Source organism: Oryzias latipes, chromosome 4 (assembly GCF_053564925.1).
Source record: "Oryzias latipes strain Hd-rR chromosome 4, Olatipes_Hd-rR_3.1".
NCBI lineage: Eukaryota > Metazoa > Chordata > Actinopteri > Beloniformes > Adrianichthyidae > Oryzias > Oryzias latipes.
Genome location: NC_136240.1, coordinates 17,314,083 through 17,456,761, shown reverse-complemented (window position 1 = coordinate 17,456,761; position 142,679 = coordinate 17,314,083). Strand labels below are relative to the sequence as shown.

Sequence of the window (142,679 nt, the reverse complement as noted above, 5' to 3'; positions counted from 1 at the left end):
AAAATGAAGAAAAATACGGTACACCAATGGATGGATGGATGGTAAAATAGTTCATGTTGTTAACACAAGATGGCAGCATAGCTCCACCACCACAGCAAAATTTGAGTGCTTAAATTAGAAAATGAGGGTAAACTGACCTTTAAATTTCAGTTAAGGGGTCAACAGTACCTGTAGTCTTTAAATATATAACAGTCAAGTAAAAGGCCCTTAAAAGTCATTTTCTAAGTTTTGTGGGTGTGCTTTAAAACTTTTATTTATTTATTTACTTGGTTTCACTGCTTTAGAAAAAAAAATCCTTTTTCAAAAATGTTTCAAATAAGTTAATGTTTTACAGTTTTCACATTTTCAAAATAAAAGTTTTTGCTTTTTATGTTCCTTTTACGAAAATACCATTTGTGGGGGTCATTAAGTTTGGAAAAACACATGACGTCGTCAGACTCTTTGTATGGCTTGTGTGACTGATGTGCAGGTGTAGCAGGTGTTTCAGGCAGGTAAGCCACACTCTGTCTCAGTCGTTTTCACAATCATCGGAAGCACGTTCAAAACAGAAGGCAAGTGAGTTTTGCTCTTATAACTTATACATTTTCTACAGCTACTGGTATTAAAAATCATGAAATATAGATCTTTTTGTTGATCTAATTAAATATGTAAACTGAACTGTGATAACAATAACAGATAACATTCTAATGATAAATAAATAAAGGCATTTAATTTATTTGATTTGTGTAAAAAATAAGACCATAGTTATTTGCACTCATTTCTATGTAAATGTTATGTTCAAAGTTTAATTCTGATGCGAGCTACAACCATCGTTGTAAATAAAATTGACCCTTCCCCTAAAGTAAACTGCATCTAGCGTGCTAGTAAAAAAGCAAACTCAAGAGTTGTGTCTCTAAAATCTTAATATAAGATTTTTTTATATAAGAAAAATTAGCCTCATGTTTGCAACAAACACTAAAAAATAAAAATATTTTTTTTTGCCATTTTTATGCTTACTTTATAAACCTATAGTGTATAAATATTTATATAGATGACTTTAGCTTTAGCACTGACTAGGCCATTTGGGAGTTGTAGTTTACTTTTAACACTGGCAGGTTATTTAACCTAAGCACACCATGTGTAATCAGTATTTAAAATAATAATAATAAAAAAGCTCTTAATGGTCGATATCATCATAGACTTTTGCTCTAACTGCAATTTTAAGAACTTTTCTCAATCAAATGTGAGTGTAGTGTGATTGTGGGGACATTCAAAGATGAATTAAAGTACAAAATTTAGTAATTTTTCTATCGCACTATAACTTCTTGCCCTGCGACAGACTGGCAACCTGTCCAGGGTGCCCCCTGCCTTCACCCACAAGTGGCCGGGATAGGCTCCAGCAGCCCCGTCCCCGAAAGGGACAAAACGGAAGAAGATGAATGAATGAACTATAACTTCTAAAACCATCTATTTGCCATGATGGGGATCTGTGTAACAACAAAATGCTTTTTGGAGTTGTGAGTCACTCTCAAAGGTTTATCATAAGTTTTGTTATTGATTGATTTTTTTGGTTTGCTTTGTTTATTTTGTATTAGGCACTTCTTCATATAACTGTTTGCATCCAATATATACCGTCTATGTATCTAACTTAACAAAGGAAACAGTACTGCAGAGCTCGAGGCACTTGTCCTCTTTTTGCCAATTTCATTTTCCTCTTTGTCACTCTCACTTGGCCTAATACAGACAGACACAACGGTGAAGTCTGCAATACCTACATTTGTCTGGCTGCTGACATTAATTGTCCTTGCTTTACTTTACTACATTTTTGTAAACCTTAATTCCTACTTCCACTTTCTTTAAAGCACTTGACAAAACCCTTAGTCAGTATTTAACGCCCTTAAATAAATAAAGATCTGAGCCAGTGGTGTCGTTTAAGTTAAGACAGAAAAAATATGTTATTTTTTAAAATATAGTTAAAAATAGTTTTGCTTGAAAATAGGTAAACAAAATTTTAAAAAGTCTGTTTCATAACACTTTGTGGTAGGGGATAAAATGATGTATGCCAAATGTGCATCATCCGTGAGCAGTTTGTTTCTGTGCGCATGCGGACACTGGATCAGCAGACATCTGGATGTCACGTGATGCTGTGGTGTGGTGGTGATGTCTATTCATCTCATTGGCTGGAGCTTAGTTACTTACAGAGTAAAGCACACTTTTGTGATTTATGGATAATTTCTCACTTCACCTATGTATTGCATCTGTTAATGCAAGTTGTTGCACAAAAGTTGAATCCTAAACAGGGATGCAATCAAAGCTTCATGTCCTGCGTTTGATGTTGACCTGAGTTCAGGTTTGGTCAGGTTGTGGTTTTACATGCTATTCAAATGAGCTTGCAGAGGAATCTGGTATGCTTTTAGCTCACTTTACGTGATCACTGTAAGGGTTCAGTCCACAGGGTTTGGGGAAATAATACAAAAGGTTTATTTTTGTGTGTGTGCGTTCAAAAGATTTAGATAGAGCTGTCACATATTTATAAATGACTCCTCTGTCAGGATATGACACAAAGTGGTAATTCTGGATTGCCTTTGTGGGAGGCAAACTCTCAGCCCGAGAACTAAAAGTAGGTCAGAAACTATGGTTGAAATAATTATGCTAAATGATGTGATATTGATTATAAATAGTATTTGTAGAAAACAAAAACCTCATTTAATTGGAAATATGTTATTTTAGAGTTAATGCGGTACATAATATATGAATTAAAAGGCTTTAAAATGGCTTGTGTGAAAAAGGATCAGTGAATTTAGGAGGTCACAGGATGTGGGTGTCTTTGCATTTTGCTCGTGCTTAATTTCACTCAGTGGAAAACCAGAGCTCACCCAGCTCTGGAGCGTGTCCTCTCAGAAACCTCGTGTCTGATAGTAACCCCAGCCGGCAGATCTGCAATGTGTACGCGAGTAATGCCGCATTTTTCTCTGCTGGGGGAAGGGCGGGAGTTTCACAGCATCATCTGTAAAAAAAAAAAATGTGTGCAGCTTCCTCATTGCACCCCCCCCCCCCCCTCTCTTCTTCATCCTCGTCATTGGTTTGCATTCCCATATCTAGCGAAAGGCTGTGTGGTGTGAGCCGTTTCAGCCAATCAGAATGCTTTAGGGTGAGGAGGGCGGGGCTACAGCTGGAGGAAGCTGGCCTGCCTGTTTGGGTGGGGTCCTCGGCAGGGGGAGGGGCCCAGAGAGCCGGCTGGTGTTTGAAAATGAATGATATGCTGCCTCGGTTGTAGACTCAGCTACCGGTTCTCCTTGTTTCCCAAGCCACAGAATCTCACGTAAAGGAAACTTAATTATTCCCTCGAAAAGCTGTAAGAACAGAACCAAAGGAGATAGTTTCAACCATGCAATGTAAGTACTCACATTTATATCTTTCTTGATGTAAAGGGAGAAAGCCTGCCCTCACTACCTCGATCATCAAAATAATAATAATAACTTCCTTTTTTTCATTATTCTATCTATTAATAAATTGGTTATACAAAAAAAGTAAATATTAGGTTGTTTTAAAAAAAATAATGCCCCAATTTGTGTGTTTTATTTTTGTATAATTCTATTTTTATTTATTGTTATACTATTTTTAAACATACGTTTGAGATCTGATGATTTAAAAAGATAAAAAATAGATCGTAGTGTGGTTTCTACTGAACTTCTGCTCAAATGGGTGTAACCACTTCAGATGGGAGCTAAAGCACGTCTGCTGTTGCTTTCACCAATCTTTCCTTCATTGATCCGTACTTTTATTGATAACTGCAGTCTTTACTGCTTTAAGAATCCAAATAGTGATAAGTAAAAATACAGCATCTTTTCACTGTACTTTCATTGTTAAAGGGTATTGCTGGAAGCTTGATATCCAAATTGGACTTATTACCATGCTAAAGGGACAGCTGCAGCTCACAGAAAGTAATACTGTGGCGTGGCAGCTTTTGCTACAAGATATGAGACAAGAAACAGTGAAGGCATATTTTTAAATTTCATATATGTTTATTTAGAAGACACACATGTTGTCTGCTAATCAGGGGTAAAGAATAAGAGGTTTAGTGTGAGCCATGTCCTCCCAGCTGTTGCTGCGTACCTCTCTCTGCATGACACAGCCAGTGAATCACTTGGATACAGCGATCATCGTCTGTCGACTGCAGTCTGTCAATAATACCTCTGAGAGATCTGCAGCTCTGTGAAAAGAGGCTCAACAGTTACCCAGAGTTCACAGACCTAATGGGTCTACAGAAAATCAACTGGCTGGGTTCATCTTTCATGTGAAAACCCTGATGATGAGAGGATAACTGGTGGAAGATGCAGTATGACTTTAACCATGTTCAGCATAACGATCAAATTATTCAAACTATCATAACAAAGTCAAAGTGCCTACCTAGGATTTTTGTGGATTCATTTTTGTTGGTTTCTCTTGTCAATCCAGTTACTGAAAGTGAAAGAAAATATCCATCCATCAATTTTCTTAACCCGCTTTATCCCTATCTGGGTCACAGAACTGCCAGAGCCGAACTTGGCTACTATTGGCTGAAGGCGGAGTAGAAAGAAAATTATATTTTTCTTGATATTATAAAGCCAGTAATCATGAACAGTATAGTCATGAACTGTGTTGTTTACCTTTCGACACATCCCTTCAAGGGTCACCAGAGTGAATCGGTTTTCACTGATCTGCACATTTCGTTTGGCCGAGAGTTTTACGCCGGATGCCCTTCCCGACACAACCCTGTACTTTATCTGGATTTGGAACCCAGACCTGGGCCCCCACGTGTCTACAGTAAGCACCAGCATGAAGGGTCTTGCCTGAGGACCCACACTGGATGAAACTCATTGCACCCCTGGGAAACTAACCCTGGTTCCCATCGCCAGTCCAGCAAACTGATTCAGCCGCTTAGTGAGATGAAATGTGTAAAAATGGCTAATTTACAACAGTGGAATGGGGAGCTTTCATGGTAAATTGGACTAATAACTTTGATTTTCTTGTTGATTATTGATTAATTATGAAAGTTAGTTTTCTTTGGCTGTCACTAGAGTGCTAAATAAGAGTTTAATCCTATGGAACTGTGATGAGCTCATGGGATCGCTCCTGGTTGCAGTGTTTGTCAAAAGTAATAGCTTAAGAGTTTCCCCTGTAAGGGTTAAAGTTCCCCAAAACATCCTGAAACCTTCTTGAGTTTCACATTGACTCTCCCTTCCACTTTCAGTCCTTCTTAAAGACAGAAGTGGAGGTTTTTAGTCTTGTCTGGTCTGCTTCAACCCTGCCCCCACATTCCCCCACCCGAGCTGTGTCTGCAGCAGACTGCTTCGGTAAAAACAGAAACACAAAAATGTGCTATCTATTGTGAGAGATCTAAAGGCTTTTCCTCCCCCTCTTGAAGTTTAGTCCACATGACATTCTTTGAGTTGATACGAACGCCTCAGGATCTCTAAAAAGTTTGTCTCTACGCGGCTTTGGACAGAACTGAACACAAACAAGAATTCATATAAATTGATTTTTAATATTTAAAAAAACTGCATAAAAAAGTAAAAGGAATTGCTTTATAGATTTCATGCATTTTCTAAATGAAAATTGGTTCAATAGGATTAATCAGTAACCCTATAGTCCTACGTGTCTTTTCTTCTTTGTATAGTCCCTGGCTTTAGCGTCAGTTGACCAAACAGAGCAATAAACGTTTCATCAAACAATATTATCTCTGTGGCTACTCCAACTTGCCGGCTCCATATGTTCCTCCAGCTGTTGCTGTGCGTTAACTGAAAGACGTCACAATTGCATTGTATGTTGGCACTCACGAAGGTACCGGTAAAGGTTGTATTCCATAGTTGTATCATGGAAGTGTGACGATTGGAGTGTATTTTGAGCTTAGCAAAAGCTATGATCAATGTTTACTGTTTTATTTGATCAATAATTTTACACTAAAGTCTGAAGAAAAGAAAAGCAGTGAAGATGAATTTGTGACGGTACCCCAAAGGGAACTGTTGAAATGTTCAATGTGGCCCATGACCAACAACATTGGGTGTTCACGATGCAACAATCCCATGTGACTGCTGATCACGCTTAAGTGTTGGTGGTATAAGTCAAGAGATTGGACAATCTGCTCAGTTCAGGTATCAGTTTTATGCCGTGCTAGCTTGTATTTCTTTCCCACCAATGGTAATTTATTCAGACAAAAATGACCAGTGAGCGGTGTGAGTCAGTATTTTACAGTCAACCTCATGGGTTGTTCTGCAAAGTCTTCACCTGTTACAAGTCAATTGTAGTGTATTATCATGGTTTATCATGGTTTTTAATTTTTTTATTTTTTTATTTCAGTGACCGCATTAGAACCCAACGCCATGTCTGAGCCTGTGGTCATGGAGCGTCCTCAAGAAGTGGGCTTTCCAGAACCCTCCTGTCCTGCTAGAGACACTGAAGCTTCTCCTGTTTCTGAACACGCGGACACAGCAAAGTATGCAGACCACAAGCCCTGCTCTTTTTGGAGAAACTAACTTTTTGTTTTCTACATGACTTAATATTGTTCTGATATTAAAACTCCCAAAAAATTAATTTAACAAAAGGGTAGTTTCATTGTCCAACTTTTTTCACAGGTAGAAATAACTGTTATTGGGGGAGTTTTTCACCTCACGACTCAACACAGATTCACAATAGTCTTCCAGCATTTTCCTTCAGAGGATATGGATCACATTCACTTGGGAAATTTGTTCTGTCAGAGGGAATGACGTGTTGTTTTTCCCCTTCCTTTTCCGTAGCGACTCCTCAGAGGAAGAGTCCGCAGAGAGGGACGTAGAGGCCGCTGCTGTGGATGCTCTGGAAAGCGTGGCAGTCCCAGCGGAGCAGAGGACAAACACGGAACAGGGTGAGGCCTGTGTTTGTTTACTCTGTCGAATGTGCTGCATCTGTGAGGCCAGAGCAGCCGGATTTCCATGGTGAATGTCAGTGGGCAAACAGCCGTGAGCTCCCTATTTTGCTGCGGTCAGCAGTTGGGTCTAAAAGTTTTTCCAGAGGAAGCAGAGTCCGAGTCATTGATGAAACAAACTTCACTTCCTCTTTCCTTCCCTGAAACTCAACTTTGACACTTTTCCCTGTATTAGTTAGACATTTTGCTCTTTTAATGTTATTTATTGCATGAAAAGGTGCACTTTTAATTTTAAAACTTGTATTTTAATTTTTTTTACAACAAAGGACCATTCATATTATTGTACTTATTAATAATATTTAATAATATTTAATATTTATCTGCATCCCCCCATCCCCACCCCCCACCCCCCACCGTACTTAGAAAACTATTGACCTTTAGATATTTTATGGAACCCATCAATAGTTGTGTCACAAATCTGTTATAAGTTGTAAGATTTTATTTTGAAAATGCGTTGCTTGATGCCACTGTGATTAAAAAATAAACTATAAATGTCCACTATAATTATAATTAATTTATCAATTAATTTATTTTAATTAATTTATTATTAATCTAACATAAGGTTTCTTACTGTAAAATAATATTTTCATTTTATATCTTTTGTTTACACAATGTTGGCAAAGATGAATTTTTTTTAAAGAAATACAAAGACTTTGTTTACCCTTTTGGATGTTAATAGATAAGAGATATGTCCAAATTCATTTTTGGGATGTAAGATAAAGCTTAAAGAATTGGGAGACTGTTAACTCATTCTTTGTTTACTTCTAAAGTCAAACAGCCTGAACACTGTGCACTTCTTCCAGTGAATACCCAAAGCCCAGACCCATCGGCCAAGACAGAGGCAGCGAAGTCCCCTCTGTGGACGTCACAGGGGGATGCTGAGGTGAAACTCAGGATGGGGGAGTCTGGTGTGGCTGCTGAACCTCCTTTGACTGTCCACCAAATGTTCACCTCAGCTGTGGAGCGCTATGGTGACAACACAGCTTTGGCTTGGAAAGAGGGCGATCAGGCAAAAAGCCTGAACTACAAAGACTACTATAAGGCATGCCGCACTGCTGCCAAGAGCTATTTAAAGGTAATTGTACTTGAATCTTTTTGTGTGGGTTAAATGAAATTGTCAGATGACATTATTTTGGTATAATCAAGGTACTTTTGCTCAAACTTTCCACTGTTTGTTGATTTTTTTTATCAACAGCATTGAATGTTCAAATCAAAAATCCTACTGACCATGAGCCTTTTCTAGAAAAGCAGATTTGAGGATTACTACAGGAGCTAATCTGAGGCTGGAAAAATGTTCTGTACCACTTCTCTCAAAAACGGAGCCAAAAGTTAAAAAGGTTTTTGGGCCGCCGAATCTGTTTGTGTTGATACACAGTCAGGAAGCTCAAAATATGCTTTGCTAAAATATTGACACAGAAGATGGAAATCAAACTCAGAAGGAGAGAGGATTATTTTTAAGTTAATCAAGACATAAAGTCTGAGACTATTGAACAATATGGATAGCGTTCACAAAAACACAAACGAGCAACATCCTGATTGGCTCACTTCTGCATTCACTAAGAACATGAGACCTTTGTTTGTTGTCGGCCATGTTATGTACAGCAGGCTGGGGTTGTGTGTTCTTTTTTCCAAAGCTTTCTGCGACAGTGAAAAGTATACATCAGCAGCCGAGCTTTATATTGTGTTGTAACCATTACAAGAGTGCAAGATTAGTTTAAAAGTGGGAAAAGTTTGGAATGAAGTTGTGGCTCCTTGTCCGTCTGTTGTTCGCAGTTGGGAACTACCTGGAAACATTTCAAGAATGTAAAAATACTGTCGCAGTTGCTTTGAAAAAAGTCAAATAATTTAGCTCTAAAGCTAATGCTCAAAGTTAGATGCTGGAAAGTCAGAATAAATGCACAGGAAATATATTGTCAAAGTAAAAGACAGGTTTGAAATCTTTGCCACAAGTTCTTCTGCGATTTTCTTTATCATGTCTAAGAGGATTGTTTAACAGTGCGGCTCTTCTGTTTTGTCTAAAATGTGAGTTTATCTTTTCGCAGCTGGGTTTACAGCGCTATCACGGGGTTTGCATCCTGGGCTTCAACTCCGCAGAGTGGTTCATTGCAGACATTGGAGCCATTCTGGCAGGGTGAGTTTTTTTTTGTTGTTTTCTTTTTGGCAAAGACGTCAGTGTTTTCTCCTTCAAGGTTCCACACGGCACTCTTCCACATGGCGATTGTGTGTTTATCTTTGTGTGTCTTTATGTTTTTAAATGACTGAATGAAGCACTGAGGACCTGTAAAATCAGTCTATCAGGTTGAACCCTTTTTTTTTGGGCGTTCGAGTTAAGGACATAGCTTGGAGGCTTGTGCTTTGATTGCCTGTTTGATTACCATCCCTGCCAAGGTTTTCATAAGAGACTGGGGTGGTGAAAGTATTCAAAGAATGTCCTTAACCTGAGTCATGAGGTATGATTTTAGGAAGAATTAGAGCTTGTTTTTTATTTTTTAAAAGATCGTTCTATTAAAAAAGAATGTCATAATTCTTTTAGAAAAACTGTCTTTGAAAAAAAAAAATCACTTTTCCTTCCAGTTATTGCCCTAAAAACTTCTCCTATTGTTTGAATTATGCAAAAAGCTTTGTAGTCATGATTTTTATTCAAATTCCAAAGCTAGTGCTTTAGTATATAATGATTTACAAAACTACGTCATTATTTCTATAGAAAAAAGATTATAATAAAGCGGTGTGTGCTGGCTAAATAAAAAAGGCCAACCCCCCCCCCCAGAAAATCAAAAACAGACCAGTCAAGGCCACATTCAACATCTGAGCCGCTTACGCAACCACACAGCTGCTCTGCTACGGCGGCATTTTCACGCAGCATCCAAGTTTCAGGACAAGATTATTGATGTATTTTCCAATCGCTGCAGCATATGAGGAAGAATTTGTTTTGGAATTCTGATTAGGTGATCGGTGAGCTTTGGTTGTCTTGTGGAAATGAGCACACAGACTTGTAGTGCACACGAGAGGATTTTTAAAACAAACCACACCTTATTTGTTCTGTTTTCAAAGAGAATATGAACTAGTTAAACCAGTCCAGTTCAACCAAAGCGCCTATTTTAATTAGATAAACTCAGTAAAGCTCATGTTTGCATCCAGCAGGGATGAGAGGGAGGGGATCAAGCTGCTTCTCCAACCTCATTTGTATTTTGGGGGAAAACAAATCGTGTGGCGTCAGGGAAGTGCGGCATGTTGACTCAAAGGAGGCTTTATGAGATCTCAGTATTTCCTGAGGCATCATAAATGTGCTTAAGAGGCTCTCATCAGTTACAATGATTCATCATAAAACATTCTGACTAATTGTTGCAGATCCAGTGTCATTTTAAAGACACTAACTTTGGTTCTTCCTGTTTTTTTTGCAGTGGGTTTGGTGTTGGCGTCTACACCACCAACTCTCCTGAAGCATGCCAGTTTGTGGCAGAAAACTGCAAAGCCAATGTCATTGTGTTGGAAAATGAAAAACAGCTGCAGAAGATCCTTCAGGTAAGGCTGGAAAGACTGCATTCAAACGGAGAATAAACAAAGAAAAAAAAACTAGACATTAAGAGCTATAATTTGTCCTGTCTGAAGTATTTCTACACGTAATCTTTACATTTTTTCTACTTCTTTTATAAGTTTATTTCTGCAGAAGATTATTTCTATAAAGTCATCTTATTTTTCAAACATTTCAACCAAAAGAAAGCAAAAAAAAAAATGGTTGTCTTCAGACTTATTCTAAATAAAAGTGTAATTTTTGTTCCCAGATTGAAGACCAGCTGCCTCACTTGAAAGCCATTGTCCAGTACAAAGGTGCACTTAGAGAGAAGAGGCCAAATTTATACACGGTAAGCACACAAGCTGGATCTAAAAAACCACCTGCTGGAAATCACCTTTTAAGAGGCTTGCCGTGTGTTCAACAGTGGGCCGAGTTTATGGAGCTGGGACGCGACGAGCCCGACGGGCCCCTCGATGCAATCATTGCTAGTCAGAAGCCCAATCAATGCTGCTCACTCATCTACACTTCAGGAACCACGGGCCAGCCCAAAGGAGTCATGCTGAGCCACGACAACGTAAGTAAAGAGATCTGTGTGCACCTGAATATTTGAAAACGTCACTCGGCTGGCGTTCAAAGCAACAATTCCTGTTTTGTGGCAAGAGGAATGCACACTGGGGATCGGTGTGCAGGTTGCTGTGGGAGTTTCTGCACGTAGACAACAAAAAATGTCACTTTATAGGGTCTTTGGGACAATCAACACACAGACTACTTATGTTGTAATCCAATTAAACCCTTGGCTTAAAAGAAGTTTTTTCAAACCCTTTACTGAAGCAAACCTGCAAGAAGGTGATCCTGTCTAGATTGGATTTAGTTAAAAATCCCTCTGCCTCCATCAGCATCAAAGATTCTCTTTTAGCATAAACTGTTGCAGAGTAATGGTAGAAACCTCTGCATTAAACCAGAACAACAGAATTTTCAATTTAAACTTGCTTTAATTGTCAGAATCCTGCCTGAATGCTTATTTCAGGAAGACTTTTTTTTGTTATGTTTATTCATTTTTAAATACGTTTGTCTGATTTCTGAGTTTTTCTCAAGAAACAGTCCTTTTTTATAGCTCTGTGTTACATATTATACTTGTTTAAAATGACCCTTCCTATACATTATTTTTATCAAGAAAAGCTGACTTTGTTTATTAAAAAACAATGTTTTTGGGGGGGGGTGAATCCTCTTTTGTCCTCCGCTTGCTTATGTTTGAAGGACACACTTTAAACCATCTCTGAGAATCCGCCTGCACCTTGAGATGCGAAAAACAATTTTCCTGTCCAAAATTATCTTATCCTTGACATTTTTTATGAATGCAAAAGAGATGACAAGAAGTGATGTGTCCTTCATTCTGCTGATAAGATTTGATATGTCGTCCTTTCTGTGTCTTCAAATACTTGGAACATTCCCAGGTCAGAGCTCCAATAATTATAAGGGAAAACAAACCTCTTTTTGTGGTAAAATGGTGACATACAAAGACTGGACTGAGTCATAAATCCTTCAAAAAGTCAGGAGAACTTTTGCTTCAAGTTTGAGATTGTTTTTGGGGAGGCAAAATATAAATGTCAGCTGTTAAGATAGTTTTTTGTTTGCCGAGTACATTTCTATCATTCGTCTGTTATTATAGGGTAAAAGTTTTCTCTAATTTTTAATGTGACTTAAAGTCGTGTTTCCTTCTGCTCAGCTAACGTGGACGGCACTCTCCACCGCCAAACACGTCTGCCTCACAGACGCCACCGTAGCCCAGGAGGTGGTGGTCAGCTACCTGCCGCTGAGCCACATCGCCGCTCAGATGGTGGACATGTGGCTCATCATGAGGGTCGGAGGATCAACTCACTTCGCCCAGCCGGACGCCTTGAAGGTGAAGATTTGTTGGTAGATGCAGGGATGAGGAGGCGGTTGATAAAACAGGAGTGACAGGTCCAGTGGATTGAGATGAAATCGAAAAAAGTTACCTTCAATTCTTCAGCAGGCGTCTACACTTTTGATGTCCTGACTTTATCCTTGTCAGATAATGAGTAAACAGTTTTTTTTTACTCATTATCTGACGAGGAAAACAGTTGGATGCGGCAAATCAGCAGGAAACCAAACTTTTTAATGTTTTTTTTTCAGGGGTCGCTGGTTAACACCTTAAAGGAAGTGCGTCCCACGGCCTTCATGGGCGTCCCACGAGTCTGGGAGAAGATGCAGGAGAAGATGAAAAGCATCGGAGCAAAGTCTTCAACTTTGCGCAGAAAAGTAGCTTCTTGGGCCAAAGATGTTGGTCTGCAGACCAATCTGACCAGGATGAGGCAGTAAGTGTTCATTTTCATGTGAACCCTTCATTTCTTCATCTTCGTGTCTGTACTTTTTGTGTTGTTTAAGCTTTCTTGGCTGCAATGCTGTTTCTGTGTTATACTTTGCTGTCATATTTTTCTCCTCACGTATTTTTCACATATTAAATTCACATGTGTCATATTTTTCTCCTTTTTTTGTCTCTGCTCAGAAACACAGCAACTGGCCAGGCTCCGTTCCAGTATCACTTAGCCAAAAAGTTAGTGTTTAAAAAGGTGCGCAAAGCTCTTGGCCTGGACCGCTGTACCAAATGCTACACTGGAGCTGCCCCCACCACCAAAGATACCCTCGAGTTCTTCCTTAGCCTGGATATCCCTCTGTTCGAACTGTACGGCATGAGTGAGTGCACTGGACCCCACACCATCTCTCGCCCTGATGCCTTCAGACTCACCAGGTGCCACTCTTCGTTCCATTTTCTCCCCTGAGATGTTGACTTTTCCTGCGTGGCCTGAAAGCAATCACAGACACATCCTTATGCCAATGCTTTGTTTGTTCGGTAGCTGTGGTAAGGAGATCCCAGGTTGCACAACAAAGCTGGACAACCCTGACGAGGAGGGGAACGGCGAGATCTGCTTCTGGGGTCGCCACATCTTCATGGGTTACCTCAATGCACCGGACAAGACGGAGGAGGCTCTGGATGCAGAAGGCTGGCTGCACTCGGGTGACCTGGGCAAACGCGACGAGCACGGATTCCTCTACATTACAGGGCGAATTAAAGGTAATGCCCACAAGGGCATTTTGCTTTGAAATGCATCCGTATGTTTCTCTGTTTTGCATGTCCTGAAGCTTCTCAAGTTCAACACTCTCCTCTTGTCTGCTGACAGAACTGATCATCACTGCAGGAGGTGAGAACATCCCTCCTGTTCCCATTGAGGATGCAGTGAAGGACGCGGTGCCTCTTCTCAGCAACGCCATGCTGATTGGAGACAAAAGAAAGTTTTTGTCCATGCTCGTCACCATTAAGGTAATAAATTAGAGATTTAGGCTGTAGCCTGATAGCCCTGGTTAAGCTATGTCAGTGTAGTTAGCATGAATGTGTAGAGTTAAGAGTGAACGTGCTACGGTGGCCCTGAAGTCCAAATCGCATGAACAAATCACTCAATGCAAATACATGTTTAGGATCACCATAACAATTCAAAAAGCAAAACAAATAATAAAAAAAACACCCCAATACATTTTAGAAGTCAGAACAAAACACAATTGTAAAAAGTAGAAACGAAATAAAAAATTTATATTTCGGGGTTAAAAAGTAAACTTCCAGAAATCAAAATGGAATGTTACAAAATATAACACAATAAAAGGTAGGTTCTATGGGACATCGCTGATTGGATTTTGCTATTGTGTTTTGGTTTCTGGAATTTTCTTTTGATTTTTAAAATGTAATCATGTTTTTTTATTTTGGATTTTCAATTGTTGTTTTTGTGTTGAGTGGTCTGTTGGTGTGATTTGCACTTCAGGGCCACCGTAGCATGCAGATAAAGCAGGCAAACATATATGGAGTGATATTTCTGCCACCACGTTGATATCACTCCATAAACATACAGTTTGGGTATCAGATACAGACTTAGTGTGATGTTTATAATTTATTCTGAAAGTCATGATATTCCAGTCAGTTTTTACAGAGGTGCTCCAGCACTGCCACCCAGTGGTGCCTAGGAGAATTGCAACTTCAAACTTGAGGGCTATGATTAAAAAAAAACATGTTTAACACATGGGAGCATATTGAATCAAATAAAAAAAGTATGTATTTGGTTCTTGCTTTTTGTGCTATTTTTTAAGAACTACAATAGCAAAGAACTACAATCAGGCTGGGCACTAATCTTATCTACTCATAAAACCTTTAAGATGACCTGTAATTCAAAACTGAAAAGCCACAACGTGACCGTGCCATAGACATATTCTGTCCATTTTGTTCATGTGTTTGTCACGATACCCCCAGTCTGTTTTGTTCTACCTATTTACTTTATCCACAAACATCAGAGTAAGACGTCAGTTATATTGACTAGAATCAACAGTTTATTTTTCTTTGTGGTCATGCAGAAAATGAATTCATTCAGAACAAAACTCATGTTTATTTCTGCCTTCCCTTCTTGATTCACTTTCGATTCTTGTCTTTTATATTTATATTCATTCTGCTTTTAATGTCTATTTTTAACCTTTGTCTGTACAGTGTCCTTGAGTTTCATGAAAGGCGCTTTAAATCAAATGGATTATTATTATTATTAATTACAGCAAGAGTTTTTTTGAGAAACATGATCCTCCTGTTCTGAGCTTTAAAGATTTGGCCTGATGTGTTTTTTATTTGTTTGTTTTCTACTTCAGTGCCAAATAAACCCAGAGACAGGCAACCCAGAGGATGAGCTCACACCAGAAGCTGTGGAGATCTGCAAGAAGCTGGGGACTAGCGCCAAAACCGTGTCTGAGATCGCAGGCGGACGCGACCGCACAGTCCACGCCGCCATCCAGGAAGGAATCAACCAGGTCAACAAGAAAGCAACCTCCAATGCCCAGTGCATTCAGAAGTTTGTCATTCTGAACCGGGATTTTTCCATCAATGGAGGAGAGCTGGGTGAGCAAAGATGAGCTTGACAGACTACGTAATGTGTCTGCAGATTAATTTAGCCAAATTATTGAAATTAAACGTTACAATAAACGTTTAAACTCTAGGACATATTCAGAATTCCAGACATCATAAATGTATGCAGTTTAGGTTCATAAAATGCACATATGCAGATGATTTAGAGTGATTTCTTTGTTGTCCTGCAGGGCCGACCATGAAGCTGAAGCGGCCAGTAGTGCTGAAGATGTACAAAGACCAAATTGACAACTTTTACAAAGATCTGGAGACCCCAGCAGACAACCAGCGGCCAAAATAAAAGCGGCCGTGTCCCAGACTGTCCGTGCGCTCGTGAGGCGCAACACGACTCAGCAGTTCTGCCTCCCTGGCGTCACCTCTGATCCTGAATAAATGTCTCGCCTTAAGCTGTGCTCCCTCCACCTCGGTTTACATTTGGGTTTGGTCCTCAGACGAGGGCTTGGTGGAGGCTGTTGTAAAAACTACACGTGTAAAAATGAATTAATTCATTTATTTTTATTATTTTGTTATTGTAAGATGAAGTATCAGCATCAAGCTTTATGATCGACAACAAATACTGTAATATTGACGCAATCCAAAAACATCCAGGTTTATTATACAACAAATGTTTTGCATGTCTATTTATTTTATTGCCAAACTGATTTTTGTTTTTTCACTAAAAATGGAAATCTTTTTTTTTTAACTTGATCTTTCTGAACGGGTTTGGATTTTTCTGTATGTGGATAAAAGATTCAAAGCATTCCACTGCTCAAGTCAAAGCCATAGCTGTTTTGTTTATGTCTTTTCATTGTCACTCTGAATTCTGCATTCATGTCATGCTGTGATTTTTATTGCATTTTGTGAGAATGTTTGTTGCCTGCCTCTATTTTCTTCTACTTTTCAGTCTCTCTACTTAGTTCCTGTTCTCTCTTTTGAAACACAGTAAATGAAATATAAATAGTGGGGCTGCTGAGATCTAGTAATCTTTCATCTTCTGCCAAAATATATGCGTCAGAACTGAACATTTCAAGATGTTGTCATTTTCTGTTCTCATTCGTAGCATTTTTCACATCAGAAGAATTTAAATCCCTAAAAATGCTTTTTGCACTCCAAACAGCAGATACTACACCTGTGACATCTGTATATATTTTAATTATATGTGGAACTCTCTGAAGTTATAAGATGCTCGTTTACAGTGAAGGAAATGATGGTGATTCTGGTTGGGTCTTGGTGTGTGGGCTTCCTACGTTTCTCCTGCTCTATAGAGTGGAAAAAGAAAAACCCTTTAGCTTTTATGTGTAAATAAGCTGTAATGCATTGGCTTGGTGTTGAAGATTCACATGCCCAGACACAAAACTGGATTCACCTGAACCTTACATCTGCAAAAGCAGCAGGGTTTGATGGTGAACCTGTGCAACAGAGTGAAGCTGGTCTGTTTGTAAAGATGAAAATGTGAATTTTTGTGTGATCGCTTCTGCAATAAAATGTTATTACAATCAACTGGGGGGACAAATTGTTGTGTAACCCTTGTGCTATCCTAGTCACTTTAACATTGGGAGTTGGGTCATCTAGACCCACTAGACAGTGCGTTGAACCTTTATTCTTCAATGATTTGTGATCTTCACTGGTGTCCATGGATTACATGAAATTCTCTCCACCTTTATCCACCTTTGTCATGGTAGGGAGAACATGTCAATGTAAGGATGGGGTCATAGGACAAGGGTTAATCGCAAAATGAAACTTTTAGTCCCTTGAGTCATTTTTGTTTTGTCAAAAGGTAAGGTTATTTATCACAAAGTAGTAGAAAATAAATCATAGCTTTCCGTGCAATGCTCCAAAACTTAAAAATAAAGAGAATATTTCATTCAAAACCTTGACAAGACTTTTTCCAGAAAGGCTGGCAAACTTTAAGCAAAGGCGGAGACATGGAGGGTCACGGGGTGGGATCTGCCCCAGCAATATAGCTTTGCCCTCCAATTTTTGAGTATATTTTAGTGTCATTGTTGTCAAAGATTTAGAAATTATGAATACATGCTTCTGTAACCCTTGTGCTATCTTAGATGACCCCACCCTTACATTGACGTGTTCTCCCTACCATGACAAAGGTGGATAAAGGTGGAAAGATTTCATGTAATCCATGGAAACCAGTGAAGATCAGAAATCATTGAAAAAAAAAAGGTTCAGAGCACTGTCTAGTGGGTCTAGATGACCCAACTCCCAATGTTAAAGTGCCTAGGCTAGCACAAGGATAAGCATTGCAACTGCTAGAAGAAGCATTAAAAGTATGTCTGAAATATGCATTTCTGATCTTTTCATTTGTCATGCTCAACCTTCCAAAGTCTCCTGCCTTACCAATATAAAATATTCTTTTAATCGTTTAGAAATATCATAAAATATCTGTTTTATTAAAATAGTTTAATACAGATCTAACATATTGCTCAAAACTCCAGCGGACTTCTAACCAGTTACTTCTATCTTTATTACTTACAGGAAAATGACTAATTTCACTTGTTTATTCATGTCACACTACTTTTTCTAAAAAACGTTTTGGCTAATCTTTTTCCTGTGTCTGGTTTCTATTTATCTCAAATATGACCACATTTACTAAATGTTATAGATACATCTTTAGCATTTTATGGGTTACATGTGATGTATGTCACAAAATATCTAAATAAATATAAAATCAAAACAAATTAGTTTGTAATTGCTGGCCAGAGTTAGATTTTAAAATATCTAATTAAATGAATCCTCTATGATTTTGGTAAAGGGATTTAAACACAAACCTTTGTCACTGTAATTCATTATCTGTTCTAAGCTTGAATTTTAGAAAGTTAAGAACAGACTGCAGACAACCACCATTTGAAGCTAAAATACCTGTAAACTGTTATCTATTATCTTTTAACTATAGCTTTTCCCCCAAAAGAAATGACTAAAGGTTACAACACCCGCTAAAGAAGAAACCTTTACTCGCTAAATGCTCCAATAAATTATTGAATTAAAAATATAATCTTAAACTCAGGAGATGTCTGTTCAAGTTTCATTTGTTATCAGTCATTCAGAAGCACAATGAAATAAAAACTGACAGAAGCAGCTTTAAGTTTTTAACTCTGGACACTCAAAAATGCCATCTGCCTTCATCTTTATACCACTTCAAATGGTTTGTTTTAACAGAATGAAATGTGAATTCACATTTAGTTTCATCTTAATATCCAGTTAATTTCCTATTTTTGTTCTCAAACAGTAAAACTTTATTAAATTAATTAAGAGCTTAATAAAAAAAAGGTCTGAATGCTTTGAGAAGCCAGTTACTCTGTAATAGTCAGACAGCAGGCCTTTCTTCCTACAAATATTTAGTTTGAACTGCCAATAAGTCACATTTGTTCAGTTCCACCAGTATTGAACCCAGAATGAACCTGAAACCACTAAATGGGATTTTAAAAAATGTATCGTTTTTTCCACTCAAGACCATTACATTTATCTTTAAGACAGACGCGATTATTGGTCGGGCTTTTCTCCAAGCCCCCGTCTTTATTTGGCGACATTATCGGCCGTCCTGCTCCCCCTTTGACCCCTGCAGTCTGCAGCAGCACGAACTCTCCGTGAACTCATCGCCGGGTCACGCATCGGTCAATGACTGGACACGCATACAGCACAACAGTACTTAATGACTTTATTAATAATATGATTTGAAAATAAAAAATAACATTAAAATAACAGGTTTTGTCCTTGTTAACAACTTGCATCATATGGCCACATGGTGGCATCACAATGCCAAGTTCTTCTTTTTAAAAACACCAAACTGTTCTTTTTGCCTTCCAGTTCATTTGTTCTTCCCATTGTTGCTTTCAACGCAGGCATGGATCACCCCCCCACCCCCTTTTATGTTTTAGCCCTCAGAGGAAAAAAAAAAAGTTTAACCTTTATAAATACAAGCAATCTTGCCCCATTGTCACAGAGACATGACAGCACTGGCAAGAGAACACAAGGCCCCTCCCACCCCGGTCCAGTCGTTTGCGAGGAACCGTTTGCTCTTCGTAGTCCGATAAGGTTGCACACAACAAATAATCCACCTGTACTGTGAAATTATAGTCTCAGCTGAAATGTTTCACTGCCACGGCCCTGCAGAGTCAAAAAGTGAAGGAGCTTCTGGCTTTTTTCCAATCAATTCCATGTTTGTATACCTCTCAATTACTACAGTACCCATGATCCTTTGCTTGGTCAAAGTAACCAGTGATATGGATTTAAAAAGAAAAAAAAAAAAGAATCAAGGCACATCAAGTGCTGTATTCACCGCTAATTACTCAAAGTTTCGATCATTTAAGGGTTTTCTTCCCCTTTACAGCTTTGTGGATTCTGGTGGAGTACATGAATGAGATATTATGGTCAGAGGACTTGTCCAAGCGGAATCACACGCCTCCTCTATGGCGTTTGAACTCCAGACCAGCTCCCCTCACTTTGTAACTCTATCTCCTATGATGTGTTTCTTCAGGCTTAAGTTATCCCATACACACACGCACACATACACACACAAAGAATCAAGTGATGACAGTTTCAGTACAGACTCCTATGAACAGGTACAAAAAAATATATAAAAAACCTCAAATGAACCAAATAAACAGTTTGTTGTCGTTTTTTTTTTCAATTCTTCTTTTAGTTCTCGGAACCAAAGTATGAACTTTGAAAATCTCCCGTCTGGTCCAGTTATTTGTACTCAAAGCAGAGGGTAACACAAAGTTTAGTTCATCCAGCACAGGTCTTTTTTCTACAGCTCTTTCTTGGTGATCGACTGTCAACAGAACACACGAAAACATGGAGAACGTCTCCAATAACAACATCTCATGCTGTAAATAAATCCAACCGGCATGTTTGCTTAAGGATAATGACAACACATGCCCACGTAGAGAATTAAATAAAACTAAACAAAAGGCTGGCAAATTAAAAAAAAAAAAGAAAAAGAGAGAGACTCAATTCATATTGTATTGCATGTAAATATTGTATAAAATCCTTAAAAATACAGTTTAGGTAACTACATAAGTACTGAAGTCATCACAGCCAAAAGTGCAGAGGTCCATAAATAAAACACTCCTTGCCGCCGCCACCGCCGGAGACTGAATGAGTGCCTGGTCAAGGGTCAGAGTTCATGAACTAGGACTTAAAAGTTCCCACATCGATGCACAGAGAACAGGATAGAGAGGAAAAGTTGTTCTTCATCAGTACCCTCCTATAATCGCTGACCAACACACTCACACACTCACACAGCGCATTCTCAGTGTAGCGGCCCGAAGTTCTGTTGACAAAGGCACACCTTGAGGAAATCAAAGTGGCGTGGGGGAGACGGGAGGGCAGGAGGGAGGATACGGCGAGGGGACATAAGGCGGTGTGGATCCAGGTTTCCATTTCTTTCTATTGAGACTTCCATGCTCAGGCGCTTTTTGCGGCCAGGAGTGTGTTCGTGTGGCTGAGCTCGGCAGGCAACAGAAGAGGAGACAGCAAAAGTATTAAAGCTATCGAGGCAAAAACACCATCCACTGGGGGATGAAGGGGTGTGGGAGGGGCTCTGTGACATGCCGTTCTGCGTGCGCGAAACCTTTCCATGACGCAGGCAAGAAGGTCGCGCAGAATCAAGAAGCAAGCTCAGCTACAACTAGAGATCTCACAACTTTAACAAAACGCTAAAGTTGTCTCATAAATCTGGCTCCTGGTTGGAGTTAGCCATGTGACTAAAGAGCTAACCAGATAAAAAAGTGTCAAAGCAGAGGAACAAAAGGAGGTCAACTGTTAAAAAATAGAGAAAATATCTAGAAAAGAATACTTAAAATGTACAATAACACAACTAAAAACAAAAGAAAGACTAAAAGTATGAGCATCATAATATACAGATTATTTACCATTACAAGCTAACCTTTGGAGCTTGTGCGCTCATTGACAAGGAAAGCTTCATTTTTAAAGCAAAAATCATAATTTTCAGCGCAGAATAGATTCAGTTAAAAAAAAAAAAACCTAAATGCTCATCGTGGCAGTCAGGTGTCTAAATGACTGGCGGGTTTTACTTCAGAGCATGTTTTTCTGCAAATTTCCAACGATACCAGCTAAATCTGGTACAAAAACCTCCATCTGCGCTTTTAATTATTCATCAAAACCTTTAAATGCCGGATCTAACCTAATATTTACAAATGACTAGGTAGTAACTTCCGCTTTTTTCCAATTATCAGGTGGGTGGTTTTCAAAGCGTGTGAACTTATTCTTAATGTTTTATCAACTTCTTGATTGTCAAGTTTATTTAAAAAAATGTTTACTCTAAGTCGCTATGCATCCACTTAGGCAACCATGTTGCCAAAATGAATTGATTTATTTAATATTTAGTCATTTTTATTTAGACTTTGATTTATTTTGAACAAGTAATGTTGTTTTCCTGGGCTGCAGACTCTTGTCCTGTAATGTCACCAACAAGGAATGTGTGAGCAGGTCTATAGGGTTATTAGGGTTGGATCTGCAGGAAAACAGCTGCGGAGAAAAACTGTAGTGCAGACATGTAAAAGATATGTTAAAAAAACAGTGCATATCATTTAAAGTTTGAAACAATTAGATAACGGTATTTGGTTTTGCTGCTCATCACCAGCATGCAAACATGTATAGTGTTCAGGGATTGTTAAACTATACTGACTGTTGAAGAGGAGCCAGGTTTGTGAGACAATCTTCTGACTAACTAGTCCAAACCAACTTTTTGATTCTGAACCACTTTGAACTAAAGTTTTGCTCCGTTTCTTTTTATGCCTACTTGTCCATTACTGCTTTTTTTTGTTTTGTTTTTTTTGTTTGTTTTTTTAAGATAGATTTTGGTTTCAAATACTCCAGCATTACACTGAAAGCATCCGACAGCTTGAAGAGGGAGCCCGGACCCTTTTCAATAACACTGTCACTAAACACACAACGTGAAAAAAACCCACAGCGGACGAATCTCTTCAAGTCAAAGAACTACCACAGTCACCTGATGCTTGTTCTATCGAGAAAAAAAAAAAAGGAAAAAGAAATCAGAGCAAAACAGAAAACAGGACTGCTGTCGATAAAAACTGCCATCTAGCAAATAAGATGAAGAGATATCAGTACTTATAAAAAAAGCTTACAAGGACACTGAAGAGATGTGGAGGTGGGGGGCATTAAGACAACACTGGATATTCAGGCATCCCAATTAACACTTGTTTCCCCAAAGGGGGGGGGGGGGGGGGGTTCAATCTGTGAGGGCATGACTAACAGACCATGTAGCCCCCCCTCACACTGGGAGTCTCAGACAAAGGCACTAGAGTGGGGCTGTTGCTAGCCGTAGAAAAGTAAAAGCGGTATACATTCATAGCTCACAGGATCTCTTAACCGCAATCTGGGAATAAATACACAGAAAAGCACTTGTAGAAAAATAAAATGTAAAAAAGCATGGCCCCCAAATTTTTTTTCTTGTATTTTTTTTTGGATTCTAGGAAACAAGTATGGCTACTTTTTCACGGGTTTTTTTTTTTTTCACCTTACCACGGAGAAGGCAAATCGGGAGGGAACCTCCACTGCTCTGGCCGCGAGCAGTCGAGCCCTTTCATGCACGCCGGTGTAGGGAATAAAGGAGGAAGGGCCTTTCATGGGAGCTAAATTAGGGGGGTGTTGGTGAGAGGTCAAGGCTCAGTTTTCAGTGCGAGGAAGCAGAAAGGGGAGAACTCAACAAGAGCATGTGTTTTCAGATGTTTAGACAACAGAAAACTCGGCAAACTCTCACTCCATCCATACAGCAAACATCTCAGTGTTTTAGTGGGAATTACCAGGACCTAAACATGTATCTGTGTCTCCCTTTTCCAAGCACAAAACAGATTCAAATGGCTCATCACAACGTATGCCCCCAAACTACTTCGATTTAAGCATTAATCCGATGTGCTTTATGGTTCTACTTATATTCCATTTTTCAATGTGGCTAAAGGATTTTTAGGTGTCATTATTGACAATAGGTCACCAGGTTTTTTTTTTTTTTTTTTTTTTTACACATTTTCCAGAGAGTTCAGGTTTTCTTGTTAACCTGCCGTAAACTGTTTTATGGCCACAAAGTAGAAGTTCCAGTCTAGTAGCCTTTGCTTCAGAAAAAAAAAAAACTAGCCAAGTAACCATGAGTTAGCTTGGTCACTCATGAATACAGGAAACCAGAGAAAACCTAGCTTCTATCAAAACTCCATAATAGTCAAATTTCATAAAGAAACCGCCAGAAAATTGACAAATAAAACAGCTAACGGCAATGCAGAAACGTACTCTAAGCCTTTTGTCCAAAGTTTGTGCACTGAACTAAACGGGGTGTGTGGCTGACACAGTAAAGTGCTTCCAAATTGTGTATTGGTTGGCGTGTGTCTTTTTGGAAGAAACAACCGTCTCTGCTCAAGTTTCCAAAACAAAAAAGAAGTCAGAAGTCACAAAGGCAGCTTCTCTTTCACACACACATCCACACACATCCAACTTAAACGCACAACTAAAAGAGTATGCTGAGAAAGAAATTAGCTCCAGCTGACAACTGGGGGAGGGAACTGGAGTGTTCTGCCAAGAAAGGAGTGTGCATGTGAGGAGGGAGGAAGAAGAGGAGGAGGAGGGGAAGTATTAGTTTTGCAAAGGCGGGAGCAGTATGAGTGCAGCAGGGAGAGTGAGGGGGGTGTGGGGTGAATTCCTCAGCTCTCCACACACTAAAGAGAGTCAAATCCTGCCTGTAGACAGAAGACCGCGTTGCCTCCCACGCCTCCGTCTCCTCCAGTTTTCTCATCAGCGTCACATGAAGGTGGTGTTGTGTGCTTAATCTTGTTTGTGTGTTTGTGTGGTAGTTGTTCGACGCCTCGTTCGGGCTTGTGAGGCTGCTCGTGTCCTTCTGAAAGGGCCGACGTAATGGAGCAGCTTCCTCTGCACGTGACATCCACACGCCGGCTTCCACTTCCTGTCACGTGGCCGTCGCCTCCAGGTAGCTCTGTAGTTTACGAACAGTGGACTCATCCAGTGAAAAAAGGTCAAAGTCAAAGGTGGTGTTGGTCACGTTGAAGTGGCCCGTTTCCTCAATCAAGTTCACAATCTGACAGAGAAGAAGTAAAGGTTGTAGTCATTCCTCCTGTGAAGCTTTGTTGTTTTATTTCAGATAAGTAAGAAAAAAAAAGTGGTTCAAAGCCCGATAACAGACCTGCTGTAAGACATTTCGCTCCCTTAACGCCATCAGCCGGCGGTGGAGGTCCACAAGCTCCTCTGTATAGGCCTAAAAGGTGAATGCAGAAGATGATGAGACAGAGTGACCCTTTCCTAACAGGAAGTGCCTGCTGGCTCCAATAAGGCAAAATCCTAAAGACTTCTACAGAAAAATAAACAGCTATTACTCAGTCATTATAATACTGTAGTCAGAGTTAACATTCTCGCTCAGATAACTTCCTGCTAATCATAATTTTTATCTGTACTGCAAGTTATTCAAGTCATAAACTGGCATCAATAAAAGTAAGTGGTCTCACTTCAAATATTGTTTGTCAGGTTCTCCTGAGCCGTCTCCTCATTGGCAAGAGTGGTTGCCATAGAAATGTTGACTTAGACTGACTCAGACCAATCACTGTTTATTGATGTTGTCTGGCTCCAACATGGCGGTGTCCATATCGCAAAAAATTGCAACTGAATTGACTTTGTTTTGTTGGAGCCGCCTTATTTTTTTAGAGTACAAGTCGTGTTTCTTTGCATAATTTGGCCAGGGGTGTGACTTACTCAGAAGTGGCTTATATGTGATTTTTTTTAAATAAATAAGTTAATAAATGTGTTATCTTTTCACTTAACAACTGGTTTCCCTTCAGCAATTGATTCCTACAAACAACTGCTAGAAGGCACTGTAGGTGTATGTATCAGTGTTTGATACTGACAGCAATGCAGAAGAAGAAGCCCCGTCCAAAACAAACATGGAGAATCTGATCCTTCTCTTCCTGAACTTAATTAGATTTTTCTTATTTGCATCGAGACATTATTATTGTTGTTTTTACTTTTTCCTTCCTTGGACTGATGCAGGACAGCAAGTCATCAACCTGGTTTACAGAGATATGGAAGTGTTTCATTCAGACGCAGCTTCTGCAGTAGATGGTACACCTCACTTGTAAAAAAAAAGACTGAACGATATCATGAACACAGACATGGAGACGTCCTTACAAATGCTATTGTAGAACTCTTCAATATAAACAAACTTGTCTTCCATGCATTGTAGATTAGAGATACAGTCAATGCTTTCATATGACGATGAGGCTGAAAACCTTTAAATGATCGCTTTTTTGGACAAGGCTTTTTTGACCTATATATGATTTTTTTCCTCTTTTATGCATTTTTTTTTTTTTTGCTACTGCGACTTATACTCCGAAGCAACTTAAAGTCCAAAAAATGTAAGTCGTTTTCTGTGGGTGGCGTCACCCACTCTGTCCAGTTCTCGTATTCAGTTAAGGGTTGAGACATTATAAATGTTAGGTAAGGAGTCCAATATGGTTGAGGGAACTTTTCATATTTTAAGAATTTTGAGTCTAAAATAAAACCCATGTCATTCAAGAGGAACTAAAATCAATGAAATCTGGGAGAGAGAGAAAAAAAGCATTTTAGAAAGTATTGCACAACATTGGTACAACAAATTTACCTGATTTACCTGAAATGCTAGCCTTGTCTTAGTAACCCTTTTCTTTTGAGAAATGCAGAATGTTCCAGTGGATGTCCCCCCCCTCACGCCCCCTGACGTTTGAAATAAAGTCTGTAATTTTCCGAGGACATTTCTGTGTCTATGTACTTGCAAGCTAGTTGTAAGAAAACTCCTTTATCTCTTAATCTGCAAGCAAGTAGCCTGGTGTGTCAGGGAGCCTTTCATGGACATTATGCCCTCAAGCTCTCAGCCTGAAGATCACACCTCAGATGTTTATCCAGCAGTAGAGTTGTTGCATCAATGCTGTCTGCAGAAGTTAATAAGGATGAAGTGAAAAACAATAGAGAAGGAGCAGTTCTATTTTATCCATCTGATATGATTACGGCTGACATAAGAGCGACCCTCTCTCAGGTGTCCTTGTTCTGTCCTCTCTGTCTCCCTGAACGGTCCAAGATCATGTTAGCTGCCACATCAGGTTTAATTAGGTGCCTCTAAATTTGGAGCAGACTCCATACTCTGGTCATTAAACTATAATCTAGGCTTTAGAGGCTTTTCTCATGCTCCTGTGAAGGAGGTTGACACAGCACCAAGAAACAAATATTAAAATAAATAAATCACATTCTCTTTTTTTGACAAACAAAACAAATGTGGCTAAAATAATTGGTAACCCCAGACTAAAAGACAAAGAAAGAGAAAGCCTGCCCTGATTTAAATAATAAAAATAGTAAACCCTTTAGATCAAATACAACTTTTAGAGTCTGAGGTCCTTTGAAGTCGTGGTCCTTCTGGACAGAATCTGCATGCTGCATCAGTAATATTGTACAGTGCAGCACAACACCTGCCCCTTACAACACACAGGAAAGAGAACGCTTTGTGCCATGAGAGGTTGCTGCCCATGCAGCAAAAATTAGTAACAGAGTTGGTTCCAAACTCGCCTTTTTGACCCAAGTGTGTGTGCTCGAGCAGCCGGCCTCCCTTTCAGCCATTTTCTGCTGTTGTTGCTAATGCAAAGCAGCCATGTGGGAGAAATTCATTGGGGGTCAAAGCTCAGCAGAACAGAAAAGCAAAAAAAAAACACAAAAAAAAACCATTATAAACAATCTAAAAAACCTGAATGTGGCAGTTTTATGGTTTGGGATTACTCCTCTGCTCTTCTGTTTATTAAACAACACAGCAGATAAAGGCCAAGAAAAAACATTTTATATTTACAGAGTAAAACTTCCTGAAAAGTGTTTATCAAGATGAGAACTTCTGCCTAAAACTAGGAAAGACCGTAACCACTGGCAAACAAAGATTTTTACGGCAACCTTTAAAGCTTTAGGTTTATAAAATGAACATAAATCCTGAACTAACATTAAAATTGAAGTAGGACTTTTTCATAATGGTTTAATTTTTTAAGAGTAATGCAACATTTTTGCAGCCATGTTTTTAGTGGGAAAATGTGGGAATGTTAGGTCAACCTAAATCTACTACAATATAATTTCGATTTCTATGGGTCTTCTGAAAAATCCAACTGTTTCGAACACCATGTTACATTATATCACATCTGGAGTTCTGTGGTTATATCACCGTTATGACCAATGGTCAAATTCTGATTTCACTGGAGGAGTAAAGTTATGATATTGAAGTTCTAAATGAAAACATTTTCTGAGTCTGTGCTGTGATAGCAACACTGCAGCTTTAGTGCTCGGCAATCACTGCAAGCATAAATATTTACATATTAGCAGAATTCTTTAAGGCTGCTTCTTGTCCTTTCATTGACAAAAAAAGAAGATATTCAAAATAGTCGGCAAAGTTGTATAAAGTTGTGGTTCATTCACTGACTTACTGAGCACTGAAGAAGGGCTGGATGTGTGTGAATGTTTAGGATAAAAAGTTTGATTTACCCCTCCTACCTTGTCGTATCCCTTCTTCATCACCTTCTCTGAGCGGAATGAAGAGTCAGGACTCTTTCTGACAACCTGAAGCACAGAGAGATAAGATGTTAAGATGCGACTAATTTAATGGCTTTTAGCAGAAGTCACACGGTGAATGAGCCTCACCTTGTTGTTGGAGGAGCTGTGTTTCTGTGGGGGCGGGGCAGGGTCTCGACTGGGTCGGTCATCACTGCTGTCACTCTCACTGTCCATGCTGACTCTGTAAGGGGTGGAGGGTGAGCCAATGAGAGTTCATAGACACAAACATTCTGTGTGTGTCCAGTATTACAGCTGCTTGTGGTTAGTAGCTGCATATTGCTGTTGAAAGACTAACCGAGAGTTGGATGGGTTGGTCTTGGTGGGCGTCTCTTCTTCTGAGCTGCTGTCATCATCATCCGACTCCTCTGATTGGATTAGCTCCACCATGGACCGCAACGTGCCTGTTCGAGGGGAACATTGTTAGGCTACGTTCACATCGCCGTCGACAACACACGTTCAACCGACCACGTCCAATGAAGAGTCTATGTAAACCCTCGTAAACGTGCGTTTTGGGCTACCGTGTTCAAAACTCTTGCTGTGACACCAAGTCTTTAATATCCGAAAGGAAAGAAAGGAAGAAAGAAAGAGCATGGAGCAAGATTTGCCCCCTTTTGACATATTGCACCAAACCTCTTCAAACTGTAGGTTGCAGACATGCACTAGTAAACAATAAAGAAAAGAAGAAGAAGCCCTTCCCTGCTTGTCTAGTGTGAACACCGAAGGCTAAATGCAGGATCAAGAATGCCCGTTCAGCACATTCTTAAACATGCATCACATGCCCATTGATGCACGTTCAAGTATTTGTAAAAGTATAAATAATTTTACAAAGTTATGGTTTTATCAGCACCTGGGAAAAGTCAACATGCCCATTGTGCATTTCATGTGTCCCAAATATAAATCTAACAATTATTACGTGAGCCGTGTCAGTCACAGTTGACCCAATATACAGGAACAAAGAGCTACAAAGGTACTTATTTAAAAAAAAAGAGACAAATAGAAAAAATTGTTAATAACCAAAGCCTACGATAGAATTTCATCAGAGACATTACTCTCATAAAAGATCCTTTTTGAGTGAGATAGGTTTATTTTTTCCAAACTAGGACTATTCAAAATGCAGAAAACTGGATCTAAGTCCTCATAAATGCTCATCAAGCCCTTTTGGGTTGCATTTTTAATAATGTGTCCATTCTTAATGATCTGGGACTTTCAATAGTCATTATGCAACACAATCCTCCGTTAAAGCCAGCTGAAATCCCTGTACCTTGTCCTTGTTTTTGTGTTGGCTCAAAGTCTGAGTCTGAACTGGAGTCCGAGCTGGAGCTGGAATTGGAGGGGCTTGTAGCTGCCGACTGTCAGAAAAAAGGACAAAATTGCATTTTCATGTATCCATCTACGTCATGGGTGACCTTTTTCTGTTAAAATCCACTGAAAGCGTCTGTTTACTTTACCTCTGATTTTGACGATGCTTCGTCTTCCGAGTTTGACTCCTCTGAATCTGGAGGCTTCTTGGATTCCTTCAGGTCCTGCGAGTCGTTTTTGCTTTTGGCCCAGCGACTTTTATCCTTGGAAGGCTTCTTCTCGGAGTAGGACTGGCTGGGTGCAGATGAGGAGGAGACGCGCGGAGAGGTACCTGTGAAGGCCCCACCGGAGGGTCCTTTTGGCCCCTCTGAGCTGCCTTTCTTCTGCTTCTTAGTGCTAGGTTTGGGAGACTCGACAGTGGAGGGCCGTTTCCCTGGAGCTTTACACTCCACTGACCCGCCACCTCCTCCTCCTCCCCCACCACTGCCCGCCCCCCCTCCTTTGGGTGACATGCCCTCCATTTTCGACTCCTTCAGAGTAAGCTTAGGTTCCTTGAAAGCTGCCTTGGGCAGGACCTTAACGTCATCTTTCGCTTTGATTTCCGACGGCTTTTTTGAAGACGAGGATGAGGAAGAGGAAGGATCGCGACCGCTTTTGGTGCTTCCATCTCTGTCGTCTCCTTTTGACATGGCTTTGCTCTCAGAGTCTTTTCGCGGTCGCTCGCGGTGCTCCTTGGTCAGTTTGTGTGATTTGGCTGCTTTACTACTTCCCCCACTTCCATCTTTGCTGGGTTCCTGAGGAGGCAGAAATGAGAACCATCAACCCTGCTGTCAAAGGCAAGAAGAGAGCTGCTATTAAATAAATACACCAGCAGTCTTTTTTCCTATTGCTTCTTTTTGATTTTTCTTATGTTCACAAGCATTTTTATTTAGCACAATAAACACTTTATTTTGTTAACCTTGTGACCATGAAAAGAGAAGCAGGACTAGAAAAGCCTTTGGCTTCTTTTTCAAACAATATTTAATTTGTTTACTAAAGCATTTCTTTTTTCATCTGTTTTAGACACATCATTTTTCAAAGGTTTGATAGCAGATCCAGCAAATGAAACATGTGTTGGGAACAAATCATTTTGGCCAAAGACACAGCAAAAAGCTCATTTTAGACATGTATACATTCAACTTATGTGGAAGTTGTTGAATTTAGTCAGTCATTGGTCACATGAATGATCCACACAGCTCCAGTCACACATGTTTGCTTCAAAGATAAAGAAAGTCAATATGAGCGTGGGACATTTGCTGTTTGCTTACATAACACACACACCAACAAGTTTTGAATGGTACACACGGACATGCGTGTACAAGTACTCAACTGCAATATAAAACCGTTGGATCCAGAAGCTGTTTAAAACAATAAACACACTTTCAAATGACCTGAAAAAAACATTATCAGTAGACAAGAGAAGCAAAAGCTAATATTGTCTCAGATTAATCCTTTAACAGCGGAGATGCAGCCAGCAAAACTTAAATAACACGCGCTCTTTAGCATAACACAAGTCCTCCACCGTTTACGCGATCAACGTGAAGCAGTTGATTCTGATGCGGAAAAAAGCGACATCATATCAACTTTGCTCCAACAGAATATGTAGGCTGATTGATTTTCTCTGCTTAGGAATCTGCTGGAATTACGTTAATTGCGTAAACCAGGGGCGTCAACCTCCAGGCCTTCAGGGTTTTCCAGAAAACCTCCCTTATCTGCTGCTGATTACCTGGATCAGGTGTGTTTAGCCAAAAAGGTTAGTTGGAAAACATGTTGGACAACAGCCCACGAGGCCTGATTCTGACACCCCTTGAAGAGTTACTTTAGTCAAAATAATGTCAACACTAAAGCTAAAACCCCATAGTTAAAGGGTTAAAAAATTATGTTTTATCAAGGAGGTCTACACTGTGCAAAAAAACAAATCAAAAGAAAAAGAAAAAAAAAATCTGTTAAATGCTACTTTTTTCTGGGTTAATCCCCCACTTTGAGTGGACATACAGAGACATAAAAGCAGCTGGTATCAATTACCGACTTGAGTGCGTCTCTTTTCAAGTCTTATTCAAGGATGTTCTTGGAAGCGTTTGCAAATTGTGTTATTGTGTTATTTAAAAATACATCTAAACCATAAAAAAGACAGAAGAGAGTCCTTTGTTTTTTGTCTAACCTTTGATACATGAGAGGTCTTGGTTTTCTTAGGATCTGAGAAAGCAGAGAGGGGAATGGTGGGCAGCATCGGGTAATCTGGACTGGGTCTGGAAACAGCTTCCGCTCCCTCAGGGACCACTAAAATCTGTAAACAAAGAGACAAAAGTCACTGTGCTTGTAGGTAAGTACAGCTAGGTAAAATGCAAGACCTGAAACCAAATTCGGATTTGATTTGAGATTGAAAGGTTTTATTTATTATTCAAATACTGCGCAGTTAGTGAAAACTATGACTGCATTTTATAAATGCTGTGGCTTTAAAGTTTTTCAAACCTGGCCTCCCCTTAAACCTTCCATGTAGTACCCCCTCAAAGGTCATGGGTGCTTTAATGTTAAACTCTCCGTTTGTAGCTCAGAGTGAGTCTTAGCCAGCCTCACCCCTCCAGCTTTGATGAGCTTTTTCCTGAATTCTTTGGTGGGGTTGTTGAAGGTGAGCTTCTCACAGCGCAGGTGGTTAACAGGCGGGTTGCCTTCCAAGTTAAGGAACAGGTCGTAGTTGAAACAAACCCTTTTAGGCTCCTCCTAAAAGGAAAAACGATAAAAGATGGTTTAAAGTCCCCCTCGAGCAGTGACTGAAACAAACCCGTTTGTCGTTCTGGGCTGCCTAGAAACTCTCCTCACATACACATTTCCTGACAGATAAAAGCTGAATGAATGAACTACCGACCACCAAGTCAGTAAAAAACAGACATAGCTGGAGTCGGCACACTGATAAGAAACATTCCTACGATGAGTCGTAAATTTGTAGAGAGAAGGGACAATTGAAGGGAAACGCTTCCCTCCCCTCATGAAAGATTTTACAAGCAGTAAAATGTTCTCGCAGTTGTGATGATGTATTGATGACTGTTCGGATTTACCTTTCACTGCTTCGTGCAGCATCCAAACACAGTTCTGTAATGTGTGTAGGTTGCAGTAAGAAAGTCGTAAAAAAATGTGACACTTTTGGATTCATGACAGTTTTAGTATCAAAATGCAAGATGACAAATGTTCCAGTCTCTCACTCAAAATTTACCAAACAATTATCAATCTAAACTTAAATATTGAAACTACATTTAAAGCAACTGATAAACGATCATCCAACCAGCACAGGTACAGGTTTGGGATTACAGCCAAATCTCAAAAATGTTCGCTATTTAAGATCCCATCCACTCATATGATCAGTCAGTCATTAATGCTACATAGTAAAGATTAGCACAGATTCACTCTTTGTCCTATACGCAATAAAAAGTTCCATAAAGCAGCATTTCCCAAAGGAAAAAGTCAGAGCTGGAGCTCTTCCACTCGTGTCTGTGTTCTCACCCTGTTCTTGAAGTAAACCTCAATAGGCATGAGGAAGCCTGCGTAGCCCGATTCCTCCACTTTGTACGGAGGCTCCTTGCATACTGGACACAAACACTTAGGATTAATGATACTCCAGGAGATTCTTTCATTATAGTTGCTTACAAAACTGTAGTACAACATTTGAAGATACCGTTTTTCCACTTAAACAAGGCAAACGGTGAACAAAAAAGGAGGAGGCAATGAAAAAATGATCGTATACGTTTTCTAAATAAAGGTTAAGGCACAAACAGCAACACAAGTGTGTATCTATAAGGTGATGTTTTTCACTGAGACATCAATCTGAAACACCTTTAAGATGTTTGGAAAGTCTCCGATTCCTCTGAAACAAACACTAATATATTAAAAAAAAGCACAGTTAAACAAATCCAGGATCCCAGCTTTAAAGCCTCATGCTAATCAATACTGCAGTTTTTCATTAAGAGCTGCAACATTTCTATAGTTATTCTGCACAAAAACATAGCAGCTAAACATGTAGCAGTTGTGTCCACTTTAAAACATAACAAAGCATTGAAGACATGGATAACATTTCCCCCAAAATTAATAAGAATTTAAAAAAAATTACAGATGGACTTTAGTTTAAGCAAGAACAGTTGAGCTTTACAAAAAGTACAAATATATTAAAATTACAGAATCACTGCAAACATTAAAAATGCTATTATTTGTTAATGATTACCTAAAAATGTCAACAAACAAAAAGCGACTGAATAAACAAGTTCAGATAGAACACGTTCTTTTCTAAATCTATGCGGAGGAGCTCTAAAATATTGAGGATGAGCTTATAAAAAAAAAAAATGCAACCATGAGTATGATTAAAAAACAGGAGTGTAGGAATACAAAATATCTCAGCCTTTCAAAACTGATATGACGCATTATAAATAGCTTTAGCTTTATTCATTATTTGCCCACCTCGCTTGGGTTTGGGGAAGCTCTCGTGAAGGCGGAAGACGACCTTATCTACAAAGTGCTGAATGGCGCCGGTCTCAGGCCCTCGAACAAACACCATCCAGTCATGGGTGAAGCCTTCTGATGTCACTTTCTTTCTCAGCTGAGCTCTATGGCCCAACTCCAGCTTCACCTGCACTGTGCACTACAAAAACACAGAAGTCATACATTAAGTACAATTCACAGAAATTAGGACCCAAATACACAAAACAAAGTAAACAAAAATGGACAAGAAGCAAATAGATTCTTCAGTGAGACTGATGAAGCCACGTGGATGAGTAGTGAATGTTTCAAAGACAAAAGACTAAGTCCTCACTTAACTTCTAGACGTCATCCGTTTGAATAAGAACCTTTATCAACACATACTTCAGATAAAAAGAGAGTAAATTTAACAAAAGCAGGAGGAGTGTTTTTATTTTCTATTAATTACGTTTATGCTGCCTTAAAAAATCACAGCCGAAGAATTATGATTAAAATCAAATAAAAGAAACAAGCAAAACAAAAAGAAAAAGTGGATTAAAAAAACAAGTTTACTTTACTGTTATTCATTCATTTTCTATTCCGTTTTATCCCTTCTGGGGTCACGGAGATGCCGGAGCCTATCCCGGCCACTTGTGGGCGAAGGCAGGGGGGACACCCTGGACAGTTCACCAGTCTGTCGCAGGGTAGAATGTCCACAATCACACACCCATTCACTCTCACACTCACACCTATGGAAAATTTTAGAGTTGCCAATTAACCTATGAAGCATGTTTTTGGACGGTGGGAGGAAGCCGAAGATCCCGGAGAGAAGCCACGCATGCACGGGGAGAACATGCAAACTCCACACAGAAAGGTCCCCCATTGATGTTGTGTTTTTCATGTCCCCCGGCCGGGACTTGAACCAGGGGCCTTTTTGCTGTGAGGCAAGAGCGCTAACCACTGCGTTAATAACAAACAATTTTGTTTGTATGTAGTGAAAAAGGTAAACATTTTAAGGCATTGTCTTAGTTCTTTTAGTTAAAAACTTCCAATTTCCCCATCGTGGGAATATTAAAGTATAATTCAATTCAATTCAAAAACAGCTGAATAAAGCAGTTAACAATAGCTGTTTAGGAAAATTTTAGAGGGGAATCAAGTGGTAAGATGTATCTAAGGGGAGCATTATTTGGTGCTTTCCTATCCCACTTTGGACAAAACCTTTCAATCTCTTTTTGAAGTTGGAGGATGTGATACTCTAGAGGAGAAGGCTTAAATGGACACAAAGCTTGACTGGTGTCCGGACGACCCTGAATTGAAATAAGTGATTAGCCACCCGAGCCGAATAATCTCAAAAGGTTTGTCCAAAAGAGGAGCGCATTATTGGGTTACATCTGTCTGCAAAGAACAATGACTGTAGTGGGCCAAGAAAATGACTGTGCTTGTGTAAGTGAAAAAGCTATGCAGACCAAGTACAGAAAGGAAACAGGGGGGTAAGGGGGGAGGGAGGTAAGGGACAGCAGGGCACTTTATGCTGAGGGAAGGGTTGAGGAATGTGGGAATTTGGTCGTAGCAAAGAGCAGCTCGTGAGCTGGGACAGCGTGTGGGGGGGTGAGGATTAGAGGCGACGGGGCTGAGATGAGCTGGTCTGGCACTCTGCAGCTCGCAGACACACACAGATAAGCACACACACCTCCCTGCCTGGCACTCTGCCTGGCCATTCTGTGACAGTAATGTCGTTAAACTCCACGCACCACCACGCCCTCACTGAACGGACAGTCTGAGCGTCAGCAACCCCCCCACCCCCACGCCACTCGCTAAGAGTCCACAAGATCAGATAGAAAGGCATTAAAAAAAATCAGGATAACAATAAACCATTGAGGAACTGAGGTTCAATGTAAGAAATGATAAAAGCATAAGTGAAAGCGGAAAGGACTTGACATAAATAATTTATTGGAGGTAGAAACCTGTGTAGCCATGTGGGAATCGGAGCGTTTTGAACGTGGAAGCCAAAAACACTAGTTTCCATAGACTTTCTATTAAAAGTGGCCACTTGACCATGGGTTGCCGAGAGCGGTGTGAACAGAAACAATCTAAATAACGAAAACCAAGACCACATCATTATTTTCCACAATTCAACAAATTAGACTCAGACAAATTCAATTCATTAGATAGTAAATAATAAATTTGTTTGTAAAATTTAACAAATCTTAGGTGATATCCTCACATGTGCAAGCCCAAAATGATATTAGGTGACATTAATACAGAAGTAACAACACTTGCATTTTTTTTCTTCTTTTATTTGTTTGACCAAAAATTGTGCCATCTTTGTGGAACAAAATGACTGGAGTTTTTACAATCAACCAACTACAATTTGACCAGGTGAAAAAAACAACAACACGAGGACAGAAAAAGTTCCATCCTAGATCCGAAACTATGTCAGACATAATTAAATTCTATAAATAGTTGGAGACTCTATGCAACATTAAACAAAAACATAGGGTGATCATATGACAACGACAATGAGGGAGGATTAAAAAATAACTCAGTCTTAAAATTCCTGACTATTTTAGAAAACAATCCTTACACTTTTCAATGACCAAACAACAGAGAAATGGCTTTGCTAAGCCATATTTATTCGTCAAAGACAAAAAAAAAACACAGGATAAAAATGAAAATCATAAAAGGTTAAATATTATTATTATAAAATATTATTGTTGCGACCTCTACATGAAATGGCTCCTCTCTTCCTAAAACCCAAAAAGAAACACTAGCTTCAATGAAAATGAGGCACTCCCAGTCAGATGCCATGTAAATAACACCACTTCATTCTCTCAGGTTAATATATGACTGAAATGGCAAATGAATAAGAACAACAATACAGGGGGGCACGCACAAGCAGCATTTTTTTAACCCTACCCAGCACTAACCATAAAGCAGCCAAAAACAATGTGCGAATACCTAAAAACTCAACAAATAAGCCAGAATAACTGCAGATATGCATGCACGCAAATTACAGATAAGTCGCCATGTTTGCAAAGACACTCCCACTATTCAGTGTCCACAAACTAAGTTGCAGCAGTGTGCCTAAAATAAAACCTTTTCTTGGCAAACCAATTCATTTATTATTTGCAATAAACCTTTAAATTAGAAAGTTTACTTTCACCAAGCAGGGAAGTATAATCTAAAACTATTTCAACTTAAAAGCTGTGATAATGGGACCACAAACTTCCAACTTTAAACTGACAACTCCAAACAAAAGGAAGATCAAATGGGGTTATGTTGTGGAGCAGTTAAGTAAAGTGAGCACCAGGACAGTCAGAAAACCAAAGCTGGATTTGACATTTAGGTGTCAAACAAATATTTGCATCTCAAAACAGGTCATGTTGATCTTGTTCTAATATTAGTTTAGATTTGAGTTACATGTGTCTCCTACCTACCTACACATTTTAATGCAAATTTGAGTAACTGGCTCATTGGATTTATATATTATATGTTTTTTAAAAAATGTGTATTACTTAATCTTTTTTTTTTTCGTTTTACAACTATATAGATTCCCAAACTTCAAAGAGATAATGGGTGATTCTGGGCAAGAAGTGAATAAGGTTTGACAGTAAAATACTTTTTTTTTTCTTCTTTCTCTTAATCGTATCTTGATTAAAATGTGTTTATACGTTTTAGGAAATATAGCTTTTTGAAGCTATTTTAATTTCATTAAACGCCAGTGGTTGTGGTTTTCTTGAGGCTGAATAATTTTGACAAATAAAATACTTACACTACATCAAACTCGATATGTAATCGAGCATAACTACTGATACTATTGTGTGGATTATGGTGCAAACATATCTTTAATGTATCACATATAGGCTAAGCACCACATATTAACTTTTCTGATTCTTCGACCATCAGGGGAAACCCTTGATTAATCACGGACATAAAAGGATAGGATACTCCACAAATTCTTCTCGGTCCCATTAGACCTTCGGTTTTCAGGCCACAGGCAGTGAAGACCCCGCCTCACCAGCCCAACCTGGAGAGGACAAATCTTTTCCCCGGCGCCTTGTAGCTGCTCCTTAGCATTTAGCCAACGGCCGGCGTAGATAGAGAAATTAGCTTAGCCTAGCTCCACAAAAATCTAGGTTTAAATTAATCATCAGCACGTGTAACAAAATCCACGCTGGTATTGTAAAAGAAAGGAAAAAATACGAAAGAACAGAGTAAAGCTCAGGTGTGGATCCCTTTGTGTGCACTGCTGCGGCCACAGCCATAGCGGTCCTGAACGGTGTAGTAAACTGGAGCTAGCTAGCAGTAAATACCGATGTATGAGTGCCCAGCTAGCATAGCTCCGGAGCCAAACAAGTACATTAGCAGCAGCAGCAGCAGCATTTTCTTCTTGCTAACACAGAAAAGAAAGATTTGTTCTTGCCCTCTGTTTCACTTATTCCCTTTCAAGGTGAAAAGTTTCGATTTCACAAGAAGACGCACAAGTCACTGTACCTGGTTCTCCATGTTTGTGTAGCCTCAGTGATTGTTGTATTTATTTACAGCGGTGTTCGTGGAGGGTCTCCCCTGCCTCTGCTCCTCATTGTGTGTCAATCCAGCCCAGAAGCGGAAGACAGACGGCTCCCCTCCCCTTCCAGACGACTGCTGGCAGGGGACCAAAACAGAAAGCTCTTTCAGCCAATCGCAAAGCAGTAAATTCAAGTTGTACTAAAAACAGCCAATCAGGACGCGAAGAAGGCGGGTCAACAGCGGAGCCGCAAATACAATAAAGTATATTCTGGTGGGTTTTCTCGAGTGACAGCCAGCATGTCCCAATGGCAGGGGCTCAGTTTCAATTATAAAATGTGCATTGTGTTAATTGATTTATTTTAAGGATTTGTTTATACTGTTCAACTTAGCACAGCTGATGTCAATTTAATTATCTCAGCAACTAATTTGGTATTTTATTCTACAGTTTGATGTTTCCGTAAAATAATCCACAGTAATTAAAATTCAATATTTTTATGAAAACCTTTCAATTGATACAATTTAAGGCATTTTGTATCTTGTAAGCTTAATTTTTGTTTTTATATTCTTGCATAAAAGCAAAACATGCACTTCTCATGCTGTAGAAATAAATCAGACAAAAGAACTTAAAGAACAAGATTGACGTAGCATTGCTTTTGGTGTAATAACTGTAAAAATTCTGAAAGAAGAATAGCTAGAAAACAATTGTTTTATGACAAAAAGCATGGTCTTTTCTAACATAGACTAAATTTTTCTGTAGAAAAACACCAAAACTGAGACTTAACTTTGTAAAGTATATGAAGACATATTTTCTATCGAGTGTATTTTCAATTTTTCAGTGTTGTCTAAAAAAATTATTTCTTTTTTATTGTATATTTCTGATTGAGTCATAGTTTTTGGTGGATTTTTTTCTGGTAATCAGGAGGATATCATGGGGAAAGGTGTGTGAAACTGCAGATGTGCATTATGGCTGACCCAATGCTTAACAGCGGTTTTCTTGTAATTACTAACAAAAATTAACCCTTGTGCTATCCAAGACCCCACCCTTGCTTTGATGTGTTATTCCTACCATGACAAAGGTGGATAAAGGTGGAAAGATTTCATGTAATCCATGGACACCAATGAGGATCACAAATCATTGAAGAAAACAGGTTCAGAGCACTGTCCAGTGGGTCTAGATGACCCAACTCCCAATGTTAAAGTGCCTAGGATAGCACAAGGGTTACAAACATTTCTCTGCATTTTCTCACCGTCCAGTCAACCCTCCAATTGAAAGTATCTCTTTGAAAGATTCCTGATTGAGAGTCCATAGAGGCATAGTCTCAAACTGAGCTTAAACTTTGATGTGAGATTTTTGAGTCTCAGCTATGCGATAGAAGGTCACCGCTCTCTGGCATCTTACCCTCTTCAAGTTACCCTTACCTGGCCTACTGCTCAATGATTGCAGGGGCAAATGGACAACCTGGCTGCCAGACAATAAGGGTAAAACTTTAAATACGTTTTCAATGTAAAGAGTTTTTTTTTTAAATTGCACGTTCCCACTCAGATCATTGGTGTGTTATAACAGCAAATAAATTGTAATTCTAAATGTGGCACAACTGTGATAGTAGCACTGTTAGTATTTCTTTGTGGACATTTTGATTTAATGGATTCACAACAACCAATAATCTGTGCATTTTAACCAAACATTTTTTTCACCACCTTTCCACTCTTTCAAGAAAAATAAACAATAACTTTCTTTATCCTATGAGAATGTTTCCAAGTCTTTTTGACTTGAATGAAAGCAATCATTTCAGGTGTAGTAGTTAATGTTTTTCAAGTAGTTAATGTTTTTCCACACCCATTGGCCTGTTTTGTGCAACTGCACACAAAAATATACTAAGGATTATTGCACTATTAAAGATACAAATAATCAAGACAACATTTTATACTTGGGTTGAATCTATTTCTCTGCATGAAAAAAAAAAAAAAGAAATAGTTCCAGTTCCATGGTAAACAGTTATCCAGTACTGTTTTTAACAATTCATAGTGACATGGTGACAACAATGTGTGTTGTTGCTGCCCTCTAGTGACAAACTACAGAGCTTGAAGATAATTTTCTCAAATTAACTTAAATTATGTTTGATAGTTTTAATTTGTGTGTGTGCATGTTGTTTTATACTGTTATTTGACTCAATTATTTTTAACAGAGTCAAAAAAACACTTATTTATTCAGGTAAATCAGTTTTATTGCTTATTTAAAAACACACTTCTCAGAGTTCAGTTCTCAACATGTTGTCACTGCAGAAGTTTCAGCAAAGTTGACATGGAAATACTCTTTTATTGTTCTTTAGTTTCAGGCTTTTACTTGAGCAGTAAAAGTTATGGCCAGGGTATAACCCCTTAAAATCCCATTCCTTTGTAAATAAAATATGTTTTCAGGCAACACAACATAGAAAGCTCATGTTTTCCTGCTTTTGCATAAAATTGATCAGATGAATTAAAATTTGTGGGCAAAATTCTATGTTTAAAAAATCAAAACAAATTGCCCCCAAAAAATAAATCAGATCCTGAAAAAGTTAAATAATTTTTATCCTGTGATTGAGTTTCTGTACACAGTGGACACAGCAATCAATCACTGTATTCCGTTTAGAAGTTTCACAGTCTTTTTCTCTGACTATATTTCTTACACTTTTTCCACTGCCAGTTCACGTTGAGATGCTGGTTCAAAAATATAAATATATAAAAAGTAGTTTTGTTGTCACAAAATACAGCAGCTTAATGAGCTACAGAACTGCTGCTCTGCAGGAGGACGGGTCTTTGTCATTTGGTTGTCGTGGTGATAGAATGGTGCATCATACCACGTTTAAACTTTAAAAAGATTTTCGTTGACAAAGAATGCTAAGGAAAAAACAGTTTGTTTAAAAATTTCTAAATCTGAAATTTACCAAAAGAAATTCTACATTCAACAACATGACATATATTTTTAATAAAACAACTTCCAGCAGAAAGATGTTTGAGGTTTGTGGAAAGCCAATGCATTTTCAGATACTAAGGAAAAGCAAGACCACTTCTATAGTCTTATTTCTATTATGTTAAATACCTTTTTATAAATACATGTTTAGTTAAAAATCTTCCAAAGAATACTATGGATTTAGGTGAAATTGTAAATAAAGAACTTTATTTTAAAAGTTTGGAAAATTTCCCCTCACAGCATCATTACATACATTGAATATTCATGTAATTCAGTGAGCAGAGTCAAGATCCCCAAAAGTTTCCCACTGAGCAGTTTTCCAAGGGGACATTTGGATAGATTGTAAATATAACACTTTGTAACTATGCTCAAACATCTTTAACAACAATTTTTCAAATTCTTGCAAGTCTCAACACAAAGTTTCATCATGTCAAACACACTGTCGGAGCTGTAAGTGCTTTAACATGAAATGTCTGACTGCAGAGCACATCAAACAATGCTACCTTGGAAGAAAAAAAACAGAACTGGAGTAAAATACCTATTTGCAAAAAAATTTCTAGATAATTAGAAACCTAATGAAAAGTACAAAAAGTAAAAAAAGCGTACATTTTAAGTATTCAAGTGTTGCCGTTAAGAATCATCCATGCCTCGGCAAGTGCAGTGTATTAAATCGATTAAGTTGCAGTAAAAATGAACAAACATGGTTAACAGGGATAATGAGACTAATTTAAGGTCAATAAATGATCAGAAGCCACAAAAAAAAAAAAAAAAAAAAAAAAAATCGCATTGACATTTGGGTTAAGTGCAAAAATGCAAAGATTGCAGGTAACACAAAGTAAAAAAAAGATGGCAGCGAACATAATATAAAGAGTAGTTAACGAGAGCACACAGAAAACTCAAAACTTTGACAATTTTTATCTGTATCCAGAAAAATTGTGTTCTAACATTTTCTAATATGAATTAAAAAAATCTTCATTGATTTCTAAATGAGTATGCAAAGAAACTTTCTCAAATTGTGAATAAAAAACATTTTACCAGTAATTAAAGCAGTTGTTTCAATATTTTTGAAAGGTTCATATTTCAGCTTCAGAACCAATAACTATACTTAGTTTGTTTATAACGGTTATTACTATGCGTAAAAAAGATTGCACCAAAACATGTCATGATCACATACTATTGTCACTGAAATACAATTTATGTAAAAGTATTTGATTCACTTATATAAATAATTCATAAACCTAAAATCCGCAAACATTTAAGTGCATGACTTGATAAAAGCAAAAATATAATAATAGTTATAAAAATATGTAATAAAATGTTTAAAATATCCATGATAGCTGATGTCACAGTTTTATTCTATGTGTATTTGATTCTTCACCTATGCAGACTGCAGTGGCAAAACATTTGTAGTCTTTTTTCGTAATGTCTGTTGTTATAAAGCCTGAAATTTACCACAATAAAGATTTGTTATTTGATCCCTGTTACATATTCATTTTTAACGTCTGTGCAAAAGTTGCACAGTAGAAAAAGGCAGCAAAGTTTTGCTAGGATGGCTTGGTATGTTTTAAAACAAAAACGATTTGTCAAATTTGAATTGAATAGGTCTAATTTACCTATTTCCCTGTACATAATAAGTCAAATTTAAAAAGTCCTACAACTGCCTACCATCTATCAGCATTGCTTTCTGGTTTTGGGTGTTCCCTTGAGAACAATGTGAGGAAGTCCTATAGTCCATTTATCAGAGGGCCAGTACTGCAGTCCAGGCAGGGAGTATGGTATTTCATTGTTGGCATCCAGGTAAGCAATAAGTGTGGTGGCATGAGCTACAGCCATTACAATCAGAATGTGCCTGTAAGACAAAGAATAAAATTTGTGGATAATTATAATAAATCAAACTGTTCAGTTTTTCAAAACACAATCTGTTGGACCAGACAGTCAGTAGTTCTGATTAGGGGTGTAACGATTTTAACAACGACTGGTTTGTATCATAATTTCTGGTTGCTGATCTGATTCATTGTTGAAATTGGTTCATTTTGATCCAATTCACTGACCCAAAATCCCAGGACATCTTTAGCCAAAAATTCTACCAGTGGGATTCAGAGATAATGGCATTAATAGCATTAATTGCTCACTGTTATTTTTTGACATCAAACTAATAAAAACAGAACAATATTAGAACATTCTATCACACTGTATGGTCACATCTCTTTGCAAAATTCAGAGTGTTTCCACACATTGGACTGGAATGATGGCTTGAACTGTAATGCACTTGGTTGTTTTTACATAACTGTAAATTGAACCTACCACGCGTCAATCCAAATGGTAATTTCCAATACCAATTTAATCAATTTATTTCATTTTCAAATGTTTTATAATGGTATGGTCAGAATGGACGTACCAGATACCATGCAGATAGCAGAAGTTAAGCTGCTGCCAGAAGCTGCAGCTGAAACGGTCACTGATCCAGCAGGTGATGGCGAGCACCCACAGAGCCACGGACAGCTTGGCGAGGCGCAGAACCTTCTGGTCGGTGCAGCTGGGTTTACGAGAGGATACTGGCAATTAGATGTCAATCAAAACTGCAAGCTGTCGAAGTTCAGATTCTGAGCAAAAGAGCTTTTTCTCACTATCTCATCTCGACGGCCAGAGTGTAAAGCAGATGGAGCCCGAAGCAGTTCAGGACATAGGCGTTGACTGTTGGTTTGACAAACGACGACACAGAAGTGATGACTGTGATGGTGAAGACCAGCTTGGAAAACGTGGTCCTGTGATTGAAACATTTTCAGATAAATATCTCAACAGAAACTAACAATAAAGATTGGGACGTTCATGACTCTCCAGCACAAAGCATAGGAGCTATGTCGCCACCTGACCCCTTTTGTTTAAGGTTAGGTCATCTACGCATGTGTAGGAAGGACAACCATAAGCCTGAAAAACTGGACGATGACTTTGGCATTGTTTCCTGGTGCTCATCAAATTTTAATTTCTCTCCCTCATCTTGGTATTAAATATTTATGCAGTTAGGGTAGCTACCTTTTATGTGCAGATTCTTTCTGTCACATTTAAGAAAAGGCATTAGCTTTGTGGCATGTGAAGAGTAATGACATCTGTAAAGATGGTTCACTTGGCTTCTCATCCATGAACGGTTTAGGTTTCACCACCACCTGCCATTAAAGGATTTACCATTTTTCAAAGCTCTCTTAAAGGGATACTGAATCCAAGTGTGTTCAAGAAGTCCCTTCTCAAAATGGTAAGACCTTGAACTACTTAGTGGAAGAGCAGATGAGAAGTATATTGCTAGATTGAGTTTCATACTTGCCTGTCTTTGATGAATGAAGGGAAGAGTTTACGAGGAAACCACATGGAATATCCCACTGCCAACACCCACATGATAGACAGCTCGTCCAACATCTGACCCACAAAACTAAGAGTCATGTGAAAGTAGGCAGAAAAAAGCCCTGGAAAGAGGAGGAACACCACGTTTTAATATCCGCGCTTTTATTTTGTCAATATGAATTTAAAAAAACCAAAGTGGTTTGCAGACAGACAAGTGAACAACTGACATAGCAGGTTCGGCATTGACATAAATCTGCTCTTAACATAAATCTGCTATTAACTATTTTTTTAAACTGTTGTATAAAATTGATTAAAATTGTAGTTTATGCAGCAATTATGCAATTTATAGTCCTACAGTTATGAATTATAGAAACACATAAATACAAAGGCTCATTTTGTTATCAGTATATGATTTAAAAAAGTTTTATTTCACCAAACAAAGATAAAAGGAGAATATATAACACCACAATCAAGGTATTACACGTAAAACTATGATAATAATCTAATTGTAGATCAATCATACAGGACTACATTATTTTTCATTCTATTCAAATCAATCAGTCAATCTTTAATGTCAAAAACAGGGAATATATCTATGTTTACCTGAACAGAATGGTGTATTGATCAGAAAAATAAGTGCAAATATTTTACTTATTTATACAATACAAGTTATTTCAGTTACCTTCTAAGTTATATCTAGATTTAAGATTACAGCATTTTATGATCGAAAAACAGGAATGCAAAAATAAAATAACGAAGTTTAAATGGTACATCTAAATTTCAGTTCAAATAAAAAAAAAAAATAGTGAAATTATGGAGATAAAAAAGGGGAAACTGAAATGGAATTTTAAAATTTTTATGTAAACCATTCCAAACTGTTTGAATTTTAATATTGGGCACAGTGTCCCATACACATAGGAAATAAACGGCTCATTGAAGACATGGATTTGGTAATGGCATGTTCAAATAAACAACTGTTAACACTAAAACTGTGTCTTAGAAAAAAACTGATTTTTTGATTTTGCCTAAAAACTGCATATTCATAATTAAAAGACCACTGGGAACAATTTTACCATAGATCAAAAGATGATTGGAGTGGGATTTTAAATATAAAACATTTTTTAAATCATCTTACCTACAAAAATCATCAGAATCCAGACAAGGTGAATTGCCAAGTTCCTCTCTTTGGCGTAAGGATGTAGCAGGTAAAGCATAACAGGTGAGATAATAAAGAAAAAAAAGCTGCTCATCTAAAAAAGGAAAACAAAGCCTTTTTAGATAACTGAAGGAAATACATGTACTGGAGGTGCTACTTGGTTTAAATATGTTCTGTTCCATGTTTTCTGGTTTCTGCAAACTTACTGTATTAAAGTACTCTACTACGTGTTCGGAGTATTTATAGTTGTCTTCACACCAGTCAATGTCTGAACTCTCATAGGCAAAAGCCTTGGCCATCTTCTCAGTAGAGCAAACACCTGAAAGACATCAAGAGAGGAACACACCTGTAGATTTGCACATTCAAATAAGTATGTTTCCTCCTAGCACCACATTTGCATGGATATTTCACGAAAAAAAATTCCCCTCCTTCTATGAGCTAAGAGTACCCACGACTTCATGTGCACTTTTTTCCCCCTATTCCTTTAAACTAATAAAATAAATTGTTAAAGTAATTCTTTTTGATAATGCTTTGGGATAGAATGAAAATTCGCATACACCACAAGCCTTTTTAATTAATGGTGTTTTGCAAATCCCTTCTAAAACCCCTTTGGAGCTTGAAATAAGTGTTATTTGGATCAGACCTCAGTTTAAAAAGTGAAAACCTTTTAAAGATGACATTTTTGATGCTACCATTTATGACAGGGACAGAAATATTTAGGTAATTTAACTCAACTTAAATTTCATTTTTAACACTAGGAAGAAGAATTAAAAAATATAAATCAAAAGAGTGCAAAACCTTGAAATATTCTGAAATTTCTATCATCGTTAGTCAAAAAACTTAATTATTTATCGTCAAAAACTCAAACTATTTGTAGCAAGAATTCAATTAAATTCAACCATCAAATGTGAAGGGCATTTGAACATAAAAAACAATGCAGAAATTTGTATCTGATACAGGTAAGGTTTGCTGAGCTTTACTCATTTTGTTTGTCCTTATTACCACAGTCAAAGTTTTGTTTTTAGCCTAAGAGAGGACAGTCAAAGATTCAGCAATAAAAAATGCCGGCTTGCTTTTAAGACACCTTTTTCTTATTTTTAATCTCAGAGATAACCTAAGAACCTTATTTTTTGATAATACAAAACATAAAGTTAAACTTTACTAAGTCAAAAGAAGGCATTCAATTAACATACTTGTAACATCACATAGCTGCCTTTAAAAAAATCAGAGTTTGGGGAAATTCTGTGCCAAAACAAAACAAAATAGAAACGCACAACTACTTCATACTGACATGAGTGGGACACATTTGTGTTTCTTTATAATCATTTTGTTTTTAAAAAACCAGGTAAATAATTATTCCTCCTCTAAAATTTATTGTGCATTGTACTCTAGATTTAAAAGAACCTGGCTTCATTTTGAAATCCTGTACAACATCTTAGTGGTGTTTCTTGCATTTAAATTTAACGTCTGCTTTGAGTTTGTGCTTTACAGTATTCAGTTAGTCATCACTTCTTTTGCACATATTCTCATGAGTTTGGTATTCAGTTACTGGATGCTCTTTGTACTATTGTGTCAAGCATTCTAGTTGTTTGTTACTCATGCCCAGCAGTTGAACATGGCTGTCATCCAACAATGTTTTCAAGTCGGCTTCTTTCCCTTCCTCATTGATAAATTTCCTTGTCTAAACTGAGCTGTGTTCAGAACTTTTTTTTTAATTAATGTTGCTTCTAAATGACTTGAGGAACTGTGACAAAACATTTACAGCAATTTTGGTTTTAAATGTGCATTTAGTTTCATAACGTCTCTCTTTTTCTAGATGCCACATTGTTTTTTGTTCATTCAGTGTCAAGCTTACCAATGGTTTGCTCCCTGTGAACCAGGTTTCTGCTTGTTCTTTCACACTCCCATGTTAGTGCTTTTGTCTGATTCCTGCCAGCACTGATGTGTACCTGGAGTTCAAGAATTCTGCCTGTTTGTTTCCTTTTTGTTACTCAAGTTGGCCACGCCAAACTGATTAAATGGAACTGAGTCAAGCCTTGTTAAATAAACCCGCTTATCTATATTCCAGAGTCCTTATCATATCTTCACACTGTTAAACAACACAAAGGTTCTCATTCGTGGACCATAGTACAACATAGGAAACATTCACAGTTAGACTAGTTTCACCTAAAGCAGCAAAAGTGGCTTTTTACTTGAGATATCAAAAAGACTGAAAAAGGAATAAAATAATAAATCAAGCAATCACTGCTTTTAAGCACATAGCAGACGTAGGGTAAATAAATCTTTAAGTGTAGCTGTTCTGTAGTAGTTTACTGACAGGACTCAAAAACAAAATTATCTAAAAGATGTCACTAAAAATGACCCAAAAGTTCTAATAAAGCTCGTTTTTGGTATGACAGACCGTGTCTTACCCCCCATGCTGCGCTCCTGTCCGCCTCCTGTCAGTGCCGCTGCGCTCCAGGTGAAACGACAGGTGGATTAAAGGGGCGGGGCACCGCAGAGAGCGGCGTGTCGTCATCGATCGTCAAATCGTAGTGTTCTACCTTTTTGGGGGCATAACTTTTAAAGAAACTGATTCAAAAGACCTCTTATAATTCCACAAACATATTAGTGCCGTTTGTTTGCAATCCCAAAAAATAAATAAATGACAACAAATAAAAAGACGGGGGAAAAAACCGAGATTGGCTTGATGACGTTTGTTGGAGAGGAACATGTTAAAATAGGCTGCTGCACTTGCTTTTGTCTAATCCCAAATCTTCCTAAAGGAAGCTCAACCGGTCCATCTGCCCCTGCAGCCAGACTGCAGATCCCTGTGTTACATTAAAGCTGCAGTTGGTGAGTAGTTGAGCAGGAAGGTCTACTTTCCTAAAAAGCAACAAACGTTTTTTGGCCACCACTTATGTGAAGTCATATTTTTAAAGAGAGCAATTCATTATCAAGATCATTTTTAAAATTGCCCCTAAAAGTACTAAACTAAAAGAAAGAAATTGACTAAAAGATTACATGTAGTTCATCAAAAATGTGTTATTCCCACTACTGTTTATATATATAAACAGTACTGTTTATATATATAAAGGCCCCTCTCACCCTCCCCGGGTGGTTTCTCCTCCAAGCTCGGGTCCTCTACCAGAGGCCTGGGAGCTTGAGGGTCCTGCGCAGTATCTTAGCTGTTCCTAGCACTTCGCTTTTCTGGACTGAGAGGTCTGAGGTCTTTCCAGGTATCTGTTGTAGCCACTCCTCCAGCTTGGGGGTTACTGCCCCGAGTGCTCCAATTACCACAGGTACCACTGTCACCTTCACTTTCCAGGCTTTCTCCAGTTCTTCTCTGAGTCCCTGGTATTTCTCCAGTTCCTCATGTTCCTTTTTCCTGATGTTCCCATCACTTGGCACTGCCACATCCACCACAACGGCTTTCCTCTGTTCTTTATCCACCACTACAATGTCTGGTTGGTTCGCCATTACCATCCTGTCTGTCTGGATCTGGAAGTCCCACAGAATCTTTGCCCTCTCATTCTCTACCACCTTCGGAGGTGTTTCCCATTTTGACTGAGGGGTTTCCAGTTCATATTCTGCACACACGTTCCTGTATATTATTCCAGCCACTTGATTGTGGCGCTCCATGTATGCTTTCCCTGCCAGCATCTTACACCCTGCAGTTATGTGCTGGATTGTTTCAGGCGCCTCTTTGCACAGCCTACACCTTGGGTCTTGTCTGGTGTGGTAGATCAGAGCCTCTATCGCTCTGGTGCTCAGGGCTTGTTCCTGAGCTGCCAGGATGAGCGCTTCGGTGCTGTCCTGTAGGCCAGCCCTTTTTAGCCATTGGTAGGACGTCTTGATATCAGCCACTTCAGTTATGGTCCGGTGGTACATCCCATGTAGGGGTTCGTCCTCCCATGAGGATCTGTCCTCCAGCACTGTATCCTCTGCTCTCCATTGCCTGAGACATACACTGAGCACACTGTCAGTTGGGGCCTTGAGCATGATGTACTCATGCATCTTGGATGTTTCATACACATATATATATATATATATATATATATATATATATATATATATATATATATATATATATATATATATATATATATATATATATATATATATATATATTAGGATAATTAATTTGAATGTCATGTGAGTAAAAGACAGAAGTTAACAGAGTTGCTTGGTTTCTAAATTTAGGAGTGGATTTGAAATTAAATCCAGGCAACCTTAGAAGTGAATTTCGGTAGAGTTTATGGTGTAGATTCTGCCTGACATACACTCAGCAGGAAGGCAACCAGGAAACCAGCACCAAACCAAGGATTTGGCCAATCCAATTACAGCAGATCACAGAGCTTTAACCCTCCAAGAAATCACATTACTGCATGTTCATTCCACATCTAACTCGCGTAGCCATGTCTCCCTGGACCTTGCTTTGTATCAGGTCCCAAAAGAAAAGGGTCATCCCCAAATTTTTCCCTCAAAGTTAGGAGCATAACATCTGGGTTTGCTCAGAGTTTGGTTATTTTTGTGGAGCCAGGGGGCCAAGTCCATCTACTGAAAATAATCCCTAAAGCCTTAGTCACAACTGCCTTTATGGGGAGTCTGTGGGTGAAAATATGGCAAATCCTGCTTTCCCCCTTATGATGCCGCCCCTTCTCTCTAAGACCCGCAATGGGGCAACTCAACCAAAAAACCAGCAGCACCCATACAGGTCAACCCCTGACCTTCTTTCACAACCAGCCCATTTTCCAACCATCACAAATTTTTTACAATACAGTAAATTCAGACAGTTCCTTTGGGAACTGCCAAAGTCATTATACAAAATTTAGACTGCAACTAACAAGCTTGAAGTGCCACTCCAGAGAACACATCCTCACTGCTCGAGAGTCTAGTGGAGTTCACATCACTGAATCCAACCTTTTTTGTGGCACTTGTTGATCATTGGCTACTGCTCAATCATGGAAACCCATTCCATAAAGCTGACTACACACTGTTTTTGAGTTTAGAGGTTTGCATGGATTGATTCTGCAAAACGTTGGCCACCTCTGCGCACTATGTGGATTCCTTGATATCCACTGACCCCTCTCTTTTAGTTTAAAGACCCACTCAGATGAAAAATCGTATTTTTGGTAACTTAGCATGTTCTTGCAGCATCTTACACCCACAAACTTCCTGCTGTGATTCATTCTGACGTGTCTACTTGTACACGACTATCAATGTTTTTCTTGTATGAGCTGACATCTGGCTCAAAACTGTACTGCTGGATGGTTCTAAAATTGCTCGCCATTTTTGTTGCACCTGTATTGTTAGGTTGGGGGTGTGAGGGCTGTAAACTAGTTGGAGAGCATGTAAACAAATACTGTAGCTTAGTTATAGGTGATGGGAAGAGGGGGGGTTGGTCTGTCCCAAAATTCCCACGACAATTTAGAGGCAAATTTCTAACGAACTCCTGCTGCTCTGCAGAAACTATGTCCTAGAAAACGACATAAGTGTTTTGATATTGACTTAAAACGGAATCATCATAATTAAAAGACCACTGGAAAATGTTTAGAACATAGATTAAAGATGAACGGAGTGGGGGTTTACCTGGCCCATTACTTCTTGGCAGATTTTCTTTCACTCCAAATGGCTTTCACTTTGTTTGAAAGTCACTGACTATGGACTATAAAATATTTATAAGCCTGTAAATTCTATGACAACCCTTGTTGCGAAGCAGGACTTTAGTCTTTTCAGAGCATTAACACATGTTTTTCTTCAGCATTAGGTTGACATAAGAAAAACAATGAGGCTCAGAATGTAATTCTACGAAGAAAAATGTTTAAACACTAGATTGGCCTAATCAAATGTTTCAACTACAGAGAAGTGGCTGTAACTTACAAGACCATATCATCTCTGGTTCCCGTGGCAACAGGGGTGGCTCCTGATTGTTTAGCTGTTCCATAAAACTATAGTGAACTTTGTAAAATGTAGTGTGGAGGTAATCTTTCTTTTGAAGGACAGATCACTTTTTGCAAGAACATCTGTAAATTCCTACTTGGAGAAATTCAATGCTCTCTTCATGCATGTTTAACTTTTTTTGTTGGGCTAAAAAGAGGCTTGAGACTAAGAAGCAGATAAAATAACCAAAAAAAGCTCACACATACTTGTTAAGAACAGTCCATATTTTCACTTTTTTTTGTAGATGCTGTCTACATGTCATGATTTACACACCTGTGGCCTTTAAGGTTGTGTTTCCTGCCTCTCAACACTTTAAGTTCAACCTTCTAGATTAATGTCTCTGCCTTGCCCCATATAAACATTCCTGTCTGCCAGATTGTCTGATTGCCCTTCGTTGGCTCTCCAGCTTGGATTTCTTCCGTCTGATGGCCACTGGGCCTGCTGACTCTCTTTCTGTCCACAGAAAGGGTGGGCCGGTTGACCTCTGATCGGAAGATTGGCGAAGCCGCCATCAGTGTGTGAATGCATGTGTGAATGGAACTGTAACTGTAAAGTGCTTTGGGCCTTCAAGGAAGGTAGTAAAGCGCTCTATCTAAGTATACCCCATGGAAGTATACCCCATTTACCATTTTAAATGCTGAATTGATTATTATATCCCAATATTAATTTGGTGTGCTTGTGCTCTCACTTACAGGAGCACCTGAATTGAAGGATCCAGTCTTTTTTTTTTTTTATAACTTGTCCTGTCCAACAGCTAGGCAGACAGATGAGAGCTGAGGGCCTCTTGTGTTGGACATATTTTACTTTAACAAGAGGGGTTATTAATCTTCAGACAAACCAAAGGTATGTCTGGATAAACCCCTTTTGTAATTGAGGCCAAACTTTATTAATTTCAATCATGTTTGAAAATCTTTGGTGTTGGACCGGACGGAAAAGGAAAGAAGGGAAGAAGAGAGAGGGACGATAGAGAGAGGGGGGGTAGGAGGGTGATAATAGGAGGGGAAGGGGGATAAGACCATGAAGCAGCATAAAGCAACAAGTTTACTGGTTGTTAATCATTATGGTAAGGTTCAAATGTAGTACAATAAGGGCGGAGCCTGTCCACACACACACTCAAATGTTATAAACACACCTGCTAGCTGCAAAAATGTCCACCTGTCGACATGTGCACAAAACGGATAGTGTTCACACTCATACTTATGCCTTTAAAACCAACTAGTGTGAAATATTTCAGTCATTCAATCATGCAAACTGTTAGTGCAAAGGTGAGCTAACACCTGTGCTCAGGTGAGTGTTTATGTTCTTCTAAAATGGATGGTGGAAGGTGACAAGAAGGAGGGAGAGTGCCCAGCCATCCCCACCCCAAGACCCCCACCGGAGCAGCAGCGGCAGCCGGAATCCCCCCAACGCCACACGGGAACCGGCAGGGAACAACCGCCGCCCGGGCGACCAAGCCCGCCACCCAGGCCAGGGCCAGCAGGACCGCCGCAAGGCCCCCAGAGCCAGAGAGCAGGGAGGCACGGAGGGAGAGAGAGCGCCGCCCCAGCCCAACCAGGAGAGCAGCCCCCCCGCAGCGCCGGGAGCGCCCAACGCAGGGCCCCACCGGAGAAGGACGCCCACAGCCCCAGACGAGCACCCTACCACCACCCAGGAGTTCCGGGCATCCCCCCGCCCCCACCCCAGGTACGAGCCAGGACCCCCCCAAGGGAGACCCGCTCCGCACTCCAGGCAGCCATCCGCCCGGCCCACGGTTGGTCCAGGGAGGAGCAACGCAGGGGCCCGCCGCCCCCGCCCAGGAGGGGGAACCCCGGGGAAAAAAGAGGGCCCACAAGGGGTGTTGTAAATATGGCCCGACCAGGCTCGGCCACAGTTGGAAATTTGGCGGGGCCCAGCGCTCAGGAGCAGGGACCAGAACCCACCCCCCAGGGACACGAACACCCCCGGCTCAGATGTAATGTGAACCCCCCCACCGCGCGGAGAGAGCACCGCCGGGCCCAGGAAGCCGGCACCCCGGGGACACGGCCGCCGTTGCAAAGGGGCCCGTACCCCCCACCAGGGAAGAGGTAGGGGACAGATGGTCCTAGGTCCCACCTTCCTTGCAAAATGTGTGTGCGTGTATGTGTGTTTGAGAGGGTGTGTGTGTGCATGTGTGTGTGTTTATGTTGGGATGTATATATTGAGGGGGGAGGGGTGTGTGTACTAAGGGCGGTGCAGTTAAAATTGGCGGGTAGGGCACTAAGGGGACATCTCCTGATTACTCACAGTGACGTCCCCTCACCCTCCCCACCAAGGGGCCCTAAATGTCTAAGGTGCGGTTAAAATTGGCGGGTAGGGTGCTAGGAGGACATCTGCTGCTTGCTGGCAGTGATGTCCAAGCACCCCCCCTACCAAGGGCCCTACATGCCTAAGGTGCAAATAAAACCGAAAGAGGGGGGGCCCACTCCATACGGCAACCATAGGAGGGGGGCCACTGCCTAGTAACCCCCCCAAGGCCCATCGCAGGTTAAGCCCCCCACCCCCTCACCCTAATATGAGGTTATATGAGGAAGGGGGTAAGTTGAAGGATCCAGTCTGATAAAAAATTTAGTTTTCAAACATTTTTTGTGATAATTTTCTCATGATGGAGGACATATATAAAGAAAACTAAGCTTAAATGTGCATTTCTAAGGATTTGTTTATTCAAACTGTTGTGAATCAGTAGCAGACAAAAAATGAAGTTGGAAAAAATGTTTAGGTGTGACGTAGAGGCTTCTCCATTTGTAGACTACTAGATTTATCTAAGTCTTTGTTATCCTCGTCTGAACTGACATCTGGCTCAACGTCAAGATAGCTCCAATATTGCTCCAATAAAAACTGCAATTTTTAGCAGACAAGTTAAATAAAAAGACAAAAAAAGTTTAATCGTTTTTTTAATGTACAAAAACTTACAAAGTTAAAGTGAAAGATGCATTCCAAAGTCTAATCTGAACACATTTTTATTTCTCCCCTCATCAAATTCATGCACAAAATCATATGTTGATTGATAAGAAAATCTGTATTTTCACAAAAAAAATTAAAAATAGAGGCACTATATAATAGAAATGATTAAAATCAATTGCCCCATGCTTAGTTTTTGACAAGCCTTCAATAACTTATTGATAACGTTGTACAAACTAGTGCAAAGGTTCCTGAGGTAAAATATGAAAATACAGGTTTTTTTTATTAAAGCAAACAGAAACATAAAAAAACAATGACACTATAAACACGATTTTGTAGACATAAAAGGCATAGACTTTTTTCCTCAAGCAATATTCTCCTAGTACACATGTAACCAAACTTAATTTGTTCTTTTTCAGATGTTTAGTATGATTATTTTACAAAAAGGATTGTATACTGTTGATTTTATAAAGAATACTGAGCAGTGGTAGTGGGCGTTAACAATGAGAAGAGCTCCAGGCGGAAAAAAAACAATGCAGTAGACACAAAGAAGGGATGCTGCTCACTGCAGGAGCAGCTCAAAAGAAGGTGTCGTGGGACGGAGGGGTCGTTCACAGCAGGATCATTTGACACTGAAGACACCTGAGCAGCTCAGTTTAGTTGTGTCTTTATGAACATGATGTCTTCTTTGTTCTCCGCACACAGAAAGGCTGGGTCCAAAATGTCAGCCAGGTCCACCACTTTTTTTTGTGGATGGACAAATACCTCATAACTATGAGCGCATATATAAAAAAATAAAGAGTGAAGGTCATATTTTTTCCACATAGTTGCCAGGGAACATGCCCTGCCGCCCGCGAATCCTGCCAAACCACCAACCAGATGGATCTGCAAAAAGCAAATAAGATTCGGCTTTAAGTCACTAATCCAAACTGCTTATTGCTTTCTTGACCTCTCTGTTGCTACCAGTTAAACTCATACATGTATTCTTAAAGTTGACGCGGTTATTCAACCACACACACCTTCTCTAACGAGTTCAATCACATCGTTGACTTCAAAGCTGATCTCGTCTGAGTCTTGCCCGACGTACTGATACAAAGCTCGACACTGGGGAACCTGAGGCCGCGGCTGGGGTTTGGGAGCAGGTGGTGGTCGATGGCTGATGCTCCTTTTCCTTTGCATCCTGTAAATAAGGAGGAACAAAAAGCAGTAGGAAAGAAACAAAAATTGAAAATAAATGGCCAGACTGCAATGCAACTATAAACTTAATGACAATTAACACAAATTTGTGAGGTACAATAACCAGAAGAGGCATCTTGAAAAAATAAAGCAACATTTGAATTTATTTCATAATTTACAATGGTTCCATTAGGTTTTTTTTGTTGTTGAAATTCTTAAGAGTGTCTACTGTTAGTATGATTATTTTTGGTATAAAAACAAATTGTTTTGACAGAAATAATTTAAATCTTCTAATATTTACTACATTAAAAAAAATCCATGCTACATTAAATGACTCTGCATTTGAAACTGGATTCTGCTTGAAGAGCAGGGAACAGGTAATGGCTTTATAAGTTTGGCATAAAACTGCGAATGCAATGAGTAAAGGCTGTCCTTTTAGAAATGACAATTCTCCATTTGTTCTTGCTTCCAGAACTTGTCAAGTAAGTCAAGGAGGCTCTGCACTGTTTTTCTGCTGCCCACTCATTCTCTATCAGATGTGAGGTGTTATCTACATTTCTACTGCATAGGTTATTCATTCTGGGCTGACTCTTTGGAGTTTTGCTGCTCGTCTTTCCATTTCTGTTGTTCTATTTTAACAAACAGAACAGCAGCACATCTGGAGGGATCATTAGGGTTTCAGCTTAGCATAAATCACTTCACTTGTTATTCCCCTCATTTGTTTTGAGCCTGGAGCCTCACCTTGGCAAGCCCAAAAAGCTTACAGAACTTGTATGCACTGTTTTTCACGTCTTGTGGGCTCCACCTTTTGAGCTGGATGATTGTCTTACCCTGACATGCCCTGATCAGGCACACTAAGGAAGTCCAGGTTTCCCTGGTCATGCTGGTTATTGGCTGGGACTCGGGGAGTCTTCTGGTGTCCCAGTTTAGGCAGGGCGGTGTTGGGTGGTCGACCCCGCTTGTTTGGCGATGAATATGTGATCTCTGACTGTTGAGGAGCAGGTGCCCTGTGGCCCCTGGCTGCTCCATTTTGATGAGCTAAAAGCAGAAATTAAAGGTGAAACAACCAAAACATCTGAAGAAGAAAAAAAGGAAATATGTTCATATTTAATTTTGTCATAAAAGAAAAGGTGGAATGATGAAAAACTGTATAGGCTTAGAAAAATGTTCATCTTTTAGCATAATGTCCTTGTATGTATATATATATATATATATATATATATATATATATAATAAAAACTATGCAAAATTATTTGAAACATTTGCAAGAAGAAAAGTGATTCAACGTATTGGCTAATTTTTTATTTAATTTACATGTGAGATATTATGAAAGATAAAGATTTTGGGCTTTATATAGGAATAATTTGTTGAATTTGTAGTAAAATTATTTCTTAACATCTTCTGGAAAATTTCCTGAAAATTAAAAAAAAAATAAAGACAGCATATCCTCATTGGTATATTCTGTCAGTAAAAGATTTTTTTCCTAATAACTATAAAAAGTTGTGGGAACAAAAGCCTCTATGTTTGGAAGTACATTACCTCGGCTAGGAACATGATTTCTCCCTCCACCATAGGACCCAACAGCAGACTTCCTGGTCGGTTCTGGTGAAAATAAACATTGGTTACAATAAACCTTTAAATATTCACAACAAAACTATTATATTTAAAAAAGGAAATTTTTTCCCTACAATTTTGTGCAAAGTTTAATGTTTTTCTATTTTGAAGAAAAGCAAAATTGTCTAATCCGTCCTTTAAACCTACTGGATGATTTGGGCAGACCGTCTCCTATTGTGATCGTGAGGGTTTTCCCTGCAGATTTGATCTGGGCCACATTCCCTGTACCCCTCTGAAAAACCAGCACTCTGGAACCTCCTCCACCCCAGCCCTCCTTCTTCACTCTGAACTCCAGTCTGGGACAGAGGAAAGTGTTTGTTAACATCCGGTATATGTTTCTCGAAACAGACTTTTGGGAACCTTCTACCTGTCAGCAAAGGAGATAGTCATTTTTCTCTTAGTCACTTCCTCGTAGCGTTTAGAGAGTAAACTGAGGAACTCGGTCTTAAAGTTGGACTCCAGCAGACTGTCGTAGAGAGTCTCATGCAGGATGAAAAAATCATCCTGTCTCGTGCTAGGGAATTTAGAAAAAAAAGAACTAAATAAAGCAAAAAGTGTACTTGTAGAGAAGCATTTTGGAACAACATACAAGCATTTACTAATAAAAAAATGTATTTTTGAGAGCGGAAAACACTCATTCTGGTTCTGATAACAAGGTTTTACTCCAGATTGGCTTTTTTAAAACAGACTAAACACAGAACTCAAAGATTAGAATTTCTCCACTTTCTGGTATTTTGAAGAAACAATTCAGCTTAAGCAAAAAAAAAAAGCAAAGATATTCCACATATTTTACTATTGCAAAATGTTACCTGAGAGAGACACCGCTGATGCTTTCGAACTCCATTTTTCGTTTCAGCACCTCTTTGATCTGTCCTTTCTCTGGTCCCTTCTTGACTTTTTCTCTACCGATCAGATAAATACCCTTTGGGGTCAAGATCAGATCTCTCTTGATGGACTGTAAGGAATAGCAAGAAGATTTTTTTTAGATATATTTCTTCTGTTTGAAATAACTAAACATAGCCTCTTCCTCTAAAAGAGCTCATCACCTTGAACCTGCGGTCAAACTTGTTGACCGAATCTGCAAAGTCGACTCTCTCCCTTTTAGCCAGGAACTGTCGCAGCTCAGGTCTCTGCTCCAGTCCGAGATAATCTCCAACGAAGTTCCTGTTGATGCTGTTCTTCCTCCGCTCTTTGGAGTTGTAAAGAATGTCGGAGGCTGAATGGCACAAAAACCCCAAAAACTTCAGACTTTAACCCAGAATAACATGGAAAGTCCAAATTTCCATTTTTACCTTCTTCTCTCATCTGCTCGTACTTCTTCCTGGCAATAAATCTTCTCCAGGCCTTTTGGATGATCCTTGCAAAAGTGTCAAATTTTCTCTCCCTCATCTCTTCCAGTAAAAACAGCTAAACACAAACAAAAAACATTTAAACAAATTAAATTCCAATATTTTATCATTGTCAGATTGAATTAGGTTTTTATTATTATTGCAAATGTCATATATGTTTTGTTAATCTGCAGAAGTCCTGCATGTTTTCTATCCAAACCTGCTAGAATACAGCTGGCTTTACTTACTGACTGTCATTATAAAGTCTCTACAGAGGTTGGTGATGAACTAATTCTGGAGTGTTTGAGTAAAGTAGCATTAAAAATAAAGCAGGGCAGTTTGGCCAGGTTTGGGAAACACTCTCTTATCCAATGCATCCAATGTGTAATTGGGATGCAGCGCTGCGTACTTCACTTCTCCGTCCTTTAACAAGACAGAGACTCACTATCAGGTCTCTGCAGAGCTGATGACTTTCATTTGGGAGAAGATGAGCTGCTAAATCATGCAGGTTTGTAGGTCTTGAGGAACAGGACTGAGAAACATCCTGTCTTTCTTTTGCACATTTTTAAACCACCACATTCTAACCCAGGGATTTCCACCCTTTAACAGCAAAAGAGTCATTTGGTTTTTTACAAATCAAAACCAAGTAGGAGTCGCAAACTCTTATTTTACCCTTTAGGAAAATTTAAAACTGCTTTGTTTTCATTATATTTATTTTTTGGCTTGAATGAAAAAAGAAATACAAAAAACAAACTTGCATTTTCTCAAAATGTAAAAATGTTTTTCATTTCTGACAGAAGGTCGAATAACTGCCTTTTAAAGTAAAAGACTTCCTGTGCCAAAAAAGGATCATGGCAGTGCAGCTAATGTGCTCCTACAAAAGGCTATAGACAACCCAATACAAAAATGGCCTTTTCTCTTGTTATACTCTTACTATTGCTGTCAACCTGAACATAAAAACAAGTTCATTGGTTTATGATTCAGTAGAAAAAGTGTAAAGAATATACAAATTTAGATACTTCAGCAACTCCTCTAACTATTTTTATGCAGCATAATATGTGCTTTAAACTCATAAAATAAACTGATCAAAAAGATCAGACTTTTTAACCAAAGTTTGCTCAGTATTTGAAATATGTGCATCTGGAGGAAGCGTGGAGGGAACACAGCCTCTTGATGTCAACCTTTACATAGTTTGTCATGCTTCTAGGTGCACTTCAACAAAAAATGTATAAACTAAAATAATATAAATTAAATCAATGCTAACTTAGTAACTCTTACCTTTAAAAATTACAATTATTTTATTTTCTATGGAGGGGTAAAAGAGGCACCTGTAGCTTCATATCCTCAGGTTGCCTGCTTTACCCCTGCCTTTGCAACTTCTGACTGGCTGAACGTACATGATCAGGAAATAAGCAGTGGCGAGGGCCAGGATTTCCAGTAGCACACAATAGCAGCCTTCAAGAACTGGAGTTCTCTGCCTTCAGGTTCTAATCCTCATTCTGTCCTTGGGAATCCTTCTCAAACCCAAATTTGCAATTTTTTTGCAACTCATCTTTTCTTATAAGTGTCCCCTCCTCTGCTTCTTCCATTTTTCTCTTTAGTTTACATCCTCTTTTCTCATTCCTAATCCACTTCTTAATCTAATGCTAAACTAATTCAGAAGAACTGGTCAGTACCGATTCTGGGTTTTTGACAAAGACTTTGGTGCGTCCCAACTGGTATTGATCGTTGTCCATGTTGACAGACCGAAGGAGATGAAGGACCCCCTGCTGCTCTGGGCCCCTCCAGCAAGGCCATGTCTCAGCTGTTAGAATGGCATACCTGTGTTCCCCAACCATGAACGGACAAAAACAAAAAGTCATGTTTAAACAGACGTGTGGACATTTTTTTTTCCTTTTAAACAAACACCATGTGTTAAAGATATAAAACATTTCTTATCAGAGACACCTCATCAGAAACTTATTGAAGAGTCTACGGTATGCAAATCCAGCCCTTCGGACACGAATGTTTTCTCGCAAGCCAAGATATTCAACCTGGTGTCTGGCCCTGGAAACAGAAGGGACAGACGTTTTATTCCCTGCCGTCTCTTGAATGGCATGCATAAGTGTGAGCATGCAGACCTGCTCTCCTCCCAGTCTTTTGGGCGTTTCGTCTCATTGGGTTTGATACAACGGATATAATGAGGAGTGCACTTCATCAGTGTGTTCACCAAATCATTTGCTTGTTTCTGTAGAGAAGATGTTACAGTTAAAGTCATGTCATGCAAAGGACCAGACTCAGGAAAACTGTGATGACCTTGATCTTTGAGCTCGCTGTGGTCGGCCGGCCCTTTTTGTCTGTGTTTAGATTTTCAGGAAACAAGCTTCGGATGAAATCGCTGAGGGAGAAAGTTAAAATTCTGAGCACATTTATAGACATAAATTTAAGCTCCATTTTGGCAAAGGAAACTTACAATTCACTGCTTTGCATGAGCTCAATAAGGTCAGGGAAGAGCACGTCCCTGTTTCTTTCGCAGAATCCATTGATATCATATGACACCTGACACAGCACCACATGCAAGTAATTATAGATAGCAGAAAAATCCCTCCTTGCATTTGCATTATCACCAAAAAACACCTGTCCAACACTTCCTCTTTACTGCCCTTAGTTAAAAGATACTCAAAAGCTAAGGTTTTTTGTGGATAAATTTGAACTGATTCAGGTTCAAACCTTCCCGGCGTAGTGATGCACGACAAAACCGGAGTTCCAGCTGTTGAAATGTTCGTGTGTTCCCACAGCAGCCTGCAGTTTCTGCAGCAAAGTGCCATCTGCACCTTCTCCTTTGGCATGCATCGTGGCACACACATCATCCAGCACACTCATAATTCCTGGGGGATTCTGCAAGCAAGAGGCAACTTTTCAAAACAAATATCCCAATTAAATACTCCAAATCAGACGGTCATATAGATCCTATATTAATCAGTAATTCTACCATACAGGAATGAACTACTAAACTTTGCAGAAAGTGTAATATGAGAAAAAAATCTTAATGGCAGATTTTTTTCTATTGCCTATTTTGTAGATGAAAACAACTGCTTGACTCTTCTTGAAGCTAAGATAATTTACTCACATTCTCTAACGTAAAACTTGTGACTGACAGATCTTTTTGCTTCTTTTGTATCTGGTTTATAAGTTGATCAGTAAGAGTCTATTCTAGATGGCTAAGTGTTAATCTATATAAGGATGTATTATAGACTCACCAGTTTATTCTCAATAAGGTCACACACAATCTTGTTGTTGAAGTAATCGATTGGGGTCCATTTAATGCCTTCCTGGACGTACTCTTCCTGTCAAAAAGGTGAAGCAAAACTTCAGAGGGTAATTTTTCTCCTACTACCACTTATTTTTAAATAAATTTTTAAAACACAAACAAAAGGATGCTTCCTTCATAAGACGTGCAATCAATGCCTTTACCTGCTCAGCCTTCAGAGTGAGTTCAATAAAGATCTGCTGCAGTTTCTCATTAACAAAGTTTATACAAAACTGCTCAAACCCATTTTTCTGTGAATAAAAATACAACACAGTTATTGTCAGAGCATGTGAGAATAAAATGACAATGATCGGTGCCAAGCGTAGCATCTGCCTTTAAATTTGATGCACTTTCAACCTGCAGAGAACCAACCTTAAATATCTCAAAGCCGTAAATGTCAAGCACCCCGATGCTGAACTCTTCATGTGGCTTTTGAATGGCTTTATTTATAGCCTGGAGAAGACAGAAAGTAAGAAGGAAAATAAGAAAACAGTGAAGGAGAGCTTGTAGTTTTAGCTGCACCTACAAATATTGATATAAAAAAGGCTACCTCTACTAGGTAATCAAAGAGGCGTGCATAAAGGGCTTTAGCCAAGGCGTCTCGGGTGTAAGTGGCCTGCTCCTGGTTAAGAGTCACATTAATGGACTCAGACTTCCCTCCCCACTTTGAATCCATCTGTCGGCTGGTCAGCTTGTCCTGCAGCCGGTTGGGGTCGATGCCCAGCAGGTAAGCAGGGAAGGCAAGTACTAGTGCAGACATGAACAAAGTTTAACATAACACATTTATGATTTTTACTGCATATTGAGAACTGCTTTCAGTTCAAATCTTTTACTATGCAACAGTTTTTCAATGACTATAAAGAACTCAGGATAATAAAAAGTTCAGCGTTGATTAAGAGCCAACAAAAAAAAACACAAGCAGTACAAACAGGACTATCAATTAGCTTGAAGCCAAGGGAGTGCTGATGAGCTCTAACCTCATCCTCAATGGGATAGACATACACATTCGAGGTGAGTAACAGTGTGTGTGTCACACTCACAGTCTGTGCTTTCCACTTGCCCATAGTTGCCTGCCTCTATGAAGCTGACATTTCCCAGGTGAAGAATACCTGCAATGATCTGCAGCACCTGAGCCTGGATGTCAGCAGGGATTCCAATCACCTGCATGGCCTCCTGAAGCAGGAGTAATCCCAGCAGTGAGATGAGCAATTTATAAGCAAGCATCTGAGAACTACCAGAATAAAACTGCTATATTGGACACCTTTATTTTTATTTGTTATGTAATCTGAATTCATACTCTTACTTTGCTTCTATTTCACTATATGTTTTCCACTCTAGAACATCTGCTGGAATTATTTTTAAAGAGATCTACATAATATTATTTAACAGAAGCAGCACACTGTTGCAATAATGTACCAAAGTCTCTTGGAAGTCTTTACTGTCGTTGGTTCCATCCACCTTATACGTCCCGGATTGGTTCAGGTAGTAGTAATAGTCTGGAGTCATGACGCCAAGGGCTTCCTTTTGCTGAGCGTTAGCACCCTCTATCATCTGGAAGATGACAGTGCAGTTTGAAAAAAAAAAAAAACTAAAATCGTTCTGCATGAAGTACCTCACAGGTTTTTTTTTTTAAGATTTCTGTGTCAGAAAAATTTCTCTGATTGAGCTAAATCTGCTACTGACCTGATAGTAAATGTGGAAGTTCCTCTCATTTTCATTCTGGTTCACCACCCTCGACTTTTCAAGTAGGAAGTTTGAAATTTTGCCACCATCTGGTTCGCCTCCTCTGCTGAACTGAATCTCAAAGTATTTCCCCTGTAAATGGAAAGTTAAAATTTACAATCTAAGTGGAAAACCAAACAAAACTGCTAATTTATCAATGTAATAGAGCAGACCTTAACAGATGAAATATTTGACCATATCCTCTTGTCTTTTTGTCAAGTTAAGATATGAAACATCTTGTAATGTAACCTTTTTGGCATGACTAATAGAGGAAGTGCTTGTCAATGTCTGATGTACCCATGAACATAGTTTCTGTGGTTCTATTATGGGGTCTGACTGCAACGTTGCTGCATCTGTGCATGTTGATGTGGTCTATAGATGTTAATATCCCCGAATGCCACAGAGAAACAGTGTAGAGTGATGAGAAACGCAGCAAACAATGCACATCTTTGATGCATTATGAAACTCATTAGCTTAGCTATTTTTGATTAAAAGATATAAACACAAACATAAAGAAAACTGAGTCTATATTGCAGCAATCAGCTGCTGCAGTGTGCTGTCTCTTTTCCTTTTATTTTAGAAGTAAATGTATCACAGCAAAGTGTTTATATGAGTTTTTTTGGTTCGTTAAAGTATTTTCAGACCCTAAAAATCCAGTTTTGTGTTTTCTTTTCTGAATTCATGTCAAAGTCACATTAACTTACACTTTATTGTGTGGATATTTTAATGTGCACTGTCAAAAGTAACAACATACATGCACGGACTAACAATTGCTGGCAATTCAAGCTTTAAATCTTTTTTAGTCTGGTGTTTAGACATTTTTCTTAACCCCATGGCACCTAAATTTATTTCCAACGATGAAAAAAAAAATGTCACTTATATTTTTGCTTTCAAGTAGATGATAAATTAAGGTCATTTTGGAGCTGAAGTGGTTTGATGAATATTTGCATCAATAGGCATTAAAGGGTTGAGTAGGTAATGCAGACTGAAAATAACAGGAAAACAGGACAGAGTAGCCATCAAATACATCACTAAACAAACTTCAGATATAGTTTTTATATATTTATTAGAAATTGAACTGAGGATGCAGAGCTAATGCACACTGCAAAGCTTTTATTTAAAACTTTGTCATAAAAGCAGAAACTATTACATTTAGCCATGTAATGTAACCATAGATTACATTTTAAATAACAACAAAGTTTAATGAAACTGCATTCGTGTTCATTTCTGTCATCATTGTTGTTTTCTTTGCATTTTATTTTGAAATAAGCATTTCTTCCATTTGGATAGCATCTTTAGCAAAAGTTAAAATAAGGACTAAACTTACAAATCGACTTGAGTTGTTGTTGCGGACTGTTTTTGCATTCCCAAATGCTTCCAGCAGTGGATTGGATTGTAGTATGATGTCTTTTACGTGCTGCAAAAGAAGCAATGTCAGCAAGCGAAGACAAAAAAAACCCCACTCTGAGTTTTATAGAACAATCAGATAAGCTTCCCTTGCATTCACCTGCACTTTTGATCCACCTCCAGATACTTTGGAAATGTAACCCATGATGTATTTTGCAGCTACAGTCTTTCCAGCACCACTCTCACCGCTAACATAGAATCAATAAAAACGGTCAGCAGCGTTGCAAAGAAAAAAAAAAAATTTAAAGGGGGTTCTAATAACAGGTAAATGTTGAAATATGGTATTACCTGATGATTACACACTGGTTCTCTCCATCTATCATCATGTTTCTGTACATGTTATCAGTCAGAGCGTAGATGTGAGGCGGATTCTCATACTGGGCCTGCAGTGAGGAACAGATCAGAGAAAGATGATGGGCATTGCTGTTGAGGGAGGAGCTGGTGCAGCACACACACTCCACAATGTTTGAAGACGTTTTACTCACTGCTCCTTGGTAAAGTTCAATCTCCCTGTCTGTAAAGTAGGGCATCTGTTTGAATGGGTTCACTGAGATCAACACAGGGCCGATGTAAGTCTGAGCGGGTTGTTAGGGAAAATAAGCCAGTATCTTATGATCTATTTTACCTTTAATGTGTTTGAACCTCTCTCTGGAGAGGCCTTCTTTCTTTCTTTTCTGTAGTATCATGCCTTAATGAGGTGAATAAAAAATTCACACAGATAGAAGTTGGCCAACTATTGTGACAAATGCAAAACAACAAAAAATGGATAATTGACTGCCTTTCATACGGCTATGTTAATTTATTTAGGGATGATGTCATCTTTAATTCTTGTTAGGAATAAAATACAAAAGGATGAATGGAAATGTCTAAGTAAGATTGAAAATGAGTTAAAGTAAAATACTAGTTTTTCTAGACACCTGCACAATGTTCTAGGTTAAAACATTGATCATTTGACTAACATAAAACTAGCAATTAGTATTATTCCAATCTAAAAATTCCTGCAGGAGATTTTTTAAATGTTTTGCTGAAGTTTTATATCACTGTTGGTTGAGGTCAAGAAGATTTACCACCCTCTTGCTGCCCATTTGGTGATGAAGGGGGAATTTTGAAGTCATGTCACCACTATGGTGCGATCTCAGAACTTCCTTCCTTCAGCTCTGAACCATCACTGGCAAAAAAAAAAAATGCGAAAATTCATCCTACTCAAACAAACTTACCAAAAGTTCACCCTTAAATGACAACAAAAGCTGATTTACTTGCTCTTACCTCAGACTTTACTACAGCTATTCACTGTATATTATTATTTCATAGTTCTACATGAGTGGCTGACAGCTGCTTTTGCAAACTGGTGGATTATTCTAGCTGCAAAAGAAGGTTTAAAGTTCAGCTCTGCTCTCTGAAAACGGAAGCGAGTTATTGAGTCATGCAGCTTTTGCAAAAGAGGAAGAAAACATTTCTTGTATTTTTACCCATATATGTTCGCTTGAATGCTGGACCACGTGTCTCTACTATGAGTATCTGTGTGGGTTGGGAGGAAGTTATTGCTATTATTCCCAATATGAAAAAATCCCAAACCGTGTTACGTGTGCTGCTAATTTAAGTGGTTTAAATGTCTGCTGGCAGGATACAAAGATGTAGTCATCCATGTATCGCTTCTTGAGGTTCTCCACGATGGCATCTTCTGTGATCTTGGACAGGAGAACCATGTCGTCCACTCCGCTTTGCTTTACATTTTGACTCTGCCAGTGGTACTTTGCCTGAAACGAACAGGAAAGAAAACTGGTTTAGGATGTACAAAAATTAATTCACAGAAAACATTTAAATCAATGAAGATTTTTTTAACACCACTTTAATGTTATCTCAAAAATGTCTTTAACGTTTGGAGAAATTGATAGTTTTTTCTTCAAAAAGTTTGACATATTTGATTGTAACACTCTTTCTCGAAAGTTTGGTAGGTGTACAGAAGGAGTCAAGGTGACACTATTCAAAGCATTTTGTGCTCCTCTGTACACAGCTCATCTTTGGGTGAACTATAAAAGTGCCAGTATGAGAAAGCTGCAGGTGGCGTACAATGATGAATTAAGAGTGCTTTTAAATGAGCCAAGGAGGACAAGTGCCAGTGAGCTGTTCGTTTCTCTCAGAATTAACACTCTCTGGGCTTGCATGCGCTCACTCATGTTCAAGTTTATTTACAGATTAAATGATTCAGAGAATACTCTCATCTTGGCTATAAGTAACATTAGATTTAGTGCCATTGGCTTCCAGTCAAATTTATGGAAACACTGGAGGGACTGTCTTTTTATTTGTCATTGTAACTTGTGTTTTTATGGTGTGGTATTTATAAATAATGTTTTTATCTTGGTATTCATTCTAATCCTTTTTAATTTTTTTTTTTTTATTAACTTAATACTGTTACCCACCTTATGTGTTCTAGACTCTGTGTATTTTTAATGTAGTGGGTCTGTGAACTCCTTTTTACTGATTGGACCATGAGTCTGGAATAAATTCTATCTCTCTCTTCCATATTCCATATTCAGTGTTTGCTCTGAATCAAGAGTTTCCACTTGATTAAAAAGAAAAAACAAATTTTAAGCATCAGTACGAAGACGATTCTAAACATCGTCCATAGTGGTTGCCATTATATGAAGCTGGTTTCCAGGAAACCAGCCACAAAGTGTTTCATTGCATCTGTGACAAAGCAAACCTCAAGGTGTGATGGAAGCACAGCAACTCTCAATCATTTTTATGACTTGAATTATTTTGTAATCAAGTTAACAGTTTTTGTTTTCCAGGAACAAAGTTTTTCTTCAAAGCAAATCAGCTGCGGTTAAAGTTCCTACGAATTTAAAATAAAAAAACAAGACACTTGCTTGTTCCCTCAAATTTGCTCATGTGCTTGATGTGTGAGGTTTGACAGGTCATGAAGCTGCCAGAGGAGTTAAGCTGTGGTCTGCATGACCGACCAGCTCCCTTGTATTGACACAGAAAACAAAATTAGAAAGGAAAAAAGCATCTATTTCCACCAGATCAGGAATTATTTTCATTAAAAGCTTTCAAAGTTTTTTTCAAAATAATTCCAAGTCCCTTTTGTTATTTACAAAATCCCTCTATTCTATATGGTAGAAAAAAAAGCTCTGACAAAAAGGTGAGCTTCTTTTTATAAAAAAAATAAAATAAAGAGACTATTGAATATTGTTGGCTTTATGTAACCTTTGAGCTCAATTACATATGTGAATAATGACTTTAATACCTAAAAATGCTGAAGTGGAAATTTGGACAAAACCCGACATGACAAAACAAAACAAAAAAAAAAGCTTTTTGGAGTCTTTTGGATCGCAATCCCATCACAATTTCCATCTGTTCAGATAAACAGCTACATATTCCAAAAACATTTTTTTTTTTTTATCGCCAATATATACTTTATCGTCCCATGAGGGAAATTTGTCTTGGGCTGAGGAGCCCACAGCTACAACAAAAAAAAAACCCAACAGAATAAACATAAACATTAAGACAACACCTCCAAAAATAACAGCCTGAGACACTTGACCATTTACAGTTTGTTGAGCAGTGTTATGGCTGATGAAACGAACGAGTCGTTATATCTGTTGGTTTTAGATTTAGCTGCTCTGAAGCGTCGTCCGGATGGTAATAGTTCAAAGTCAGAAAACAGAATATGAGATGGATCACTGATGATTTTATGAGCTAGACATGTCCCAGAACACTCATAAATTTGTTGCAAAGAAGGAAATTTGCGTGTACCCATGAACTTTATAGCTTTTTTTCATTATGTTACTAGTCTTGTTTTTGTTTTGAAAAGACTGAACAAACTGCCAAACCAGACACACAGACCGTGGTGGATATTAATTTCAAGCACAGATGTGTAAATGGTCCACGTTATTTTACTACTGACACCAAAGCGCCTCAGACGTCATAGAAAGTGCATCCTTTTATAATCTAGTTCTAACTTTAACATAACCAGACTGCTTCAGAAGAATTGTTTTTTTAAAGGCCCCAAAAAAACTCCTAAATCAAGAATTGGCACTTTGGGTTTGAGCAGTAATGTTTGTTCAAGGTTTGCAGTTATGTCCACAGGGTATTGATGTGTTGTAGCTGCAGTTTCCCTCATGCCTGAAACTTGCTTTCAATGTTTGAATTGAAGCCTTGTATGTATGTTTTTGGTGAATTGTATCCAAAACAGAGGTTTCTACTGCATTTCCAGACTCTGTCCTCATCACAGTATTGTTCTCTAATTGGGTGTGTGTTCTCATACAGGAAACAGCATTGTCACGTATCTGAACGCTGGATCGATTCGACTAAAAATGCTTCTAAGATACAATCTGAGTTTGTAAAAGTGACCAAACTTGTGTCTGGCCTTTCAATTCAATCCATTTTTTGGTATAGTCCAAAATCACAACAACAGTCATCTCGATGGGCTTTTAAATGTATCGTCTAGTAATCCAATGAAGCTCTTCCCATTTTTTTTCTTCTTGCAACCCTTTTAGGCTGATGACTTATATTCTGTTCAAATTATTATTCTCAAACGGTTGCTGGTAATAGCTGCATGTACTCTGCTCATAGTGCTGTCAGTAATGCTTTTACAAACTCATCGAGCTCACAAATGAACATTTAGGAAAGCCATTTTCCTTGGGAAGCTGTCACTGAGGCCAAACGTCAACTGTGGAATAAAGAATGTAATATAATTTAACATCTGAGAGCAACTCTTACTAAAAAGCATGTTCCACTTTTCTGTTTGTGGTTGGGAAAATGCAAATAAGCAATATACAGAACAACAAAGTTCTGGTCGCAATGTAAATTTCTCGACAGTTTCAGCAAAGGCAGAATTTGACCTCAAGTGGAAATTTTTTGAACATTTGTTGCTTTCCTCTGCTGCTTTGCCCTCTTCTCTGTGGAATTTAAGCCATTTTAAAAAGCAAATGTTGGGCTTTGCAGCTGGGATGAACTCAAGGTGGAGACAACAATTATTTTTGGTTTCTTTGCAGGTTTCATAAAAGCAGGTTCACTGCTTTTTCCAGCAAAACAGCTCACAAAAAACACATCAGTCTCAATAAACGCTAAAGTAAACAAGAAACAAATATGCACATTGTAAGTGAGAAAAACTAAAATTACAGCACAGATGGCAAAGAGGAAAAATCTTATTTACATCTGGAGTGCCTACAATAAAATCTCTCAACAGGTACGCTCCTGGCTCTTTTCTCTTGAAAATTTAAAAAAAAAAAACTGGTTGGAAAATTAGTTAAAAATCCAACTTATTTTTTCTTCAATTTGCTTGCATGTCATTGACAAGAAGTGACACTGTTTCACAACTTCACCAAATAAGACCCGGACATGTGGGGGACCATGCTCAGCGAGAGGAGGAAGTGCTGTGACAGAAAGTGCCGTCCTCTCCTGAAGTCCACTTCCTTTTCTCACACCTCAATGCTGCCTCTTGTGAAACCTCCTGAACTTTGTACACACCAAAAACAGATCTGTAGATGCTCATCAGTAACTTTTAACACATTCACCGGCGTGAGATGACAATGCTAGTCCATCTTTACATTTTAAATAAACGATAGGTTTGTTGATACTTTGGAATAAAAAGACAACAACAACGTATTCCTGTTTTTTTCCCTCCTGATGTGCTTTAAGTTGCATTTATTGACTTGTATGAGTGATTTGTTTCTTTAAAACTTTAGATTAAAACAAACATCAAAGTGTTTGATTTAAGATCATCATTGCAAAAGGAAACGGCACCTCCTTAAAAAGAGGAAACTCAGTGCTGATACTCTGAAGAAGCTTACTTTACCTAAACGAACATAGTTCCATCAAGTTCCATTCCTGCCAGAACTAACCTTTGCATAACAATTTGTCTCTTGAAATTGCAATTTCTACCAATAATTTAAGTTTATCACAAGCTTTTGTCACCACTGAAAGCACCAGAGTGCTAATAAACAGCCAAAGGGCTAGAAAATGTGAAGGTCTCAGCAGCAAACAGATGGCAAACTCACATCATAAGAGAGAAGTCAAAACTGTTTAAAGAGAAGTGAAGGGGTACTGTACCATGGTTGCTGTGAGCCTCTCCTCCTCAGGTGTTTAATGTCCACAGTTGGTGTTTGCTGCTACAATCCACAGCCTGATCTCTTCAGAGAGCCGCCATCGTACAGGGGGACAAAGCAGCAGCAGCAGTAGCAGCAGCCAGGAGCCTAAAGGACATCAAGTAAAGCATTCAAAATCTATTTCCTCATACTCCCCCTGACAAAGTGTGAAACAAGAACTACCCGAGTGATGCACAAACTCACAACACAGAGCCAAGAAGTTACTTCTGTTTTTGTCTGCTGCTCAGAGCTGCCGTGCAGAGCCGGGGATTAAGTAATGACCAATGGCAGGTGTCAGTTTATGCACAAACGCCCCTCTGCCACACAGCAGATGAGTGTTGATAGTGACGCTGACCCAAAGGGGGATAATTATCTCCAGCATATTGCCAAATGATGGGTGTTTCAGTTGAGAGATGCCGGTTCCACCCAGGCTGTGGTTGCTTCACGTTTTGTTTGTACTCAGAGAAGCTTCTGCCTCCAACGCCCATGCTAACCGGTGGGTTCAGGAAGAGCTATCAGGAGCCAGTGTTTGCATGCAGGTTTCAGACTGAGCTGTTTGTTTTCTGTCATGTGTGTCATTTGGGGGCTGACGGTTTCCAAGAAACTACCCGCAGAAGTTTTTTCTTCGTTCGAGTTTTCATCTCAATTGGATTTTTAATTTTGTTTTTCTGTTGTCAGAGAACTGATTGGTAACTATGACATGATTGTGCATTCAATTTCTAAAAATGTAGTACCGGTAGTTCATTTGTTGCTCTAGTGTTACCATTTAACATGCTCACTTTCCACCTATTAACAGTTACAATTGTAGTGATGAACAGAGACATACAGTCATGGCCAAAGGACAAAAACATTAGTTTTCACAAAGTTTGCTGCTAACCTGCGTTTACATCTTTGTTTTGTTTTTGTTTTTTTTTATCAACAGTTACATGACATTTATACTGTACAAAAAGTCAGTGTTTTTTGCAGTGTTGGCCCTTCTTTTTCAGGACCTCTGCATTTTGACTGGGCATGCTCTCAATCAACTTCTGGGCCAAATCCTGACTGATAGCAACCCATTCTTTCATGATAATTTCTTGGAGTTTGTCAGAATTAGTGGGGGTTTTGTTTGTCCACCCGTCTCTTGAAGACAAGTTCTCAATGGTATCAAAATCTGGGGAGTTTCCACGCCATGGATCCAAAATTTCAACGTGCTCCATCGTGTGGGAAATTGCATTGTTCGTCACCAAACTGTTGTTGGATTGTTGGAAGATGTTGCTGTTGGAGGGTGTTTTGGTACCATTCTTCATTCATGGATGTGTTTTTGGGCAAAATTGTGAGTGAGCCCACTCCCTTGGATGAGAAGCAACCCCACACATGAACAGTCAGGATGCTTTACTGTTGGCATGACACAGAACTGATGATAGCGCCCTCGTTTTCATCTCCGGACAAGCCTTTTTCCAGATGCCCCAAACAATCAGAACGAGGCTCCATCGGAGAATAAGACTTTGTCCCAGTCCCCAGCAGTCCATTCGCCATACTTTTTGCAGAAGATCAATCTGTCCCTAATGTTTTCTTTTGGAGAGAAGTGGCTTCTTCGCTGCCCTTTTTGACCCCAGGCCATCTTCCAAAAGTCTTCTTCTCACTTTGCGTGGAGATGCGCTTACATCTGCCTGCTGCCATTCCTGAACAAGCTCTGCACTGGTGGCACACCAATCCCGCAGCTGAATCCTCTTTAGGAAATGATCTTGGCGCTTTCTGTACTTTCTTGGCCGACCTAAAGCCTTCTTAACAAGAATTGAACCTCTTTCCCTGAAGTTCTTGATGATCCTATAAATTGTCGATTTAGCAAGTTTTCTTTATTCTGTTCGATTTCAATTCCTTTGTAAAACAACTTGAACAAGATCTATTGTTTTGTTAAGGGAATGAAAAGAAATAAAAAAATTGGAAAAAAAATGTTGCCAGTTTATTTTCACCTCTAAGAGATATTAAAGCTTTTCTGTCTTATTTTATTGATTTAACTGAAGATTGCATCCACAGCGGCCACATGTCAAACCTGAAATGTCTTCAGCTGATTACAGGATTTATTGATATTAGCCAAAATGGCTTCAGTGATGCAACATTCATCAGCTTTAGCAAGTTTAGGTCTTCCTCCAGTGGTTGATCCTAAATGTTTCTTACTTTTTTAAAATTCCATATTCGTTATGGTAACTTAAAAAAAATAGATTTAGATGTTTCTAACATAAAAAATATATTGGGGATTAATCTAGTTCAGAGTTTCAGGCAATAATGCATGTCGCAACAAATTTTCCCTCTTTTTCTCTTCATTTTAGTTTAACAACACTAAGCTAGAACTCAATTTTCCTTCTCTTTCTTAAGTTTCATAATGACTTCAGCCTCTGTCAGACAAATAGAAGAAGTCATTTTTCCACAAGAGTCGTCAGATCCATATAAAGACCATCAATCGGTGAAGATTTCAGCAGGGTTTTCAGCTTCACAGCAGTTACAAATGGAAATTATTCATAAATAGAAAACATCACACCATTTGTTTTTAGTATTTATCAATTTATTACTTCCTTTTAAAAAGATGTACATTGAGGACAAAAGAACTAATCTCGACCTCTACAACATACAGTACATGTATAGTTAGCATTTGAAAACAGAATAACAAACACTGACCTCCCCCTTTTTATAAATCAAAACTGTTTCACTGCTGGATGTGAAGCTACATTTAATATCCAGGCCAAAGTGTCTCTGTCTAACTGCCTTTTAAATAAAATGCGTGATTTAAGACATAAAAAATGGTCTTAGGGATTTTACAGAGCATGGGCATTCAAAGGCACAACTTTCTTCATGTCATAACAATAAAAGTATGTATTTTTGTACTTTTTCCCCCCTTTTTTTTCATTATTGTTTTACCAACACATTTTTATACTACCGCTGATTGTTGGGCCATCACTATAACCTGATGAATAAAAATCTATAAGTCTACAGGCATGGCGATTTGATAATAGTGGAGAGCTGACAACATATATTCGTATTAAGTTTTTTATCTTAGCTGTAATTTGCCCATTTAAAAACTATAAATATACTTCAGGGTTTATGTTTATAATTTGATTATCTTATTTTTTAAACTGTCTTTCCTTGCTTAAACACTTGCTTGATGCTGTGAGATAAGACTAATCTTCTTCTTCCACTTTCGGCTTCTCCCATCAGGGATCGCCACAGCGAACAAGTCGCATGGTAAATTTGGCAATGTTTTACGCCGGATGCCCTTCCTGACGCAACCTTCTCAAACCGGGCTTGGAACCGGCACAGAGGTAGAGAAGGGAACAGGGAGCAGCCCGGAGTCGAACCCTGGTTTCACGGACGGAAGGCGCCACAAACCAGCACGAGCTAAACCGGCTCCCGTGAGATAAGACTAATCTTAATGGAACATAATCAGATTTTAAAATAAAAATTTCAAATATAAAATAAAATATTTACTGAGCTACATATAGGGGACTTTAAGTGCACTTTTCTTTACCCAAAGAAAGGCATTTCTTGTAAGTCAAGACATTATTATAAATGAGAATATGCACACACAAAAAAAAGAAAAATACCCCAAATGGGTGAGAGGGACAATAGCTGCATTATAGGTGTCAAACCAGCTCTACAGAATAGTATTATTACAAAAGGGCTCACAATATATAAAAAAAAAGAAAGAATTAACTGAAAATTCAATAGAAAAAAACCCAACACTACTAAAGTAATAGCACCATCAAAAAAGCACCACAAAAGAGGAACAACATTGCAGAAAATCCAGTAAGGAAGTCACCTCTTCCTCTCATTACAATGTTTGTCGTCAAGCCACATGACAATTCAAGAGCACAGTGAACATCACAGTGATGCAGCAACACTTGATGACTGATCTTCAACCGTCTGATGGAGCGTGTCTAAATTTACTCTCTTCAGGATCGAGAAGTAGCTGAAATAACATCTTTGAATGCTGCGTATGTACTTTTTCTTAAGCAAGAGCCCTAATAGACTGTCTTTTCTGGGTAACATCATATAAAACAACAAGCAAAAAGGAAAGAGGTGGCTGTTTTAATCCAAAATATGAGTGCACATTAATAAATAAAGCTAAAGATTTTGAAGTTGAAACAAAAAAGGAGTGAACGGAGCTCATCCCTTCATAGGTGCTGCATGCGGGAAATGCCAGAAAATGAGGTGATACTTTTTTTTAGCGATTAAACTGGAAGAACTAAACTCTCCTGAAACTTTGAGCCCTGACGGCTAACAGTTAACATGCATGGCTGAAATATACACTTTTAAACAAATAAACTTTATGTTTGGAGTAGGTAAGGGACAAAAATTATATTTTTTTACATGTCATTTTTAAATTGGACTCTTGTAAATTTGTGTGATTGGGGCCATTCATAATTTTTCCCTCATGCTGACTCCCTATTGCTCACTGTGCTCCAAATTTCCACTCAAATTAGATATTCTTTTCCATTTCTAACACGTGAGAATTATTCAGCAAGGCTAGAAAAGCTGCCATTAAAAACTGACGTCCTGTAAAGTGTTGTGCTGCTGAGGTCAAAACATCTAAGCCGAGGATCAGAAATAGTAAGTGTGTGGCAGGTTGACTCTATTGACACATTTAGAGATTCTGAAGAGGCATCAAGCCAAACCACATAACTGCAAACATACAACACACAGGTCCTCTGACTGCTTTTGTTCTGTGCAAATCAAGCTCGTGCAGCTGAAAAACAGCAAAACTCTGTCAATGAACTGATATGCAACAAAGAAATAACAAAATGTGGTCAAGTAACAGCAGACAGATAACTTTCATTTTTTATAACAGAGGGTTTTACATTTTGGGAGGGGCAAATATATGTTTACATTTTATTTTTACAAGGTAGAGTTAAAATATTATTCAATAACACATCAAATATAACCTGTGAACATACAGGGGTAAGAGATTAGGTTAAAACGGCAAGACAAGTGGCACTTTAAAGACCAGTCCTGGCCAAAGTCAAACATAGTAGCACCAAAATATCACAACAAATAGAAAGAGGGGGCAGGCTTGTCCTCATCCTTCCGCCCCTATGGGTTTTCCTCCAGTGAAATGTTTGATGTAGATTCTTGGAGTAGAAAAAAAAAAACTCCTCCAGCCATTTTTTAGAGCGATTGTCTGCACCTCAGCTAGACTACGCTGACGGAGGCTCAGCTTGGAGGTTTCAGGCTTTCTGTGAGTGAGCAGCGCCCACGGGTGGATGCTTTAAGCTCTGCTACGTCAGTGTCCCTGGCAGGTCTTGCAGCACATTTGTCTGAAATACGGCCGGCTGCAGAACTTAAACCTGAGCACTAGGGGGCAGTAGGCGACAGTGTTCACATCTTTACACTCTGCAGTGAAGAAAATAAAAAAAAGAACAATTATAAAGCATAAACCTTCTTTTTAAAACAAATACAATAAAATCCAAACAACTTTTTAGTATAGGTAACGTAAGGTTTTCCATCCAAATACTTTCTATGTTATACAATTTACACCTATTATTTGTTTCATTGTACTTTATTAAGTAAAAATGTGATAAAGTCAAGTCAGAAGAAGTGAGAGAAAAATGCATAGAAGACATGTACCCACAATGCATGTCTTTGGACTAAAAGGAAAAACACAAATCAAGGAATTTACAAGCAGAGAGGCACAACTGAAGAAGCAAAAACTCCAAAATGCAACACACCATACCCTAAATTTGAAGAATATAGTACAAAGAAAAATCCATAAGGGGAAAACATTTATCACAATACATTACTACATGTGAGTGGAAACTTTCAAATTTAGCTTTAGAAGTAAAGAAGATAGGACTGATAAGCGGCTGACCTTCAGTGTTTTCTGTGCTGATGGGCAGATTGAGGTCACATTTGCTCCTGCACTGCTGCATGGCTGCCGGCCGCTGATGGTCCAGACACTCGTTGGATGGTTGTCCGGTGTGCGTCAGACACTGCACCAAACGCATCTCCTGTCCCAGACCGCACTTGGCAGAACACTAACAGCGCAAAAACACATTTATAAGAAAACAAAAATCAATCTTTAACTTTTGTATTATTGTTAATTAAGTTAAAAGTGAGCAGTGTTTGTCTGAACAGGAAAAGTCAATTATATGTCATCAGAAGTCATTTTAAAAACAGGAAATAAAAACAAAAATTATAGCTCTGTTGACTTTAGTCGACAAAAGTGTCTGTGCTGATCTTCTTACAGAAAAATGCATTAAAGTTCATCTCATCTGCCTAAATAATAGGTTATAAAATGTTTTACTGTAATGACAAGTTGTGTTGCCATTTCTTGTTTTGAAGTAACAAGGATAAACCACTGATAATTTTACCACGACCAAGATATTCAAATATTTCATCTTTTTTTGTTCAACCACTCCTGCACATGCTTCTACTCTGAATTCAGTAATGGTCAGTGACGCTGTGTACGCTCACATCGGCCTCGGCAACACAAGTTCAAGCAGCCACGTCCAATGAAAAGTCTCCGTAAGCCTGCGTTTCGGGCTCCCGCTTTCAGGCATAGCTACGCGTGTTTCCACAACTGTTTTCGGGCTTTACGCACTAAACGTGTGGTTATTGAACGTGTTGACCAATCAGGGACTCTGATTTGGTAGTGGTCTCCCTTTTAACTCGCAGCATTGCCAACCCTGCAACTACTCTAATATTGAAAAAGAAATCAATAATTGGGGTTTGTGGAAAGTCTTTAATGTGTTGGAATATAAGTTTGAAAGAAAAGGCTTGGAGCAAGATTCGCAAAATTTGCACCACTTTGACATTTTGCACCAAGCCTCCACCAACTGTTGGTGGCGTACATGTGCGAGTTCCTAACACGCGTCACATGTCATTGATGCCAAAATGTATTTTACCTCTCCCCAAGGACCCACTATCCACTGAGGGGGAGGGCAGCGCTTTAGGTTACACCGGACCCTGGAGGTAGGTCGGCCATGTTTGGGACACCTGGACTCCGACAAGATGTCGCCGCTCTCCCCGCTCTTACACAGCACCACACGGTGCCTGTAGCCCGGACCACAACTGGGAGTACACTGCAGGAGAAACACGCAGAAACCATAAGGAAAAACTCTTTAAAGAAGGAAGTGGAAAAGACAAAAAATTCAGTGCCACTTCAAAGTCAGCTGGCTTAAAGGTTTATGCATTTGTCAGTGCAGAACACATGCAAGACATTAAATGTCTGTCTACCTCTGACCAATCCAGAGCCAGCCATTCAGGGGGGCAGCTGTGGTTGTTGCAGGGCTCAGTGAGTGAAGGGCGATGGGAGCTGCAGGCCGAGTCATCGAGGATCTTCTCCTCTGTGACAGAGATCCTCCTCTTGCACAGCACCTCCCGAGTGCGCAGACCGCCGTTACAGCTGCGGCTGCACTCTGACCACCCTCCTGTCCACCAGCTAGAGGCAGCAAACAGCCAAAAACTGGATTTGAATTCTTAGGCATCATAAAGTCAGGTGGTAAACAAAAACATTTGAGTACAAAGTATTTAATGCTCAACAACAAACCAATAAATGCATTTACGTAACTATATGTAATGGTATTAAGAACTTAAGATTATAATATAATAAAAAACAGATCTCAAATAACAACTGCATCAATGCATTTTGTTTATTTAAGTCACATGGAAGGCTTCCAACCTGCTCTAAAATTAATTTTCCAAAACAAAATTTATTTGTAAAACTTAATAATAACATATAGACACTGTGAAATTAACAGCAAGAAGCTGAATTAATTTGGTACAAATTTAGCAAAATAAAAGACTCTCAGAACAAAGTAGTCATCAGGAAATAATACCTCAATTGTGTCTACAGACTTACGTTGGCGAGCAGGGCTCAGTGTTGCAGGATCTTCTCTTCTCTTTGGGTTTGCTCTTCTTGTCACAGAAGTGATTGTAGACGACAGTATGATCCAGCAGCCTTTTACACACCACCTGCTGAATCTGCACACCTGGCCACAAGTTGTCAACAGCATGAGAAAAATCCAATAATTTATTGAGCTGAGCATTAAAATCCAACTATCAGTGCATCAAAACCCTGAGCTTTATCGTAGAACAGAACCTAGAAGGCAAATGCCACTCTTTGATGCATCACCAATAATGCACTAGAATGGAGATAAATTCAAATGTGTAGTATTGTGCTCAGAGAACAAGACTTGGTGTGACAAAATGTTATGTTCGTTTGATCTTCAGTTCCACTAGAATTCAGGATGATAAGGAAAAGAATCCTCTCATCCGCGATAAAACAAGCCCTTATCTGGTAAAGCTGTGCATGTCATTAACTCATAAAGGCAGACGAGGAAAACCACGACTGGCTGTGTCGTGAAATCAACAAGTCTGAGACATGTTAAAAGGATTGTGGCTTTGGTGCGGACGCACAACAAGTTGTACATGCATACCATCTTTCTGCTGGTCATTGTGTGTGATTGTGAACAATAAATCTCAAGAGGATCTTTAAAAAACACATTTATATCCCAAATTAGACAAATTTCTAGCTCATAAATTTCCTATTTTTAATTAACTTCGCTTAGTTCTTACACAATTTTTATTTACCAGCATCATATAAATTACACATAGCTGCATGCTAAACACAGGTCATAAAAGGACCTGGTTTAATTACAAAAACTATGTATGGATCTATTTGTCTAAACGTTGATGCATTAGAATGGAGCAGAGCAGGGAGCTTGTGGTTTGCTCTAGTGGCTTCTACGGCGCAGTTTTTCTAACCGCATTTTTTCATCTGCTCCTGATTCACAATGATTTTAAAAAGAAACACTCAGAAATGCATTTTATACACTTCATTTTCTTTATATATGTCCTCCAGCATGAAGAAAAAAACCAGCATGGACAAGTATGGACAAAAAAATTTTTTTTTAAATCTCATTGACAATTTTTTTAAACAACAATAAGAAACACTAAAAACAACAAGATAATTTTGGTTTTCGGCAAAATGAACAAGATGGAGAGTTGAGGGTTTCACAAAAAAGTAAAGTGTAATGAAGAAAGGTCCAGATTTGATATCTCTTTCTTCCTATTCATCAATTGTCCAAACCCAAGATTAAGTAAAGTCAAAGCTCATACATAAATATTCAACAATCATGCCCAACAAGAACATTTTCATTAACTTTTATTTTTGTTATTTCCTGTTAAATCTTCCTATTCACTCCAACTATAGATTTACAGCATTTATCATGTCTGTCTTCAGATTGCTTTATAGAAATGCATTGGAGTAGGTTTTTGTTTTTCCTTTAGATCGTGGTGCAGTGGGTGCTGCTGTACTGAAAAACATAACATATTTGTGGGTTTCCGTCAGATTCAGGAAGGACAGCTGACGTAAAACTAACCACCAAATTATCTTTTTGTGCTGACCCCCTTTTAAATCAGCAGCAGATAAAAGAACAGAAATAAGAAGGGTAAAGGGTAAATAGTTGTTGCTTCTAGCAATTTCACAAAACACGGAAATATGGAGTGTAACTTTTATTTAGCATTTTTTATTTATAGGATTTTCTCACCTCCAGCACAAAGAACAGAGCAGCGTGACCAGGAAGTGTAGAACCAGGAGAAGCCGTTCAGAGGATCCCTGTTAAGTGGTGGGTTGAAACGATAGTGGATTCCTGGGTTCTCTTCTCTCACCAGCACCTGTAAAACACATATAATCAGTAGTTCCGCATGTCTTGAATTTCAGTCATAGCAATTGGACTTAAAACCTTTCTTGAAATGTTTCACCACACAATCAAGTGGCTTAAACAGTCAGAGGGGGAGGTCTAAGACACAATTTTTCTCCCATTTACCATACTGCCCTTTTATTTGTTCCAAAACAGACCAAAACTCCAGTGCGCCCACACCTAATGACCCGTGATGGGGCTAGTGGGATTACAAGAGAAGAGGTGATTCACACTAGTTTTTCCTCTTTGTTTCCCTTTAAAAAACCCACTCCTGTTTTTGGTGTTTGTAATATGCTCTTGTAAACTGCTTTATTGTGTATTTGTTCAAATTGTGATGGATCAGGAGCAGATAAAAAATTTGTGATTTGAAAAAGCTCCAAATTGTGATGCAGCAACTGAAATGGGCGGGCCAAAGTCTCCCTGCTCAGCTCCATTCTGATGCATCCACTTGCAGACACATTGATGAAGGCCTGTGCTGACGTTACCGATCACCCGGTCTTACCATAACAATGAGAGTGATGTTAGTTGGGCCCAGGGCTTCTAGAGTTTCTGGTCCATCAGTGGGACGTCTGTAGTGGAAGGTGGTTCCAGCAACGTTGAATCTCCTTGGCGTGTCAATGGTCAACTTCCCATTGATAAAATATTGATCACTTTTACTCTTTAGCACTGGAAGCCAAAAGGGACACGAGAGAGTAAACAGAAGTGTAATGTGTAATTCAGTTATGACATAATATATTTGACATTCTGTTACCTAAATAGTTTAAGGACATGTTGAGCTCTTGTATATGGATAAACACTGATCCTTTAGGAATCCTGACCACTTCTTCATAACCTAAAAGACAGAAAATAAAAGGTGGGGTAAGTTAGTTTCACTAGGAATTGGTTAAGCAATGCCTAAGTAGTGCTTAGCTCAGTGGGATGCCAATGAATTAAGCAGAAGCTTCAGATTCCAGCCACATTCCTGGGCAGCTGTCCTCGACTTTCTGCTCAAGCCTACAAATTTTCTGAAAAAGTTGTCTCTCGTTTTCTTCCTTCCCCTCTATCTTGATCTCTAGCCCTTTTTCTTTTGCTCACTTCACCTCCACCATTCCTCCATTCCCTTTGAAAGCTCTGCTCTGCTGTCCAGACGGCAGGAAAGGCCACATGGCCCTGTAAATAACTTAAGCTCGCAAGAGGAAGAGGGAATAAAAAAAATGTGGTAGAACCTAATTCCTTTCAGTGAGATTTGGATTGTGAACTCTCTGCGGAGCTTCGAGAGGTGGAGGGTCAGGTTTTCTGCCTCATTTCCAAAGGCAGAGCTCAAAGCAAGAAAGTAGGGCCCCTCTGCAAGCAATCAGCAAAAATGTGTTGTAGGCAGAAAGAGAGGAAGAGGTAGATCTTTGACTCATCAGTAACTGATAACTGTCTTTTCTGAACTGGACTCAAGGAAGAAGATTTTTTTTTAAATTCCAATGAATTAGTGCCAACATAAGAAAAAACAGAACATCTCAATCATCTCCAAAAATCTGTATATATAAAACTAACTTTATAAAAGATGGATTTGTTCATAACTTATCTAGGAATTTCATGAACTGCATACTTTTGTGGTTGAGTTAGTTTTAAATGACAGTTATAAAAACTTCCTGTGTGCTTACCTAAAGGCAAACGATGTCAACAACTTGTAAAACCTTTTTAAAAAGAGCTGAAATAAAACTTTTACACCTGCCTTGTTTACACCATCCGATTCTGCCCTGGCTTTCCAGCACATTGTCGAGCAAGTCCAAAAAATTGGCACTACAGAAGAACAATAGTGCATGGAAGTGTGCACGTTTGAGACAAACAAGCTGCACATAAAAACAGCTACAAAGCACTGCTAGGGGTCAGAAACTCAATAGGGCTCCTTTAAATTACCAAGGCAGATAAACGAGCTTTGGCAGATGGTTCTAGGAGTTTTGTGATATCAAACGCTTGCTGTAGGCATGATTGAGTGATTTTGCAAGCTATAAATCTACTTGTGAACAGGAAAAAGCTTTCAGTCATGTGCCTGGACTTCAGTTTGGTGGAAGATGGGAGCATGCTGTGCTTGGAATAGCCTTTCCGAGCCAGTTTCCAGCAAATACGTCTCCTAAACCTGGCAGAGGACCATCCAAAAATCAGCTGACAGCCGGACGACTCATTCCAACGGTCTGTGTTTAGTCAGTGATGTTTAAACCCCAGATAAATTAGTTTACAAGCCATGCATACATTTGAAGAAGAAAAAAGTCGATAATGTGAATGGATGGACAATAAATAAATAAACAGATATTTAAAAAAAAAAACACAAAAAAAATGTTATTTCCATTAGGGGTCGCCTCAGCAAAGTTTAAGCAAATCAGCTTTCACTGATCCGAACATTTGCTTTGGCAGAGATTTATATGCCGGATGCCCTTCCTGACATAACCCTGTATTTTATCCGGGCTGGGGACCGGCAAAGGGGAACCCAGTACTGGGTGCCCTTGTGGCTAAATAGGTAAGCAGCAGTGTGAAGAGTCTTGCCTAAGGACCCACACTGCATAAAGCTCATCGTGCCCCCTGGGAAAGAAAACTCTACTTTCCCATGCGTTAGTCCTACAGCCAACTGAGCATTCCAGCTGCTAAATAAAGACATAAATATAATTTAGTTTTATCATAAACTGTCATTGTCACTATCAGGTGTTTTTCCGGTTCCGGGTTACAGCACAGGACGCGTGTGCGTGGCTCTCTGATGTCTATTTTACTGATATAGTATTATTTTTTTTAATCATATCAATGACTTTTATAAGTAACATAATCTGCATATATTTTGGATACTTCATTGCCATGTTGATTTCTAAAAGTTATTTTTTACAAAATAATTCAAGTAATTCATCTTTATCATGTGCTTTCCAGGAACCGGATATTGATAAATCATGTAATAAAATGGTTACGGTAGAACAGGGTGGGATTATATAAGTTCGCTCCCTTCCACTCCCTTTCAAGCAATATTTATTAATATGTCTAATTATAATAAGTTTGATTAGTTATTGTATGAATGTATAACTGATGATTGTATTGTTTTTGTGTATTATTCCTACTTGATTACTTGAAATAAACCATTTCAAATCAAATCAAATCAAAAAACACTCAATAAGTTTGTGTGGCTAAAAGGACCAAATCCATTCAACCCTTGAGCACTGCTGGTTAATATTAAAAACAAGCCAAACACAACACAGCAAAACAAAGTTGATGAAATCTAAAATAACAACTCTGTTTGCTATTATTCTTGGGAACTAACTCCTGCAAGGGACACTGGTATGTGGGATGCAGGTAGATTTTTTTTTCACAGTAACATTATTGTAGATCACAGAGAATTTTCCGCTACTACGGTATAACACATATCTTTAATAAAATTATAAAGGATATATATTAAATTTCAGGATTTTATTTATTTTTCGTGAAACAAAAGATGTGAATTTCCCCCCTGGATATTTTGCAGACTGCTTACAGAAAACTCTAAAAGATTGGCTCCCGTCTCTGTGGTGCAGAGAAGAGCTGCCTGCTTAGGGTGTGACCCCTCCAAGGGATTCAAGGGAGGAGAAAGGCAAGTGTTGACAAAAGACTTTGTGTTGCGGAGGGAAAAAGTGACCCAAAATAGATCTGACAGTAACAAGACCTCAAGCCACACTGGCTGGACCTCACTTAAATGTGTTTGCCACGTGTCTCTGGATGACCAAAGGATAAGTATACATCCGCCTGTTGCTTGCTTCCAATGTAGAGGGTCACCTCTACTTTAAGTCGACTCTTTTTCTGTCTTTTTTTCCTCAACAGGGGATTTTTAGGAATAGAAATATTCTTCTTTTGGTTCAAACTTGTGGTTCTTCATCCAAATCAACAACAAAAAAGATCATTTCTGGTATTGTGGCCTTATTTTTGCTTTATTGTTGTTACAGTTTTTAGCAAAAGCAATGCTAGGCACCACTACAGTGGAGGGATCCTGTGACAGTTCAGAGTTTTTCTTTTGCCAATTGCAGAGTATGTACCAGACCCAAACTGGACTCCTCTGAGGAGACAGTAGTACTGATCCTACTTCAGGCTTTGGCATGAAGAAAGACATTCCAAAGTTCCTTTGATTCTGTTCTTTTACTTGTTTTTCTGTCTTCCGTCACATTAGTTTTGGTGTTGCCTTGTTAGAATTCTGTTTGAGAGGATTTTTCTTTTTTTTCTTTTATTGCAACAAGATTATATTGATAATGCTTATTTTCACTGATATCTGCACTTCATCTTATCACATTTATTTTTCTAAAACTCTTCAAAGAGTTTCAGGGTGTATTCAGACTGGGAAAATCACTTGGACCGGACCCAGTACACTTAATTTAGTCTGGATCAAGTCCCGAACCTTGCATTTGACCTGCATTCAGACTGTCGTTAAGGGGACTTTCCTGTTCCGGACTAAAGCTTGTAAACAAAACCATGTGACTAGAGATCTCTTCACTCATTGGTCAGGAATTACGATGTTGGGTGGAATGATGGAAGTCCTGTGCTTTTAGTTCATTCAAACTTTATATTTCGCTCATAAACTTTATAATTGCATCTTTGGCCCGGTGGAGGCATGCTGCAGGGCGGTTACTGATTGAAAACAAACAGAGACCACCTCCAAAGATGAGTCTGAGAGCAGTTGCTGGTCCTGGACCAGGGTCCGCTTGGGTGTATTGAGACTGAAAATTTGTTTCAGATTTCCGGGGGGAAACGAACTCTGGTTCACTTTAAGCGAACCAAATGTGTCCAGTCTGAATACACCCCGAGTCTGCTCACTAACTTACTGTTGCAGAATATTCCATTGCTGCAGAGGGATGGGGGATGAACCTCTTTCACTTGAGCTTTCTTATGCCATTTCAGTGACTTGTGGCCTGAAAACGATCATATACTTGCGACACATGCTTTGAACGCGGAAGCCCAAAACACGTGTTTACATAGACCTTTCATTGAAAGTGGTCACTTTAATGCAGAGGGCAGTGAAAACGTAGCTTAAGAAATGACAAACTAAAAACGCTTGGACTATAACAGTTATAATGCTTCTTTTAGCTTTTTGGTAATTTCTTTTTCACATTAGCTTTTTTATGATTTGGTCCCTATATACATATTTTTTAACATTAGATGTAGCATTTTTAAGCTAGTGTGTTAACCACACAGATGAGTATATCTGGCTGTTTTTCCGAGTTGAAAATAATCTAAAAATATTATTTTCCACTATGGTTGTTATCATTTTAGTTGTTGTGTGGACTCCACCATTGGACTACTGTCAATTTAGATACCCTCATTCAGAATGCCCTCATTTAAATGGCATATTGTGGGTTTATTTCACACGAATCTGAGAGAAGCTTTATAGTTTAGATCCAAGCTGTAACATGTTCCACATTCTGTCACATTTACTAAACCTGTTAAAATAAAACTGCCTCAAAACTGACAGCTCTGTTGTAGTGTGATAAAGCAGGTACTGCTGTCTGCAGACAGGTGCAGTTAACAATATACCATGAGTGTTTGGTGTAGCTTAATTCATACTGTAAGTGGCGTATTAAAAGGTGTGCTTACGCTCTAGAGTTTAGAAAGTTTATAATCCAGAAAACCTTGTTGCATAATGCCTCTTGGTGAATGTTGACTTAATCCAGTTCTTGAAAAAAGTGCAGACTGTTCCAATGGAGGAATTAAAACACAAACCAATTTTCTCTTCTGTTTAAAAATTCAATCAAGATCACAGTCTCTAGCTACTTTTTCGGAGAACTCGGACGTTTTGCCCACAAAGACTATTGTGTGAAATAATGGAAAGAAGTACTTGAGTGTTTCCTCTCTTCACCTCCTTCGGGCAGTGAGTCGTTGAAGACTCCCTCCACAGAAACACAGCTGCTTCCGTCACCCCCGCAGATCCTGCAGCGGTCCTCCCGAACGTCAGAGCCGAGGACGCGATCACAACCTACGTGCTGCAGGAGGCCAGAGACAAGAGAGTTGCGGGGTCAGTCTGGGTTACGGGTGAAGGAAGCGCATTCGGTGAGTGGGGGGTTGGGGTGTCAGAGGCCGTTGCTGACGAATTACCTCCTAATGTCTTCCAGACCACTTTTTCAAAACACAGAAATATCAGATGGCAAGTCCAGATGTGTTTTCTGATCCAGTGCAGACATAATGCTCTTTGGTTGCTAAACTCATAGCTGTCGACATAAATAAAGTTCATGATGAGCGAAGCAGGTGGTTCCACTCAAACTCTTTAACAGTGAACCAAACTTAAACAAAAGCACAGAAAATGAAGGACGACTGCTTTTAGCCTTATATTTTCACACTTGGTTATTGTAGTGAGGAATAATGAGGTCAGCAATTATTATTCCTTTTTGCTGGATCAAGCGTGAAAACGATTGGCCTATTACAGTAATTAACCGTGTTTTATTTAGTGCTGCAGAAAGAGCAGGACACTTCTAGTAACTACGACTAGAAAACTCTACCTGGAACTTACAGAAACTAGAGGTTCATTGAGAAAAACAAAACTACAACTAAATGTAAGGATTTTTTGTCTCTAACCACTATTGTGTTTGTTTAAATCAACAATTTCAGTTTAAAATGGAAAAAGTAAAGAAATTATTAATCATTTCTATCATCAAAGGGGAAAACTTTATAACAAACTTTCAAAAAAACTGAACCTTTTACTCCATTATGAAATTACAGGCATGCTACAAATGAACCACACAAAATCTGGTAAACTTGTTAATTCTTAATATATATTTTTTAACAATTTGCTACGATCTTAAAGTTAGACCTACTATGCAGTAAAGACAAGCAAATACCTATTGAACTTTTGAAAATTGCTGTCAAGAAGATCACAAGTTTTTCAATTTTTGCTGCTGTCTTCCAATTTCAAAAAGATTTTCCAGCAGTGTGTGGTGTTTCACGAGTCCATAAAATGTAGCAGGGGGTGAAGATATAGGAGGAAAACAGAGATATGTACTACAGACTGGAAGTGTGGTACAGAGTTTAAGAAAAAAGGAAAGGAAAGTGAATGAAGGCCAGCCTATGCAGAGGACAGCCTGTACCAGAGGGTCACTGGGTTGCTTTAAGAGTACCAGCACAAAAGAAAAAGAAATGAGAAGGAGAAAATGAAATAAAAGGGGCTAATTAACAGAATGAGACCAGATCCTCTAACAGTTCTAGCCCCAGTGATGTCACATTGGTTCCCGGGACCAGCTGGAGCTCCAGGTGCTTTCCTTTTCATCAAGACGCTCAACATTTAGTTTACTTCAGCAGTTAGACATCAGACTCCTGCTGAGGAGTTGATCAATGCAAGCGTTAAAGTCCCACTAAGAAGAAAATGATGTTTTAACATGTTGCTATGGCCATTTTAGTGGGGCAGCTGTTGTGCAAAGGTAGAGTGGTCAACCTTTGATCAGAAGATCGAAGGGTTCGGATCTCACCTTGCCTCTCCATGCATCGAAGTGTCTAAACCCCACATTGACCCTGGTAGTCATAGATTAGCCCCAGTGTTGGGCACCAGAGCCGCCATCCGGCTGTAAGTGTGTGTGTGCATGGATGAATTGGACTGTGACTGTAAAGCGCTTTGGGCCTTCTAAGAAAGTAGTAAAGTACATAGATATACGCCATTTTCCATACACCATAAAGGTAAAAGAAAGAAAGAAAACCTGTGTCGTTTTTTAGGACATAGTTTCTGCAGAGCGGCTGGAGTTCATTAGAAATTTACCTCTGAGTTATGGCCAGGACTGTTGTTGCGGAGTAAGCCCACCCCTATTCCCCGTCATCCATTTATTTACACGCTTTCCCGCTAACTTACAGCCCCTCACAAGCCCAACCTAACAATACTGGTGCACCAAAATGGCGAGGCATATTGGAGCAATCCAGTCGTGCAGTTTTGAGCCAGATTCCAGCTCAGACGAGGAAAATGTACAGAAAGATGCACATGGATCGATTTGTCTCCAAATGGATGTATCAGAATGAGCGGTGAAGGGAGCTTATGTCTTGCCGTAGTAGATCCTGCTACAGACTTTTTCCAAGGGCGTTTTTTTGTCTGCAACTGAATTACCAATGCTTTGAATAAAGAAATACTCAGAAATATAATATTAATCTTAATTTTCTTTATATTTGTCCCCCATCATGAGAAAAACGCCAAAAACACGACTTTCATTGGGGTGGTTCTTAAAAGGTTGCAGACCCCTGATATGAGCCCGGGCACTGATGCGTTTAAAAAGGGAAATTATTAGCTCACCTTACACTCGCCGCTCACACACATGTCCAGAGACTCGTCTCGACATGGTGTGCCGTCCACGACAGCAGGGGCGCGCTCTGTGTAGAAGTTGTACCCTTCTGCCAGGCAGTTGAGGGAGCAGGGCTTCACTCCACCTGGATCCAGAAACACAGAGACACTGGATCCACACGCAAAAGTGCTCAAATTAAGACATACAAAGAAAAAAATATGGAAGTGCACTGGATGTCTGCAGGCCCTGATACTATTACATTTCTGCACACGGTTGCAGAATATGTCTGTGTTACAGAAAAAAAACAATTGTCATTTTGAAATACAAACACAAGAGTTTAAGAAAAACTGTTGTTTAAAAGAAGCGTTTGATTTAAACATTTGAAATAATTGCTTTCAGGCATCAGTTTACTCAAACTAGAATTCTTTGTAATTACAGTAAATACTACATAAAAACAAAATAAACAGAAACAGAAATGTTTCTTTCTACATGAGAAACCAAAAATTAACTCCCAAATCTCCCAAACTGATCTGTTCAATCATTCTTGAATCCAAACCAAACATGAAGCTTGACTAAATCTTCAAAATGAGGCACAGATTTTAAATGACCCAAACAAAACCTGCAAAGTGTTTGAATAATTCTTCTGCTTCTTTTCCCCTGGAATTCATCACAGCCTTGCAGAGTATAATGCTGAAATGGGTAGAAATGTTTTTTCTTTGTTGTCAAAAATGGTGAACAGGTCTCCAAAGAAAGTAATGGTAAGTGAAAATAGGAACTTTAGCTTTAAAACTAGGAAAAACCCAAAATGTCATCAGTTGAGCGCCGCTAAACCTGCTAAACATGAACATCTGTGCATGGATTTTACTAACCACCTCCAAAAGCATGAGGAAATTAAACACGGGGGTTTTAATAAAAATGCCAATATGTCTAAGTATGAGAACATTCACACATATATTTTTACCAAAAAATGTTCATTTATCTGTAAAGTTTTCCAACAGTTTCACTGCTTTGAGGCAGTCCAACACCCATCTGGGCAGTATTTGTTTGTGCTGGCAGCTCTGAAGCAGGTACAGCTTGTGCTGGAAAGACAGAGGGAGCATGTAGTGGTGAGAAGAAGGGTTGAGACCACGGGAAACTACAATTCCCATGGTGCTGAGCTTTGGCAGGGCGGCTGTGGCTTTCGGGAGTGCATGTGTGTTAAAGCTCGCAGGGTGTGTTTTTTGTAGTGTGAAGGCTGGTGCACTGGGAAAAGTAATAGAAAGTTGCTTGTCTGAAAAAAAAAAAAAAAAAACACTGTAGCAAAAAAAGCCCTTTTATTATTGAAGTGTCCTTGGCTGTCTGAGCCGAGAAATGATGACCGCCAGTGGTTTCCACCTCTGGATAAAATTGAGGGGGGGAAAAGTGTGTGATGCGGAGTGAAATAAAGGTAGATATGAAGAGATCTGAACACTAGGGATACAAAAAACGGGGGGAGAAAAGCTGGGTCAATAAAGTGAGAGTGAAAGGTGGAAAGCTGCAATGAGCATCTGTGGACAGTGAGGGAGTTTAAGAGGTCTGAGAATGGAACTGGGCGGTGTTATCTGGCCCTAAAATGCAGCAGATACTTTGGCACTGATCCCGTGTTAACAGCTGCAAGGAATTTCTATTGTAAAATCAGCTGACTCGATGAAAGGAGAACTTGTTGCCTGAAGTTAGTATTGGACGTCTGACCATCTATGCAAGTTATTATGTTAATGCTGCCCAATTAAAACCGGTCATGTTGTTGAGACTATGTATCTTTCCCGTCCAGTTTCAGCATTCACTCCTCATCAGAAGAAAGAATTCCTGAATGATAAAATCTAAGTTCTGTGACTTTCTGAAGCTAGCATCTGCCTAGCAGACAGAAAACACTCACACACTTTACAGCTGACTTTCTTTTCACATCTGTTCCCTCCTGCATATGGTCTCCTGTCATCAGGTGTGGATTTGATTGTCTCTACGTCCAACTCATCCTCTGTTTTTATCTCATCAACCTGCACCTTCACTGGAGACTGAAGTAGGTGTTTTGATGCAACAAAAGCAACACAACCTTGTTTGTCTTTTTAAGTTTTCATTCCAAATAAAAAAAAATAATGGTAAAACGATTTAACTAATAGAGCATATATGGTAAATTATCCAAGCATTTATTGTAGTATTTCAAACAGATTTCTTAGTGTGCTCGCCACAGCGTAAGAGCGCACTCTTCCTCATTAACTTGCAGCTCTGCAGCATCTCCGTACACAACCCCTTGCATAAATACTCTCAGTTTTCAATACTTTGCTTGCTTTAGAGTTTATTTTCATTGTTTGCGGGTTTTGACTTGACTGGCAAAACAGTGGCTTAGAACATAACACAAACAGTAAGGACGGGTCGGTCGAAAGACTGCATCGCTCTCAGGTGCAAGGTGCTTGACACTTTCAAACATCATAAACCAATCCCAATCCCCTTAAAAATACATGTCGGGGTATTTCTTTATTCAAATTGCTGTGAATCAGGATCAGAAGAAAAAATGCAGTTTGAAAAAGGATTGTAGCTATGATGTTTTCCTCTGAGCCAAAGGGGGGGAAGGGGGGGGTTGCTCCGCACCAACTGTCCCGCCCACAATACAGAGACGAATTTCTAAGGAACTACTGCTGCTCTGCAGAAACTATGTCCTAAAAAACAACACAGGTTTTTTGGAATTTGGCTAAAAGTGGCATAATTATACTTAAAAGACCACTGGGAACACTTTTAAAATAGATCAAAAGATGATTGGAGTGGGATTTTACAGGATTGTTTGGGTGAAAATTTCAGTCTCCTAAAGACATACTTCGGCTTCTTTAGTGACCAGATTTAGCTGTCAGCATTCATACTTGCAATATTGCAGGAAAAGATTTTTTTAGAAGTTGTTTACCTCTTTAGCCCACTTGGTTTTGGTTTTGCTGATTGAAACCTTTAAATCCATTAGGACTTTGGGAAATATGACAACATTACAACATTGTGTGAAATTTGAAAAGGCTCTGATAAAATAGTGACAGGTGGAAAAGGTATTTTTATGATATTATTGTTTTTTATTTCATTTTTCCTTCGCTTTGTTCGGTAACAAAGTTGAATTTTTTTGTTTTGTGTTGCTGCTTCCTGTGTGTCATGTTCATGCCTGACCCAAGTTATTATTCACAACAGCTGTCTTTTGTTCATTTGATTTTTTTTTGTGCTTACAATTTTTGTTTTACTCCCTCAGTGTCACTTTTTGGCTTTTCCCTCTTTGCATTAGATATTTTGTCTTTATACATGTTTCAATTTATTATTCAGATACATTTCTGTCAAATTTGCCTCTAGTCTTCAGACATTTGTAACCTTCATAAACCCCAAACATGACAGAAATATCAGAGTTTGGTGTTTATACTGGCACATCATCTTCAACAGAAAACAAAAATTGCAATATTTATATTGATGCCTCCCAGTTAAGGAAAAGCTCCAGCCATGTCAGATTCTCTGTGGGACTCCACCTGAGACCATACCGTCCCTAAAAAGTGTTCTGAAAAGAAATCCCAGTTTGTGCATTTGGAATGCATATTTTTATGGTAAGATGGATCTAGCAGAAAACCACAACGTTTTTGGCTTTTTTTACAAACAGGCCACTGTGTTACAATGATGGATGTTGACAAAAACAACACCAAAAAATATACTAAAGTATGTTTATAAAAGTATATAAAACTGAATGAGAAAAGGGCCTTTTTATTGCCAGATATTGCTGTTATAACCATATGAGACTATAAATCAAGATTTCAAACTTTTTTTTGTTTCAAACCTGTGGCAGCAATAGAATTCTGATTCCAACTCAGTTGTGGGCCTGAGATTCATTCTCTGTGAGAAGCTGTAATATCAATAGGAGCATTTTAATTTACAAACATTTAATAATTGACACCTTTGACAAACAATAACTAGTAACCCTTACCGGCTGTGCTGATCAGTCTGGATTTATTTTAATTGCGCATCTTTAACAAACTAAACACATAAAGCAGAACGTTTGTATTCATTCACCTCCTCTGTAAGGCTTCCAAGTATAAAATTTTCCTCGGAATGGGATGTTGTCAAAGTCGGAACACTGAATCTCCCGAAAGTCCCGAGAGCCAGCAGGACACTCCTGTAAGACACAAACATAAGACTATTACAGTATTTAGGACATCTTTCTGAATGTTTCATCCTTTTTAACAAGACAAATTGGTGATACGGACAATAAAGGACTGCAACACTCACATCAATATTGCAGGACCTGAAGCGCTTTCTTTCCCCCAGACAGTACTTCCCTCCGATGGTTGGCCTGCAGTGAAACAGAAACTGGGGAGTGAGTCAAATTTACCAATGATCACCACCCCTCAAGTCTCGGAAAGTTGTTTTCTTTTGCAGGTGCGTTATCAGAAGACAACAGTTCTTGATTCTGAACATGGACTTGATTCTTGAAAAATGAGAGCGAGTTTGATGTGTTAGAACTACACGTCCACGTCCTCTAAGCGAGTGGAGCCAAATGAAAAATCCAAAGTGAAATTCCAAAAACAAAAACGGGGAAAACATTGTCCTCTTTAGATTTGGGTCAATCCATTTGGAGCTTAATCAGTTCAAGATGAGACATCTGTGACTGGGAATCACAGGACTATTTGTTCTGTGATTATTCATGGTTCACTCCCGCTTTCAACATTTTTGATAAAAAGTACTATTGATGTTTCCTGAGTGGGGTTTCCAGGAGAGACTTTTAGTTAAATTTGACAAAACCTTAATGCAAACAGTTGGTACGATCAATCAACTCTATATTTCTAGCTATGAATAGATTTGCTTTTACCTGAGAGTCCTAATAAACAAAGAGAAAGCATGTCAAAAATGCTTTTTTGCTTCACTCCTCTAGCAAATGTACTATTGCCGCAAGATTAATTTATTAAATACTGGAAATGATGAAGAATGTTTGGTCAGCAGAAAAAACAATATTCATACTGCTACAAATTCAAGCACTGCAACTTTATTTTGGTGCTTGTTTTCTTGTTTCAGTTTTTTTTTTATCTATGAAGAGAACCTCGTGTTTGAGCACAAAAAGATTTGTTCTAACTAAAAGCAACTGCTGAGGAAAAGAAGAAGGAGAGTACGTCTGTTAAGCTATTAGCAATTCACAAGCTCTCTGTTCTGCTCTGTTCTGATGCATCGACTTGTAAACAACTAGATCCATGTACGTCTTTGTTTTCCTTGTCCGAGCTGGCGTCTGGCTCAAAACTGTACAGCTGGATATCTCTGATATTATAGAGCGTGTGAGGGGGCTGTAAGCTAGCAGGAGAGGGTGTCCTAGAAAACGACACAGGTTTTTTGATTATGGCTAAAAACTGCATAATCATATATAAAAGACCACTGGGAATGCTTTTACAACAGATCAAAAGATGATTGGAGTGAGACTTTTAAAGTTTGAATAATCATAGAACAGGTATTGCTAAAGGCAAAAGTTTTATGACGGTGATGTGAGGAGAATGAGCTGTGAGAACCCTCTTAGAGGCTGTTACATCAATGTGATGTTGTTTCTCCGTGCAAGGCTAAATGTCTGCTTTATTTGAATTATGAAGTGGTTTCTAAGGCTCAGACACATCAGGCGGGGCTGCAGTCTTAGCTTAAGTGGCCAATAAGCACTCATTTTAGGTAATAGGTGTAGCAACTCTAAATAAGAGTGCATTTGAGAAGCAGCACAGTGCACTGCTTTGCTAAAGATAGGCTCAATTTTGTTACACTGCTGCAGTTAAACTGCAACAGCTTCCAAGAGAGAGAAGCAAATGGGAAGTTATTTTATTTAAAAAAAAGAGGTAAAGGGATAGAGTTTCCCACACACCACCCTTTGGAAAACTCCAAATGGGAATCACTAGGGGACCAAGAGAAAAGTGCTCTGGCTTGGTCTAAATACTCGATTATAGCCTAGATCTGTACCTGGGACTGTCACAGTGTCTGACGGAAGAGGAGACGCCGCCCCCACAGGTCCTGCTGCACTCCCCCCATGGTGACCACAGACTCCAACCTCCATCTACTCCCTCTGGACGGGTTCCATACGCCACGCACATCCTCTTGTAGCACCACTGCACCATAAAAATACAATATACATCTATTCAATATCAACTATTGCAAATACACATTCTATTTTCAGAAATCCTTACACTTCATATTTTGTTGAAACGGCTCAAATATGAATACAATAGTGCATAGGGCCTCCTACTTGAGCAACCATCCATCCATCCATCAATTTTCCAAGTCCACTTAGTCTCTTTCAGGGTCATAGGGTCGCTGGATCACAATCACATTCACACCTAGGGACAAATTTCAGTAACCAACAGCTCTAAAATGCATACATTTGGACTGGGGGAAATAACCAGAGTGCCCGGAGAAAACCTACACATGCACTGGGAGACTTTAAAGCAGGGCCTTCACACTGTGAGGCGAGAGTGCTGACCACTACACCATTGTGCAGCCCCTACCCGAGCAGCAATCAATTTGGCTCGATTTATAAAGATACTTGCACCTTAAACCGTGACCTCACACAGAGTAACACCGTCAGTGACGCTTACCCCTTTCTCTATCGTGTTGGTCTGACAGATGGTTCCCTCTGCAGCGGGAATGCTGCTGGTAATGCAGCGGTTACTCTTACTCATGCACCAGAGTTCACTGCAGACTTCCTGTGAGTGGGAGCACATGCACATCCATGAGAAAGAAAGAATGTGACTGGTTTTATCCCAGAATTGTGGTGAAGACCCAGAACTCTAGTTCAGCTTCACCTCTTCTTCGTTCCCTGCTATGCTTTGCACACATGGGGTTACATTTTATTGTCTGCATATGCTGTGACAACATAGTATCTATAATAATGTGTCTTTAAAGCAGCTGGCTGTTCCAGATGTGGATTATGAAACTGGCCTTGTAAAATTTGACCAAGCAATAAAAAGAATGTTATTCTGTGAAAGTACTGGAAGATGTTAGAGTCTTAAAAGAGATACGAGGAAAAAGCTGTCTGGTGTGGACTCCAGTGAAACAGACCAGGTCAGAATAGGTCAAAACCAATGTTATACGACGCTGAGAAGAGGATGGGTCTTAGTAAGGGCTGTGACAATATATGTTTTGCATTTAACAAAAACCCAGTAATAATAATTATCTTTATTTATATTGCACCTTTCAAGATAAAGATCACACAGTGCTTCACAGTAAAACCCAGAAAAACACAGAATGTAAAAGAATTAGGGAAAAGGCAATTTTAAAAATAAATGTTTTTAGCTGCTTCTTAAAAGAAAACACTGAGTCTGCAGGTCTGACAGGAAAGGAGTTCCAGAGGGATGGAGCCACTGCTGCAAAGGCTCTGTCACCTTTAGTCTTTAACAACTAGCAGACCCTGGTCACATGATCTCAGGGACCTGCTGGATGTGTATGGCTGCACAAGGTCTTTTATATAGACTGGTGCTTGGTTATTCAGAGCTCTATATGTTAAAACCAGGTTTTTAAAATGCACTTGGAAACAGATGGGGAGCCAGTGCAGCTGGGTTAATTTTAGATTTTTTTGATTTGATTTGAATTTGATTTGAAATGGTTTATTTCAAGCAATCAAATATAAATCATACACAAAAGCAATACAATCATCAGTTATACATTCATACAGTAGCTAATCAAACTTAGGATAAATCAGGCATCTTAATAAATATTGCTTGAAAGGGAGTGGAAAGAAGCGAACTTATATGATCCCACCCCGTTATACTATTACCATTTTATAACATGATTTATCAATATCCGGTTCATAACTTTTATCAGACAGAATTAAGAATAGTAAAGTATCAATAAAGCACATGAGAAAGATGAATTACTTAAATTATTATGTAAAAATAACTATTTCAGAAATCAACATTGCAAATGCAGATCAGTTATATAAAATATATGCAGATTATGTTACTTATAAAAGTCATTCATATGATTAAAATATAATACTATATCAGTAAAATACACAACACTGTTTCAGAGATTTTCATAGCAAAATTTCATGAAGTATCAAAAGTTAAAAAACATGTGCAAAATTTTGATGATGATATTAGATTGATGAGATTAGATTATGATAATTAGATGCTGATAAAAAGCAAACTTCTCCAAGAGTTTTAATAAAACTGTGTCTCTAGAATGTCTTTTTAATCAATGACTGTATAAGAATTTGACGTCATGAAAATGACTTATTTACGTATTTACAACGAAATGAAGCCAATTCATTTGCCATTTCTCCGCGATACAGACGCCGCCATTTGGAGCAAGATGATGTTAGTAAGCAGTGATTGGTTTGAGTCGGTCTGATTTAATTGGGAAGAACATGTTAAAAAAAAAGGTAGCAGAGAAAGAATGGCTATTCTGACAAATATAATGAAAATTCTATGTGGTTTGGGCTTCTTGGAGCCAACAGGTACTTCCTATTTGGAACACGAGAGGTGAGGGATTACTCATTCTCTTATACAGTCAATGCTTTCCTACTCTATATTCAAATTCAAATTCAAATTCAACTTTATTTATAAAGCGCTTTTCATGCTTCATAGCATCTCAAAGTGCTTCCCAATATGCTTTTGATAAATTAGTTACTGTAACTATAACCTGCTTGACTTTGCTCCAACCAATTTTCAATATTGCAAATATGGCAATAAGGCAGGAAAGAGTACAATTAACAGCTTTGGCTGGTCCATCCACCTAACAATCAAAACAACAACACTTCTAAATATGTGCAAATCTATTCTCTACTAAATGAAAAAGACTGATGAATAACAAAAAGTTTGTGAAACCAGGTTTTATCTTCTAATTTTATTTTTACTGTAAAATCTGACTTTTAAAAAGGGAGCCAATGGAAAACTGTTTCCTTCTGACACCATCCCCTCAGTAGTCTTAAGGAACTGCAATGTCACTCACTGAATATTTACACTGCCGAGATCTTATGCCATACTGGAAGCGGCACTGTTCGTCTGCATCGTAGGCCTGGCCTGGTGCTGTGGTGGGGTACACAAACTCCTGCTTCAGAGGCACATTATTCAGACAGGAGCCCATACCTGAGCTGGAACCCCACAGACAAATGAAAGGGTGAAAAAAAAAAAGTTGGTCTGAGAAACACCAAACAAATTACAGAAATGAACATACACTCACTGGAGACTTTATTAGATACACCAGCTCATGAACACACATTTCTAATCAGGCACATGGCAGCAGCTCAATGCATTTAAACATGTCAAGATGATCTGCTGCAGATCAAACCGAGCATCGGGATTGGGAAGAAAGGTGAATGTGGCATGGTTGGTTGTGCCAGACGGGCTGGTCTGAGTATTTCAGAAACTGCTGCTCTGTCGAATTTTCTACTAGGGTTGACAGAGAATGCTCCGAAAAAGAGAAAATATCCAGCGAGCAGCAGTTCTGTGGGCGGAAATGCCTTGCAGCCGACAAAACTGTTTGATGCTGTCATGTCAACATAAAATTTAAACTGGCTGAGGAATGTTTCTACCTTGTTGAATCTATGGCACCAGGGATTAAGGCAGTTCTGAAGGCAAAAGGGGATCCAATGCGTACTAGCAAGGTGTACCTAATAAAGATGTCGATGAGTGTATTTTACAGGCTATATACAGCTTCTCTGACTATTAAAGCAGTTTAATTATTGATTTATATGTAGTATTTCAGAAATGGCTTACTCACTCCAGGAAGCTGGTGATGTAATCACGGCTGCAGGCGGACCAGATGAACGGGTTGGTCTTCATGGTGATGTGGTCAGCCATCAGCTTGGCAGTCTCTTGACTGCGAGGCCCACAGGTGTTCCCCATTCCGTCATGGTTCATCCCAAACCTGAAGCCACAATGACACAACGGCAACACTTTGAGGCCAAGTGGACGTGGTAACAAAGAGAGAACAAAAATAGTGTAACTGACTGTAAAAAAGAGAAAATAACTTTGTGACCAATAGATATTTCTACATTAGAATGTGAAGATTGAAATTTACACTTTTAAAGACAATATTTTGCAGTTTAAAATATAAAACCAGATATTTTATATCCATATAGGTGAAGATATCAACTTAGTTCTGTGTAAAGTTTCAAGTCATGACTTCATCTCAGATAACTGAACCAGTGACTTAATTCACTTGTCTAGAACTGATTTAAAATATTCCCTACATTTTGGGGGGCCTATATTATTTGTCTCTGAGGTATACACAACTCAACTAGTTAAGTCATTTAGGAAAAAGAAACTAGAACTGTAATAAGTTAAATAATTTCTTTAAAAAAACAACTCCAAGAAGTTTACTGTCAACTCCAAATATTTCACATTAATTTATTGTTGTGTAAAAATTACACCCTATTGTCAGGCCAAAACAACTAAAATATATAAAACATTCCAGCATTTTGAATAACTTTAAAAAGGAGTCAAATGTTATTGTCAATATAGAATTTAACATAACGCCCAAAAAAGGCCTAAAACAAAAACAATAAAACGAAATAATATTAGAGTTCTAAATATTTTGTTTGTTTTTAAAAATTTTAAACTCAAAATGATGATAAAAGCAATAAAAATGACATCCAAATCTTACTTTCACACTAGTTCTCCCCCTAAGTTTGAAATATAGTGAAGTTTTGTGCTTTTTCCTTTCTGCAAAGAAGTCTGCATGCAAACATGACACTGCAGAGCCAAAAACAAAATTTCTTCACAAGTGAAAACAGCTTTTTGAAACCACAAAGCTGTGAGTATGCACATGTTTATTAAAAAAAAATCCTTGCTAGCCACAGTGATAAGATGGCCCCTGGGCCTGGATACTTGAAAACCCATGTAGCCCATTAGAACTTGATGTTTCTACTAACTGCTGAAGCTGGGTTTGCAACATCAGCACCACTGGAGACTGACATACGAAGAATGGCTATATTACAACCTAACCGCAGTTTTAGATCATGGAAGAGATTTTCTGAAGTATTCAACACTGGTTTTACTTAAAATCTCTCAGAGTTGGACATTAAGAATAAACTATATTTTAATTTATTTAACAAAAAACCATTTAGCTATTAAACTAATCAATTTCTACTAGCTTTTATTAAAGTGCATATCTATTGTCACTGTTAATTGTTTGCTGTCACTTTTAGCAGGTTTTAAGCAAAATAAAATCATGTTCGAGATGCTTTCTTGCAGTTTCTGTCAATTTAATAAAAGGGCAGTTTTTTCTTCAACCACTGATGTTCAAGAATAAATATCTGCTATTTCCAACAAATATTATTTGATTTTCAGTTTTTGAGATTCTTTTGTGCTTTGCTAACAAACATTGCGATTTTTGTTTTGCTCAAATAAACTTAAACCCCCCCTAAAGTCTCAGTCCGATAAACTTTTGATCTACTGTATTGTAAAAGTGTTCCCAGTGGTGTTTTAGTTATGTTTGTGCTGTTTTTAGCTAAAATCAGAAAACCTGTTTTTTTCCAGGACATAGTTTCTGCTTCTGATTCACAATGATTTGATTAAAGAAATACTCAGAGACACTATTTTAAGATGACTTTTCTTTATATTTGTCCTTCATCATCCGAAAAATGCCACAAGAACATGTTAACCCTAGAACACTTTCGGGATAAAAAGTTATACCATCACTTTTGCTGGATAATTTTTACCCAATATAATGCGACCAACAAAAAGTACTTGTCGTAAAAAAAAGAACAAACATGACAACAAATAATAAATTAGAGTTTTCTTTTTTTAACTATGAGACAGAAAAACAAAGGAAGTTCCTAAAAACATGCTCAAAATTACTGAAAAATTAGAAATACAATATTAGAACAAAAAATTCCTAGAAAATAATAAAATTATACTAAAAAAACTAGGTCTTTTGTCCATCCATTCCTGGGACATGTGAGACTTCCCTGGTGAAGGCACAGACTCCTTGACACGCGAAATATTGAAAACATAGTTATGGTTGGGTGAAAATCACCCGGCGATAGTGCTCTAGGGTTAAAAACATCAAAAACACGATTTTCATTGGAGTGGATCTTGAATATCAATGTTAGCGTAAAAGTTCAAGCCGTTATTATTAATGAAGTTGGTTTTCCACACAGCGTTTCTTGCATCTCTGTTACTCACGTATGTCCGATTTCATGGGCGATGGTGAAAGCTGTTCCCAAGCCGATGTCCTCATTGATGCTGCAGCTTCTCTCTGGTTCACACATCCCTCCTACTGGAGCCAACCCTGACAAATACACAAACACAGTGTCTGAAAAAAACAAGTCTTAATTTAAATAAACCATGGAATATTTTCATTCTACTGTTTTTGGATTGTTCACATTTTTTCTATTTTTCAATTTCTTTTCATTTTCATAAAACAACAGGTTTACGTCAAAGCATTCATTTTAGAATAAAAATGCGATTTCTCACAAAAGAAAAACAAGAATAACATTTTTTCAAAGTAGAGATTTTGTTTTATTTTCCTAAATGCAGAATTTCTATAGGGTTGTTTGTCAGTTTATTTGTGAGTGAGTTACCTAGAGTTTCACAGGGCTTGTTTTTCTGTATGCAGATGTCGTACCTGTGGATGTGAACAGAAATTAAAAAAATAAACTTTCACTGGAGGCTGGTTTTGGTCCAAACTTGCCATGGACGTATGCTGCGAGGGCGACACGCAGACATGTTATGGACAGACAGCAGCGAGAGCAGACAGATATAGCTTTGGAAGAACAATAGGAGGAAACCGTGGATGGTCACTGAAGTGTCATCTGTCTGGACAGTTTCCATCCTCAGCTTGATAAATTAGCTGCTCCAAAAATCAAACTCTTCCCACAGGAAAACCACCAAAACCACTTTTTTTAAAAGTATTACATGTTGCCTGACTAATCTATTGTTAGACGCTGCCACAGTTGACTTCTTTTGGCTTAAGTTATAGCACATTCTTTGCAAGGGAATATTTGCAAGTCAGCGGTTCTGCCCAGTTCAATAGCTTTCAGATGACTGTGACCAAACCATGGTTGTGTTGTATTCTGTTGCACATTCCCTAGTCAACAGCTATAATGTTTTTTTATTTATGTGCTCAATTCGTATCAGCCGCTGTTTCTGTTTTTCTGCAACTGGAACAACAGCGTCGAGAGATAGACTGTCACTGCCAGATTGAAGCTTTGCTGCTGCTTCTCTTTGCTTTCTTTCTTTCTTTGCAGTGAGTTATTTCCTGGCTTTCTCAGAAGGAAAATAGAAGCGTCTTTGTCAGGAAATGGTCCAAATTCCTCATTGGGAAATTTTCCTTTGTTATTTTGCATTTCTGACCTGGTGATGAGCACAGCAGTGTCGTGGTGAGCGATGCCGTTGTCTGGTATGGCATTCCCGTAGCTGTTCCGGTGCTGGATGCTTTTCTGCCACTTACAGAAGCTGTCTAAGGACTTTCCTGCATGATGGTTGATCTCCAGTGTCGGCTGGCAGAGGCAAAACAGATAGAAATAATAAAAAAAAACCTTGTTTTCTATTTTAAAACACAGAAAACTCTCAGAAGAATCTTTAACTAATTTAAAGATGATATTCAGTAACTTAAAGGCCCAGCCCTTCCCCACTATGTTATGCCTTTAACTTTATCTGCGAAAACTCAGCATCTTTAATCATAATAGCAGGTTTAGGGGCTGTCATCTGGACTTAGCTTTTAAAGTTAGAAGACGTTTCACCTCTTATCCAAGAGGCTTTGTCAATTCTCAGCATCTTTAAGGGATTTAGAGGGGGCATGGAAGGAAAGAAGAGGGGGGGTGCTCAGTTGGCCACAGCTGACGAGAATTCGTAACCCAGGAATGCATGCGGTGACATAACTAGTCATTTTCTCATCCCACAGTCCCTCATCTCTGAGCCCGCTGCTGGCCTCATTTTCCTTTCCAGGGCCAGCTCGCCTTTTCGGACCTGGAAACCAGCAGCAGAACCACTCACTCTTCCCAATCCCGTCCTGACCTCAAACTTTAGGCGTAAGAATAACTAACACTAAAACTGCCCACCGCTAATGACCCTAACATTTACCCTTTTATTTGCTGAGATAACTAACACACACCAGGAAGGGATATTCCAGGGCTTATTTTGAGGACATATGAATCATAAATGCTCTCCAATGAGACTGCTGTGGAGGAAACCTCAAAGCCACACTGTGATCCCAGAAGAAACCAGCTGGACCGTCTCGCCACATGCTGTTAATGGCAAGCTAATGGCGAGCTAATAAGGTCATTTACTAGCCAGTAAGGTGGCTTAGTCATCCTCTGAGCTATGCAAGTAAGGTCATGCACTTTTTATGAGCTGAACTCCTGCACAGTGGTCAAGTGCGGAGTCTTACTTTGTCCACTCATTTCCCGTCATCGTACAACAAGAATCTGTGGAAATGTCTGCAGCTGAATAAAAGTGCTTCTAAACTTGATGGTCGTGGAACTAAACTGAACATGAAGTCAATATTACCAAAATAAATGTATTTGAAAGGCAACATGTAGTCACAAACATGACCAAGTGTTACATACACACTGAAGAGAACTCTGCATGTCCAGCTAACCTAAAAGGCACATATTTGTACTTTAGTGATATGACCAGAAAACAAGAATCATAATATATTTTAACATATGAGGTCCCATTTGGGAAAAAAAGAAATAAAAGTGAGGATCTGAAAGTTAAGTTCAGTTTCCTTATGTCTCATTCTTCTAGGCTGATTCCATTAAAGTAAGGGGTAAAAAAAAGGAACCAACTGGATTTAGTTTCTTTTAATTTTAACTTTCTTTACTTTTGTTTAGCTTTTTTATTTCCTTTTTAAGAATTTGAAATTTCATATGGACGGCCTATATAAGTAACATAATGGTACGCATTTTCGCCAATCCCTCTTCTCTTACAATTTCATGTGCTTAGTAATAAGTTACATTTCTTTAAGTCAATTTTGATAAAGATTGTACTCCAAAAACAAATCTTAGTACCCGTTGACTTCTACTTGAGTGGATTTTTTATTAAAAACCACTCATCTTACCTTGTTCTAGACTTCTTTTAATTTATTTTTTATTCAAAACATTTCAAAAGCCTTGGGGTATACTTTTTTATTTTAGTTTATTTTAATTTAATTACTAAAAAGTGCACGTGGGTGGGACAGTGTGGGTAAAACACATTATAGATGCAGAAAAAAACTGCCGAAATCTGATATAATGCCCAACTTATGAAATGAACTAAGCATTGTTTAATTCAGATCCTTAGAACTTTCCTGTTTAACAGGAATGTTTTTGACAACAATACAGGGTCGAGGCTTCCATTGTGGCTCTTCGCCTTTATAAAAAAAAGCAAGAACAATATTAAGTTATTTATTCAAGTTAAGCAAATACTCAAATCTATGCTGCCCAACAGTGTCTAGTTGTTGCTCAGAGGTTCTTAGTTGTGTTTACATGTAGATTTTGAAAAATCTGGATTCTGCACCATGTATATTTTTGATAGTAAAATGAGAAAAAGGATGAAGATGCACCAAAGTCATTATGATAAAAAAAATCCATCTTTGACTGTTTTTCATTTTTAATTCAATTTGACAAGGGATGTACTTTATTTTGAAAAGAACTTGATGTCAAAAGTAAAGAAACTAAAATTGATCATTTACGGAAACATATAACACTTTCATAGTTCAATTTTTGTACATTTTTAAAAGCTACACTAAGATAAATAAATAAAAGATTTCAAAATGTTGAGGAGGAACTTTGCAGCTATTATCTGGGGATTAATCTGTAAGGAACTGGACCAAATGGCTTTTTTTGTGTTAAAGGTTGTAGACCCCTGATCTCATAGTTCAGATCCGGTCAGGAAAGAAAAGAAAGTTGTATGTAAACTGGTTGTGATTGTCTAACATTTATTTTATGATAATGTGCCAAAGATTTTTTGGATTGGAGGGCAATTCAGCATCTAGATAAACTATAAATGTAAGCTTTTGTTTCTTTATCTGTATGCCCTTCTGGCAGTTATTAACAAGGTTACATTCCAAAATCTTTTTTCAAGAACCACATGTTTTTGTAGACTGTTTTTTGTTGCCCTGCATAAACTAAAAATTACAATGATAAAAAAAGGTCAATTGTAAAACAAGTTTTTGGAGTGGTGTTGGCCTGATATTTTACAGAAACATTAAGGTTAAAATTAATTAACTAAGAATCCATCACACAGAACCTTTAAACTTGCAATATTTTGTGTGTGAGAGTTTTATTATTAGAAAATGTTAAAGCAAAGTCCATCAGTTGACTTCATGAAAAGATTTTGTGAATAAACCTAAACTTCCCAAACAGTTACGTAAGGGTTAATGGCCGACGAAGTGTGCGGTTACTACTTTTTAACGCACGCCGTGGAAGCCTCGCGGAGGACGGTTGCTTCCGCGAAGTGCGTTAAAAAGTAGTAACCGCACACTTCGAAGGCCATTAACCCGCTTATACCATGGTCACTCACAAAAGCAATACATATTAACCAGGTTTTAGTCCTTAATTCTTGTTTTTTTTTTCGATTTGGATCACTTTTCCCATAAACAGCGTACTATATGTTACGTGATGCGGCGCATCGCGCCGCATCACGTAACATATAGTCCGCGTCGTGCAGCACCACCGCTGCAGTCAAGATTCGGCGATATATATATGCTGATCGTCCCGATGGGTTGAATAAAGCATCAATTCAGAGGGAAAGTTAATCGCTTACCGCTTGTTTTTGCCCAGATGATGAAGCAAAAGGTTGTTTTACAGAAGCCGGCGCAGTGATACAAATCATTTAAGCTAGCCGACCGGAACTTCTTTTTTCACCGTGCGGTTATCAGGTTTTAACGCATACCCAGCAGCCAATCAGAATCGAGTATTCAACCGGACCATGGTATAATGGAACTTTTCTACTGGTTCAGGGGGTTTAGTGTCATTGATGGAGTTTATTTGGCTGATAAAACAATAGATGCCTCCACATGTTCTACACCAGCGGTCTGCAACCTTTAGTGCTAAAACGGTTGGGGTCTAGTTTAGTCCAGTTACAGACCAAACCCCAGCGAGAGCTGCAAATTCCTACTCCAAGCCATTTATTTATAAAATGCAGCTTTTAAACATAAAAACTAACTGAATACAGTGTCATAATAATATCATAAAACTTTTGACAATGACGTACAAATTCCAAAAATTGAGTGTCCTAGGAATTTCATAGACATCTCTGCGAAAAACCAGTGTGCATCGATGCTCACTGGATTGGCAAACGTAGACCACAATGCATTGAGTTTGAATGGTTTTTGCAAAAAATATGTATTTTAATTAACCTCAAGGTTTAGACTAGTCTAACTCTGCACTACAGGCTGTCATGATCCTGCGCCACTCACTGCCTGAAGCACCTTCTAGAGTCAACCTCATGCTTCCCACCTGTGCAGCCTTTTCCCTTGCTGAGGCTCTGTTTTTTCCCCCAGTGGTGTTGTGGTTTCTGGATGTGACCACATGCCTTTGTGACCAGGGATTTATGTCTGTCCCTTGACGGTACTGTTTTTGGATCTCTTGGTGACATGGATTTATGTTTTCCCTTTTTTTCAAAAGTTCTTGGACTGGAGAATTGTTTTTTTTTTCCAAGACTGTCTTTTTCTCTTTTTTAATTTGGAATTTGGAAATAAGAGGTTTTCTCTTCCTCCTGTCATCTGTCTGGAGACTGCTGGTAAATGTTCCTTTTCAGGACACTTGGAAATATTAGGCATCTCTTCAGACAGTTGCTGGACATAAGGACTGAGTGGATATTACCACTCTTGTGGTTGCTTCCAGAGGGTTTTTATTAAATTCTTTTGCACCATTCCTGAGAAGTGTGCATTTGCAGGGTTCACTTCACTCCCTGACACAGAGAGAAACAACTATTTCATAAAATATATTCTTCATTAAACTGTGTAGTAAAGTAGTGTTTGAGTGTTTGTAGCTCTTTAAGTTAAGCAACCCCCCCCCCAAAAAAAACAACAAAAAAACAAATAATTAAAAAAAAAGGGTTTGCTAGAGGTTCAAATTCCCAGGCTAGTCATTTAACTTAAATCACATTGGCATCCATTGTATGTTACCTTAAAGTCATGCAGATAAAAAGGGTCTACTAAATTAGGCTTGTGTACCACAGTCATGTCCAAAGTCCGGCTCCTGGGACAAATGTGGCCCGCATTCAAATTCTTTCGGCCTACAGGCTCCTGTCAAAAATTCAATAATATGTAGCCCCCATAACTTTTTAAAGCTACATACACACTGGGCAATTAATGCACATTCAAGAATGTGCTAAACAGCGGGTCTTGAACACGCGTTTAGCACACAGTGTTCACACTGAACAAGCAGGGAGGGACTTTCTTTTCCATATGTTGAAGTAAGGCAAATCTCCTGAATTGGGCACAAAACAGTTCAGTTAATTCTTAGCGTCCTTGCAATGGTGGAGTTGGATTACCAATGTGTCAAGAGAGTAGCCTTGGCTTATCTTTATTCGAAAAACAAGCGCAGATGTTGTCAGGCTTGCCGCTGTGTCTGAGTTCACCAGATAAAGCAAATCCCAACCAAATCAGAGACCCTGATTGATCAAACTCCAACCTGGTTTAACTTGCAACGCATGTTCAATAGTTTTATATGTAGAGCCCTGGAGCCGCTGTAAAAACATGCGTAGCTATGTGTGTACATGAGAGTTTTGAACGTGGAAGCCTGAAAAACACATTTACACGCGCGTTTAAATAGACTTTTCAATAAAAGTGGTTGTATTGCAGCAGGCGTTGAGACTGTAGCTACAGAACTACAACTTGTTGAATATGATTGGCTGAATTCAGTTACAAACCGTTGTAAAGATATAACCACATCCTGTGGCTACTTGACCTTCAGAGCCTTTAGGGCCAAATGAGAAGAAAAGATAATTTGTTTAAAAACCACAGTGTTTATATTTTTAAATAAGATATGTGTTATTTTCCTGTTCACGTGATTTAAACTTAGAAGTTTACAGTGAGCATTTAATAGTTAAATAAGATGTAACATTTCATAAGCCCGGATTTAATATTTACAAAAAGTTTTTTTTTCAGACAAACTTTTTCTTTTATTTAATTTTTGGTCTTTAAATCTGAAATTCACTGTGATTTTGGCAAAACTGTATTTAGATATAACCCGGTTCTATGTGTAAGTATCCAATTGCAAATACATTTTAATAAAATATTTTATTTGTATTAAAAGGGTTCAAAGAATGCTGGCCGATTGATTGACCCCCTTTGCGAAACGTATGTGACAGTTCTTTGAGAAATCTGATTGTTTCTCTTCTTCAATGGCAAAGATATAGATATAATTACAAGAAAGGTATATTTCTAAACACATTTATTAAAAAAAAAAAACTTTGAGCTGTTGTTATGATCAATATTCAGAATATATATATCAATATACAGATTCACTTTTCTATTTTCTTGGACATGCATGACAATGTTGTTCGTAGAAGTTCACTACAGTAACAAAAAAGACAGAACAGCTTTGTTAGTCTGAGATTTCCACCTTCTCTGAATCTTTATGCCTTACTTCCTCTCATTTTGGCCATTACAGAAGTGATCCATAACCGCTGCTCACACAGTTTAGAGTCTGCTGGGTGTGGTGCAGGAAAGGCACACTTTAGCCAATCATTTGGCACAAAAGACAAGCTTATGCGTGCTGGTCAGAGTTGTATCCCAGCACAGAGGTTATGAGAAAAAAAAGGTACGAATAAAACTGTTTGTGATATTTGATGAAGCAGCGAAAACAAGTGTTGCTAACCTGGTCTTCCATGAGCAGGATGAGTCGTGTCACCACGATGTTGACTGCATTCCCCAGGCTAGAATCCTGGAACAGTTTGGCAACCTGACCTCCAAGGAAGCAAGAAAAAACCAGTCTTAAAAATCACCAATATAATCACTACCTGAATTACAGTTAGGGCGACAAACTCCTAAAAAAAACAATAAAAGAATTATTATTAGTTAAACTCTTAGTTATGCTGATTTAGTTAGACCTCAACCAAAGAATCCGCTAAAATAGATTATTCTAAAAGTATTTCTGTTTGCTTGCTTAGTGTTCTGACAAGCTCTTCATTAAATGCATTCCTAACCATGGTTTCACGCAGTTAGATGAGAGAAATAACACAGAAAATAGAACACGAGCTGTGAATATCTACAAATCACGATGGGAAAAAACGTTTTCCTTCTTCATTTAAATGTTATTTTTTTATTACCGTAAACTGATAACTCTGTTACTTTAAAAAAATCACTTTGATGAAAATCATGTTTTTAACATGTTCTTGTGGCATTTTTTCATAATAGAGGGCATAAACAAAGACAATTCAGCTTAAAACTGCATTTCTGAGGATTTTTTTTCCCAAATCATTGGGAATCAGGAGCAGATGAAAAAAAGCCGTTGGAAAAAGATTTTAGCTGTCCCATAGGACCTACAACAGCAAGCCATAAGCTCCCTGCTCCGCTCCATTCTGATGCATCCACTTGTAGACAAATATATCCATGTACGTCCACATCTTGGCTGGCCTCTGGCTCAAAACTGTACGCCCGGATAGTTCAGATATTGCTCGCCATATTTGTTGCACCAGTAATGTTAGGTTGAGGGTGTAAGGGGTCGTAAGCTAGTGGGGGAGCAAGTAATGAAAGGGATGGGGGGTGAAGTCAGGGTGCCACAATTCAGAGATTAATTTCTTATAAAGTACTGCTATTATGGTCTAGTTTTTTTTTTCTTTCATTTTGGCTTAAAACTCTGTAATCATAATTTAAGACTACTGAGAACGCTTTTACAATAGATCAAAAGATGACTGACGAGGGACTTTAACTCCATCAACAAACAAATGTAAAACAAAAAGTCTGAAAGACTTTGAAAAAGATTTTAATTTCTCAGAACATTGTTATTATGATTGCCATCAGAAGTTTCTGAGATGCAGATTTGTCCCTTCAGAATTTCTTCGCTTTAAAGCAGCAGTAGCAGCTAATTTAAACTCTATAAGGTCTTGTCTGATGTACAAGCACATCTCTGGTGTTGTGAAACTTACAATATTCATGACGGCCAGGATGTATTGTTCGATGTCCCTGCGACCATGGTAACCCACCATCATCTTGTCAGCTACCACCAGCGTCTCCACATAGCGCTCCTGGCTTACAGAGCGCTTCAGAGGCAGCTGGCCCCGCCCGACAAGATGAGGAGGCGTCTTCAGAGTCCGCTGCCACCAAGACAAACTTTTCAGTGGCTTCTCATCTGTGATGGATCACATACACTCATGTTTTGAGATCAAATCTTTACAGGCAGAACACAGAGTTTGAATGACTGAAACATGTTATTTTAAGATGGAGGCACATCTAAAAAGGTGAAGGTTTGCTCTAGAAAGGAGAGGAATGAGGATCAACCACAGCAAAACAGTGTCTCTGTAAATGAGAGGAACTCAAGTGGAACAGTGATGTTACGGGTAGCAGAATTTAAGAAGGTGGAGGACTTTAAGTTCTTAATTTCAACAGTCAGTAAAGAGGTGAATGCAAGGAGGTTGGTACAGGTGGAGGAACATGTCAGGAGTGATGTGTGACAGAGTGTCAGCAAGAACGAAAGGAAAGGCATAGAAGACTGGGGTGAGAGCAGCCTTGTTGTTGGCTTAGAGACTGAAAAAGAGACAGGAGGGAGAGCTGGAGGTAGCAGAGATGAAGAGGATGATGTTCTCTTAAGGAGTGATGAGGATGGAGAGGATCAGGAAGGAATCCGTCAGAGGAACAGATCCTGCTAGATGTTTTTTTTTAGATTAATGCAGGAAAGAAGGCTGACATGATTTATATACGTTGAGAGGAGGGATGGTGATGATGTTGGTAAAAAGGGACCTGAGAAGACCTAGAGGAAGACCAAAGAGGAGGTTCATGGATGTAGTGAAGGAAGACATGAAGGTGGAGTCTGAAGATGAAGAGGTCAGAGTTCAATGAGGTCAAATAATTCAGTGTGGTGTCCCCTAAAGGGAGCACCTGACAGGCTAACTGTTTAAACTTTAAATGTCTCCTCTGACCTATGACCCCACAGGACCGGCCCTTGTACTGATGGCGAAGGGATGACCTTTTGTAAACCACATGAGGGCGCTCCTCTGTTCTTTCACTGCCCTCTGTCTTTGTCTGGTTGTCTGGTGAGACAAGCGGCTCAATCAGGTACTCCTCTCCACCTGTAACAATCACCCCCTGCTACAAAATGACAAAAATAGCCATTGAAATTCTGTGGAAATACCTCAATGAAATAACAACAATAAACTTTAAGTGCAAGGATCCTAACTAAAAAGCAGTTTGAAATGACAGCTTTGCCTACAGACATCAAAAGTTGAGTTCAACTTCTGTCAGGTCCACCATTTTTGCCAGATATACAAACAAATGTGAAACAATTATGTAAAGAAAAGGTGTGTACATGAAAGAATGGTAAAAAATTGAATCTCTGGAAAAAGTTTTTAGTTTTCTTCATTTAAATAGAGTAAAGATGCTTTATAGTGTCATATTTAATTTAAAATGGTTCCAAAAATGGATTTCAAGTCAACCTATTTTAAGTTTGAAAGTGATCTGTGGTCACGTTAGACCAAATTAGGAATTCTGGTTGGTAATTATGTATATAACGTCCTCCAGACTAAAGAGAAGAAATCCACTTGATGTTTATAGTTCATCTAGATGCTGAATTGCCCTCCAATCCACTTCAATGGCACTTCATCATAATATAAATTTTAGACAATCACAAAACAATGGAAACTTACATCTGGAAGAAGAACATGACCAAATTCCTGAATAAAGACTGCAAAAACCCATAACCTTAATGCCCAAATTTCATCAAAATTTGAAGAAGATTCTGAACTGGAGTAATCACGCCTTTGAGTCATTTTGAGCGCTTTAGCATGCATCAAAATAGATTTGAGATTGGGATTATAACACCAAACTCAAGATTTACAGTGTAGAACTGAAACAATAACAAATGGAAAAGACAATAATTTAGTTTGCATCATTATCACACACAATAATTTTTAAACCAAGTTTTTTCTGGGTAATTCTTTATTCAAATCATTGTGAATCAGGAGCAGATGAAAAAAAGCAGTTTGAAAAAGCTTGTAGGTGGGACTTAGAAGCTACAATCAGCATCCCACAAGCTCCCTGCTCTACTCCACAGTACCGCAGAACAGAATCAGAATCTTTTTGTAGACAAATAGATTTATGTACGTCTTTTTTTCCTCTTCCGAGCTGGCATCTGGCTCCAAACTGTACAGCTGGATAGCTGCAATATTACTAAAATTTTTGTTGCACTGATAATGTGAGATTGGGGGTTTGAGGGGCTGCAAACCTTTGGAAGAAAGGTTAAACAAAGGGATGATGGGAAGTCAAGATAGGCTTAGTCCACACCCCATAACTCAGGGGTGAATTTCTTATGAACTCCTGCCGCTCTGCAGAAACTGGCCTCGAAAATGACCATTTTTTATTTTATTTGACCTAATTAAAAGACCAATGGGCACGCCATGAAAATGGATAAAAAGATGATTGGAGTGGATCTTTAGAAGCATTCAAAGACGGATCCTTTCTCCATCTAATGCAGGAGAAGCTAATAACTGAAAAAAACAGCTTCAGTCAAAAAAGGAACTTTAAATTTCAGAAGTTTAATATACAACTTGATATAAATTTGCCTCTCTGCTGAAACTGAGAGTAACCCATCGGGGCAGAGGATCGGGTCACACAGCCACATCAAGCCAAACACAATAGGAAGCATGAAAAGGTGAATGAGAGCGAGAAAATTGAGCAAGTGAGGCAGAGAGCGATACACTAATACTTCCTTTGATTCTGCTCAGATGTGTCGGCCCCGGTCAGGGGGAGAGCCCGCCCTCGACCCACGGCGGCAGCTTTGAAAGCGCCTTTAATCCCATAACAAAGTTAGTGATGCTCCTCTGGACAGGCAGCGCACTCACTGCTGAATGCGGTCATGCTGCTCTGACCAACAGTAATTACGTGTGCAGCTTATAAACGCTTTGTGAACAAATCTAAGAAGTAATTGGGAGGCCTGGCGTTTGTAGTGAGAGGATACACAGAAGCATGCTGCTATGAGTACAGTTGAGTGCATTCAGCCAACAAAATGATGCATCACGATTCAGAAGACCCGGTGAAAGGGTTCAGAGGAGTTCTAACTTTGAATCATCATCAAACGTGTGTTGTGGCTCGCTGAGATGACCTCATGAGAAAAATATGAGTCAGAAGGGAATTGATGCTCTCCACTGTAACTGCAAAACAAATTTAAACAAAACCAGAGATATGCAGACTCACTTTGAAGAGCAAGAAGAAACCAGAGCTGGAACCCAATTTTTTAAAATCCAGTAATCAAAAAATTAAAAATGAATACATAAATCAAACCACAAATCAATCCTTTTTGAATATTTTCCTTAATCGGAGGGGAAAAAAGTCGTTAAGTTTCTTTTTTATTATAAGAATACTTTAAAAAATGCTTTAAGAGTAGAAATTGGATTTCAATCAAACATTGAATCAAACCAAATTCTAAACTTCTAAATCCAAATCCAAAACAATTGGTAGTTTGGCACTGACACTTAGGCTGAGTTTTGTTTCATTTCATAACTTGTGGCTCTTCCCATTTGTAAGGGCAGTCAGAGCTTGTGTGTAATCTTTTTTTAAGGGGGGGTGTAGGGACTTAAGGTTGGATATCCCTCTGCCGGTAGGGTGATCCACGAAGGAGAAGCACATTTCTTCACACAGTTGTGGTCTGAAGCACAGAAGTTTCCATTTAAATTGCATGACTGTTTAAAGTTAAAAACCAACGTTGTTATGTATTTTCTGATCGTAGATGACCGGCGACTATTAATAACGTTATAGAGTGGGAATGACTCTTCACTTAAGAGGGCTAAATGTAGAGCTAGGGAATACATTTGGATTCGACCTTAGTGCCATTTACTAGGTTTAGTTGTATACCGTAAATAAAAGTTTATACAAATGTGAAGATATTTTTTATTGAGTTTTTGTTCCATCTTGCCAGACATGTAGATAATAAAAAAAATAGCCTCACTTAACAGCTAACTCAATATCAGCTTGAGCTGAAGCTTTTTTATACTGTTTTTGTCCACTACTATCAATACTTTTTTCTTTATTTAATGCTTTTAAAAACTTCTCAGTCGTAGTTGCAGCATTTGCCATCTATCTTTTAGACTTGAACAATTTTTTGCAAATGTTTTAAGAATAAACAATTTCCTTCTTTAGGATTTGATCCAGTCCAACTTTATTTATTAAGCACGTAACAACAAAAATAATAGAATAAAAATAAGAGCATGAAAAAAGGTAAAAACAATTAGAAATCTTTTAAAATTGAATCAAACATAAAATACAAAAAAATATGGCGGGTAGAAAAACAAATCCACTAGCCTCTTTGGCAGGTGAGACGTTGTTCTTCATCTCTGACAGGAACCTCAAACTCACAACCATGACATTTAGGTGTTTACCCCCCCCCAACTTGGCTACCACAAACATCCAACCCAGAGTTGGTTCAAACATTCAATTTTGACTGTTTTTCTAGCATTTGCTCACAATCAGTTGTTGCTCCATATCACCGTACCTCTTTGAAATGACCAAGACTCACAACTACAACACACTGATCTGTAGGAACACAATTATAAAAAAAAATTGAATATATTTCAATGTATGCATGTTTTTCTAATTATTTTATTGTTTATCAATAGTTTTCATCCTTTGGAAGTATATTGCATTCAATTGAAAAACTAAAACGTTATACATAAAGGGACTGATTGTTTTGCTTTCAAATACACACATTTTTTTTCAGAGAAATGTTTGTCTAGTAGAAATATAATTTGGCTGGTAGACTTTGGATGTTACCACCACCCCGGTTAGTTACCAAAAAAGTTCATTTAAAGCCCTGGCTGAAGCAGTCAAACAAGCTTCAGATCTATAGGTTTTTGGGTGTTTTCTTTTAGTTTGAAGCCCTGAAAAACTTTTATTGTTGTATTGAGCATCTGGCTCAACTATAGTGAAATATAGTAATACAAGGTTTCAGATCTTACCAGGCCATTACAGTTGCTCAAAGCCACTTTGCTAGAGTGAGGCTGGTCTTGTAGGTGTCCTGTATAGTGGCAATGAGGGGAGTAAGGGTGGCTCCAGGCTAATTGACCCCTCTTCCAATACTCCACCCTGAACTGGTGGGAAAGCAGCCCTCCCTGCAGCGTCAAGTTGAGCAGGAAGTTGTTCTGTGACATGGACAGCTGATAGAAGAGCTAACGGACATGAAAGGATATTTGAAGGAGCTGCACGAAGGGCCACACCCTGAACTCAAAACAAACTGTAAATATAAAACCTACTGTGTCGTGAAGCCTATCTTCAGGACTGCGCCGCCTTCTTTGGTGGTGAGAATTATCTCCATCAAACTTCTCGCCATTGGGTCCCACACGCACAGGGGTAGCGATCTCATACTGTCCAAGATTGGACAGGAAAGCAGCTAAAAGAAGAATAAAAAAAAGGCTGCATAAAAATAAACCACAGAGTTAGATCAAGTAACCCCAAAAATGCAACATTAAATTTTTTCTACTGATAAGTATTTTACAGATTCTGGAGAATTTGTACTATTTTTCAGGGGGAAAAAAAGTCTTCCTAACCTTTTTTAACAAAGTCCCAAAACTCAAAGTGCATTTCTCCCATGAGGCCCAAGGGAGGTTGCTATGGTTACCTTTAAACTATATTCTTTCCATTCCTGCTAAGGATTTATTATCCTAACACAAACAACTCTAAAGGCTCAAGGTCAGCTATCTTACAAAAGACAACAAAAACATCTAAAAACTTTTTTTATATAAAACCTTTGCTTTGACTTCATAGAGAAGCAGCTCCTTCCCACACAGAGTAAATACCCCAGATCAAAGTTCCTGCAGGCAGACTTAGAAAGCTCTCCACCAGGAAAAAAAAGTAACTCTGAAGTTAGTAGATGTGGCTTAAATAAACAGCAGACATAATTACAAAGGCTGCCTTCACATGGACCTCATGAGGTTGTACACTGTTGCCGACATGGGAAGTTCTGAACAAAACACACTTGTTCCTGTGGTCTTTTGGAACAGAAGCAACAGAGATCTGGGTCACAGCATTAAATGAGACCCTGATGTCATAAATCCACTGCAATGAAAATTGTGTTTTTGACATGTTCTTGTAGCATTTTTGTCATGATGAAGGACATGTATAAAGAAAATTAAAATAAAAACTGTGTCTCTGTGCTTTTCTTTATTCAAATCACTGTGAATTAGGAGCAGACAAAACTAATGCAGTTTGAAAAAGCTGGTAATTGTTTCATGATAGTTGATGCTTTGTGTAAGCATCAACTTTGTTTGTTTCAAGTTTTTTAATGTCATTTTGCTACCAAGCATTTTAGATACATGTTGTGTTGGTCATCAATTTGACCTTTTAAAAGCAAAATCTTTTGTGGTGCATTTCCTAAAGACCCACTTCAATCATCTTTTTATCTTTTTTTAAAAGTTTTCCTTGCAGTCTTTTTGTCATTGTGACGTTTTTAGCCAAACTCAAATAACCTGTGTTGATTTCTAGGACATTGTTTCAGTAGAAATTTGCCTCTGAGTTGAGGGCGGTACTGTTGGCGCCGACCAACCCCGTCACCCCTCCCCATCCCGCATAACAGAGCTATCTGTTAGGGTTTAAAGGCCCTCCCGCAAGCTTACAGCCTCTTACAGCCCCCAACATTACAGGTGCAACAAAAATGGTCATCAATATTGGAGCTATCCAGCCGTACAGTTTTGGGCCAGATGCCAGTTCGGACAGGAAAAATTAAGACGTACATGAATCCATTTGTCTGCTAGCAGGTGCATCAGAATGGAGCGGAGCAGGGAGGTTGTGGCCTGCTCATTGTTTTTTCTACGTATTAATTACAATCTTTTTCAAACTGCATTTTGTTATTTGCTCCTGATTCACAACAAGTTGAATACAGAAATACTCAGAAAAGCAGTTTTAAGCCTAATTTCCTGATGTATGTCCTCCATCGTGGGAAAAATTTCCAAAAGAACATGGTAAAAACACCAAAAACATCATTTTCATCGGAGCGGGTCTTTAAACCAAGTAGAGACAAAACGATGATGGATCTGAACTAAAATCTGCATTACAATAACAAATACTTCCACTAGTCTAAATATGCAAACCTGTCTGCCATTAAATTAGAGTGCTTGCAGACTTTAAGGAGCCTTGCATGTGGTTGATTGACAGGAACCATGAACCCGACAAGAAGTGAGACATAACATGCCGGTTGTTCCCACTCAGTCGGTTGTAAAATCTGGAGCAAATACAGGCAAAAATGGAAAGTTTTCTGAAGGGAAACAAACAGAAAGTCCAGGGGAAACATCACCATAAAAACCTCATAGCAATGTGCTCTCAAATAAAACAAAGGCATTCAAGAATATTAATTAAATCTTTTATTTTTAGTGAAAATACAGTCAGTGTTGGGGACCAAAAAAATTCATAAAATTCATAAATCCACTATCATGACAAAAAAACCTTCTCTAATATCTATACAAGAAAAGAAATTTACCACAGTTATAGAAAAATGATCAAAGTACTTAATAATGTCTTGATACCTCTTGCAAAATGCAATACACCAAGTTTTCTCATGCAAAGCTCTCAAAAAAAGACAACTCTTTATTTAAATTAGCAACAATAAACTTCAGAGGATCAAAACTCAGTCCTTAAACTCCATGCAAAGTGCTGCTTTCCTTCCTTTGACAAACCACAACTAAGCAACCAGGCAGGCAGCATCTGAGCTACCTTTAAGGCACAGGAAAAACTCCCAAGGAGAAAACAAAGGGGGGTCCAAATAAAGTAGATTAAAGTCATCTCATTATGGAGACCTCACACAGAATAATGAAAACCAGCAAAACTATGTCATCTCTAAAAATGGATTATTTTTACAACTGATACACAAACCACTTACAATCAGAAACATCAATACACTTGAAAGGGATTTTCTAACTTCCGAATGCTAAATTTAAATTTCAGATTTAAACTGATATTAAGAGATGATCACATCAGTAGTAATAGTTTTACAATATCAAACATAAAAAGATGTATTCAAACATTATTTTTATTTTAAATGTTTGTTTTTATGCTTGTTTTGGGCAAACCAGATGACTTTTTTTTGTCAGTCAACTAACCATTTGCTCTACCAAACCTTTGACCTAATCATTAATAATGCTATTCAGTATGCCAACAAGGCTGAGATGTTGCTATGAAGAATCAAGTCAACATTTTTTTTTTCATTTAATTTTTTAAAATATGAATAAAACTGAAATTCTAAATAAATACAAATAATAAAACATACAACAAACAAATCAAATATCAAAGAGCAAAAAATAAAATAAACCTTTAAATTACAACTGGGCTTTAATCAAACCTGTGAGCTTATTTCAAATCTTCAGTCCATTTGAGTGTTTATTGTGATGCAACCCATCAACAAACAAACATTTTTGCTCTCTAGTAAATACATGTGGATATATTGTATACATGTATACTAGCTTAAGCTCTCAAGTACTAATACAGCTGTTTTTCCCAATTAAAATGGTTCAGTGGACATAAATTAAAAAAATATGGAAACTCACTGGCTAAATTTGAAAAGAAAAACACCCTGATCCAGAAGTCCCCCACCATGCTGATTAACACTCGCTTCTGTTATCATTAAATGAAAATAGTGAAAGGAAGTACTCTGGGAGGAAAAGTGCACCTCCCTCTATGTCAGACACACCTCTACTCTCCCTTTGACCAAACACTGCTGACCTGCTGCTGTGGAATCAAACGTCTGGAGATCAGGGGGGGGGGGGAATGTATGGAGGATGATGGCAGCAAGGAAGATCTTTAGGGAAAAAAACCTTTAACAAAGCATTTCCATCAAATAAGGAGTTCTGTTTATGCACCTTTATGGTTTATGAATGATTCCTACAAGCATCCACGCCTGTGGAGACCGTATGTTAAAGAAATTATAATAATAAAACCAATTTCTGGAAACATCTTGTCATAACTTCTCCTGTTACTTTTTCAGTTACCTGATCTAAACCTAAAATTGTGCATCCAGTTTCTAAATATTCAGATGTTCCCAAATTGAACAACCTGGAAATCTCTGAACTCAGATTTAGCCTTGAAGATAAATATTGTGCTTAGTTATGAGAAAATTGCCCACTGTCAATTACCTCAAAGCAGGAAATGATCAACCAAAAAAAAATTAGCTGCCAGATCGTTCACTCCAAATAACCCATGGGATGAAATCCAAAGCTTTAAATATGAATAACGATTTTTTTTTTGTTGTTTTTTAATATAACCCAACTATGTATGTGTTTTGTACTCACTCCCCTTGGGAAAACATTTAAATGAATTGGAATGTCGACTGCAAGCCAAGTTTTATCCGACAACATTCGAGTAGAACTGCACTAATGCTCTTGTGGCTGAGTGGGAATGAGTCCATGCAGCCAGATTTTTTCAAATCTAGTGGAAACTTCCAAAGGAAAAAGAGATTTGCTATTAGCTGCATCTTTTGAAGGTTAAGATTTCCCAAAGTGGACTCTTAACATGTCTGGGAGTTTTTTGTCTTTGTGTAGAGACAGACAACAAAAAGAATTTAAAAGAAATGAACATTGATAAGAAGTTTAGCTCCATTACAGATCCAATTGTTTTTTAGTGCAAACTAAGTCTTAAGTATGAGTTGATTTTCCTTCTTCTTAAAGTCCCACTCAAATCACCTTTTGATCTATTGTCATTTTCAGCCTAAATCAAAAAACCTGTGTCGTTTTCTAGGACATAGTTTCTGCAGAGCGGCAGGAGTTCATTAGAAATTCGCCTCCAAGTTGTGGGTGGGTCTATTGGCACAGAGTAAACCTAGCCTTTTTTCCCATCATCCCTCTGTTTAAGCGCTCTCCCACTAGCTTACAGCCCCTCCCAACCCCAACCTAACATTACCAGTGCATCAAACATGCAAATCAATATTGGAACTATCCAGCTGTACAGTCTGGAGCCAGATGTCAGCTTAGAAGAGGAAAATGAAGAAGTATATGGATCTAACTACTGCAGGTGGATGCATCAGAATGGAGCAGAGGAGGGAGTTTATTGGCTGCCGATATTAGTATTTTGTACATAACATCGACCAGCTTTTTCAAATAAGGAAAACTCAAAAATGCAATGCAAGAACATTTAAAAAACACCATTTTTTCTCAGAGTGGGTCTTTAAGACCACAACCGTGATTAACCATAACCAAATTTGATTTCATTTGACTCATTTGGAGATATTCTGTTGCTTCTAGTCATTATCAGCTATGGGGTTACATTTCTGTTGTTTTGCTCCATCGAATAATACTCAGAGAAATTATATATAAGCCTAGGTCTGATTGAAGGAAAAAAGAAAGAAATTAAATACAATTGCTGTTGTGATTAAAGAAAATACTTCCATGAGGTCTAAGTTTACAGCCGACAATAGGATTCTGTCAAAGTTTTCATTATAATTTCTGTTTTTAAAATGGAATTGAGAAGCCAATTAGTGGAAAACAGATTTATTTATGGACAAAGGACAGCTAAAAAACTTTAAACCAGCTCAGTGGATCATCTCCAACTGCACACTCTGCTTTTTTGTAGCTCAGTTTTCAGGTTGTTCAAATTTTGGCTTAAATAAGGGGATTTTTCACCACAATCAGCTCCTTTCAGATTACAGAAAGATATCTAATCCCCTTTAATGAACCAAAATGCTCTTTAATTCGGGTTTAAATCCTGGTCAAATAAGCCACTTCAGAGTTTGGGAGGGGGGGGGTTGTTTAAAGGAAGTAGTAAGTTAGACTATTGGAACCAGATGGCTATGAGGGGTCAGGGGTCAAATTTAGGAAATACACAATCACAGCCTTGTTCAGTATGATGAGAGACGGACACTGACACAATTTATGTCTTTCCCTTTAGTGTGAGTGGGGGGGGGGTCACTCTGTCGCTCCAGCTTTAGTGGGATAGAAAGGGAGAACTGTGTGTTGCGGGGCTAGGAGACATCATGATTTGTGGATGTAGTGTTTCGGTTCAGATGGCTCTGACCTGCAAGTCAGAAGCCTTTTCCCAGCAGGTCACATCTTAAAATGGTTCATTTCTGTATGCAGCTTGTCCTTTGAAAATGTTAACCTTTGTTATAAAATGGCATTCTTACAGTCAAAGCGATAACAGCAACAGATGCTAAAAAACATTCATCAACCTGATACTGTTTCTTTGGGGTAGAATAGTTTTTTTTGCTAAAATATAGTCACTGGTTCATTTATTGTCATTTTTATGTAAGGTTTCTTATCCTCAATTTAAAATATGCCGATTTATGTTTGATTAATCAAGATAGAAAAGCTTGCAGAAGATAAAAACACCCGCTTTTTCCACAAAGGCTCTTAAAGTTTCTTATCTCACCTTGTGATTGAGCAAAGTCATCTCTGCGACCTTCTGCGACCTCGCTGGCAACCATGATGATAATGACAGTGCAGGCCAGACCGGTCCTCCATAGCGTTTCCATGGTTACTACAGTAGCTGCTATAGTAACGAAATTCAGTGCAGTGGTCCCCGGGCCTCCGTTCCAACATGTCTCCTGCTCTCTTGAATGCCCCGTCACCTAGCAGTGGGACAACTCAGCGTTTTGTCTGGCCATGGCCGCGGGAAGATCTGACAGCACCTGCAGCATGTGGGTCAGCAAGTGGTGTGGGACCGTTGAGGAAACCCTCATGTAAGGAGAAAAACACCTGGACCAACCTCCGAAGGGGCTCAGAAGTGACGGCAGGTTATTAGCCCTCCCTGTAGAGGAGACACTGTTCAGTGAATGCAGGAGGAATGCTGGGAAAAACAATGAGTTGGAGGGAGAAGACAGATTTAGGAGCAAAGCGGAGAGAGCAACAAGGGAGGCTAAACACATACAGGGAAAGCATGACATCCTCTTAACCCGTGCAGCTCCTGGTTAACAAAAAAGAAGCACCTAATTCATCGTTGAAGGCTGCCTGGTTGTGTTTCAGAAAACGACTCTAAGCATTGAAGGAGAAAGGTACAACATCTTTTCATTCTTAAGGACCAAAATGAGGCCTCCTAGGACCTGCACGTTTAGCCGGATGCCCACCAGAAAGAGTTCATGCACAAAGGAAACCAGTGATCCTGGAAAGAGCTCTGCCTAGTGCCCGAACAGGGTTTGAAGTGGGTATTATGTCAGGGGATCTAAGGGTAAAATGAGCCAATTTGATAGGAGCAGCAGGTTGCCATCACCGCCGAGCTGACTCAAATGTCTGGTTGCATGGCTGAGTGCTTTGCTGGCAACATGCCTGACTCTGCTAATTAGACAGCATGTAGGAAAGCGGTCGTAGGTTTCCCTATATGAAGCTGGTTTACACCTACAATAAAAAGGACTGTAGTCATTAGGCCATGATTGATGCTGAGGTCCACTCTCAGTTTAAGGAGCGCAGATGATGTCTGGCATAAAGCAAATATGACAATCCTACAAGTTTTGTTTATATATTTGATCATCAAGGACACTTGAAAGGATCCTTAAAAGTCCTGGTCTTATTTCTGGTCGTTAGACTGCCTAGTATCCTGTTTTATCATCGTATCCTCATTTGAATATTGCATTAGTCATTTAAAATGTCCATAGATATGCCCAACAACCTGTACGATACATGTGTTCATCACCATTTATAAAGTTACGGACATTAACTGTTAATGACACAATTACAACCAAGAAGTCAGTTTTTTCTTGAAATAGTGAAACCATCATGAAACTACCAAAACCTTCATCCCTGTCAGTATCCACGTTTGGGTCAAGGGTAAAATAAACGTTTTTCTCTAGAAACCTTTTGAATTGTGCATTAAAGCTTAAAAAAAATAAAATAATGAAGCCACGTGCAGCTCAGTATGTAACGTGTGGACGGTGCTTATTTTCCAACCCTGTTTCTTGTGAGCTACCGCCCTGCTTGTTTTGCAGCTAACCACGCTTCAGTAATTACTGGTCACCTGGATCAGGTGTGTTCAGAAACTGTGATCACTCAATCCAGCTAACTAGCAAATACTGAAGAAGACTAAAATAAGACCTTCTTAGACTAATGGTTGGACTATATAACAAAAATAAACATAATTACTATCTGGGCCAAAAAAATTGTATGGTGTGTTCATGACGGTTCCATTATATTAGACTTTTTGTTAGACTTTATTTGTGACTTTTACATTGGGATGTGGTCTTATGATTAACAGGTGACAATCAAAATCTCTACAACAGCCCAACTGGACATGTACAGTCATCCTTGTCTTCTCACTCATTTACTACAGCAAGCCACAAGCTCCATTCTGATCCACTTGTAGACAACTAAATCCACGTTGTCTTTGTTTTCCTCGTCTGAGCGGGCATCTGGCCCAATCCTGTACGGCTGGATAGCTCCAATATTGCTCACCGTTTTTGTTGCACCAATAATGTTAGGTTAGGTTAGGTTGCTAAGCTAGTGGAAGAGCAAGTAAACAGATAGATGATGGAAAGTAGTTGAAGGCTTAGTTTGTGCTAACAGACCCACCCACAATTTTTAATGAACAACTGCCGCTCTGCAGAAACTATGTCTTAAAAAACGACATCATTATAAATAAAAGACCACCGGGAACATTTTCAAAATAGATCAAAAGATGATCAGAGTGGGACTTTAAGCTGGAGAACAGAAAATTGCCGGTGTATACACATAAAACACGAGTGATGTATACAAGTAGCTTTCATTAGGTTGAGTATAGTGTTAGGTATATTTGGAATATATTTAAAAAATGAGTGAAAAGCAACTTTATGGGACATTAAAACTTGCTGTAATCAATAAAACGCTTTCAAACAGAGCCTGATACTGGATATATAATCATTGTTTAATATTGGAAGAGAATGAAATAAAGTTCTCAGAATGACTTTATGAAGCGGTAGATGATGAAAGATGATTTGAAGCCAACAGTGAAGGCGTATAAAAAGTAATTTTTTATTTTATTTCAAACTACTAATTTGGCTGAGCTGTGTTATATAAACGCAAAGTTCCTTTTTAATCAAGCACAATTGCTCTTTAGGCTTATTTGAGATTAACATGGAGCAAATCCACGCTATAATAACAAAGGAAAATGACTTCCTCAAATCCACAATGCTCATTAGGAAACCAGACAAGTGCCAGAACCAGGAGTCAGGTTTTCATGGGTGCCCTGCTCTTTGAGTTAACTTTCCTGGCTCAGGATTGCAGAGTCAAACCCTTTCCTTGCTTCCCTCTAGTAAAGCCTGCACACGCGTTTCACTCTTGTCTCAACCTACTCTGAACTCCTTACTCCCTCTGAGCTGTCTGGGGATAGAGGAGCGAACTGAGACGCCACACTGGCCCAGATGGCTGGCAGCTAACCAACTGCAGCCAAAGGTAATCAGACGCAGATGGGAAACCTTTTGGTGACGAGAGCAAGGGAAACAAGTTTCCTCCTGAAAAGAGAAGGAAGAAGAAAAAGAATAAAAAAAACACAAGTGCAAAACCTGAGGGGAATGGAGGAGAGACAACAAGGCAGTCAGGAGGGCCCTTTGAGTGTGAATATCCTTAACTGAGGGTAGAGGAATGAGTTTAAAGCAGCTCTAATGTGCCCCCTGCTTCATTTAAAGAGCAAATGGCCAGTGCTGTAAAAACAGAGTTTGCTTAAAAACACTGAAGGGTCTCTGCGCTGTTGCAGCGTCCCCTCAACTAAAAATCTTTCTCTTTCCCTCCCTCTGGCTTTCAACCAGTCATTTCCTGCACAAGCTAAACTCCACTCCATTTTCATTACTTCTCCTCCTCCCATTCAAGATTTATTGTAGTTATTAAACGTGCTGCTTGATATCAAATCCTTTTCATTAGCACTAACACTCCTTTTGCTTATTTTAACCCATGACAGAAGACAAAACTCACACAAGCCCTTGCTGTTACAGTAAAGCTCTTTGCAAAGATTTGTAGTCACAAAATACCCACAAAAAGAAAACTCCGTCTGCACAGCTTTCCCAGTAAATTATTACTCAATTATAAAACCACACAGAAATACGGCTGAATTAAGCACGAGCTGTCCCGTGAAGGTGATGGTGTTGTACATCTTCCATGACCTGTTGTGTAAAAATTTCCCTTTGGGCTGTATCACTTTTGAAAAATAAAAACGGATGTTTGTCTGCGGGCCAAGACTGCGCATACACCGACCCTCTCCGCCTCTTGTGTTTGAGTTGGATGAGCTAAGAAATAAGAAACATATACCTGCAGTTGCGGCCAAACAAGAAAATGGTCTGAGCTGCAGACGGGCCACACGGCTTCCAGCGCTCCAACAATCTGCAGATGAGAGAAGGAAAAGAGGGACCGAAAAAAAAAGGGGGTCCTTGTTAACGAGAGGGAGAAAAATTGGACCGCTTCACGTAATTAGGTGGGAATTTAAGGACGGGCCAAATTTGCAATGCAATCAAGCCAGCAGAGCCTGGAGCGTTTTGACACGTCACTGTTTTCATCTTGTCTGCTAGGGAGCGCTGTCTGATGCTTTTCATGTGGTGCAAGAGATGGAGAGTTCAGGTTTTTTTCCCCTTTAAATACTGGAGCTAACTGCTGTCCTTGTCTTTAACTGCTGCCAGAGAGAGTACAGCTATCCGAAAACCAGCACACTAATCAAAGCCATATGATCAGCTCAAAGTAAGGTCTGGGTGCAGTGAACAGATGCTAAGTGTCCCTCAGATTAGCTTCATGCTCCCCCCACACTGTCTCCACTTTGATCAGGAGGTAGCTCATGAATCAGCATTAGGTTTATTATTTCATTAAACTGGCAGTCTTCCATAGAACCAGACGGTGGGATCGAATGACTCGTCAGACCAACGGCATAAACCAGAGGCAGTTCGGCCTCTGCAGCAGTTCCGTCCCCCTCAATTTGAGAAAATGGGGTCTCAACTCCAGCAGATCTGAAATCCCGAACAGGTGATGGAAGTGAGGAGCGGTAGGGTGTGTCTGTTACTCTATATAGTCCAAAGACAGAAGAAGAAGGCGGGCATTCCTTTCTCCATTTCCCCAAATAAACAGTGTGCAGATGAAAAGTGGGAACATAAACAGGCTGGAGAACCTCGGATGTACTCCCCTCACTCCGAAAATGTGCCTCTCGAGTCTGAAACAATATTTAGTGAAGGAGAGCGCTGACTCGACACGAAGGGAGTGAGCCTGCAGCACTGGAAACAGTGCAGATGGTGCTGGACGCTTGTCTAATTCTCCCTTTTATCTGCTTTAGGCATCCCAGAATGCCAAATACCGGTGCACTCAATTTATCCTCATATATATGAAAACACCCTAATTATTACTGAGAAAAATATAACGTATATGTTCATTTAAAGATAAAATGATTATCAGACACGTGCCAGTTTCTATTATGACAACGACCGTTCAGCTCTAGTCATGTGTGGGTTGTAGAAAGACATGCAACATCTGGCTTTCAACAAGCATGGCTGCCCCAGCTGCAATCATGACACTTGTATATCTGACATAACTTTGTGAAATACAAGGATGTAAAAATGTATCTTATTAGGGGGTTAAGGAAGGATAAAACCTGAAATGAAATGGCAATTATATATTATATATATAAAATAAAGTGGAAAAAATACATTATATGTAGTGCATCCCTTTAATCACCTTGCTTAATGAACATCCCAAATCATGAGTCCAACTGCATGATTTGTGTTGACTCTCCCTTAACCAAACTCACAGCAGGATAAAGATACTCAAATTACAGCAGATTTCCATCTTAAATTGATTTAGTTTGCAGATGGTAAATGCTGGAGGTGATAACTTATTTAAAAAATAAATCTGCATCATCAATACTGTTAATCTGCAAGGAATTGGCTTCATCTGCTAAATTCAGACACCTGAAGGCAACAGCTTTATTGATTCAGCTGTGATTCACAGCAGCCAATAAGATTTCTGCCTTAATCCTCCCGAGAAGAAGATCTGCTGCTGCATAGAATCATAAGTCAGGTCTGGAGAGTCTCAAAACTCTGAGTTTAAGAGAAACGAAGAAAAAAAGTCTCTTCAGGAAAGGACGTTAAGAACGAGAGAGCAGCCTCCTACCTACATCACGCCGCGTGGACTCACCTACTTCCCCGCGTCCCTCTGCAGACTCTCCCGCTGCGGGTCTGTCCACTGTCCTCAGCGGCGCCGGCGACAGACTGAAGAGACTCGACTTCAGTTTTCACAGGCTGAGAGCAGCTGATCCGTGGAAAGTTCCGCGCGCTCTCACAGGAAGCGAAGGACTAGACTTTCAAAATAAAAGCACAATTTGATAGATAGATAGATAGATAGATAGATAGATAGATAGATAGATAGATAGATAGATAGATAGATAGATAGATAGATAGATAGATCCGTGTAGTATTCATATTTTCTTACAAATATTTAAAAAGTTCTTTACACAATTCGCATTGCACAATCATTGTGACAATGCTTATTTATTTTTCCTACAAAACTTGATTTTGCTGACTTTTTCTCTACCTTTACTATTTAGGTAACTAATAGATGACTGCCCTTCAACTGTGATTAGAAAGTCATTTTTTCTTGGTCTCTTTTTATGGAGCAAAGTGGCGCAAAACCTTCTAAAGTTACTCTAAGTGCTTATTGGCTTGAATAACCTAAGCTGTAAATAAAAGAAAAGCTTAGAAATTTCTTATTGCTTATTAAAGGGATTTATTAGGTTATCGTGAATTTAAACAGTAAGTACATTGGGTTAAGCAGATGCTCTTGATGTTCTTTTACAAACTCTCCAGTTATAATTTTAAAATAAGAAAATATCGCCTCTTGCATGAGTTTGAGATCTGAAATCTGTTTTAAGTCTCAGTCTCATCCAAAATAAATGAAAATGTCCACAATGATCCAAAAATGCACCAGAAAACTGGGGACACATTCTCATTGCAAATTACTGCACAGCAGCACCAATTCATTTTCGTCATCAGTGAAATCTGTATAAAAACAATTTTTTTTCTTAAAAAGTTAAAAACTGTACGCCATGTTACTTGGGATGCTAAGTAAGGTGACTTAGAATTAGTTCAACTGAGAACATTTTAAAGTAACCCAAAAGGCCTGTGGTTGTCATGAAGTAAGTAAACTTTATTAATTCAACACCTTTCACAGATAAAACAGATACATTAAAGAGTAAAAGAATTAAGGACAGAGAAACAGATTAAAACAATAAATAGAGCAAGGCACAGAGCAATTAACTAAAAAGTCTATATACATGATCGTCTTCAGCTGGTTCTTAAAAGACTTGACATTGTCGGTCAGGCGAAGCGATAAGGGCAGGGTGTTCCATAATCTCACTGCTTTTGTAATGAGTCTTTGGGATTTTAAGTAGATTCAAAGCAGAGGATCGAATGGGGGCGGCTATAGTCAGGGGCCTGGCCATTAAGAGCTCTAAAAACCAGAACTAAAATTTTAAAATGGATTCTGAAATTCATGGGTAACCAATAAAACAGGTGAAATATGAGCCCTTCTACTGGTTCCTGTTAAAAGCCTTGCAGCAACATTTTGTACCAGCTGACGGCGATTTATTATGGAGTGATTAAAGCAGGTAAATAGAAGTACAACAATGTACACGAGATGAAATAAAATCAGCACCCAAATCTCCAGGTCAGCTTTAGTTATCAAAGTTTGTGTCGTGCTTTTATTTTGTCAGGACAGTCTTTCTGCTCTGGTTTCTCAGCCTCCTAATGTGACTCACTTGATGAACCAGAATTCTGCTAACATGCTATCAGTCCTGAGAATCCAGGACTGATTGGGGGGGGGGGGGGGGGGGGTCTATATGTTTCTGCAAACATTGCATTTGATTAATTTTGTTTTTTATTCTATAGCTTATTTTCCAACCTGTAATAGTAATGGTCCCTGATTAAAAAAAAATAGATAAATAAATAACACACAATTCCAGCCCACTGAATGAACAAACCTAAATTCAATATGCATCGAATAAAATTGATCATCATATGTATTAAAAAATATATATGCAACTATTTGAAGTTTGTCTTGCACTGTGTTCATAAGTTAAAGGCTAAAGACAGTCAGAGTCCTACCTTCATGAAATGACTGTTGTCTGAAATAAAGGAAAATTAAACAAATGTGTCCTCTATTCACATAAAGTAAAGAAATACAAAAAACCTTCATCACTTTAGGGGAAACACTTGAGACCAAAAAAGTGTTTATGAGAAGTTCCCAGTATCTGCACTAGTAACTTCCTGTCAGCTAAATCAATTTGTGGTTTCTGTATTTTTGTTCAAATAGCATACGTCAGTTTACAGACTATAAATGCATTTTTCAGCCGAGTTAAGTATTTGCGATAGGCACCCAAAAATGAACAAATGAAGTCACTATAACAAAAAAACTGGATGTTTTATCAGTAAAATTTATCTGTTTGCCTATTTAAGAGCTATAGTTGCTGTTTTAAATGATCCTTAAAAAGTTTGTGAGCACAATGAAAGCCCTTGCTTCTGTATTTTTCATTGTTCTGTAATAACGACAGCCTCCCATGACAAAACTTTAATCTAAACAATCTAAACTGTAACAAAACTACTCCTTTAACGCAAACTGTTGAGTGAATGCAGAGCTCTTTATACTCATTACCATTGTGTGTGTGTGAGTGCGTTGCTGTGGTTGTGTTTCTACCCCTTTTGTTCACAGAACCTGACAGTGTAGCCAGATCTACAGATGCATCTCTAACCCTGAAATGGCAGCACTGCAGCTGTGAAGCAGTGAAATGTGAGTATGTTTTTTTTGGTTTGTTTTAACTGATTTTTAACGGCAGAAGTTGCTCTTTTGTTCATCTAAATGCGACATTTACAAGATCAGACGTAGCGCCTTTTTATGTCATCAGTCATTTATTATTTACCATGTTTTTAAAACTTTTCATTGGTTTATTTTAAATCAACTACACAATGCAAATCTGCTTTATTGTAAAATTTGTCACATTAAGTTGCTCTTTATGTTTTTTACGGCAATGTTATGTGTTAACTGTAAAAAAGAATACAAAGATGTAAAGCAAAAATGTAGTAAAACATAGAGATCTGTATTTAGTGTGGCCTAGAATAGAAAGCTAATTGTGGGTCAGTAATACGCCCAAAAAGTCTTGTATCTTTTCCTGAAAATTACTGCATTCAGTTTTGGGCTTGGACTGAGGCACATTTGCAAGCTTGGTCAGCCACAGTTAGAAAGCATTAGTTGTAATGCCAGGTTTAGACTGTTGAAGTGCACTTTTTCCTTTACAGAAATTATATCTACTTTCAAATAGCCACATCTGTTGCGACATGGGGTATTTATAAATAACAGGTATTAATCTGTGGCCTGATAGCGATAATCACAAATTCAACAAAATATATACTTCGAGGGCTTTTCTAGTTCAACCAGAGGTTATTACAGGACTGAAATAGTCACAAAAGTTGGATTTATTTTTGTCTTTTGGGTGTAGATTTGCATCTCTAAGCTTTAACTGAATCTGGGACCAGAACTTGCTAATTCGATGACTCATTAAAGGTCAAGTGTTTTGTCTCACACTAAAAACGGTTCAGATTGGGGAAATTTGATGACTCATCTGAAAGCGGATCACTTACTGATCCACATAGTAAAGGCATTGTTCGCAATAGTTTTTACATTCCTTGTTTTATAACCATTTAGATTGTTGGTGAGACAGGGCTACTCACATTGTTTTAACCATTTATGAAAAAATAAGATGGTGTAATAACACCAAATATGAGGTCTTAAAATCTTTTAAACCTATCAGCTTCATTTCCTGAACTTTCAACCTTATTTTTATTTGTATAGCACTTTTCCTGCTACAAAGCATCTCCTCAGGCAGGCTGATCCATGGATGAGGCCCACAGTGCTGAAATGTGGCCTCGCCATGGGTTCTTGTTCTGACTTTTGGGACCACCAGCAGACCTGCACCTGCGGTCCTGAGCACTCTGGGAGGGTCATAAACTAAAAGTAAATCTGATCAAAATGAAGGGCCAATTCCGTGTAAACTTTCAATTTAACTAATAAAAGAACCTTAAAATCGATCTTAAAGCTGACTGGGAGCCAGTGCAAAGGTTTCAAAATTGGAGTAATGTGCTTCTCCTTTCTGATTCTAGTAAAAAGCTGTGCAGCCGAGTTTTGTACAAGCTGCAGCCGAGTCATCGTATTTATCTTAATACCAGAAAGAAGAGCATTACAGTAATCTATTTTAGATGTTATAAAAGCTTGGATTAATATTTTCAGCACTGGCTTTGGAGAGAAAGAGTCTTACTCGGGCAATGTTTCTAAGATGATGAAATGCTGTCTTTGTAACTTGGTTTGTGTGTGCTTCAAAGGTAAGATCTGCATCTAAAACGAATCTGAGGTTTCTGGCTTTACTGCAAACATTCAGATTAAGAGTTAAAAAGAAGAATTGGACGCTTTCTCTCTCAGCTTCAGGACCGACAATTAAAATCTCTGTTTTGTCTTGATTGAGCTTTAAAAAGTTCTCTCCCATCCACGTTTTAATATCTAAAATACAACGTTGAAGGTCATCAGTGGGCCCCAAGTCATCAGGAGACACAGCCACATATAACTGGGTGAACTACTTAATAATTTTTGCTTCCTGCGTGTTACCTAATCTTAGCTTTACACACTGAAGCCCTGTAGTTTAACAGGTTTGAAGTCACCCTGATGTCACAATCCTAACCCAACGTTGGTGTTGACATCTTTACTTCAGCCTGACGTGACTGAAGCCATGTTCTAGTTTTGTTAACATTTAATTTAATTTATTTTGGTTCAGATCCATTCAGAACTATTTGCTTTAGCTAAGGTCATCCATCCTCTCCCACATTAGAGAATTTTCCATTTTAACATCTTGAAGTGTGCATTTGAGTTTGTTTTTGGAAATTACAAGTCAGTTAGTCCCGCCCCCTCAACCTTTAAAACATTTTAACATGACAAAAGCACTCAGTGCTCAGTGTGGGCATGAGCTTTTTTATTTTCCTATTAAGGAGAAACATGCAGGTCTTTGCGTTTTTCTCCTCTGGGATTCTCCTCTGCTGGTTCAAAAATGTCTTTTTTGAATACTAAAAAGTATTCAAGTATTAGTATTCTAATACTAGAATACTCAGGAGTAGATACAGCTCACTCTTTGTTGTTTTTTGTAGTGCATGTCAATAGAGTAACTGCATGAAAAACATTTTAAAACAGCCTAAAGTCACACTGATTTTCGATTCATTTGCAAAATAAACCAATTGAGTTTGAATTCGGTCAGAAGCCAAAATCCCATACTTGCTGGTGTTCACTTTCTCTTTCAAATTCCTTGCATAGTGTAACAAAAATGTTTCTTAGAGTCATTAGAAAATATTATGCTTGAAAGGACTGAAAGGATTCTTTCAATTTTAATACTAGCAGGCCACATGGTTATCTGTAATAATTAATGTTTTCTTTTTCTTTAAGTCAGAATGTATATTTAGTGTAATTTTAGCCTACAGTTTATGATAATGTTTTATTCCTGTTATCCCTCCATGTTTATTTTTTATGTCATAATTCAGATTAAAATGAATTACAAAATGCCTCAAACTATGTTGTGCCCAAATTTAAACAATATCATTACTCAAATGTAATGAAAGAATTAAAAAAATAGAAGTAAAATGTTGTTAAGGTTTTTTCTTTATCTTTTTTAATTCATTTATTGCATTTTGTTTATAATCCAGAAACACTTAAGAAATGTTGTCAATTCTTCATAGTTCAATATTAAGAGGAGTAAATACTTTTGACCAATCAGAGGTTTTGGTCAAAAACTGTTTGCCACCATCTAGGAAAAAAGTCGTAAAATTTCACAACCAAAATGTAAAAAAACTAAACTTAAAAAAGAAAAAAGTCTAACCTACATTTTTAAATGTATTTATTATTATGTTTACAATGTAAAAAAGTAAAGCAATTTGGAACTAGAAAGTTATCTGAAGGACATTATTTCTTGAATTTCAAGAATTTCAAGGATCTTAATTTTATTTTCACAACAGGGTGACATGAATTTGGTTCCTGGTCAGCCAACTACAGAGCAGTAAAAAAAAAAAAAAACTTAATCAAATATTGAAAAAGCTTTTCACAATATTGATTTAGGAGGCTTGTTGGCTTTTTTGCAGAACAGTTTCAGTTTAGACAGCTAACCATGCATCCACACTGCAGTGTCTGGCTCTCTTTGTTGTGGTGAGCTGGGGGTCAGGCTACAGAGGGCTCTTGCTTCCTGTGGCTGCAGAACGCCTCTGCTTGGTTGTCCACTGTGGATGTGGGCAGAATCCTGAGCATAAAGTCAGGAAACTGAGGTTCTGCATCATCTTTTTAGTCTTTTTTATGAAGCCAATATAAAAAAGAATCAGATTTAAGAGGGTGGGTATATCCAGTTTCGTGCATAGGAAGATGTGAGCTACAGAGAAATACTGCAAAGACAGGACGTGTGCAACATCCTATGTAGTTGACTGAAGTTTGGAGGTTGTATGTGTCATCGCATACATGTTCCAGACTGCACAATTTCATGCTGATCTTTCTTTAAGTCACAAGCTTCAGAACCTACAGGCTTCAACACAGTAAAAGTGACAGTTTTTTAGAAAATAAATTAGCACGCTGTGCCTCTACCCCCCCTCATAAAGGAAAATGTCACAAACTTTCTAAAGTGAAATGCTCCAGAACCCGGCAGCACCTGTTCAACGGAAGAACAGCGTGTTGGAGAAATAAGGCTTTGAGGGCGGATTGTGACTTCCTGTTGTGGCTTTTGTCAATCTGCAAGCTTCATGCAACCTTATCTAGTGGGCGCTTCATGCTTAAGGTCCTTTCCAAGAGAACATCATCCTCAGATTTCATTTTTTCAGAGCTGAAAGTTTAAGAACAAAAACATTGGTGCTTTGAGTTTTTTGTCAATGCTATTTGAGCACAACTGGGATAAGCAAAAGAGGTGAGAATTTTACATTTTTCTGTTTTTTCATGTTTTTTGAATAATTGGGCGAAGGAGAGGAAGTTTTTTGATTGAGCTGAGTGGAACAGGATGTGACTAAAAAGGTCAGAGGTCCCAGACGGGATTTACCTTTGTGTGTATTCATTAAAGGCTCCTCCACTGAACAAGCATGTTCTTCTGCCTCTCTAGTTTCCCAATCTGAACTTTATCCAGGGCTTCCAGAACCCCGACTAGCTGACATTCCAGGTTTCAGGATGTCCGTCGACCCCGCAATCGAACTGCCTTTCTTCTATGGAAGCATCAGTCGCTCAGATGCAGAGCAGCAACTGAAACTGGGTGGCATGGCCGATGGCCTCTTCTTGCTCCGACACTGTCTCCGTAATCTTGGAGGCTACGTCTTGTCAGTTGTGTGGAACCTGGAGTTTCACCACTACTCCATAGAGAAGCAGCTGAACGGGACTTACTGCATCGCAGGAGGGAAGCCTCACTGTGGACCGGCAGAGCTCTGTGAGTTTTACAGCAAAGATCCAGACGGTCTGGTGTGCATCCTGAGAAAACCTTGCTTGCGCCCTCCGAATACACCAATCAAGATGGGGGTGTTTGACAAAATAAGAGTGAACATGTTGAGGGAATACGTCAGGCAGACCTGGAACCTGGAGGTAAGATTCTGGTTATCTCTAAAAACTGTCATTTCAATATTCTCAGAACTGGTTCAAGTTTACTGCTCTTCATCCCATTTGACTTTTTGTTTGCTTTTAAGAAACATTTTTTGAGAATGCACAGCATAAAAAAGAGGACATCTTCTTTAAAGTCAACTGCAAGGACTGGGATTACTTGTTAGTATTGAAGGACAAGTAAAACCACAAACAGCTGTATTTTCTTCAATGGTTTATCCTCATTACATTTAGACTGACATTTAAACTTCCAGTGTCAGATTTCATGTCCAAACCAAAATATAGACACCTTTGTATAACATACCGGTAATAATCCAGACTTTTGTTCCTGTAAAAAATGTTGTTGGGAAAACTCATCACTTAAGTAACCACTACAATCACTCCTGAGTCCATCTACATGGGAGGAGGCCATCCAACATATAACAGAACTAACTCCATCTGGCTGGTTATACATTAATCCGGCCCAAAGTGGAAAAACTTTAAACTATTTGATCAATTTCTAGGTAGGGCTTGAGAAAACAGAAAAGTAACATCACTGTTGTTGAAAAGGCAACAGGAACATTTTACACACACATGGACATACTTCAGTGCCATTATCAAGATCAGTCAAAAAAAAAAAGAAATTGTCTCTTAGGATTCTTTGGGAGACAAAAAAATATTAAAAATGGAAAAAAAAATTTTTAATATTTAATAAAAGAACAGTTTGTATCATCTATTTTTTTTCTTTTTTAGTTCATTAATGGATAAAATGCTTTATCTCAGTCTGGAAAAACTGTCAAAAATTTCAAAATTGAACTTTAGCATTGATAGATAGATAGACAAAAAGGAAACATTTTAGACATCGTGTAAAGATGTAAAAATTAAAACTGTAAAACCGGGTGATACTGTTTTAAATTTTGTGGATTTCAACCATCTTGCAGCTAAAATTGTCTCCAAAAAGAAACGGATGCCATGCTTTTCAAACTCCTGCCATCTTAATCAATCAATTTAATATTCTAGCACTTTTTAAAATTTAAACCACCCTTTTTCTGTCAAGAAAGTCAAACAGAACTAACTCTACTGTTTCTGTTCATTCTAAAAGTATGTTTAAGCGTTGTGCCTGCACTAACACACTCAAAAATTAAGGCAATTTAAGGATACAAGATTTTTTTAAAGAAAATAGGAACAAAGAAAGGGTCAGTTTGGACAAATTGTACCTCCCCTGTAGCTTAAGACACTTAGCTTTGATTCACTTTAATGTGTTACACACTGTCTAGTTTCAACATCATCCCTCCTGCTGCGACCAATCTGAAGCAGACTGGCACCTTTTATGGGCTCTAGTTAAACAGTCAAACAAGTTCCAGTTGTTTGCAGGCTCAACTTGTTTTGCCAAACATCCCACCTTTTACCGCAATGCAGGCCCAATGTAGGTTTGCTGACTCTGAAAGCTTACCGATGGTTGCAAGTTGTGATGTGAACGTGCAGAAACAGAATATGGGAGGAAAAAATGTAAAAAGATTTCGTATGTAGCATGTTGGATCTCTGGAGCTTTGTGTATCCATGCAGGGGGAGGCCATGGAGCAGGCCATCATCAGTCAAGCTCCTCAGCTGGAAAAGCTGATCGCCACAACAGCTCACGAGAAGATGCCTTGGTTTCACGGTAAAATCAACCGCCACGAAGGAGAGAGGCGTCTTTACTCTGGAGCACAACCAGACGGGAAGTTTCTGTAAGTTGTGACGTGTGCACCTCTGCATTGACTTCAGTGCCTGTTTTTTTTTCCAAAAGCTAAGGAAATATTTGAGACTTTGCTGCGTTTTCTTTGGTTTTGTTTCTCAGAGTCAGAGAAAGAGACGAACCCGGGACCTTTGCTCTTTCTGTAGTGTACGGGAAAACAGTTTACCACTATCAGATTGTCCAAGACAAATCAGGGAAGTTGTCTGTACCTGAAGGGACCAAGTTTGACACACTCTGGCAGGTGGGAACCCTGTTTTTCTCTACGTTTCGGCATCACTCTGCAGCATTGAATTAAAAGAATGTGGTTCCCTTTTTTTCCACAGCTGGTTGAGTATCTGAAGATGAAACCTGATGGGCTGGTAATTGTCCTTGGAGAGGCGTGCACCAACGGCAGAGTTTCTGAACGTACTGAACCATTTTCCTTAAATGTCATGATTCTCTGACATTGTTGTGACTAAACTTAATTCTAATCTTTTTTGCAACATTTCAGAAATGCCCAATGTTCCTGCAATGGTAAGTGTTGGCCTTTATGCTTCAATCAGCATGCTTGACATGCTCCCAGCTTCATTTTCCCCCCCCTTTTCTTTCAGAGGAGATCAAATGGATACACACCGCCACCTAAAGGTCAGTTGCTGACAGTACAGCAGAATGCACCAATACAGAACAAAAGATCTTATCACTTTTATGATTATTTTTGTGTTTATGGATTTATCTATGTTAATAATAATTTTAAATGTTTATTTGAGAAGTTTAGTAATAAGTGAGAATAGTTGAAAAGTAACACTATTTATAAGGCTTTGTAAAATTATTGCTGTGGCAAAACTTCTAACTTGGAGAGCCCCAGAAGGTGGAATTAAGTGTTAAGTAGTGTGATCATGTAATTTGATTCTTTCCAAATAAAATAATGAGTAGTTGTGCAGCTACAGTTTCAGCTGATGCTCTGCCCATGGACTTTGCCGGATTCAACCCCTACCACGACCCAAATGACATCAAGAAGTTTAACATCAGTAGGGATCAGCTGCTGATGGACGAGGTCGAGCTCGGCTCTGGCAACTTTGGCTCCGTCAAGAAGGGAGTCTTGATAACAAAATCGTAAGATTTAAACGTCAAGAAAAGTGAAAAGCTGGTTTGAAGTTTTGCAACCTGACACTGATTTGCTCCTGCGCCTTTTTTTTTTTTGTCTGGTCACAGAGGTCATGTAGACGTGGCCGTCAAAGTGCTGAAGAGTGAAAATGAGAAGCTGGTGAAAGATGAGATGATGAGAGAGGCAGAGATCATGCACCAGCTGAGTAACCCCTTCATCGTCCGCATGCTGGGCCTGTGCCAAGGCGACAATCTGATGCTCGTCATGGAGATGGCCGCTGCTGGTCCTCTCAATAAGTTTCTCTCTACCAAGAAGTGAGTAAATGTTCAGGATGACATCTGATGGTGGAGTTTGCTGTTCAGAACAGTTCGTAAAAAAGGTATATTTCACACTGAATCTTTATCCTCCCCCATTTGGGTGGATCAACAAACTACTTAAAAAATAAAGACAAAACTACATTGAAATCCATCTATCCATTTGGGAAGAAGCCAGAGATCCCAGAGAAAACGCACACGTGCACAGGAACAACATGCAACCTCCACGCAGGATTTGACCCAAAGCCTTCTCACTGTGAGACGAGGGAGATAACCACTGTACCACAATGCAGCCCTACCTTAAAATGTATCAATGAATTCAAAGTTTTCTAACTTTTAAATTGTTTTTCAATTATTCCGTTGGTTTGCTTGAACACCTGAATCTGGATGCTCAATCCTAACCACAAACCAATCAAACCTGATGTTAAGTAACCTTTTTTTCTTGGATGGCAACAGCTTAATGTGGAACATACAAATAAATGCACCTGTGTGGGGCTTGTTGCATTGCTCATCTCTCCATCCAACATCTCAAATGTCATTTCTTTGTAGTCACTGTGTAATTTTGAGGAAAAAAAGCATTTCTGCATCGATGAGCACAGGGGATATTGGAACTTAAGCACATATGAAAATATGTAGATTGATTTTTAGCTCCTAAGAAGCACAATATAGTGTTACATTACTCATAATTTGCTTTTTGCTTTTTTTTTTTTGCATTGCTTTTAATACGAAAGTGACAAAAATAGACAAATGCAAACATTCAAAAAGTAGTTTTCACCTCACATACTTACTTTTTTCACTTGGCATGGATGTTTCTGTTTTGTCCCCACAGAGATGTTATAACCGTGGAGAACATTGTGAACTTACTGCACCAAGTGTCGATGGGGATGAAGTATCTGGAAGAGAAGAATTTTGTTCACAGAGATTTGGCTGCTCGAAACGTCCTGCTGGTTAACCAACAATTTGCCAAGATCAGTGACTTTGGGCTCTCCAAAGCCTTGGGAGCAGATGACAACTATTACAAAGTATTCATGATGTAGCTGCTTTTTTTTTATCATTATTGTGCTAAAACACGTAAACATACTGCTCAAAAATGTAAAAGTCTAAATTAATTTGTATTTCTAGATACAAAGCATGCAATACAGCGATAATGTTTATGTTAGTCAGTATTTTTTAGTCATTAAAAACTGCCATCAATTTTGTTTCTCTGTGTTTAAACGAAAAAAAAAACTGAGGTTAGCACCCATTTTTAACAATAACTAAATATATATTTGTTAGCTTTCCCCCACAGTTTTCAGTGTGTGCTTGTCCTATACGTTACTGTTATTATTAACCCAAATAAATACGACCATCAATAAGAAAAACGAGGAAATAAAAAGTTACTGAAGCACAAATAAATCCTCCATCACATCTAGGGCAGGAGCCCCTCCCCCTAAGACCCTGAACAGGGTAAAGCAGATATGTCTGGGTCTTAAATGTTAGTAAAATAAATTTAAACCAATTACAGGAACAACCTTTTTGGCTAAATACGTGTATTTTAGCCTCAGACTATCGGCAGTGACGCCTCCTCATATTGTGTGTTTACAGGCTCGAACTGCAGGCAAATGGCCACTGAAATGGTACGCTCCAGAGTGCATAAACTTCCACAAATTCTCCAGTAAAAGTGACGTGTGGAGTTTTGGCGTCACCATGTGGGAGGCCTTCACCTATGGAGGAAAACCCTACAAGGTGAGGGTGGTTCTGCAGAGCAGACCTTTAACTCTTACATCCCACCAGTGGACAGACACACTGATGCAGGAGATTTATCTCTTTTCCCCTCAACCCAGAAAATGAAAGGTCCAGAAGTGATCAGCTTCATTAAAAATGGAAACCGCATGGAGAAACCACCAGCCTGTCCAGACAGGATGTATGCAGTGATGATGGAGTGTTGGACGTACAGGTGAGAATCCCAATGTTACCTGTAAACTCATTTATCCTCTCACATGCCAAGAATGAGGCCAAGAGTTGATTAAAAAATACAATGTTTGACATAAAATAGTTTTCTATTGTGGTTTTAGCCGTAAAAAACTAAGACTGGAAACTGGAAGAACATGATGTAACGTAAGCAAACTTTGTGTCATATAACATGACCAAAAATAACCTTCTGACATTAGAAAATGAAATATACATTTGTTTTACAAAACTTTACTTTAAACAGAATACATTTTAACCCATCTAAAATTTTTATTCTATATGTTTAATTAAATGACATACATAAAAGCAAACAAATGTATTAAAAAATCTATAATAAGGTGTAGTTTAGCACATATAAAGCACGTAACAAAAATGCTTTGAAATAACACCCAATGTGAAAAGTGTATTTATTTTGATTATTAAAGTGCAGCTTTAAATACTATTCATTTTATAGTTCCAATTTATTTTATATCTGAACCTTTTACGTATTTTGTTTGATCAAGATTCCCTGCAACAAAAAGATTTTTTATGCTTTTATAACAATAAGAAAAACATGTGTAAAGTTTTCTTTTCTCAGTAAAGTGCTTTTCGTAGGGGATTGTCTTTATTTAGTTTTTCCCCCAATAGTATTTTCTTATATTTCCACACAACAAAAATCGAGAACAGATTGTAGAAATATGTTTAAGTTAAGTGTGAACTCGGTAACCAAAGGTTTCCTGCTGTTTCAAAACCCCCATGTTCAGTGAACGTCAAAGCTGCTAAAGTAGGTCAAAGTGGAGACTGTTAAATCTGCTCATTTTGTAATCAGTTGACTGTTGTTTGGTAGTGTAATCCAATATTATAACCTTTGAGCATTTTTCTAACCACCTAAAAATGGGTGTTGTGGGAAAAAAAAAAACTAAAGCTGACTAAATATTAATAATAGTACAGGGTATTACAGGATATTACCCTAATACAGGATATTGCCTGTAGTGTACAAAATAAAGCCATAATTCTGAACTCTACAGCATTTCTTCTGTCTTTTGCAATAACCGTAATTATTATTATTTTTTATCTATTTTTTATAAAATTTTATAATAGAGAATAATTAAAGTGACTTTTTTTTCTCCAGTCGGCAACAAACAGAAGGTACCGTTCACTCTCTTAGTCACAATCAGCTGGTTATACATTAAGCCACCTCAGATTATTGGATGGATGATGCCACATACAGACTACTTTAAAAAAAAAAAAAGATTTTCGGGGTAGTTTGTTTTTACTTTTATTTTTTAATTTAAAAAAATTCAAGAATGGATGTAATCTATAAGGATTAACTGTTATTTTTAAAAATGCATTTAAATGATTATTTCATATTTCTTTTCTTTTTACTTTCAGTCATGAAGAGCGCCCTGACTTCAAGAAAGTTGAGGAGTCCATGAGGACGTACCATTACTCCATATCCAACAAGCCTAAAACTGAGGGAGCCAACGAAGAGCCTGTAAAGTAGACAGAAAGAGGCACATTCTACCCCCTCCCTGTGAAAGAGTCCTTTCAACCGATCATTAATTTACCAAAACAAAGGGTGTTTTATGAGCACTGCACACTGACCAGCTTTGACCACAGTGCAGATTTAGCTAAACAGGCCCGACAGCAATAAATGTGCATTTGTAAATTGAATCTCTGTGTTTCGGCTGTGGAAGGAGAGTCTTTATCGTGGTTTGAATGTTAAGTGGCTTTTTAATGGTGAATATACTGATTCTGTGTTTCTACTTTTGAAAACCAAATTAGTAGAAAAGGGTTTAATTGTAATTTTTTGTGTTTTGTTGTGTTTTTAGAAAGTGTTACTAACATTTTTTGAAGTTCTTTATGTTAAATAAAGCTGAAAAAGACGTAATATTTGAGTTTGAGTCAAAAGTAAGTCACTTTATTATAAGTTTGATGATCCCATTATATAATGGAGTGTGTAGTTTTATTTTTTTTAAGATTCCAGTGTTTACAACCATTTAAATTTGTACTGTTGTCTCTCATGGGGCGAAATCAGAATGTAAGAGTCAATGACATTATGATCTAAAATTGTTCAACTAAAAAAATTTTGAGATTTCTAAGTTAGTAATGACATTCATGAGGTAATTAGGTCGGTAAGTGTCACACTGTCACAGGAAAGGCTTCTTTGCTGCCAGGCAACCATTGACTGAAAAAAGAGAGTACACAGAAGTCGCCAAAGCATTTTTCAAAATAAAAGCCTTGCAAATCTGCATGTGGAGAACTGAGGTTGAAATGGCTGACATTGATGAGTGCTTTTAGTAATGTTCAGATAAAATGGTGTAAAAAGTGCTCTGATGCTAAAAAGAATAAAAAATGTGTTAATTTGACTTTATTTTATTTTATTTTCAGGTAAATAGTCAGTTGTGTGATACACAAAATGTGATTTTTCAGCTATATTTGAACGATAAGGTTTGATGGAGTTCTTCAATATTTAGAGAATGCCATTCTTATTATATCATATATTACTAAGAATATGTACTAATCTACCATTTTGGAAGGGACTTTGTATCCTTTTTTTTTATTTTGTGATTACATCCAAACTTAGAAGAGCCCAGTTACCTGCAATGACCAATCAGCTTCACTGGGGCATTAAACAGTTATGGGTTATTTTTAAGGACATTAATGTAAGGATATGTCTGTAATTTATGTTCCTTGAAAGAGAGAAAGGACATAAAACATGTAAATTTTAAAGCATCATATTTTGCAAGCAGAACTTTATTATATAATTTATTTATTTATTTAATTTAGGGAAAGCGCATATTAATAAACATTTCTGTCAATATGCCAGAGTTAACCAAGGGGCATTTTTTCATCTGCAGTCCCTGGGTAGATGTTATAATCATCCTAAGAGATCAAAGTAAAATTATATATTTACATAACATCACA

The 142,679-nt window shown here is 38.5% G+C and overlaps 6 protein-coding genes across 22 annotated transcripts in view; 2 read left to right on the top strand and 4 right to left on the bottom strand.

Annotated features, from left to right (window-relative positions):
- acsbg2 (acyl-CoA synthetase bubblegum family member 2) overlaps positions 1–16,887 on the top strand; it is a 17,229-nt gene extending 342 nt beyond the window's left edge. The window contains exons 1-16 of one of the 3 annotated variants that reach the window (XM_023954302.2): positions 3,176–3,374; positions 4,650–4,785; positions 6,319–6,454; positions 6,756–6,862; positions 7,726–7,997; positions 8,965–9,053; positions 10,324–10,444; positions 10,705–10,785; positions 10,861–11,010; positions 12,163–12,339; positions 12,591–12,772; positions 12,964–13,206; positions 13,313–13,530; positions 13,637–13,776; positions 15,135–15,381; positions 15,579–16,887. In XM_023954302.2, the coding sequence (XP_023810070.1) occupies position 4,785; positions 6,319–6,454; positions 6,756–6,862; positions 7,726–7,997; positions 8,965–9,053; positions 10,324–10,444; positions 10,705–10,785; positions 10,861–11,010; positions 12,163–12,339; positions 12,591–12,772; positions 12,964–13,206; positions 13,313–13,530; positions 13,637–13,776; positions 15,135–15,381; positions 15,579–15,688 (2,274 nt within the window). In that variant the 5' untranslated portion in view covers positions 3,176–3,374; positions 4,650–4,784 and the 3' untranslated portion in view covers positions 15,689–16,887. Of the gene's footprint in view, positions 1–3,175; positions 3,375–4,649; positions 4,786–6,318; positions 6,455–6,755; positions 6,863–7,725; positions 7,998–8,964; positions 9,054–10,323; positions 10,445–10,704; positions 10,786–10,860; positions 11,011–12,162; positions 12,340–12,590; positions 12,773–12,963; positions 13,207–13,312; positions 13,531–13,636; positions 13,777–15,134; positions 15,382–15,578 lie in introns of those variants that run through there. The other 2 variants (XM_023954301.2, XM_023954300.2) reach the window with 2 other exon arrangements.
- Positions 16,888–23,408: 6,521 nt separating this feature from the next.
- Positions 23,409–38,460, bottom strand: mllt1a (MLLT1 super elongation complex subunit a). 4 transcript variants are annotated; one of them, XM_011474068.4, is made up of 13 exons: positions 38,269–38,460; positions 33,778–33,958; positions 32,830–32,912; positions 31,909–32,052; positions 31,493–31,618; positions 29,442–30,086; positions 29,255–29,342; positions 28,289–28,394; positions 28,081–28,174; positions 27,925–27,999; positions 26,974–27,039; positions 24,572–24,643; positions 23,409–24,466 (listed from the first exon to the last, which is right to left on the bottom strand). In XM_011474068.4, the coding sequence occupies exons 1-13, from the start codon at positions 38,278–38,280 to the stop codon at positions 24,338–24,340; spliced, it is 1,821 nt and encodes a 606-aa protein (XP_011472370.1). In that variant the 5' UTR covers positions 38,281–38,460; the 3' UTR covers positions 23,409–24,337. The 4 variants fall into 4 exon arrangements, with proteins under 4 accessions (XP_011472370.1, XP_011472371.1, XP_004067988.1 ...); XM_011474069.4 differs by having other exon boundaries at positions 27,934–27,999; XM_004067940.5 differs by lacking the exon at positions 26,974–27,039.
- Positions 38,461–41,412: 2,952 nt separating this feature from the next.
- Positions 41,413–48,273, bottom strand: acer1 (alkaline ceramidase 1). 3 transcript variants are annotated; one of them, XM_004068004.5, is made up of 7 exons: positions 48,137–48,273; positions 45,932–46,044; positions 45,705–45,819; positions 44,553–44,691; positions 43,861–43,998; positions 43,632–43,769; positions 41,413–43,082 (listed from the first exon to the last, which is right to left on the bottom strand). In XM_004068004.5, exons 1-7 carry the CDS (start codon positions 48,141–48,143, stop codon positions 42,905–42,907), a joined length of 828 nt encoding a protein of 275 aa, XP_004068052.2. In that variant the 5' UTR covers positions 48,144–48,273; the 3' UTR covers positions 41,413–42,904. The 3 variants fall into 3 exon arrangements, with proteins under 3 accessions (XP_004068052.2, XP_078802051.1, XP_078802052.1); XM_078945925.1 differs by having other exon boundaries at positions 48,127–48,159; XM_078945926.1 differs by lacking the exon at positions 48,137–48,273 and adding an exon at positions 47,581–47,741.
- A 6,266-nt stretch (positions 48,274–54,539) lies between these two features.
- myo1f (myosin IF) lies at positions 54,540–71,360 on the bottom strand. Its single transcript, XM_023954298.2, has 28 exons — positions 71,157–71,360; positions 66,728–66,856; positions 65,585–65,674; positions 65,388–65,482; positions 65,200–65,287; positions 65,020–65,109; positions 63,654–63,785; positions 63,387–63,521; positions 63,011–63,143; positions 62,521–62,717; positions 62,343–62,423; positions 62,135–62,221; positions 61,921–62,007; positions 61,391–61,558; positions 61,134–61,219; positions 60,977–61,058; positions 60,802–60,908; positions 60,629–60,727; positions 60,358–60,502; positions 58,646–58,760; positions 58,400–58,569; positions 58,163–58,308; positions 57,721–57,867; positions 57,501–57,649; positions 57,279–57,341; positions 56,570–56,777; positions 55,583–55,743; positions 54,540–55,448 (listed from the first exon to the last, which is right to left on the bottom strand). The coding sequence occupies exons 1-28, from the start codon at positions 71,157–71,159 to the stop codon at positions 55,372–55,374; spliced, it is 3,270 nt and encodes a 1,089-aa protein (XP_023810066.1). The 5' UTR covers positions 71,160–71,360; the 3' UTR covers positions 54,540–55,371.
- A 2,351-nt stretch (positions 71,361–73,711) lies between these two features.
- On the bottom strand, positions 73,712–127,344 carry adamts10 (ADAM metallopeptidase with thrombospondin type 1 motif, 10). Of its 4 annotated transcripts, none has more exons than XM_078945913.1 (28): positions 127,205–127,344; positions 125,342–125,413; positions 121,765–121,883; positions 121,506–121,704; positions 115,412–115,548; positions 115,118–115,327; positions 111,092–111,260; positions 110,102–110,304; positions 108,832–108,915; positions 102,377–102,522; positions 101,605–101,648; positions 101,207–101,312; positions 98,799–98,945; positions 98,028–98,169; positions 95,675–95,782; positions 95,043–95,188; positions 93,345–93,408; positions 93,129–93,231; positions 89,099–89,232; positions 86,672–86,816; positions 81,617–81,697; positions 81,368–81,531; positions 80,713–80,839; positions 79,023–79,152; positions 78,398–78,602; positions 78,067–78,243; positions 77,031–77,196; positions 73,712–76,555 (listed from the first exon to the last, which is right to left on the bottom strand). In XM_078945913.1, the coding sequence occupies exons 3-28, from the start codon at positions 121,813–121,815 to the stop codon at positions 76,446–76,448; spliced, it is 3,498 nt and encodes a 1,165-aa protein (XP_078802039.1). In that variant the 5' UTR covers positions 121,816–121,883; positions 125,342–125,413; positions 127,205–127,344; the 3' UTR covers positions 73,712–76,445. The 4 variants fall into 4 exon arrangements, with proteins under 4 accessions (XP_078802039.1, XP_078802042.1, XP_078802043.1 ...); XM_078945916.1 differs by having other exon boundaries at positions 86,693–86,816; XM_078945917.1 differs by having other exon boundaries at positions 121,842–121,883.
- Positions 127,345–129,620: 2,276 nt separating this feature from the next.
- Positions 129,621–142,120, top strand: zap70 (zeta chain of T cell receptor associated protein kinase 70). 7 transcript variants are annotated; one of them, XM_020702422.2, is made up of 13 exons: positions 129,623–129,850; positions 134,250–134,695; positions 136,256–136,416; positions 136,527–136,665; positions 136,748–136,829; positions 136,915–136,937; positions 137,015–137,048; positions 137,345–137,516; positions 137,616–137,822; positions 138,652–138,844; positions 139,407–139,547; positions 139,646–139,758; positions 141,144–142,120. In XM_020702422.2, exons 1-13 carry the CDS (start codon positions 129,691–129,693, stop codon positions 141,253–141,255), a joined length of 1,983 nt encoding a protein of 660 aa, XP_020558081.1. In that variant the 5' UTR covers positions 129,623–129,690; the 3' UTR covers positions 141,256–142,120. The 7 variants fall into 7 exon arrangements, 6 of the variants coding, with proteins under 6 accessions (XP_020558081.1, XP_020558080.2, XP_011472365.2 ...); XM_020702421.3 differs by having other exon boundaries at positions 129,629–129,850; positions 134,226–134,695; positions 137,351–137,516; XM_011474063.4 differs by having other exon boundaries at positions 129,631–129,850; positions 134,226–134,695.
- The last annotated feature ends 559 nt before the right edge of the window (positions 142,121–142,679 follow it).

Coding starts and splice junctions, on each gene's coding strand:
- mllt1a (XM_011474068.4), bottom strand. Junction 29,343..29,441: donor AAGCATCGTCAAAATCAGAG/GTAAAGTAAACA, acceptor TTTTTCTGACAG/TCGGCAGCTACAAGCCCCTC. Junction 27,040..27,924: donor GATACGACAAGGTAGGAGGG/GTAAATCAAACT, acceptor GCTTTGCATTAG/CAACAACAGCAGAAAATGGC.
- acer1 (XM_004068004.5), bottom strand. Junction 44,692..45,704: donor GATTCTGATGATTTTTGTAG/GTAAGATGATTT, acceptor TCCTCTTTCCAG/GGCTTTTTTCTGCCTACTTT. Junction 43,770..43,860: donor CTGGCCGTCGAGATGAGATA/GTGAGAAAAAGC, acceptor TCGTAAACCCAG/CTGCACCGACCAGAAGGTTC.
- myo1f (XM_023954298.2), bottom strand. Junction 60,503..60,628: donor TTCAATAAGTTTCTGATGAG/GTGTCTCTGATA, acceptor TGGGGAACACAG/GTATGCCATTCTAACAGCTG. Junction 57,342..57,500: donor CGGTCTGCCCAAATCATCCA/GTAGGTTTAAAG, acceptor TATTTTCACCAG/AACCGACCAGGAAGTCTGCT.
- adamts10 (XM_078945913.1), bottom strand. CDS start 121,815: ATGAGGGTTTCCTCAACGGTCCCACACCACTTGCTGACCCACATGCTG. Junction 121,705..121,764: donor TGCTGACCCACATGCTGCAG/GTGCTGTCAGAT, acceptor TCCCACTGCTAG/GTGACGGGGCATTCAAGAGA. Junction 81,698..86,671: donor TGAAGAGAGGAAACACTCAA/GTACTTCTTTCC, acceptor TCTGTCTTTTAG/GTTATGAAGAAGTGGTCAGG.
- zap70 (XM_011474063.4), top strand. CDS start 129,691: ATGCAGAGCTCTTTATACTCATTACCATTGTGTGTGTGTGAGTGCGTT. Junction 136,417..136,526: donor CAACCAGACGGGAAGTTTCT/GTAAGTTGTGAC, acceptor TTTGTTTCTCAG/AGTCAGAGAAAGAGACGAAC. Junction 138,845..139,406: donor CAGATGACAACTATTACAAA/GTATTCATGATG, acceptor GTGTGTTTACAG/GCTCGAACTGCAGGCAAATG.